Below are 128,340 nucleotides of genomic sequence, written 5' to 3' on the forward strand. Positions count from 1 at the left end.
CTGCCCTCTATACCTGGCCTACGGCTCAAGTTCTAAGTGGACATAGTTTGAGGAGCAAACAACCTGTTTGGCGTTGTAAACCACAAAATCTAGCTGCTCTGGGGAGAAACCTAAAAGAAAGCACAGAGGTGAGGCTCGCACGTACCCCTTCACCTGCCGGGACACCCACTTCACTTGTGCAAAGGACATCAGCTCAGCATGAAGGGGCCTGCCAGCACCCCCCCACCCCCGCCACCACGTGAGACCCATGAAATCCCCTGTGCGTCTTGCCAGCTGTGCTCAAACTCACTCCCACCTGAGGCCACTCATTCGACTTTGAAGCAACAGTAACAACCCCTCATTGAGCTGTTTCTACACATACTGAGTCCCTGCGTGTAGCAGACCACACATCGGGCTGTGATATCTCAGTTAATCCTCATGAAAATAAGAGTCAAACAAATGTGCCCAAAGGCACTGTTAATCAGTGGCATGTTTCTGACCCAAACGAAGGCTTAACCCCTAAGCTTCTGGCCTCACCACTAGGCACCCCTGCTTCCTTGCTTGTTGGAAACTGTCCCTAAGTTTTATCATTATGGTGGAAGCTGCCGCATCCACCCAGTTGTGAGTTTGACCCTGAGACCACCAGGACATACCTAACTCACCTTTCACTTTGCAGCCCACAGACATTCAGAGCAGGTGGCCTGACTCCAAGCCCTCCTGACACCCTTCAGCTGTTGTCTCTTCTACAAAGTGGCTTCAGACCCGCACCTCTGCGCGTGTCGCACTTTGTCCCCGCTGCTCTTCAAGGCAACACCCCGAAGCAGCCACGCTCTCCAGGTGTGGCCTGAGCAGCGGCGAGCCAGGCAGAGTTCTTGCGCCCTCGGTCACATCGTGCCCCCGCTCCAGGGTAGTTCTCCCTCAGCTGTGCTAAGTCACCGCCAGCCTCTCCGCGTTCAGCTGGCGTCTCAGGACTAAGTGTGAGCCTTTCCACTCACCCCTATTAAACCCCGTCCCCTCATGTCTGGGCTGTCCTTCAGGTGGCTGAGCGCTTTCTAGATCCTGAGCTGATCGTCCAGCATGGGGGCTAGCCCTCTCAGCAAATTTGATCAGTATGTTCTGCGAACCCACCCAAATCCTTAATAAAAATGTTGACTGAGACCCTGCAGCAAACGACTGGAGACCCCCCTTAAAGCTGACCCAGATTCATTAATCATTAGTCTTTGTGTGTGATTGTTCAGCCAGTTACAAATCCACTTAACTGTACCGGCCTCACAGGTCTGCATCCTGCTGACACCCAGCAGCCTGGAAGCCCCATCGACAAAGGAAATGAGCTCAGTCTGGCAGAACTGGCCCTGCGTGAGCTCCTGTTGTTTTACAGAGATTAGTCTGGTGGGGTGGATCCTGAACCCACACGGCTTCTCCGGACGGTGCCTGTACACAAGCTGGGACTCGCGATAACGTGATAAATCACCTGTAATCGCTCCCAGAGCTCTTTAACAGGCCGGACCTCCCAATTACGTATCCTAACACAAAACGAAAAACACTTCAATGCAGAAGACCAGCCTGAAGTTAAGTTGCAAAATCTATCTTTGGTTCTCCGACACATTGCCCTGAGCCCTTTCCTGCTTCACAGCACCCTCTTTTCCTCACCCCGTATGAATCCTCTGACCTCATGAGACCCTCTGAGCTCCCCAGGCCCCCACCTTGATATCTCACTCCCGCCCTCTCTGAAATGCCCCACGTTCCAAAATGAACTTGTCCTGAACCCCCCCCTCCACCCCATTTTCTTTCTTTCTTTTCTTTTTCTTAAATTGAAGTATAGTCGATTTACAATGTTGGGTTAAGTTCTGGTGTATAGCATAGTGATTCAGTTATATATAGATATACCTTTTCATATTTTTTTCATTAGAGGCCATTACAAGGTATTAAATACAGTCCTGTGTACACAGTCGGACTTTGTTGCTTATTTTATCCTGTCTTCTTAACATTTTCCTCTTAGATGTAAGGGATAAAGCAGCTAGATTTGAAACAAAGTATGAATGATTAATTGCCCTGCAAGAATGTTGGTATTTTTGAAATAGGAACAGAGTTAACTCCAAATAATCTCTAGTAAGTGAATGAGAAGCCATGTGATAAAACTGGGGTAAAGGATTGCAAGCAGAACTGAAAATCTCTTTTGCTAGGGGAGCTTTTGTACTGGTCGAGGTTCTTGAATGCAAATAACAGAAACATACTCTGGTTCCCTTAATCAGAAAAGGTACTTAGAAAAGGTATCGGGTGTTATCCTCAAATGATGAGTAGGCTTGAAAGTCAGGCAGAACCCAGGCAAGGCTGGGTACCTGGGAACTCACTTAGATCAAGCAACGAAAACAGGTTACCTAGAAAGCTGTGGCAGCACCACTGCTGATGGACTCTTGCTTTTACTCGACCCTCAACCCCAAATCCCTAGGCATCTGAATCTCTGCCTCTGGTGCCTTAAACATTTTCCACTCCCCTGAAGATTCAAAGGCTTGGCCATACCCCAGCCACATAGCCACACCCCAGTGCCAGGGAGCAGGAAGACTTCCTTCCCCTCTGGCTTTCCTACTGGGAGAACTGGCCTTCTTAGCCTCCCCCTTATTTAGGATTCAGAGGTAGACTATCCAAGAGCATGAGGAATGCCCAGTATAGTTCCTAGAACTCCTTAGGTTTTACTATACACTTTAAAAATTGTATTTCTTTTGTTTTTTTTTTGGGGGGGGTGGCAGAGGTAATTAGGTTTGTTTGTTTGTTTGTTTAAATGGAGGTACTGGGGATTGAACCCGGGACCTCACGCACTCTACCACTGAGCTATACCCTCCCTACAAGTTTCACCATATAGCTTTACTGGGCATCTTGCCCTGTGATGGCCGTGTGTGAGGGTAGCAAGGGACTTGCCACCTTCAAGAGCCATTGAAGTAGATAATTTAATACACAGGAACATAATGTTCTCATTTCACATTGCTCCCAAGCACAGGAGCCAGAACCTTGCCAAACCACTTTTTAAAAAAACTTTTTTATTGGACTATACCACACATACAGAAAAGTGCACAAATCACAAATGTACAGCACTATGAAACTTCACAAAGTGAATATTCCTGTTCAGGAAATATTAGCAGCACCCACGACACCCCCATATCTTGTGTCAGTCACTGTCTCCCCAGGGTAACCACTAGCCTGACACCTAGCATCATCTTCCTGCTTTTGAATGTTAAAACATGGGATCGTATGGCATTTTATCTCTTTCTCTCAATATTTTGTCTGGTTTGCTGGGCCCATATTGTTGGATATGGTTGCAGCTGACCAGCCACTTTGGAAAAATGACTATTGCACCAGCTGGATGTCCCCAGGGCCCTGGGAGCTGCTGACAGCATACACTGAGGTCAGCTCAGAAAGCAAAATCTCTAGACATTTGTTCCATTCTCAAGAAATGTGGATCCAACCACGGCTCGTCCGGGTGCACTTGAGGAAGACTGCCTTTGCTGCTCCAATGAACTAAAGCCAGGCTGAGCTGAGGGGTACTAGGAGGGGTAAGGATATAAGGAAACCTGAGATTTACAAACACTTCACATGAGCATAAAATATTCTAAAAAAGTGTCCTCTCAGCTCCTGAAGGTGCTTGCACCAGAACCAGAGTTCAACTTCACAAGCAGTTAGAGGACTTGGCTTATCTGGGAGTATTTGCAGTGCACAGCGTGTTGGGATAGTTTCCATGACAGACCAGGGATGGCTGTGCACCTGGACACGCCCAAGCGAGCCATCCTCATGCCCAGCGCAGTGGTCTCTCACTCATGGGTGATCTGGGGGTAAAGTAGGCTTAAGGAAACATGATAGCAAGGGAAGGGTTACTGGTGTGGCTAGAGATAACTGCTGATGGAAAAGAGACGGCTGATGGAAAACAAGGGGACACATTAATAGAGTGTCAGGATAAGGAGTGCTGGACGATCAGACCTAAAACATTTATGGTCTCCCAAAAATGTGCTCCAGAAAAGCAATCTCCTTGGAGAAACAGGTTGAAGATTAAATTGCACCTCCCTGGGGTGCCCACAGTCATATGATAGTGCACTTGTGGGGCAGAGGGACCTGGAGGTGAGGAGCAGGGGGAGGAAGGGCATGGCCAGCAGGGCTTTGTGGGGAGCAGAATGCCTGATGCTCAGCTGTTTGTTCTGAAAATGGAAGAAGACAGTACTTTGCATTCCACGGGTGTCTGTGAACAAAGCCGTTGCTTTGAAATCCTCTCCATTCTTGGTTAATTCAGGCCAGCAGGACAGAGAGAGGTTGCTGCAGGTCTGAGGCGTCTGAGTTAGTGAGAAGGGCAGCGAGGTGACAAGGGGGAAGCCTGGCGCCACTGGAATGGATGCAAGGATGAGGCCCAGTGGGACAGCCTTTTGAGTCTGATTCTCTATGTTCTCACCCCCAGCCCAGCCCCAGACTCATTTACAACACTGGACAGTGATGGGGAGGGTGAAGCAAAGAGGGAAAGAAGAGGGAAAGAAAAAGAGAGAGGAAAGAACCTGAGTAGAAAGGAAAAGTTGAAAGACTGCCAGGATCAGGAAGAGAAAGGAGTGGGGTGGGCGAAGAGGTATGTCTCAGGGTCTCGGGTTCACAGTTTCCCCCCAGACAGTGAGCTCCCCCCAGGGTGGAAGGCAGGCCAGGGGAAGCTGTGAGAAGACATTGACAGGTGCAGGTGGGGTTGGGGGAGGCAGAGGGGGGCCCCAGCAGGCTGGGGACAAGGCTCTGACAGGACACCTCACTGCAGGATTCATTCACCTTTTGCCCTGGGACTCCACCCATTGAAGTCCTTTTGAAAATGCAACTTGATGTGGAAAGCTGAGTCCTCTTCAAGTCAGGTCAAGAGTCCTAACAATTATGTGTCTTTATGTGTATGAAGCACTGTTTTTGAAGTTGCAGGATGTGTGAAAATGAGACAGAAGATTGTTTCTGCCCTCTCGCCTACTAGGGAATACAGGACTGGCTGTGTTAAGGCCCACGGGAGGGGCAGATGTGAAATAAGATATTGAGGGCCAGTAGAGGGAGAAAAGTCATTGTTCAGGTGGATCAGAGAAGCCTCCCAAAAGTAAAGTAGATTTAAGAAGAGCATTGAAAGATAGGAGGTGGAATAAAGCATTCCAGTTAGAAGGAAATATCTTAAACTAAGACCCACAAGTGGAAAATCCCTGGGCACATTTGAAACAATTAGAATTGGTTCTGTGTAGTCAGATTCTAGGGGGCTGCAAGGAGATGAGGCTAGAAGGAAGAAATGCCATTTTACAAAGGCATTTGCACGCGCGAGTTTGGGTTTTATTTGGTAAACAACAGGGAGCCATTGAATATTGTGCTGCAGGAGAGTTCCATGATCAAGTTGCATTTTAACCTGGCTAGCTGGGCCTCTGGGGCTCCGCCCACCCATCCAGCAGCAGTTAAGCATCTATCTGCCGGTGGGTGGGGAACGCTTCTGCGAAGACTAGCATGCATGGCGTGAGACTATGCCAGGGAACCCTGCTCCCAAATTTCTGGCCCCCACAGCCATCCCAACGTGTTACTTCTTTCTTTGAGGCCCCAGACAGCTTCTGTCTCTCTTCAAAAGGCCCCTATGAAAATGTAAATATTTCTGGGCTGTTAAGCCTATCAGCTAACACTTTCCTTATCAGCCACAGCACCTTTGTTATCAGCAAACACCTTGGCTTAAATTATTTGACAACTTTCCAAGTGTGTGTGTGGGAAAGAGACCCTGCTTTGCCCCTGGTAGGGAAAGGTGAAGAGTGGAGATAGGTTTAGGGAATGCAAGTGGGAGGAGAGAATTGTCAGAGGAGACCCAAGATAAGCCTGCACAACTTGACCGCGCGCTCTACCTGCCGTATACTGTGGGAGAGGGGACGGGGGTGGGGGTGTGTGTGATGTAATCTGTGTAAGGACGCCTGGGAAGCGGACTGCAGGGAAGTTTGTGAGGCCTGAGTGGACCGTATAGGCTCTCAAGGGATGGTTGATCTGTTGTTTGATGGACTTACATTAAAAAAAAATTTAACAGCCAGCTGGTCTCCTAATACCCAGCTTGTACTTGCTTCCCTCCTGAAAGGCCATTTGAGAATTTACCCTTAGCCACTCCGGATCATGCTAAGTGCCCAGCGAATAGTTATAACACGACAAGCTTGTTGACCTGTATGAGATGCTGCAGGTTCCAACCGGCGCCTGGTAGTCGGGGACAGTGAGCTAGGATGGATGCGGGAGGATGGGGTGTGCTGTTGTCAGGGGCTGACCGCTGAACCAGGCCCTGCTCCCCAGACCACGCTCCCAGCTCCCAGGTCGGCACGGATGGCATGCCCTCTCACCCTCTCCCCCAGCGAGACAGTCAGTGGTACCTGCAGGTGTACACTCCCCTACCTCTCAGCATCACTCATTCTGTTTTTTTCTCCTGATTTCTGCTAGGTTAATATGTTTTAGTGTGGCTCCAGGGACCATGAAAAAGGCAATCACTTATTAAATGTCATGTCTTAAAATAATATTTAATACTTCAGATAGTTGATCATAACAAGATAAGGGTAATTGTCAATATACAAAATTATAAACACAGTGTCATCCCTTCACTGTAAAAATAGAGTATTACAGATATGTGGGTTTAGAAAAGGAAGACGGAAAGAAAACACACCGAAACAGTCACATGGCTAATAATACTAACAGTGGCTGGTTGTCTCTGGGCCCTGAAGTTGAGCATGACTTCGATTGCCTTTCCTCAAATCCAGCCCATTCCCCGATTCCTTGCCATCTCTAGTCACGTCATTGCTATCCCTTTCTGGGACTTCTACAGCAGCCTCCTAACCGGACCCCCTGCAGCTGGCCTTGCCAACTCACTCACCACATAGAATGAAGGGCAAGCTTCATGTGCGAATCTGGGGACCATGGAGACAGGGTAACAAACTGGTGCCAGCTGCTGGCTCCTTCCGTGAAGCCCAACCCTGGAGGTTCCCAAGAAGCAAAAGCGAGCTTGGTGACCCCAACACTCACTGCGAAAGCTGCTGGTTCGTTTCCACGCTTGTCAGTTGGGAGGAAGTCCGAAGCGCAGCAAGCGCAGAGGGTGGCAGCCAGTAGCAGACGAGGGCGACACACTTCCGGTGGGATTAGTCTTCTATTGCTGTGTAACAAATTACCACAAACTTAGCTTAGAACAACACACGGTATCGCTCGGTTCCTGTGGGCCAGGAGTGCAGGCGTGGCTCAGCGGGGCCCTCTGCGCAGGGTCTCACAAGGCTGCAATCAAAGCGTCGGCTGGGCCGCACTGTGTCACGCGGCACTGGGTTTCCTTCCAAGCGCGTGTGGCGGTTCACGGAGTTCAGTTCCTTGCGGCTGTAGGACCGAGGTCCCTGCTTTCTTGCCCGTGGGTCTGTGGTGGCTACTCTCAGCTCCTAGAGGCCGTCCCAGGTCCCTGCCATGCGGCTCTCTCGCGGCCCAGCCGCTTACTTCTTCAAGGACAGCAGAAGCTTATTCTCGCCAGTCTGCTAAGATGGAGTCTTGTAAAACACAAGGTAACCGCCACAGTGACTATCTCATCATATTCATCGGTCCCACTCAAATTCAGGGGGAAAGGATTATACAGGGTATATACCCCAAGGGGCAGGAATCTCGGGACCCACCCTGGAATTCTGGCTACCACAGTCGACCCCACAGTCCCCAGTGATTGACGTCCCTCCCACATACAAAATAGCCCGTTTATTATGGGCCGAGTTGTGTGCCTCCAAAATTCTTATGTTGAAGTCCTAACCCCCACCCCGTACCTCAGAATATGACTGTATTTGGAGACTGGGTCTTTAAAGAGGTAACTGAGTTAAAATGAGGTCACTAGGGTGGCCCTAACGCAATAGGATTGGTGCCCCTATTAGAAGAGGAAATCTGGGCACAGGCATGTATGCGGGAGACTGTGTAAAGACACAGAGAAAACAGCCTTCCACAAGCTAAGAGGAGAGGCCCTCAGGAGAAGCTGACCCTGCTGAGCCATGGCCTTGGACTTCCAGCCCCCAGAATCACGAGAAAATTCATTTCTGGTGTGAAGCCACCCAGCCTGCGGTGCCTGCGGGCCCCAGCTGACTGGTACCCCACCCCATGATCTCCATCCCACTGCATCATGAACAAGTCTCTTCATCTAAACTTTAATCTCATCATCTCAAAGTCCAAAATCTCATCCTTTAAACCAGGCGTCAACAAGGATCCTGGGTGTAACCTGCTAAGAACCTCTTCTGGGGCACAATTCCTCTCTATCTGGGGACATGTGGAACGCAAGAGACAAGTTACCCGCCCCCAACACACAATGGTGGGACAGTCGTAGGATGATAGCACAGAAATTTTGGTTCAAAAATGGGGAAAACAGAAGGTGAAAAAGAGTCCCCGGCCAATCACAATTCTGACACAACGAAGAGGCCCCCTTGATTAGGTTTCAAGGCACAGGAATAAGTCCTTCACAGCCCTTCACCCTCTGGACTCTGTGTTCTGCCCTCCGAGTCATCCTTCCTTTTTCGTGAAAGGTAGCACACGTTTGCAGCTGAGTAGCTTTATCAGTCTCCTTCCTGCCTCAGGACTCTCTCCAAGCCTGGTGTGAAAAGCTGGGGTAGAGTGAGGGCAGCATCTTTGCAGGGGAGGGGAGGGCCCTGGAGATGGGAGACTGGTTTCACACAGAGGTATTGATCAAGTAATGAAATATGTTACAGACTGTGGAAGGCAGGTTCCCCATCGTCAGAAAACAGAGTTCTAAGTAAAGAAAAGAAGAAAATTAGAGCAAACTCTGTGATGTTGGATTGGAATTGGAGGTATAATTTGCAACATGTATAGCTATATATAGAAATAAATATAGAGTTGTGTGTGTGTGTGTTTGTGTGTGTGTGTAAAACCATGTCCATTGAGAGGTCTTGGGAGCAGCAACACCCCGACAGCAATAAGCACACCTGTTGCCCGGATCCTGGCTTCTAAATGTCATTCTCCACTTAAAAGCACCAAAGCTCCTTAGAGAAATGTCTGTGCTCAAGGCTGAGGCAGGGAAAGTATAAGTTGTGCCTGTAACATCTTTTTTTTGAAGAAAGTACTCAAAGAATGACAGGGAGCACACAAATGACAGCATGAAGAGCCTTCCAGTGGCCAAATTAGGGACAATTTGAATATCAAAATAAATAATGACAGTAAGAAATTATAATTCATTTAATAAAATAAGAAACAATGAACCCTTACAGATATAAGATAATAAACAAATTGGAAGTCTGTTAAGGAATAGGATAGTTACATAGTTTCATTTTTCACACAAAATATTTCTTAGTTACAAAGAGGAATTAAGTACCTTGAGCCTGGAGAGCCTGGGAGACATCATCGAGACATCATCGTAAGTAACCGAAGTTCACATCATCAGTAACTGGAAAAAATGAAACTTTGTACCACCTGGTATGATGCACTAAGAAGAACACAGCATCACTTCTGCGTTATTCCTTCCGAAGATAAGTGACCCGAATCTAATCTGAAGAAACAGCAGACTAACCTAAATGAAGAGACATTCTACAAAGTAACCAGCCTGTAATCTTCAAAAGTGTCAAGGATGTGACAGTCAAACAAAGATTAAGGAAACTTTCCAAATGGAAGTTAACCAAAGAGAGCTGACACTTGCAACATGTGATTTTGAGCTGGATCCTTTTGCTATAAAGAAAATTACGCAACACTTGACAAACTTTGAGGTGGGTCTGATGGCAGTAACGTACTGAGGTTAATTTTCTAAAGGTTTTATGGATTGTATTGCTGGTATATAGAAGGTTGTCTTTATTTGTAGGAAATACATACCAAAGTTTTCAGGGTAATATGGAATCAGAGAATTATCAAAACTATTCCCAAGTGGTGAAGGAAAAATGGTTACTTCTACTATACTTGTAGCTTTTCTGGAACTTCATAATTCTTTCAAAAAATGTTTAATAAAAAAGTATGCCATTGAGGCAGGGAGTGGGTCTAGCTCAGAGGTAGAGTGCAAGCTTAGCCTGCATTCAATCCCCAGTACCTCCACTTAAAAAAAAAAAAAAAAGTACATTATTGACAACGAGGCCGTGGTTCGCCTGCCCCCGGCAGGCTTGCGTCTGCCTTGCTAGTGTCTCCAACCTGAGGGGATGGGGAGACAGTTTGCTGCATCTCAGGCTGGGGAGGCGGGCTGCTCTGAGCGGGGCTCCGGGTTTTCCATCTGTCTGTATTTCTGCTTTAACTGCACTGAGAAGTCATTCTCACCATTCTCAAAATATTTGCCCTGTCTAGAATAGAGTCACCAAATCGAAGACCCAGGTCTGGCTCTCAAATCTCTCACATTCTTTTGACTACAGAACTCTGTCTGCCTCTGAGTCTTCCAAAACCAGCCAGGCACCTGGGGCTCCTCAGAACCAGATTTACTTGCTATTATATTCTGGGGAATGTTGCTGACTTTTGCATGAGATTTCCTGCTTTCTCTCAGCAAGTGATGAAACCAGTTGTAGCTAATTTTGCTGGGAGGTGACCAGCTGTTTTTGCACCATCCTGCAGCCATTTCCATGAATTTACTGGGGAGCACTGTAGACCCTGGGAAGTCCGCAGAAGGCTCTGGTACCTGACAGCTTTAGTAGGATTTAGCAGCCTCGGCAATGGACTGAATGTAAAGACACATCAAGTCCATTAACAGCTGCTCCTGAAAACGTCTATGCAGCCACGGGTGAGATAAAGAATCTCTCTATTCTTGTGGCTGGTACGATGATAGCACCTCTATTGTCAACCCACACCTATTGTCAAGCTGTATGTGGGGATAAACAGAGCGTGCTTGGAGGGTGTCTTGAGTTCTTTATTAAGAGAACGGAGTGTAGCCATATTGCTGTATTTACTCAGTGCTTAGTGGAAGGGAGCAATTTTAAACCCTAGCCCTGCAAGATTGTTATTTTTTTTTTAACTTTTTCTTTTTATTTATTTATTTTTAATGGAGGGACTGGGGATTGAACCCAGGACCTCTTGCATGCTAAGCAAACGCTCTACCACTGAGCTATAACCTACCCGCCCCCCAAATTGTTATTATTAACAATCACATTATAGATAATAGTTTTGTGTTTAGTCATTTGGTTATTTGTTAGACAAATACTCATTAAGCACATACACTGTACCAACCACCATCCTGGCAAAGGATACGGATGTGAACAGGACGGCATGGTCCCCGCCCTCATGCAGCATCGAGTCTAGTGGGGAAATACAGCTAGCCAGTCCTTGCATGTGTGATGACTAACAATAAGAAAAAAAAAGTTCTAACTTTCAATGAAAATGGCTATTATTATTAGGTAAGTAAAAAAAAAAAATCAAAAATCACAGGTCTGGGAGTCAGAAGAGGTTTCTAAGAGTTTCTAAGAAACTTTCCCCAGTCTTCCCAGTTGTAATTAATCATTTTAAAATCCATTTTCCCATCGACAGACAAATGTATGTGAGTATGTGTGTGTGATGTGTGTTTGCACCTGTCTCTGTCTGGATGGGACTGTTCACTGTCTTGAATTAAATTCAGTTACCCTGCACCAACCAACCCTCTCGCCCCAAACTCAACTCTAGATCATAGCCTTTTGAAAGGCTATATGATCCAGGCCTTATACCTTGTGAAATCTTCAATTCTCTACCACAGAGATTTGCACATACTAGTTACTCGCAGATATTGGCAGAACTGAGTGGCTATAATGGAGCAAATGCTTTGCAGTCACACTGGAATTTGAGTCACTGTCTAGCTATTTACTAAGCTCCACCTAGTTACTATTCCTCTCTGAATTTTGTTTTTTTAATCTTTAAAATGGGTGTATAGTAACCACTATATAAGGGATTTTCTGACTACTAAATTCTAGCAAAATTCATAGGTTAAATAAATTTCAATTCCTGTCCCGTGTGACTTCTAGCTCATTGGCATTACTGAGGTCAGGAGGAGAGTTTCTTTAAGTGGAATAATAAGACAGCCTGGCTCTACTCTTCCCAAGTTCCTGTGCAGAGGTCAGATGTCGGTGGCCTCTAGTCCCCAGCAGCCCATGGTCCCTGATGATGCTCCCAGTCCCTGACTAATCCCTGAGGATTACCTATGGTTCGTAGGAACTACGCTATGGAACAGCCCAGTTAATAAAGAACTGAGGGCAGCTTCTGACCCACAGCCAGTGAGGAACTGAGGCCCTCAGGTCAACAGCCCACAAGGACCTTAGTCCTGCCAACAACCACCAGGTGAGCTTGGAAGCTGACCCTCCTCTAGCCAAACCATGAGATGACTGCAGCCTACGAGACGCCCTGAGCTGGGGGACCCCTTTAAGCCACACCAAGATTCCAGACCCCCAGAAACTGTTAGATAATAAATGTGCACTGTTTTAAGCCATTAAATTTGGGGACATTTTGTTATGCAGCAACAGATAATTAATATATGTAAAAAGCATTAGACACAAATTTTGGAGGACATTCAGCAACAGACTGTTATCAATCTGACCGACGCCTGAGATATCTTGCCTACATCTTATAGCAACTGTGAAACATCAGAGGTTGTGAGTAATGATGCAACCAGAGGCAGGTTCTTCAAACACTGATCTGGCAGTGGTGCACAGAGGAGCTGGCAAATGAAGAGGGACTCCCAGGCTAAGAAACTCTACAAAACTCTTAAACAGCACGTGAGTCCCTGCTGAGGAGCAATGATGACCTGCGACAATGGAGTGAGAGGAGAGGGAAGACAGGGAAATATGAATTCAGCTTACCCGGTCCTGGCTGTGGGTAGAAGGTGAGGGTGAAGGAGAGGGGGGAAACTAAAAGAAAATTCCAAAGAATAAGGAATAGGAAGCTGGAAATATGGAAACATCATTTACAGAGATGAGGAGCAGAGAAAGAAAGGCACCAAAAATGTGAGGGAAAGATAATGGGTTCAGCTTGGGACCAGCGAAACATCCAGAAGAGTCTGATGCTCCAGGTGTGGAGGTGTGGGAGTCGCCCGCGTGGAGATCAGACTCTGCTTCTAATGAGGACCAGGGTGACAGGTCGGAGCTCAGGTGATCTATCAGCGACCTTAACACCCTGAGAAGGCCAGCTGCGGCTCAGAGATCACAACCCTTTTCATCTAAAATCATGGAGATCACAACCTGCGGGGATCACTGGCTTGTTGCTGGAGGTACCAGGGAGCCTGGCATCTTGCTGGGAGAACACAGGGCTCCCTCAGCCCCGATTCAGCTGGGCCCTGACAAAGGTGTGTAGTTTTCTTGCATGAATGTCCCAAAAAGCAGCTCAGGGAGTGCCGTAAAGTCTTCAGGTCTCATTCCAGAGACCATTTAAGATGAATACTCATATTCATGTTATTTTTTTTTTAAAGGGGCTATCTCATAGCTTCAGAAAGTAGAATGGGAGTCTCAGGGGCTGGGAGGAGGGGGAAATGAGGAATTGTTCAATGGCCATAGCGCTTCAGTTTTGCAAGATGAAAAAGCTGTGAAGACTGGGTGCGCCACAATGCTAATATACTTAGCAATACTGAACGATACACTTAAAAATTGTTAAGATGGTGAATTTTATGTTAGGTGTATTTTATGTGATAGTTTTCTGATACCATCAGAGAATAGAATTAAAAAGCTACCATTTACTAACTACCTCCTACAGGCCATGTGGTTGTAAAGTAATTCTTACGAAAATTCATTGAGATGGTCTGTTATCCTGAGAGAGGCCAAGAAACGCGCCCGAGACATGCGGCTGATGAGTCTCGCAGAACCAGCATGTGGGCTGAGAGCTCTGATTCCAGTGACGTGCTAGTTCCCACGCTACGCTGGCTGAAATGGAGGGAAGAACACGCTTCAGATATGGAAGACAGCTTTTGGTGGGGAGAACGAAGCTGGGAGGCTATCCTGCAGTTTGAGACCAGGAACCCCGTCTTACTGTTGTTCTAACTCCCGGAAAGCCCAGCACAACGCGGTGCCCTTTGATGCCTTCAGGATATGCTTCTGAATAAATGAGTGAATGATGAATAATCACTCCTTTAAAACACTAAGCAAAACAACCCTCCCCTTTACCTCTAAAAACTGAGGTAACTGCTTTCCTCTGGTTTTCAGACCAGCCAATCAAAAGTAAGTTCATTTCAAACAGGAAAGACCCCGGGACTTCCAGTTTCTGGTCCAACGTGTAGAGTTTAGAAGTCATCACATGCCTCCTCGTATCACGAAAAAAAAGGCGAACAAAGTGAAAAATCAGTCCTTCTCCTTAGACCCATGACGGAATGAAGTGACAGAGCAAAGTGCTGCCCTGAAAACTGGAGAGGCCACCGGGCGGGCACAGACTCACCGCCTCCCGGGAGCAGAAGCCCCCGGCTGCAGCCAACGCTGAAATTACAACGGCTGAACTGCTGGGGGGTTAGCGAGGAACGGTGGGGAGTTAAAAACTGAAGGGATGTCAGTCTTACGGGGTCCCCCACACTTCCCTGAGTTTCACTTTCAGGAGCCCCACCAGGTTCTCACTGGGAACACTAGAGAAGACTCTCACGCTCCCAGCAAAGGGGCGGAGGGTGGCGAAAGCAGCCATTTCCACACGTGCCCAGGGCCCTCTGTTCTCCTTCCCTCAGGGAAGCTGTTTCACCAGAGCCTAACTGACCCGGGGAAGGAGAATGCCCCACTCTTGCCCCTTCAAACCTGCTATGACCTTATTTAAGAAAGAGTCTCCAAGGAAACCCAAAGACCATGGGAGACACAAAAATAAGGACATTAGAGAACGTTTTATCCTCTGACACCAAAGCTCCAGCAAACAGTAAACATGGCCTAACTCCTGGCCAGATAAACATAAGGCCTCACACTGAAGACCCAGATGCCTTGTTTCTTTTTCCCCATATTTATCACGTCCGACTTTCAAAAACAAATATTACAAGACATACTTAAAGGTAAAAAAAATCTTCTGTGGGGGGAGGGTGTGGCTCAGTGGTAGAGCACATGCTTAGCATGCCTGGGGTCCCTGGGTTCAATCCCCAGTGCCTCCATTAAAAAATAATAATAATGAATAAACCTAATTACCTCCCCTCCCCACCCCCAGAAAAAGAATTGGGTGACCACTTAAGTGATAGACCAGTTTGATAAAACAAACAACAACAAAAACGTTATCTGAAGAGACAAACTTTTAAGAAGTGTCAGAAACAGACTCAACACAGCAGAGATTCTGGAAAAGGCCTCTGAAGGGCCTGGTGGGCTCGGTTTCTTTGAGAGGAGAGTCTTCCTTCCCTCCTTGCCCCGGGGTCCCAGACAAGCTCCTCTAGAGCTGGTCCTGCTGATCGTTCCACCACAAGGGCTGTCACATCCACCCTTTCCTTTTTGCTCTGTTGTGCCCTGAATCGAGGCCCCCATGCCACTCGGGTTATTGTGTCAGCTGCTAACTGTTCCCCCCGCCTCCCCTTTCTGGGCACCCTACATGCTGCTCCAGGCTGGTTATTCCCAACACCGCTTAGCACATCCCAGCTCCAACTTTAAGCCTCCACTGGTCCAGAGCCAAGTCCTGGAGGAGCCTCCATGCTGGTCCACCGCCTCCTCTGCCGCGTCCCAGAGGCGCTCATGATGTGTCCAGCACCTCACCGCTGCTTCTGCCCTCGTGCTGCCTTGTCCCCATTTACCCAGGTGCGGGGGACCTTCCAGGCACGGCTCAGTGCCTCCCCATCCCTACGCGAGCCTCAGTGCTCTATAACCACACCTTTCGCCATATTTCCATAACTTTTTCCTCTTCTGCTCATTTAACCTTTATGATTCCTTATTAATGATACCAAAGATCTATGTAGGCTGTTTACTGACCACCACGTGCCAGGTACTTCACACATATGTATACGCTTCACATACTCATTAATCCTTACCGAATTCCCACAGTGATGCTATTATTACCATACAGTAGTGTATTGTATCAGCAATGGTATCGTGATCCTCGTTTTTGAGGAAATTGCGACCCAGAGAGTTTACGCCCCTTACCCGAGGTCGCAGCAGTGGCAGAGCTGAACGTCAGACTCAGGTCTGTGGCACCCCAGGGCCTGTGTTTTCTTCATACCGTGTGACTTCTCGTTCACTTGGTCATTACTAACTCTGCAAACCATCATAGTGCACCTGCCATGCGCCTTGTGTGTATGTACTGCAAGATGGTTGAAGTTCAATTAGACAAAAACCCAGCCTTCAGAAAGCTTTGCGATCTACTCCTTTTTGTTGTCACTTCTCTTTTTCTGTGTTTGCTGTCTTTCCACGCCTGGTATAACTACGCCTTCACACAGTGGAGGATCTTTTCTAATGGGCTACAATTGCACAAGGTCAAGGATGGGGGTCTCTTAAGCAATGCTGTATTTTTAATATTTAGCACAGTATCTCACACATAATAGATACTCAAGAAATATTTGTTGAACAAGTGAATAAAGGAGTGGATGAAAGAAAGAATATTTAAAGGGGATGAGGATGTGGAGAGAGGGGAGGGAGAGGAGGAGGCGGAGGATAAAGTCCTCCATTTCCATGTCCCAACGTTCCCAAGGGGAAAAGCATAAATATAGCCGTTTGAGAGCAAGAAGGAATTCAGTGCTATTGTCACTGCCGAGCTGATGGATGGGAGTCAAACTGTTCCCATGTTGGATATCTGGCCCACAGGGCTGACTGATAGACTGTACAATGTCCCTGCTCCCACACCAGGAAGAGAGGACTCCAGGTCCAGGGTTCCCAAGTTCAATAGCCTTTTCTTTTTTGCCTTAAAAAAAAAATTGCTGAGGCATGAGATACTTCCGTTCTCCACTGGCATCTTTTCACTGTGCCCAGAGAAACAATCATATCACATTCAGGAAGGCAAGGGCCTGCAAAGGCAGGGAAACAGGAACTGTCCCCACGGATGTCCTCCCTCGGGGAGGGCAGCCAGGGGCTGGGAGCAAATGCTGTGTGAAAAGGAAAGCTGGACTCCACACCAGAGGCTCCAGGTTGAGGGGCTGGCCCTTCCCAGCATCCAGCAGGACCCTTGGCCACAAAGTCCAGGAACAGCATATTATTCTTAAAAACACACACTTTCCTTCCCTACCCCTAGTTTCACGCATTAAGTCCCGTGTGAAATCTGAACAGGGAGCTCTGTACTGGGAACTCCATCCTGACTCCTCAGCCCCATGCCAGGCCCTCACCAGAAAAGAATCCATCTCCCTCTCAAATACATCTCCGTAAGCCCTGCTCCAGCCTGGTGGCTCGGCTCACTGTCCCCAGACTTATGTGCTCCAAGCTGGTGGCTCAGCTCACTGTCCTCAAACATGTGTCAAGTCCAGTCTTGCTCCAATCCAACCTTCTCTTCCCCTTCCACCTACTCCCTTCCCTTCTTCTCTGATTAGCAAGTTCTTCCCCATGGGTCCTTGACCCAGAGCGTCTCAGCCGGAGTCCTCCACCTGCTCTCACCTTTAAATTCCAGCAGCACTCCCTGTCTCCGTCAGTGCTTCTGAATCTTTTTCATGGGACAGAAGAAAATATTTGTATAGGATTAAACACGTGGAGCCGATCTCAGCCAGGGCAGCTAGCCCAGGGACTCCAGATGCCGGTGGGACAAGGGGCTCAAAACCGTGGACACACCAGTAGTCCATTCAAAGTCACTGCACACAGGAGTGTGGGCCAGCCCAGGTCTGCACACGTCTGACTCTGTGACAGAGCATTCTGCAAGCTCGACCCAGAAAGTAGGAATATAGGAAAGCCCCTACCTTTGAAGAGCTTCCAAGTTGAAGAAACAGAACATGCCTGCATGTATAAATAATAAACACACATACACACACAATCATTTTAAAGTTCTTTACATAACAGAAAGATCTTGGCCTTTGGCATAAAAGACATATCGAAGTTTAAACGCTGGCTTTGCCACTTGCTGCATGAACTTAAGGAAGTTAATATCACCTTTCTGATCTCACTTTTCCCATCTGTAAAACAGGGATAATAATGCCAATCCTCATAAGATTGTGTTTTTAAATCATCTTTAGTGACGTATAATTTGCACACACAGTGAATTTCACCCACTGAAGCATACAACGGGCTAAGTTTCTGCAAGGGTGCAGTGTCATATAATCAGCACCACAATGAAGACACAGAGCATTTCTATCACCCCCGGAAGTTCCTCCAGTCCCTTTACAGTCAGTCCCCTCACCTGCCCCACCCTGTGGCAATCATGGACCCGATGTCCATCACTATCATTTTGCCTATTCCAGTTTTTTATATAAATGGACTCATGCAATCATAGTCCTTTGTGTCTGGCTTCTTTAACTTAGCATAATGCTTGTGAAACCCATTCAGGTTGTGCATATCTGTAGTTTGTTCCTTTTTATTGCTGAGTAGAATTCCATCGTATGGATGGACCACCATTCGTTTCGTCATTCTCCTGTTCGTGGACACTTGGCTGTTTGTGGGTTTTGGCTTTTATGAATAAAGCTGCTATGAACATTCTTGCACAAGTCTTTTTGCCGACATGATTTTATTTCTCTTGGGTTAATACCTAAGAGTTAAACTGCTGGCTTATAGAGTAGGTGTATGTTTAACTTCTTAAAAAGCTTACGCTGCTGCAAAGTGGTTGTACCATCTGACACTCCCACCACCACCAACGTACGTGAGTTCCAGTTGCCCCACCGTCTTGCCAATATTTGGTGTTGCCAGTCGTTATAGTTTTAGTCATTCTGGTGGGTATGTGGTAATATTTCACTGCAGCTTTAGCTTGCATTTTCCTAATGACTAATGGTGTTGAGCACATTTTCATGTGCATATTAGTCAGTTATACATCTTCTTTTGTGAAGTGTCAAGTATTTTGCCCATTCTATTTGTTAGATTGCCTTTTTATGATTGATTTGCAAGAATTCTTTATATATGTTGGAAAGAAATTCTTTATCAGATACATGTTTTTCAGATGTCAGCTTTTCCTAGATTGTGGCTGGCCTTCTCATCTTCACGGTGCCTTTTGGCAAGTAGAAGTTTTGAATTTTGGTAACCCTAACTTATTAGCTTTTTTTTCTATTTGGCCAGTGCTTTTGGGGACCTCTCTAAGAAATATTTTCCACCCCAAGGTCACAAAAATATTTTCTCATGTTTTCTTCTAGAATTTTTATAGTTTTAACTTTTATGTGTGGGCCTATGATCCACCTTTGCTAATTTTATATGTAATGTGAGGTAAGAGTAACTGTTAATTTTTTCCATACATTTATCCAGTTGTTCTAGCATCATTTGGGAAAAGATTTTCCTTTCCTCTACTGAATTCACTTGATAATTTGTCAAAAATCAATTGACCATATATATATATGGGTTTCTTTCTGGACTCTATATTCTGTTCCATTGATCTATTTTTCTATGCTTACATCAATGGCACACTGTGTTAAATACTATAGTTTTAAAATATTTATTTAATCAGATAATGGGAATTCTCCAAGTTGGTTCTTTTTTTTCATATTATCTTGACTATTCAAGTCTCTCGCATTTCCATGTTTTTTTTTAAGTTTTAGAATCAACATGTCAATTTACACTTTTTTAATCCACTAGAATTTTTATTAAATTGCATTAAATCTATAGATCAATTTGCAGAGAAAGAATGGGCACCTTAACAATACTGATTCTTCCAACCCTTCCAATCCACGAACATGATACATTTCTCTGTTGGTTTGTGTCTGCTTTAATTTCTTTCAATGATGTTTTGTATTTCTCATTGTACACATTTCACACTTTTATCAAATGTGGTCCTAAGCATTTGGTGTTTTTGACACTGTTGTAATAATATTTTAAAATTTTATTGTCCAATATTTTTGCTGCTAGTGGATGCACACATAACTGACCTTTGCATGCTGCCTTTGTATTCTGTGACTTTCTAAGTGCACTTATGAGTTCCAGTAGGGTTTTTTTCCTTTTTTAGATTCCTTAGAATTTTTTTTTTGCATACACGACAATCATGCCATTGGAGAATAAAGATAGTTTTACTTCTTCTTTTTCAAGATTTATGCTGTTTATTTCTTTTGCTTGCCCTATTGCACTGGCGAGGGCCATCGATACAATACTAAGTAGAAGCAGAGGGCGCATTTTTCTAATCTGAGGGGAGAAGCATTCAGTATTTTACTATTAAATACGATGTCAGCTGCAGAATTTTTTATTGTTGCCTATTATCAGATTGAAGACATTCTACCCCTACTGTGGTGAGCATTTTAATCATGAATGAGGGTGGGATTTTTCCGTTCTTTCTGTATTTATTGAATTGATCATATGGCTTTTCTTCTCTCTTCTGTAAATGTGGTAAATTATACTCAATGATTTGCAAATATTAAACTATCCTTGTGTTATTGGGGTAAGCTCCACTTGGTCTTAATAAATAATCCTTAATAAATTTTTTAAGAAATCCCTTTCATACATTGTTGGAATTAGTATGCCAATATTTTGTTGAGGATTTTTTTTTTTAATCTATGTTTTTGAAAGATAACAGTCCTCTATTTTCTTTTCTTGTAAAGTCAGTTTTCTGGTTGGAATCAGTGTAATGCCAACTTCATCACGTAATCTGGGCACGTGTCCTCCCCTCGTCTATTTCCAGGAAGAGTTTACGCAGGAATAGTATTTTTCCTACTCAGATGATTGATAAAATCCACCAGTAAAACCGTATGGATTTGCGGTTTTCCTTGTGAGAAGGTTTGTAATTAGAGGACTTTTTTCTTTTTTTTCCTTTCAGTTTTTGGTTTTAAGTCAATTTTACTAAGTTATTTTTTCAATGAATTTGTCTGTTTTCATCTAAATTGTCATATATATTTATTGGCATAAAATTGCTTATAATTTTCCTTATTGCCCTTTTAATATCTGAAGCATCTATAATTATGTTTTTTCTTTTATTCCTAATTTTAGAGTTTTCTTCTTTGATCAGCCTTACCAGGGATTTACGAATTTCATTAATCTTTCCAAAGAAATTTTAGATTTATTAATTTCTCTATTGTTTATCTTTCTATTTAATTGACTTTAGCTTTGTATTATTTCCGGCCTTCTGTTTCCTTTGTGTTTAATTTGTTCTTCTTTTTGTAGCTTCTTAAGGTAGAAATGTAGATCATTGATTTTAAACATTTCTTCTTTAAAAAAAAAATGCTTTAAATTTCCCTTCAGGCACATCTTTAGGAATACGCCAACATTTTGTTTCATTCAGTGAAAACTTTTTTCTAATAACATCTGTGATGTCTTTTTTGAGACACGAGTTATTTACAAATGTGTTATTTAATTTTCAAATATCTGAGGATTTTTCTTGACATCTTTTTGTTATTGATTTCTAACTTAATTTTATTGTAGTCACAGAGTATATTCTGTGAGATATTAATCTCTTGAAAGTACTGAGAGTTATTTTATGGCCCAGCATATGGTCCAGCTTGGTGATGCTCCCTGAGCTCTTGAAGAGAGTGTTTATTCTGCTGTGGTAAGAGTGGAGTGCTCTATAAATGTCAATTAAGTCAAGCTGTTGGTTGTATTGTTCAAAGCTTTTGATCCTTACTGATTTTCTTATTTCACTCGTTCTATAAATTACTTAGAGAAAGTTATTAAAATCTCCCGCTACAATTGGATATGTGTGCGTTTTTCCTTTCAGTCCTGTCTCATTTTTCTTCTGTTATTAGATGCATTTATATTTAGGACTGTTATGTCTTCCTGATGAATTGACCCTTTCATCATTGTGAAATATCCCTCTTCATCTCTGGAAATACTCCCTGACTTAAAGTCTACTGGTACTAATGTATCCATATCAAATTGCTTATACTATTCTTTAATTGGTTAATCTTTTTTCCATCCTTTGACTGTGGGCCTCCATGTGTATTGTTTGTATTTAAACTGTGTCTCCTGTGGTATATGTAGACATCATACACACTTGAGTCTTGATTTTTTTTCTCATCTAAAAAAAATCTATCTTCTAAATAAAGTATTTAGTCCATATTCATTTAATGTAATTATTGAGAATGTTGATTTAAATCTATCATCTTTATATTTCTTTTCTATTGGTCCCATGTGGATTTTCCCCCCTTTGTTTCTCCATTCTTGCCTTTTAGTTTTTTTCGATTAATTGCATTCTTTCTCATTCCAACTTATTTCTTCTCTTGGCTCTTTGGGGGGCTTTCTTTTCTTAGTAGCTGCTCCAGATATAACCATAAGTATCCTTACTTACCACGGTCTACTTAGAATTACTATTAATCTGCTCTGCATGAAATGCAAGAATCTTACACCATTATACATCTATTTACTACCACATCCTCCGTGTGATTATTGTCATATATTATACTTTCACCTATATTATATACCCCACAATGTATTTTTATAGTTTGATCCTCAGTGGTCACTTACCTTTTAATGAAATTAACAGAAAAAATTAAGATCATATTCTATCTTTACCCACATATTTATATTCTTCATTCATTCCTGTAGATCTGACTTTTCATATGGTATCATTTTCCTTCAGCCTAATAACTATCCTTCAGCATTTCTTATAATATAGATCCGCTGGCAACAAATCCTCTCAGCTTTCATTTAACTAAAAATGCTTTATTCCACCTCAGATTTTTGTATTATCGCAGAACATTGAATTTTGGGTTGAAAGGGTTTGTTTTTCTTTCCACCTATTACCTATGTCATTCCGTTTTCTTCCAGCCTCCATTGTGTCTTATGAGAAGTCAGCTCTGATTTGTCTCTTGGTTCCCCTGTACGTAATGTGCCCTCTCCCCACTTCTGGCTGCTTGAGAATTTTCTATTTATTTTGGATTTTCATCAGTTTCACTGTAATTTCCTGAACAGGAATTGAATTGAGGAACACTGAACTTGGGCCAGTGTGTTCAGATTGCAGATTAAATCTTCTGAAACATTTCTTATTATGCTGTGGACTGCTTCACGGCTTCTCAGCTAACGAAGGCACTGAACACCTTGGCGAGGATTGGGATTCGATATCCAGAATAAGGAGGTAGAGAAATAAAGCCATGAGAAAAGGTTAAAGTATTTTCACACTAGAAGATAAGATGTCTGGAGGGACTCAGGACGAGAAAATATACAAATACGTAACAATAATTAAATAAAAATTTAGCTCCACCTAAGTAAAAGTCATTTAAATAATCAGAGTTGTTTAATAATGAAACAAGCTGAGTTAACTGTCACTGAAGTATTTTAAGTAGGGGCAGCAAAAGTCCCTACCAAGAAGCTGGAGAAGATGGTTCTGTCTTTGGCACAGGGGTGGAGGGTGGGCGATGTTTTCATCAAACTCTGCACTCTAGTATTCTATAATTCAATTTCAGAATTTGGGGTTCTCATTTATTCAACAAATACCAAATGCCTATTATGTGCCAAGTCCTGGAGATATCATAGTGCGCAAAATAGACTTGGTCTCTGTCCTTAAGGAATTTACCCCTCTGGCAAAGTGAAGAGAAGAAATAAATCTGGGCTCCAGCACAAAGGTTGTAGGTTAGCTCTAAAATAGGGTTCGCTCAGTTGTTAAACACAGCAGTTTTGTAATTTGTATCTCTTTCCCGTAAATCTTGTAAAATATAATAGATTCTCATCTATCTGGGACATTTTAAAATGTAATTGGGAAATACTTAGAGGAATATAGTCACTTGAAATCTTTTCTATTCTTGTGAACCAATTATCATCTGAACATTTGGGAATATATTGTGTCAACTTAGAACATTTCATTCAAGATCTTCATGCTACTTCGCAGTCTCGATTAAGCCAAGCTTGGGAGGTGGACCTGTTTCTCCCTCTGTTTAGAAGGGAAACTGAGCAAGATGAAATGATGGCCTGAAACCAAAAGCCAGACTTAGAAAAGCAGACTTTACCTCCACGGGTATTTACTGGGTAGCTGCTGTGTGCCGTGCGTGCTCTGGCCTGGGTACCTCAAGCATATTAGATTACTTATACCTTCCAGCAACCTTAGGGCTGGGTAGTATTATTAACACTTCAAAATGAGAAACTGAAGCCCAGAGAGTAAACATAATTTGCCAGAGAGCAGCGGGGTCCGGACTCAAGCCCAGATCTGTCTGATTCTAAAGCCTCTGCTCTGAACCAGCATACTGTGGGCTGATCACGCACAAAGCACACGGAGTGACTGAGCTGGTCATTCTCCTGGCTCTGCTGGTCAGGAAACATCCATGGCCTGCTCTCTCACTCAGCGAAGGTGCATCTTGCCCCAGAACCTGGGGGATCCTAGCTACACAGTTTGGAAAAGAGAACAGCAGAATCCAGGCCTCTGGGGCCAACAAGCGACATGTCCCCATGTGACTGAGCCGCAGGCCCCGATGAGGGGTGGATGCTACAGCCGTGGAAGTCTTCATTCTGGCTGGGGCCAGCCTCCTCCCACGGCTGCAAGCCAGCACATTAAGCCCCTGACTGGGGTGAAGCCAACTTGCTTTCTGATGCCAGGATTCCCCCAAGATAATTTGCTGGGGAAATTAATTTTTTAATAATTTTCCATTTGCTAACTGGATACTAAAGGGTTATCCTCCTCACCAATTCTATAGGAAACCACTGGCATGATTGCATTTATCAGACTCTTCAAAGTCTCCTGGAAGATACGTTTTACAGGAGAAGGCAGAAGTGGAAATCCCTCAGGAGTCAGATACCAAAGCATGGCTGCGTCCCTCAAGAAGCCTTCCCTAGTCCAGACTGTGCTCCGTTATTACAGTTAATTGTATGCTGGCTTATAATATAGCTAGTAGTATATGTTTCCCACCTACTCTACCAAAGTGCAAGTCCTGGTGAAACAGCCTTTGGAGACAGGGAGATCTGGATTCAAATCCAGACTCCATCACTTACTTATTACTTCTATTTGGAGTTGGGCAAGTTGCTGAATTGCTGAATTTCTCTGAATCTCCATTTCCTTGTGTTAAATTTGAGTTAGTAATATTCCCCATTAGAGAGTAATTCTTAGGACTAAAACAGATGATGTGTATAAAAAAAAATGTGTATATAACTAATAGGCATTTGGCCCAGGTTTCTTTCCACCTGGAGAGCAGGGACCATATCTTTGTCATCTTGACATCCCTCCAAGTACCTAACTTAGCATCTTGAACTTGCAAAATACTCAGCCACTGTTTGCTGAGTGAGGCGAGAGCTCTGGACTTGTAATCGAAAGACGTGCGCTTTAAATCAGATTTACTGGCTGTGCAACCATGAGCCAGACGCTTTCCCTTGATGAAGCTCAGTTTCCTTCCTTATCTCACCTGGCTGTTGTGAGGATGACTGTGCCCAGTACAGTGGGTCTCAGCCCTGAGCATACGTCAATATAGTAACCGTTAATTCTGGCTCGTTATTATATATTATAGTTGTCAGGTTAGTTCATCTTTGGCCAGGATTTGTTGATATGTTGTGATGACTCCGTTCTGATACATCTGAACATGCTTTCTCCAACACACTACATACAAATGTCTGTACAATTTTTGCCAACATAATTGGATGAATTCTGTGGTCCCAGAACCTAATAATATATGTTTAAAAAATAGAGGTCTGCTTTTTCTTTCATCATCATTTATTTTCTGCTCCTACCATCAGCCACGTTGGATGCTTTGGTACACTTTGCCCTGTTTCAGCATCAGTTATCCAATCCTGAGTCGCAAGCACACCCACCTTCAATTTCACCCAAATGCAAGCCTCCCTTTAAGCCAGAATTAGGCACAGTTTTAACTATGAAGTTCAGGCTGATCTGGTATATGTGCAATGCAGTTCTTTCAATTTTTTAAATCTAGGCTTACGAGTGGTCGTGGCACCTTAGTGGCCGGTCTATACTCTAGATACTCAAGATTTAGCGGGACCAAAGGTTGATCTCTTTTATTGGCTGTTTATACCTTTTTTTGTCTAACCTTCAAAGAAGTTCAAATTAGTGCTTGGTGACATTGAGTGAAACAAATTATATTTATTCATTCATTCAGCAAACAGTTTTTGAGCTCCTGGTGCAGTAAAACTCCTGCAATGATGATGAATTAGAATTAAGACAACTGGACACTGGCTCCTGTCCCCCACCCAGCCCCCATTCTCACACGTAGCAGTCCATTTTGATTATTTGGGGTAAAAAGAGGGAATGCGGACGGAAGGTGAAAGCAGGATGGGGGAAATTGGGGAAATTGTGGACAAATTTGGAAGCCTTTGGAAGCAGAGATGTGAAAGGTGTATTCCAGCCTCCCCAGCAGCTTCTGGACCTAATTATTTGAATTGGCCAACAAATGGGTACCACTAACCAAAAGACTTCTAGAATTCTTGCTCTTGCCCTGGAAATTCCAACAGAACCCCAAAGCATCCCCATAAATATTTAAGGTCAAAAAGATAACTGCCACTAGGAGTTGCCAAAACTCAGCCGGGTGGTGATAAATTTGGGTGGGACCTGGCTAGCTATGCCGCCTAGCCACAATTATTTCATTAAACTAATTAACTTGACCCTTCATTTTGTATTAGTGAATTTTTTGACACTATTTAATCAAGGATCAGCAAGCTGTTATTGACATTAATTTTAATTAATATGTCCTCAAGGAACTTAGGTTTTATTGGAGGAGCTAGCCAAGTTAACCAATAATTATAATGCAATTTAATAAATTCCACAGCAGAGGTATAGATAGGATGGATTACTCCAACCAAACAAGTGCATACTTCATTGTTTTTCTTTCTTCAAGTTTTTCAAGCAGCTAAAGTGATCATCTTCATCGTAAACGCTCAGACTTTGAACAGGTTGTCAAGAATGATGGGTTTTAGATCTTTGTTGGACCAACAGATAAGTGTGTTGACATGAATATGACAAATCATCAGTCACCCTCCCTACTGACCTACAGTTTTCTTTCATTGATTATATTCAGTGTTATCATTATTGTGGTGATTGTTTCTCAAGTTACAGTTAGAGCCGCATTAAGGCCACTCTTAAACTAAGCTAATTAATGCCTAAGCAGGTATAAAGACAAACTCAATTTGATGATGCTAGTGGGAAAAAGGCCAGTTAAAGAGGTTATAAAAATGGCTAAACTTAAAACTAACATGAGGGAGAAAAAAAATCCCTTTGAGGCGAAAGCTTTTTTATTTCTAAGAATAAAAGAAATGGCAACAGGCAAAAACTCCTACAATTGGAATTTAACGTCTCATAAGGCAGCTGGAGAGCCTCAGAGGCGGCTGTCCAAGGTGGATTTCTTATGGACAGTACAAAATGCAATAAGATTGAGACCAAAAATCCCCGGGGCACGGGTCTTCTCGAGGCTCCTGCCTCGTTCTCCCTACACAGCGCCTCTGCGGCCTCTCCTCCCAGTCTGCTCCAGCCGTCAGCCCACCAGCAGCCCACTGGTCTGGTGACAAAGGGAGTCCCCGCCCCCAGGGCTGGTTACAATAAGGTTTCAAAAATGCAATTTATAAGCAAAAATTTACAGCAGGAAACATGAAAGGGACTGGGCTATGCATAAACCATGAGACATATCTGCCAGAGCTCTCTTCCTTAAAAGGCTGGATCTAATTATACAGGGAGCCGTAAAGGGGATGGAGTTCGCGTGAATGAGCCCCAGAGCCTCACGTGCCCCAGACTAAGGGACAAGGGCTGGGGGAGGACTTCGGTGTCTAAACAGAAAGAACTCCAGCGTGGCGATGAGCTGTGTGGCCCTTTTGTCTGTGCTCCTCTGGGTCTTGGTCCCCTTTATGCTCTTTTACATTTGCCAGTTACGTGTCTCGGTTTCTTTCATCCAAGGCCCCTCCTGACTGATTATATCTTATCTCCGGCTTTCACGGGCGTGTGAGAGTGCGAGCTCTTCCACCCCCACCTCCGGGCAGACGCCGTGCTTCCGAGCCTTTCACTCCAGGGCCCACCCAGTAAAACATGCTGAACTTCAAACGACGGGGGACCTGCTTCCACGAACCCCCAGCTTAAGGCTCAGTTCTAGACTCTTTCCTCCCCTCCTTGTCTCTTTATCCAGAGAAAGCAAACATTCCCACTAGAGCCTTGAACTCCGGCTGTTACCTGTCTCCACATTCTCCAAAGGAGAGGTACCACGTGATGGAAAAGACGCAGGCTTCAAAGTTCAGGGGAACCTGGGTATAAATGTCGATTCTGCCACTTCTTAGCACTGTGACCTTGGACAAGTCAATCAATACAGTTACCCTCCATTCCCTCATCTGTAAAATGGGAATAAAAGGGCTACGTTACAGGGCTTACATGATTAAATGAAATGATATATGTAAAGGTGCAAAGCATGTCATGTACATTTAGTAAGTGCTAACTGCTAGAAAAAAGATTCTTGAATTTTCGGTGTGTACTGTTTCCATTCTCATAATAACATTGACGTTCGCATCCACCTATGTCTAACTCTTAGGATGTTCTTGGCAGATGAAACTACCTTGTGTCCATTCCTGACTGCATGAGTGATGGACGGTGGCGATCTTCCTGTTTAGAACTTTGATCAACAAGTTGTTGTGCTCTCCTTTTTTGGATCCGATTTCCAACCCAGCTGGATGAAGACTTAATAGAGCTGAACCTGTCTCTCTGCTCCAGTAACTGACAGAACCATTTCTCAGCCTGACCCCGCCCAACCCGGGGACTTCTCCTGTTCACCATGTAGAGTTTGGAGAAGGAAGTTGGCCTCCTTCAGGAGAGAAAGTTCTGGCAGAAACAGCGGGCCAGACTTTAAGCAAGAGCACTCTTCTGTTCATTCAGAGACTAAGCATGAATCCAGACGAAGCAGACAGCAGGGGATTGCTCTGTCTGCCAGCTCCTAGGCCGGTGCCTGGCCCAAATTAGGTACTCAGTAAATATTTTGTAAATGAAAAGAAGTTACAGCACACGTATGCCTATCACTCTAATAAAACATCTTTAATCAAGCTAACATGTTGAGTTGGAAAATTAATTTACTGCCAAAACAAATGTCATGACACTTCCCAAAGTCCAAAGTAAGTAGCTTCTAGGATAATCCAGGCTCCTGCGCCACAGACCACCAACAAAGGACTGCAGACCCCCAGCTCTCTCTGCTACGGAATCATCAGCCCGTTTAAGAAGGCAGCAGAGTCCTTTCTCCCCAGTCCCCTTCTACCAGTTTTACTTAAACAGCTGTCAATTCTAATAGGTTGTTTCTCCAGATTAATTCTGCTCACTTTAGGGGAAAGATTGATGACACATCGCCCCCATTCTGATCTTTCTGTTCTTCAAGATCTTCCTCCTGGAAGACAGCAAGATAATTTAGAGATTACCTTAACAAAGTGGTTCAGAACCTAGAAAGCATCCTAAAAATTATAGTGTATGTTTTGAAAAACTAAAGAAAAATTTAGATTATTCTAGATTGATCTTTCCTGATTCCTACCTATAGCTTTTTCCTTTTTTTTCCCCCCCTTAATATTTTCCTGTTGGAGACTCTCAAAATAAATAATCGGGCAGTGTGACAGAAGCCCTGAGATGTGCTTTGTTCCTGGCGTTACCCCCCGAGGCTGCCAACACAGCTGAATGACATGTCAAACACACTGTCCACGACCTGTCCTGTCAAGCAATGCCAAAAGCTGCTTTGATTAATTTTTATTTTTAAATGCGATTGGTGTGTAGGTGGAGTACAGATCCTGCCTTTGCAAGTCTGGGGCAAGACACATAATCTGACTTTCTCACCTATTTGTCCACTTGCAAAATTGGAATGACACCAAAATCTGCCCCTCCACGTTGATACATAGTAAAACAAACTCCAGGACCACTGGCTGAATGGCGCCCCACAAGCACCTCAGCGTGATCTGCTTTCTGAACCCTCTGCACCACGTCTTGTATCTCCAACCAGCTTCCCTCGTCCACTTTCTGAGTCCCTGGCCCCGGCATTTACCAGTTGGACAAGCAACAAGTACAGATTCATCGCAGTGCAAAGTAAGTCAGACGAGAAAATAGTTCTCCTGAAACACCCACCATAGCATTCCAGAGCCCAAGGCAGATCACTCTGGGATAATCGAAGCCACAGCTCCGCGGGCAGTGGGGGCCAGCCTCCTTTGGGCACTTGCCACGTGCCAGGAGCCATTCTCGGCGTGCTACGTGCATTGGCTATTCAATCCTAACAAGTACCCTATGACGTGGGTGCTATTATCAAACTGCATTCTATACATCAGGAAACTGAGGCACAGAGAGGTGAAATGGCTTGCTTGATATCACACAGCTAGTAAGTGGTAGAGTCCAGGTCTCAGCCAGCTGGCTTAGCCACCACCCTCTACTGCATTTCAAGATAGTGGCAGCAACCGTTTATGGGCCAGTCATTAGGCCAAGCACTTCGCAGACATTATCTCATTAAATCCCCATGACCATCATCCCCATCTACAGATGACAAAACTGAGACTTGAAAGAGTTAATCTGTCAAATATCACATAGCTAGTGAGTGGCTGGCTCAGAGCCAGGCTGTCTGATTGCAGCATCTGAGAGCAAAGAAAATACTAGACCACGCTGAGGAAGTCAGTGATGAACTCTAACTGCAGGGTCTTCTGTGCAAGACCCCCGTATCCTTCAGAAGGTCAGGAAAGCGAGCTTGCTGGGTCTAGTGAGGAGAGAAATTCCTCTGGAGTCTCCCCTCTAGTGGGTTTGCAGACAGGCCGAGGGGAGAATGAACGCCCAAGGAGAAGCCTGGAGACCCTACTGATACAGGCTACCACTTGTGGTCAGCCAGCAGGCGTTCGGAGGGCAAGGCTAAGGGTGAGCAGCTCACGGCAGAGCAAGGCCCCTGCTAACCACTGTCCATGGCCCCAGGGCTCCGCCAGCCCTGCCCCTGGCAACAGAGGCTTCAGGCGGCATTCCCATCGGTGAGTTAAATTCACATTCAGCCATAACTCTTAGAACGGACTCTCAGTTGCTCTAACCAGAGCAGCCCCAGAATGTTTCTGTCTCCTGTGCCTCCAGTCTCCGAGACTGGGTCTGCCGTCTGATGAAGTTTACTCTCTGTTTTGCCATCTCATGAACCAACACTCTATACAATCTACTTTTGCCCTTTTATGCTCAAATATTGCCCCTGGTACAATCAGGGACACAGCAGCCTTGTGCAGGACCAGAGGAAACGGGGACAGGCCTGGGAGAGGGAAGGCAGACGGAGCAGAGAAACTCTCAGGTGTGGCGGTTTGGGGTTTGGGGCACTGCGGGACACGGGGCAAATATTTCAGTGATGAAAAGGGCTAGTGAGTAGGAAAAGGCGGGGAGCAGGGACATCTGGGGCATCCAACTCCACCAGGGAGGGCACAGGAAGACCAGCCCAGGAAATGTGGTCACACAATAAACAATAACGGCCCAGGTCCCCCAAATAATGGCTCAGGTCTTGCCCCTTTGCATTTCCCATCATCTCAGCCCCTCCCACTAGGCTGTGCCCACCTTTTCTGGTGTGATTTAAAAAAAAGCTTTCTCAATTGAGTTGCAGACCTATAATTGGCCTCTTCTTGACCCACTGTTTTGGCTCAATTGTCCTAAAAACCATGCCTGGAGCAAAAGGAAGAAATCATCGCCCCCTAGTGTCGCAAAGCCAATCTCGGCGGTGTTCTGGAAGCTTTCCTGGACTGCCCAGGCAGAGGCACGCCGCTGGAATGGAAGGGACTTCCTTAGACCCTCTGACTGTCAAATGACGTACGTTTTGCCTGAATGGTGAGGTCTCCACATGTCATCACCCTGCTCCCACTACCGTCCCAGCCAGGTTCCCGCACGGACCACCTAGAGTCGTCTGCAGGGTCTATTCTGAAACTAGGTTGCCTCTGAAAGAAAACCCGTGGGTTGGGCTGGGGAGGAAAAGAGCGCTGATGTCTTTGCTTCCATTTCGGTCCCTTCTGCCAGGTTGAAGCTGACGGATTCTCATTCAAGTCCAAAACAAACAAACAAACAAACAAATAAACCTCTCAAATCAGACACCATCTCCTATTACCCCTAAGGAACCATGAATTTACCTTTTTAGGCAGAGGAAAGAAAGGCCCAGAGAATCCTAGCCAAGTCTAGGCTGGATGGAAGGAGGCAGGGAATAATTTTGGTGACTGGGCACATGTCTGGGCCTTGCGCTCAGAAGCCGGGAGAGGGGCACCGAGCCCTGGGCGCCCAGGTCGGCGCCGTCCCCTCTGAGCTGCCCTGCTCGTCTTCCCGGGAGCCCTTGGCAGACAAATACCCCGCCCGCTGCACCGGCTCCCCCGGGACTGTCTGAGGCTTTGCCGCCACCCTGAGGTCCCCTCCTCCCAGCATGTCCGCTGCCTCTGGTAGGAGGAGGGAGGACGAGGCTTGGAGCCTGGAGTCTAGGCCCCTCCTGGCCCACACGGGAGCGGGGAGTGAGAGGGGCAGAAGGCGCCAGTCTGTTTCCATAGATACAGATTTCAGTTGCGTTTTATGACAGCCATGCCAGGCGGCCTGGAGAGGCATTGTTTGGATGCCTGGGGACCCGCTCAGAAGGAAAATGAAGGAACAATTCAACAAAAAATAAATTCCAAGTGGCTCTCCTTGCAGTCTCAGGCCGAGAGCCCCCTGTGCCCTCTAGGGAGGTTCCCATTTGAAATTAAGAGAGGAGGGCATTTGCCTCCCTGGAGCCTTGGCTCAGGCGAGCCAAGCTGGCCATGAGCTGCACTTACCGCCAGCAGGATCCCTCCTTTTGAAGGATTTTGAATCCCATCTCTGCCCTTTCCACATGCTTCTCCATCCTTTGGCAGCTCTCACACCAAGGTAAAGCAGGACTTGTTACCCGGATGTCCCCCCTACACAGTTTGGGGGAGCAACAGACATGCCGCTGTGGGTCCCGGGGGCACACCTGAAGCCCTATGACGTGGTAACGCCGGGAGCCTAGGAGTTGCTCCCATGGGGTCCCCCACCTCCCTGGTACGTGTCCAGAGCCCCTTCCTGCCCGGGGTGTATGATCTGGCTTTGACCAATTTTGGCGGACAGACGACCTGGAGAAAGAGGACCTGTGCCAGCGGACATTGGTCTTGGCAAGTCATGTCAGAGGCACAAAAGTTGAGGGAAGTCTCGGCTTCCCCAGAAGCCTCAGTATCTGAGGAAGCACGGAGCCCTGAGGTAGCAAGCTTTCAGAAACAGGTCAGCCTCTTTCCCGGTGTCACCTTGGAGGGTGGGGCAGGGTACAAACTGGCCATGGACCCTCAAACTGGCTTTTTTCAGTTCTTCGGAACCTCACAAGTGTGAGCACGTGGAGACTCCAGCTTCAGGGGACAGACACTGTGGCACCATTCTCACCGGAGAGGCTCGGGGCCAGGCAATGGGAAGGCCACATGCCACCTCAAAAGTCCCACCTGGAACCACCTGGCAGAGTGAGTCTGCTGCTTAGGGAGCACCATGGTCACGGAGCATCACGGTCACGGAACATCACGGCCAGGGAGCATCTCGGTCACGGAGCATCACGGTCACGGAGCATCACGGCCAGGGAGCATCTCGGTCACAGAGCATCACGGTCACGGAGCATCACGGCCACGGAGCATCACGGCCAGGGAGCATCTCGGTCACGGAGCACCATGGTCAGGGAGCATCAAGGTTAGGGAGCACCACAGTCAGGGAGTACAGCGATTCCATTGCTGTTTTTAGGGGGAAAGCTCTCTGGGTGTTTTGAAGGCTTCGTGCTTTACAGGTCCAGGGGCCAAAGGGTGACAGCTTGTGCTCAGCTCTCTTGCTCCCCTCCCACCATTGGCTCAGCACTGATTCCCAGATCTAAAATCACCAGGAACCAGAACCTCCTACTGCCTCTCTGTCACTCCTTCCTTGCAGGTTTTTCCTCCTGGAACCATACTGGCTGCTCCCCCTATATCAGCTCAGCACAGAAAGGTCACCTTCCTAACCCCAAGGGCCCCTTCCTACCCTTCTCGGGTGCCCTCAGTGGACATTGTCAGGTGTCTTCCTATCTCAGACGAAGAGGGAAAAGAGATTGTGGCAGGGGTCATCCCTGGCAGCGTCCTTGCCTTTCAGTGCTGCCTGTCCAGCCCTAGACCCTCAATCCCGGGTCCCTGAAGACCAGAGTCCAACGACTCTTAGAAGCAGGCCACTGCTGGGGCTCCCTCACAGCTGCCGCGCGGCTGAAGGAGGTGCAGTCCCCCAGCCCCTGGTGGCCCCTCCTGGGGCTACCGCTGGGGCTTTGAGAGGAAAGGGCTCACCCCGGTCTCCTGTGGGAGGCACAGCCTGGAGCCCGAAAAGGACTCCCCTTCCTCCCAGAGTCAGACCATCCATCCCTGAAATCATTTCCCTTTTCCACATCTACATCTTCATCTCTCCCATCTCATCTACCCGGCCTGTTCTCTCTCTCTGCTTAACACTCACTCACTTATTCATTTACCAAAAACCCACTGAGTTCTTTTATTTGCTCAGCCTTCCTAAAATACACATGAGTAAGACACATTTCCCGCACTCAGAAATCTCGTAGACTAGTGGGGGAGATATATACATAAGTGAACTATTAAAAAACAACCTAGATCGGGTCAGAGAAGAAGTCCTGGGGAAGGTAAAGCCCAAGCTGAGTCCTAGCAGATGAGTCAGAGTTAGGGAAGGGAGGTTAAGTTAGAGGGAACAGCATGGACAAAGGCATGGAGGCAAGAACCAGGGTGACATGCACAGGGAACTCAGGAGATCGCGGAGGCTGAGGGACAGGTGCAAAGCTATGATGGCAAGGGATGGGCTGGAGTGAAAGGCGGGCTTCAGAGGGCAGAGGGCCCTACAGGCCTTGTTTAAGGCTGCAAGCGGCACCCTGAGCCTGGTTTCCTGGAGCTCCTGAGAGCTCGGGCTGACTGACTTGTTTTATATACTCAAGTCCAGAGCAAGGCTTAATAAACAGAAACGTTGAACAACAGCCCGAGAGTAACAGCAAGCCGCGGAGGGTTTTAAGTGCTGGAAGGACAGGGTCCGGTCTGTGTTTCAGAAAGAACTCTCTGACGTCTGGGTCCCACTCCCAGCCATTCCTCAGGGCAAGTCTACCGCCTAAGAAAAGCTCTGACAGTAATAGATGACTTACAGCAAAAATGAAAAGTAAACTATGAGAAATGTTGCTAAACTTACTATATTCAGAGGGAAGGAAAGGAAGTGAGGCTCCCCTTTCTCCACTTTGATTTCAGACAGAACCATCTCGGCCGCTCGCTGTGTTGATGGCGCCATCTCGTGGTCTGAGCGCAGCATGACCCCAGAAGGAACCAAGCTTGCTTGCGAAGCATGACCTTTGTGTCACATTTATTTATAAAATTCTCTATTCTCTTACTTAACCCTCAGAACAAGTCAGCAAGGTGTGTCTCAGTGTTCATCCATGTTACAGGTCAGGAAACTGAGGGCTGGATGGGAAACCATACTTGTTTGGAGTCTCCTTTGGACTAGGAACCGTGTTAGATGATCTACATGGTGTTGGCATTATCCCACTTCAAAGCTGGAGAAACTGAAGTCCTTAGTGATTGAGAGACCAGCTAGACTAAGGCATAGACAATGAGGTTTTCCTGCCGCCAGAACCACGTTCTTCCTGATGAATCTGGTCAGATTCAAACCCCTTGCTTAAGTCAAACATAAATCAAGTGGTCAAGGAATACGTAAGAGGCAGGCTCTTTTGGAATTCAGGATGACCAGCTGAGATGATACCTTTCTCTGCCACACAAAAAAGGCAAAGTAAAAAGAAAAAGAGAAATCTCCTCCCCATAAAAGATTAGAAAATATGCCTGTAAAACAGAAGATAATAATATTGTTGCTCTCTCTTTCTCCACCCACACGTGATATCTGAATATAAGCACAACTCTGGCATCTAGAACGAGAAGGAGGCAAAAACAAAAACACCCACAGGAAGCAAAGGGCACAGATGATTCCCACGTTTCATTTTCCGATTTGCACATCAGAACAGGCCCTTGAAATGGTGATGGTGATGAAATCCGTTGCCAATTACAGCAAGCTGATGAAAAAAAAATTTGTATAATTCCCTTATTATTCAAATTAAAAGGCCAGCAGTGGGGAAAAAAGAGGCTAAAAACTAGGAGGAGAATCAGCAATAATCATAATGCTCTGATGATTCAGTTTTTCAAGGATCCAGGTTTAAATGCTGAGCTGCAACAGAATCTACTTCTTCTAATCGTTTCCTGAATTTTAATGAACTGAAGAGGCCTTTCTAAGCCAGGCATAAAATTAAGAAACCATAATTTTTTTAATGACAGATTTGATTAGATAAAAATATAAATCCTCTGTATAGCAAAACATACTAAAAGCAAAGTTACAAGTGGTAGTTTGAAAAAATGTTACAACATACGGTGACAGAGAAATAATAACCGTAGTCTATAAAAAGAGTTTATAAATCAACAAGGAATAAGTCCACCAAGAAATGGACAAAGGATATGAGTAGGTAATTCAGAGAAAAAGAAATGCAAACGACTAGTAAACATGTAATGAGTCACTCCATCTGCCTAGTAATCAGAAAAAACGCAAATTAAAGTAAAAAAATATTTTCTGCCCAGCCTATTGTCAAAAACTGTGAAGACAGACAATAGCGAGTGATCGTAAGAACCTATCATGAAGGGCTCACTCACAAGCCGTACTGAGAGGACAGTCTGGTGCAGTCACTGGTAATCCCCACCTACTCAAATTTTACTCATATTTTGAAAAATCAGTTCTACTTCTAGGAATACATTCTACAAAAACATTCCTACATGGGCTCAAAAATATATACATAAGGACGTTTATCATTTTAAAATCTTGTCATAGCAAAAAAAAAAAAAAGAAGAAGAAGAAAAAGAAGCAACCTAAACGCCCTTCAACAGAGAAGAGACTGAGCAAATGCACAGGACGTCCTTACGTCCTTATTACGGGGTACTACCGCAGACATTGAAAGGGTGCCACTGATCTGTGTGCAGACCACAAAGGTAACACGATACATTAAGTGAAAAAGAGCTGAAGGGGTCTGGAAAAACACACAGCAAACCGTTCAGCGCGGTCACAGTGGAGACGGCACAGGAAGAAGGGGATGGGTAGTGAGAGAGCTTCACTCCCTGCTGCTGGATCGTTTGATCTTTTTTCCCTGCGCAGGTATTTGTGCCACACATTTGTAATTTTTTTAAAACGTGGATATGTGACAAGTGAATTCATCTATTCAGAAGGTATTTGCAGCTATGTTGGTTTGTCAGAACAAACAAACAAACAAATTTTAAACACCCAAATGTTAACTGGTTAGCACAAAGACCGGAGTCCCCACCTGTTCTAAAAGGTCGGGGCTGCAGAACTGAGTCCCCTGATTAAAGGAGACAACATGGGCTGCCAGAGCAAACCCTTTGCAGTCCAGCAGCTCTGGCTCCAGTCCTGGCCCTGCCCCCTTTCCTTCTGTGACTGCAAGCAAATTATTTAGCCTCACTGGGGCTTGAAAAAATGGAGAGAAAAGTATAGATTTTTTTCTCCCCTTCTGATTTATGATATGACAAATGTAGGATGGGCTGATATGGCAGCTGAGAGGCAGCCGGGAACTTACAAGGGTTGTTTGTTCTCTGGAGGGACCAGGGACATGTTTCTGGGGCCCTGTCTTGGCAGCAGAGTGTCGGGAATTGTGGGAGAGGGATGTGCTAGGAAAGTTCTGGACACCAGAGCCAGGGTGACCCATGCCAGTGGCTGGGGCTACCTCGAGGGGGGTCAGAATCACCTGGAGGGCTCGTTAAAACAGTATGTTGGTCTCCAAGCCCAACATACTGATTCCTGATTCAGTAGGTCTAGGGCAGGGCTTGGGCGTCTGCATTCCTAACAAATTCCCAGGCAATGCTGACGCTGCTGGTTTTGAGAACTGCAGTTTAAGACCCACTGACCCAGAGCATCAGTAACTGCTCCCACGCCAGTGCATTTTAGGCTGCAGCGGGCTCTTTCCCTACCCCTCTTCTGGGATGCTGTCGCTGCCCCTCCCCAGGCACCTGGAACGCCAGGGCGCTCCCCCCACCCCCTGGCCAGCCAGTGGCCACCTCCTGCATCTGTGCTCCTCTAGCCAAGGTGACAGGGCCGCTGAGGAGAGCCCAGGACTTTTAGCAGGGAGAGGGGAAGAGCGGGGTGGGGGCAGGCTGACAGCCTGCACTAGCCCTGGCCTGGGTCCTGCCTGCTCTGTGTGCTCAGCACAGGGACGGGAAGTGTGTCCCCCTCCTGCCTAAGCAGATCGGGAAAGATAACTTTGTTAGCCGGAGAAGCCTGGGCCGAGGGGTCGCGCTCCACAGAGCTGGCATGGTCTGCTCTCACGCATGAGCTGCTCCAGTCAATAGAGAGCCCGGCCTCGTCCTGACAACTCGTCTGTGCGGGAAATCCTCGCCCCAGTCAAAGTGCCCCCCGATCCGCCCTCCACCCCACCCTGTGCCCCTGAGGGCACGGGAGCCCCTGAACCTCAGCCAAATGGCTGTGATGAAGAAGAACCAAGCTGGCCAGGGCGCGGGTGCAGAGGGCCAGGGCTCACCTCCTGGCCATCTCCATCTCCGGGCAACGCAAGCAAGAAGCGGCAAGGACTGAGCCCTGTGCTGCTGAGGCAGGGAACCCTTGGTCTCGTTCCAGTAGTCTCCAAACCTTCTTCCTAACAGCGGCGATAGCGGTCGCTGCATGTCAAGTGCTCCCTGAACGCCAAGCACGGCGCCCAGCTGTGCCCACGTTGCTCTATTTAATCAGGACAGCTCCTTGCCACAGATGCCGGTTCCCATTTTGCACAAGAAGAAAACTGAGGCAGAGACAAGGAAAGTCACTTCTGCAGGGACAGCCGAGACCATCCGTTCCAAAGCCTGGCATCGCCGCATGGCTGTTCAGTTTCCTGCAAGATGGAGGTCCCAGCCCCGAGGCCAGATTCAGGGGTGAGGGGGCCGTTTGGGGCTGGAAGACCAGGACCCCCACCCCCACCCCGTCCCCCCTCTCCTTGAGCAGATGTAGCTATGTTGGCATCACACCGGGGCCTGGGCCTTGCCCCACTGTCGTGTTCCCAGCACAGTGCCAGGCACGGAGTGACGGCTGAGCAGAAGTGCGTGGTGGGGAGAAAGGGCCAAGTTGCATGTCGGCTGCGGGGTGGGGCCTCGTTCTTCGTGGTATTGGAGTTTGAAAGACGGGAAATGAACAAGCCTTACGTAGATAAACAATCAAGAGACAAAAGTTACATTTCCCAGCAGCCCCGGCCCTCGCCCTGTGTCGCGCCCCCGGCTGGCCCGTCGGCGGCTGAGAGCCTCCCCGGACACCCTCCCGCCTCACGTCCCTGAAAGTCGCTCGAACCTCACCTTCTCAGCGACGTCCCGTCGGCACCACCTCCCTCCACGGCTCTCCCACCCCCTCACCCTGTCGTGTCGTGCTATTCTGAGTGGCACTTGTCACGTCTGGCGGATGACTTGCGTTCGGTCAGCCTTGCCTGCCCCCCGCTCTGCTGTGGCGGGGGTCTCTCTTGCACTTACTCACGTGTCCCAGGGGCCTCAGAGGGCGGGCGCCTGACAGACCCTGCTGCGTGAACCTCCAGACACGGCCCACTACGTCAGAGCCAGGCCCTAGGCACGCGGGGAGGGGACCCGGCTCACCCACAGCCCCTGGTCCTGGGTTTCTCGAAGGCCTGTTCCCCTCACAGCTCAGCAGCGAAGAGGGAGACTCTGAGTCTCCCGAGTCCCGTCACTGGGACTGACTGAGGACGGTCCCCTCAGGCGCCATAGATCTGCCCGCCCTTCTCCTCCTGCCGGGGCTCACCTGCTCCCCCCTAAAGAACCTGCTGCTTAGTGAGTCCCTGCCCCTCCCGCCGCAGTGCCGTTCCACCCCGGGGCTGCGTTCCCCGCCTGTAAGATGGGGGGAGTGGAACCAGTGGTCCCTTCTGGTCTTTCCTGGCTCTGACACTCCCTATGGGAAGAGGGGAGTGTACGACCTCGGTCAAGGCATGCTTAGGAGCAAACCCAGACTCACAGACATAGAAAACAAACTTATGGTTACCAGGGTGGGGAAGTGGGAAGGGATAAACTGGCAGCTCGAGACTTGCAGACACTAACTACAATATAGAAAATAGATAAACAACAGGTTTCTTCTGTCCAGTACAGGGAACTATATTCAATATCTTGTAGTGATCTATAATGGAAAAGTATATGAAAACAAAAATATGTCTGTATATGTATGTCTGAGCCATTATGCTGTACACCAGAAATTGACACAACATTGAAAACTGACTATGCTTCAACTTAAAAAAGAAAAGAAAAGGAAAGGAAAGGAAAGGAAAGGAAAGGAAAGGAAAGAAAAGGAAAGGAAAGGAAAGAAAAGAAAAGAAAAGAACCTAACTAAGCTGTGACCCTGGTGTGCAGGACACTGCACCCATATTGCAGCCATACTGAATGTTGTCAAAAGAAAGAATGATGGGGTCTCTTTTCCTCTCTCCTCTGACTTCTGGCCTTATTGATACTGGGAACAAACTTGACCAGCTGTTTTTAACTGAGGGATTCCCTAGAGGGCATTGTCTCAGTCAGTGTGAGCCCTCAAAATCAGAAGTTCAGAAGAAATCAGAATTAAAAGTAAATAAGGCTGTTGGCTAGTGAACATTCTAATAAAAATGGAATTTGAGACCCCCACACATTAGTACCATCCTCCTTCTAACTGCCACCACTGAATGGGCAAAAAAGGCCAGGAAATAAGGGGTGTGGCTGAGGCACGTGCCTTTTTTTCTGGCTCACTGTCAAAGTTGCCTTCGATTTAGTAATATGTTGCAGATTTCCTAAAACAATCCCAGTTTCAGTTATTTTGGCTCCATTGTTTCCACAAGCAAGCTTGTAGAATAAAATACCTCGATTTTTTGTTTGGAAAATGTGGTCAAAACAACCATTTTTTTTATACCAGTGCAGTAGACAATCCTAGCCAGTGGGGAGGGAGCAGATTCAGAGAGGCAGAGAACATGCATCTGTGCCCTCCACGCTAGCTTCCCAAGATCACCCCTCATTAAGCCATCCTGCTGTTTCATCCAAGAGCCTCTTGGTGACCAAACACATCCTACCCCCACTCCAGAGAGGGAGGCACTGACGTCTGTTACTGACATCTCATGATCCCCCCTGATTTTGTGTCTCTTCGAGAGTATTTGGAATTACGAGTGAAACAAAGTGGGGAATGTCATTACCTTGACAAATGGTGCCAGAATTCTTTGGAGTCTTAAGACTGCTTTTCAAGAGGGAGACTGCCCTGACGGAAGCTACGAGACGCAAGAACAAAGCACCCATGGAAGATGAAATACCATCCTCTGGCAGGGACCAGCCTTTCCGGGGTGACTTTGAGCCAGCTTGACTTGGGGCCGAGGGATGCACACAGGTGGCCTCTGACTGCCCTTTCATCCCTGAGACTCTCTAAGCTGATAACAAGGCACCGGGAAACCCCCCCGGGCTCGTGCCCTCCGGAGGGAAGCCGAAGACCTGTTGTAGAGGCCGGACTGCGGCTAAAAGAAACTTTGGGAGGCTGCACGGGCCAGCTGAGCTTTCCCACATCACCTTTTCCCCTCTCCCCTCCCGTCAGCGCCCAGCACAGCTCTCCCATTCTCTCCCTCCTATTGTTTTCCAAACATCCCTCCCTTCATAAAAGCTGTCTGGCTGGGAGCTTAAAATATTGCTGGACAGTAAAACCTACCCATCAGGGCCAATCCAGTCATATCTGCTCAGCCGTGCAGCACAGGAGGGGCGGGGTAGAGAAGTGGGAGGTGGGCTTTTAGGTGCCAAAGGAAAGAGGCCGAAGTTGCCATTTTGCTGCTGAGCGCCAAGAGAGGACGAGAGCCCGTATTTCTCCGGGGGACCCTGCTCTTACTGGCAAGTTCCTCCTGGGTGATATTAGTGTGTGGTCTGCCCCACCCTCCCACCCCCCACTTCCTTCCCAGCCTAATCTCAGGGCATATCTTGGCTCCTCCAAAAAGAAAAAGGTTGCCACTAAGGTTCGGTCCTCAGTGGGGGTGGCTGGACTTAGAGTCCAGTACTGAAAATCTCCTTTGAATTGGCCTAAGTTGACAGAGGTTTGGAAGGAAAAGACATGTAGGAATTAGCCGGGGGTGGGGGGTAGAGATGTCCAAATTCTAACTACAACTTGATTTTTTTAAGGCCTTTCATTTTCCCGAATGAATTAACATGCCCACAGGAATTCTGAGCGACCTCAACCATGTAAACTTGAGGTTTATGAAAGAGTTTTGCACTTTTTCACTCAAACTCTGCAGTAGGAGTAATGGTGGTGGTTGTCGGGCTGTGGTGGGGGAGGGGCTTCACATGCAGCATTTCGGTGTTGGGGCATCTAGTGCTGCCCAGGAAGGGCTCTGGCTGACGACCATTAAACTCTCCCTGGGAGCAGGCTCCGTGGTCCCTACCAGAGCCGGTGGTTGGAGGGGCTGCTCTAACACGAATGGAGGCACATTTCTACCCCTTGACCAACCAGAATGGGAAGCGGTCTAGTCCTCTTGGTGGAACTTGCTAACACGGCTGTGTATGTGCTGTTCTGCATCTTCAAAGGCGGGAGAAGGCTATACTCTACTGGAAATCTCCCTGGACTTGAAACTGAAGACCAGGGCTCCCACGGCTCTGTCCTCACTGGCCGGGCCCCCGTGGGAGGCTTACTTAACTCCCCAGTCTGCCTCCCATCCTGGTAATGGGGGCTGGTAATGCCTAGTTCACTGGTTCGCAAACAGCCATCTCTGGACCTGTCAGTTCTGGTCAAGATGAATTTTTCAGCAGCCTGCGACAAAAATGTGACAATAATGTAAACAATGCAGTGACTTTTTCACCAAGTTAAACATGTTTGCTCTAAAGGCCTGTCTTTTATTCTGAAGTTATGTCTTATCTATGTTTGTGGTATTAAAATTCCCCTTTTATGAAATGATGATGAAAACAGACTGCAGTCATAGCTAGTTTAATGGTTTGATAAGTTTCTTATTTTTGTGTCCTTGCTTGGCAAACGAAGGAGCTGGTAGCCCTATGAGGGTTACCCTGTTTTGTTGTTGTTACTGTACTGGGCCCTGAACTCTAAGTTGGAGAACCACTGGCCTACTTTGCAGGTTGTTATGAGGACTGAAATAAGATGTGCTACAATGTATCATTTATAAATAGATAAGAGTTACCCAAACACAGGTGTTATTCTAATCATTACCTAAGACCACAGTCCTCGGGGGAGGTGCACTGGTGGATGCCCTGGGGGTGGAGGCTTGAACTCCAGGGGTTTATTTTCCACCCGTAATAGATTTTCACAAGCAAAATAAAACAGGGAATTGCCTCTTTGAAGAAGAGATGAGAAATCCTTTGGTTTAGATGTCTCCCTGCTCCAGGGGAACAGCTGGCTCAGATATACTCTAATCTGACTTCCTTTAAATATAATTTTCAGTTTTAGAAGTCAGAAACCCAGGGCATCTTTCCTTAGCACCTCTAAAGTTTTTCTCAACAGTATAGTTGGCCTGTTTTGATAGCATGGAATTGGAAAGATTTTGTCCTAAGTTAGTTTCCCTTCTTCCATGATTACAAGAAACTTTGTAAGTAGACATAAAAAAAGAGCAAACCACTCCAACAGTCCTAGCACAGCAGGATGAGGTGTGGATGGACACAGCCCTGTCTGGCTTTAGTTTGGAAACTACTAATTGGGTGGTTAGGAGGGTCTTCACGTGATATGAATGTGTGTCATGACTCTCATGTGTCAAGAATCATTGGCCTCCCAGTTTATGTCTTTAATTTTACACAAAACAACGCCTCAAAACACCTAATTTTAGATCAATTTACTGTCCTTTTTTGGAATTTACCATTTCTTTGCAAGTTCTCAATCTCCCTCCTGCCAGCTGAAGCAAAGAAGACTAGAGTTCCCTAGCCTGTATGTAATACTGGTATTACATGCACTCAGGGATCAAGAATTTCAGATTTCAAATGACGACCACTGGTCCCATCCACTGTTGTCTTGGAGCTTCTACTCTGTGAAGGTCTTTGTTTAGTGTCATGATAGTTCACAGAGGATGGAAACAAAATGGCCCCTGTCCTCCAAGAGCTTTGGATCCTAAAAGGGGGAAACAAGACTGGTAGATGTCCAGTCCTGAGAGCTTGTGCTCGCCACACACATTCACGTGGGTCCATGAGTGAAATACACCTGAAATTCCAAAGGGATTAATATGGTACAGTACAAGTAACATAGTAAACTGAGCTGATGTATCAATGGGGGTAAGACATTAGCAACACTACGTTTAGAGTGCATTAGAGCCAGACTTGATCTCATAGGAGTAAATTACACAAATTGTTGTTTTGACATGAATTTTAAATTGAACTATTTGATTAAAGAGAAAAACAAAACAAAACAAACAAAAAAAAAACCCTTGGGTTTACCTGGCTCTGCCACCAATCAGATTTATGCTTGGGCTGCTTACCTGATGGTGTTTCCCACCTTTTTCCAGAAGCTGATGGGAATGGTCACCACTCTTAATAGGGAAAATATTAGATTTAACTGTAGTTTGAGGTCTGTTAAAGGTGGAAGTATAACTAGATACATGTGACTGGGCTTCTGAACTGCTGGGTTTGAGCAGAGGGCCCTCCCCAACTCTCAATTCCCCATTCCTAAAAGGAACCCTTCCTAATGGCGGAGGCACGGCTGGGGCTGCCACAGCTGCTCTCACCTTCCCGGGGCAGAGAAGCTGCTGTCAGAAGCCTGACATCATTGGGAGTTTCTGGGGCTGCTCTTCAACAACAAGAAGCAGAACTGAGAGCACAGGCTGGGCATCGTTCGAGCCTGCCTTCAGTATCTGCCACCAAATACTCTGGCCGGGCTCCAAACTGCAGGCTGGGAAGAAGCTTTCCGTTTCATTTTGCTTATCCTTTCCTAAAGATGAAAACCCCACCTAACTGAAGATTCCACTTCTCACCGCTCATTCGGGTGTTTAGCAAATACCACCCTCATTAAATGTGGTGAGCAGAGTCCTCTGGCCCCACGGACTTCTGACCCTGTAGGGTGCGGCATGGCTGAAAGAAGCCCAGCCCAGCGCCCGCAGCACGCGCTCTCACCCTGGCCTGAGTGCAGGGACGAGTACACGCCACAGCACTGCAGTTGCCCAAGCTCGGGGAACATCTGTTGAGGTGGAGGCTTCGATCATGGTCTTTCAGAGATCACCAGCTTGCACTACAGGTTTGCCCTGGACAAATGACCCAGTTTGCACACATCGCCCCTGTCAGTTCAATCCCACATCCATTAGTCATTGCTGTTGCTAGGGGCGTTATATACTATCATGTTTAATGGTATTTTTTTCCTACAGACCAAAATTTAGCTCTATTAAAATAGCCACATGTTACAGACCCTAAAACCTTTCCATTCTGTGGGACACTAAAACTGACTTAGTAGACTCTCCTCACCCTGTAACATGATTTCTTCCCAAAGCACTCTCCCCATTCTTTGAGCTTAAAAGAGTAAATATATACATCTCTCAATTTTTAAAGCTATTGAGAAAGGTTTCCAGATTTCACCCTAGAAGAGAGGAAACATAAATTAAGTACAGGAGTCCCAGAGCTGGATAGCTCCAGTCACGGGCAATATATCCCCATGGTGAAGTGGAAGGAACCCAGCCTTCGGGGTCAGGCAGACAGCACTGCTGCTCTCTGGCCGTCCTATCGCAGACAGCGCACTTCACCTTTCTGTGCCTCAGTCTTCTCATATGAGGGAATCAGACTAGTTAAACACTTAACAAGCTCTCATTATGTGCTGGGCTCTGTGACAGGGGCATTAAGTATATAGCTTTATAAAACAGGTGTGGTCCATATCCTCATGGAGAGTGTAGTCTAGCAGAATCAAAAATTTTTTTAGCAGAATCAAATTTAATGAAAAAATGTAATGTGAAAGGTCTCGCAAAATAGATATCCCCAAAATGCAAATTTCCTTCCACTTCCCTTCCAACATATAATCATTATACATCTCAACACAGTCAAAAGTAAGGTTGCTACAGACCATTTCATACATACAAAAATTTTGCTGGGGGCCCAGACACCCACGGTTTAGAGTATTTCTTCAGTGTTATGTCACCTGACCCTTAGTTCAGGCTGTGGTCTTGATCCAATTATCCACATAAACATGGGTTTCTCTTTGTGATCAACAATGAATCCTTATTTAGGGTGGAGTGCAAGGCTTGTATAGACACTGCCTCGTTTATTCTTGCAGATGGCTTGTGAAGTGAATGAGAACCCATTTCACAGAAGAGGAAGCTAGTGGAAGCAGGTTCTTTAATGCCTCTTCATCCCCTAGTACTGGTCTGCACGGAGGAGGCACCCCAGAGAGGCTGTTTACATGTTGGCTGTTCCAGCAACTCAGAAAGGAGAGGTACCCCAAGAGTTAGCACAGACAGACTCAGGATTGTACTGTGGCCGCTCAGTCTTGCCTTCTCCCTCCTCCAGGTGGGTAAGAAATGGGTGACTGGAGTTTCCTGGGGAACATCCTGGAGGAGGTGAATGAGCACTCCACGGTCATCGGCCGAGTGTGGCTCACGGTGCTCTTCATCTTCCGCATCCTCATCCTCGGCACGGCCGCCGAGTTCGTGTGGGGGGATGAGCAGTCCGACTTCGTGTGCAACACCCAGCAGCCAGGTTGCGAGAACGTCTGCTACGACGAGGCCTTCCCCATCTCGCACATCCGCCTCTGGGTGCTGCAGATCATCTTCGTGTCCACGCCGTCGCTGGTGTACGTGGGGCACGCGGTGCACCACGTGCGCATGGAGGAGAAGCGCAAGGAGCGCGAGGCGGAGGAGCCGAGCCCGCAGCCCCCGGGCGACGGCGGCGACAGCGCGCCCCTGGCGGCCGACCAGGGCAGCGCCAAGAAGAGCAGCAGCAACCCCAAAGGCACCAAGAAGTTCCGGCTGGAGGGGACCCTGCTGAGGACCTACATCTGCCACATCGTCTTCAAGACCCTCTTCGAGGTGGGCTTCGTCGTGGGCCACTACTTCCTGTACGGCTTCCGGATCCTGCCTCTCTACCGCTGCAGCCGCTGGCCCTGCCCCAACGTGGTGGACTGCTTCGTGTCCCGGCCCACGGAGAAGACCATCTTCATCCTGTTCATGCTGTCTGTGGCCTCTGTGTCCCTGTTCCTCAACATTGTGGAGATAAGTCACCTGGGCCTGAAGAGAATCCGCTCTGCCCTCAAGAAGCCCACGGAGCAGCCGCTGGGGGAGGTCCCTGAGAAGTCCCTCCACTCCATTGCTGTCTCCTCCATCCAGAAGGCCAAGGGCTACCAGCTCCTCGAGGAAGAGAAAATCGTGTCCCACTATTTCCCTTTGACTGAGGTCGGGATGGTGGAGACGAGCCCATTGTCTGCCAAGCCTTTCAGTCAGTTCGAGGAGAAGATGGGTGCCGGGCCCCTGGGGGACCTGTCCAGGGCCTACCAAGAGACACTGCCTTCCTACGCTCAGGTGGGAGCCCGGGAAGGCGAGGGGGAGGAGCCGCCAGCGGAGGAGGGGGCAGAAGCAGAGGTGGGCAAGAAGAGGCAGGAGGCAGAGAGAGTGAGCACAGATGGGCAGGAGCTGGTGGCCGGGCAGGAGCTGGTGGCCGTGCTGGAGGGGGAGAAAGTGGTCGAGACCCCCGAAGTGGGGAAAGAGGCTGAGAAGGAAGAGCTGCAGCCCGAGAAGGTACCCAAGCAAGAGCTGCCGACCGAGAAGGCGCCTTCGGTGTGTCCGGAGCTGCCCGGGGATGACACCAGGCCCCTGAGCAGGCTGAGCAAGGCCAGCAGCCGGGCCAGGTCGGACGATCTAACCGTCTGAAGTGATACCAAAGAAAGAAAGAAAAGAAAACACCCGAGCTAACACAGGGCAAGGTGAAACCTAAAGATGCCAACATGATTTGACTCCTCTGTGCTTCCCCTGGCTCCCTCCCCTGGCTCCCACCCCTGGTTAGACAGGCACTGCACTAGAACGCGCATGGAAGGAAGCTAGGAAGCTAGGAAGCTGCCTGTCCCCTTTATAAAGGCCTCCCAGATAAACCCATTGTCCCTTTTGAGTTCCCAGTCTCATGACTGCCCTGCCCCCTACACCAACAGCCACGGCGAATTCTGCTTTCATCCCCATTTCCCCATAGGAATCCTTCCAATCAGAATTGGGGTTGCCTCATAGCTTTTTCCCTGTTTATCTCAAGCTCACAAACTCAGACAAACGTTATCAGCGTAGCACTGCCATAGCAGACATCATGTGACCACATATCTGGGGTCTCAAACTTGAATGCCTGCAGGATCAGGCCTGTGGCTTACGTGGGTGAAGCGGGCCTGTTCTGGTCTCATGGCAGACTCAGCTGTGAGAACTGGACAGCACACGACAGCTGCTCCTCAGTTCCGGGCAGTGAGTACCAGGCAGCATTACCTGGCCATCTGATTTTTCAAGAGGAGCCAGAAATCCAGTCTTTTAAGTTAAACTTCCCCAATTTTGAATGTTGCCAACTAAATTTTAAACATGCCATGTAGGCCAGAGAAAACGTGTGCAAGCCAAGTTTAATGTGTGGGGCACCCATCTGCAAGGTCAACTTACCCCCGGGAGCCCAGCCTTCCTATGGAATCGGTCATATTATTTCTTGTCTCAACTCGTTTCTGTGGCTTCCAAACCTCGTTTCACCATTTTGGAGTGTTTGGGTTAAATCATCAGTCCAGGAGACGTCCGGAGTCCTCACTGGTCTCTCTTTGGGGTCACTGTGGCCCCTGGGTTCTGATGTAATTACATCCCTTGTATGGGTGGGAATTCTGCTCTGGGCAGCATCAAAAAAAGAGAACAAGACCCCAACCTTCCACTTACGCCACCCCCGACACCTGGGTCACTGAACGAAAAGGCTTCGAGGCCAGGTCTCAGTTTGCTTCCTGAAGCAAAGAAGGTCCTTTCCTTTCCTGTCCTCTTCCGACATCAGGTCTTAGCCTGATGTCTACACACCGTTCACCAGGGGCCGGGGCAAGCCCAGTTCTGAGCTGGAGGATGCCCGCCTGCTGGCCGGTCTTGAGGAGACTCGGCCCCCAGGCCTTGCTCAGGTGCAAGACAGGTACCCGAAGGGCCACCAGAGAGGCATGAGGGAGAGACTCTTACAGTTGGGGAACTCAAACAGCCAGAGTCCCAAAATCTAGCCCGAGGCCAGGCTTCATCCCTGGAAGGGACGCAGAGGCTAAAGGGAACAAGAGGGATCTGGAAGTTCTCCTGCCCTTTGTCTCCCCAGTCAACACTCCTCAAACACAGAGTCCAGGCTGGAGGAGACCGCAAGTGTAAGTACACATTTCACACCGGGAGCAGTTTTACCTAGAGGTAAATCAATTCCCAGAGCAGAGGGAGAAATTACTAACCAAAATGCTTCAGCTAGACCAAAGCTGTGCTTCCTGCGCTGCAGTGCCAAGGCTAAGGTAGGAGGGAAAGAAACCAAGTTGACAAGGCAGGGCTCTGGACGGGAGACCACCAGGGTACCCAGAAAAACTGCCTTCATGCTATTGTCCCCCCAACCAGCACTGTCCCAGAGAACACAGATGCCTTGTGCTGCCCTCTGGTTACCACCTTTCTTTTAAGAGTCATTCTAGATATGTTTTTCCAGAGCAAAGCCTACTCTGAAACGATCCCTCCCCCGTGACAGTATTCCCATTCCTTGGTGCTCCATTCTAAAGCAAAATGGTCTAAAAATTAAATTCTTTCTAAGGTATGATTTTTTTTGATAATCACTCCAGGGAAAAGTTATATTTGAAAAGAGAAAGCCTCTAGTGTATTTTACCTAGATTAATCCAAAGTGACAAACTCTCAATGAAGGAATGTGTCAGGTGATGGACAACTGAATGGAAGAGGAGGTATATTTGCCTTGTAGACACGTGACTTGCTGGCTACTGCTTGAATCTTCCTTCTCCTTGCAGTCAACACTATTCCAGACAGACCTTCTTCTGTGCGGTGAGGGAAGTAACAAAACCCCAGGGCCTGAGAACCAGGCACCATCGCACTCACCCCAACGGCTGCACCACTGCTTCTACAGCTTTGCTCCTGAAGACACATTTTAAGAAGATGTAGACTCAGAGCCTGAGAGTAGCTTCATCATTACCAGAATAACATGTCTATCCCAACTAGGACCTCCTCTGAAAGAGGAAAGGAAAACCTGCACCCTGTCCTGAGTGGAAACCGCTGGTGCTCTTTGGGACCAGAGCAGAGGTGTAGGTGAAGTCCCCTGGTCTCCTTGTCTCGGCCAGGGCACAAGTGTGTGAGTGTATTTCCCTGAAGGAAGCAGCATCCTGCTTCAGTGTCTGTACCTCCCCCTGCCGCTGCCACCTCCCACCGCTGTGGAAGTTGCCACTTTGCCTCTCAGTCTTCCCAACAAACAAGGAAGCCTGTTTTGGAAAAAACAGACACAGGCCATCAAGGGACCAGGATTTTTTTTTTTTCTATTTCAGCCATTTAGTAGCTGTGTTATTGTCATCTCTTAACCTCTCTGTACCTGTTTTCTGTCTACAAACTGGAGATGGCATTTGCCACCAACCTACCTCCAGGGGTACCATGAGGACTAATGAGTTGGCTGCCATGTCTGGGGTCTGCTGAGCGGTGCCTGAGAGTGGTGCGGCCCCGGGGAGACCAGGAAGAAGAGCAGGTGGGTAGCTTCTATCTGACCCTCCCATCCCGCCCTGCAGTTACCTGGTGAGAATTTTTCAGTGTGGAATAGACACTCTGGAGATTAGTTTTCTCAGAGAAGACTCCAAACAGACTCTTGACCTCATATGTTTAATAGGAACCTATTTGACCTTGAGAGATGGCTGGGGACAGATTGGCAATTGCTGTCATCCCGTGGAAAACGTCCCTTCATGCCCCATCTTAAGTTGCCACACAGCTGCCAGGCTCCATTCACAGGCAGCTGTGTGTCTGTGGAGGACCTTACTCTGGACAGCTGGGTCCCTCAGTATCTGAGGCAAATCATTACAACTGACTCAAGATGATAACTGCCCCTGGGCTCCGTTAAAGCCCAGCTTTAAATCCTAATCCTGGTCGTCCCCTTGTTAGAATAAACCTTTCTGGTATGTGGAACTACCAGTACTAAGAAGCCCCGGACAGCAGGCTACCACAAGTGCAGCTCTCTCCCGAAGGAAAGGGCCGCTTGTCCAACAGCAGCCATGACACCTCCGTCGAGGGAGATCTGTGACCAGGAGGGGCAGAGTTACTCAAAGTTCAGCTAGAAAATTTCAAACCTGGCTCCATAATCCGTAGGCGTCGCATTTGGGGTATCAGAAAAAGGCCTATCTGCTTTTCATCGCGACTTTGTTAGTTGGCACCCAGGTGAAGCTGGCAACACAGAATTGGACAAATATGCCTGAAGCTCAGTGAGACCTAGGGATCAGATTTTCCCACGAAGAACACTGAGGTTCAAAATCAGAAGTGCTGACTGCAGCTCTCTGGTGCTGGGAACCCCGAGATGTCATTTACCTGCTCCAGACAACAATTCTCCGTAGGTTAATTGTGAATGATAAGTTCTGCCCCTCCTTCACAAGGTGGATCAAATGACTCAATATGCAAGAAACACTAGGAGCATACTAGAAGAAATAAGTGGGCCTTTTTAAAAATTCGCTAATTTGGAAATTGAAAGGGAAGAAGGTCTTATCCAAATTTGTCCCAAGTCCTTATTGTAAAATGTATACTGAAGCAGTAACAGTCACCACTCTCAAATATGGCACAGATGGTTTCTGAGATGCTGATTAAAAGTAAGCCAGTGAGTAAAGTGAAGGAAGTAAGGGTGGGGCGGGAGAAAGGTCAATTTTTCTGTAGCCTTGAAGTCCTTAGAATTTTACTACAAAAAAAAAAAAGAATATATTTCATCATGCAAGAATTTATTGCTGAGAGTGGTGCTGCAGGTACTCGGCTTACTAGGGCTCGTGTGGAGAGAGGCTCCAGCCCCTGAGATGGTCTCTGACTCGTGGCAGAAGGGAGTTCATGGATCCTCCAAGAGCTGCATGGAGGAACGCTTCAGCCCAAGTCATGCAGAAGGTCTGAGGCAAGACTGGTGCAGACAGCTGCTCTTCCTGAGTTCCTGAGGAGGGTCCCTGGGGCTGGCGGGGTCAGGATGAGCATGCCACTCACACGGCAGCCCCCATCCCACTCCCCCTCATCCTCCTCTCCCCTGCTCCTCACCCTGAGTTATCCCTCTCTGCACATCATGTGCAAATGATCACACAACGCAGGTTAGCAAAGTTTAGATGAAAATGTTTCCCTAGTTGGCTGGAAACTCCTCTAAGCATAAATACAAACTGTAAAAGGAAATAAGCGTGTGCCTAGAAGTGATAGTGAGATAGGCAGGGAGACTCTCCCTTCTTGTAATTATAGTATCATAACTAAATATGTAATTGAGGGAGGAAGGGAAAAAAGGAAATAAAATTCTAGGTTCAGTAGTTAAATAAAAAGAAAGAAAGGTTTTTACGGAAGACACATCACTCCCACTGCCCTAGGCATTGCAGCTCCCAAAGCCAGGAGAGTGGAATTCCACTGCACGGTGACCGATGAGGTAGTGGGGTATACTGGAGGCTCCAGCCCCATGCATTCTGGAAGTTCTCCAGGGCAGACAGAGTCTTCTGGAAGAACTGATCAAGTCTCCTGGAGGGAAGAGTAGATGGCTTCATTGCCTTTTTCTGCAAATTTTCCATCTATGAAGCAGGATTAGTAAAGACTCAGCTAAGAGATATATTCATAACAAACTTCCTGGGGAGATCTCCGGCCGAGGGGAGCGGCGGTATTGGGACTGAGCCCTGAATTTCTCCAGCCTTCCCCATCTTTATGTCGGAGCTAATAGTCATGTGTTAGACTGTTACCAAACAATAAAACTAACTTGACTTTTCACCATCATTTTTTTTTTTTCCTTTTGATCTGTCGGCCATGCTACCCCTTAAAAGACTCCCCCAGTTTCTGGTGTTCTTCATTTGAAATTAAGGGGTTGTGGAACAAGGGGGTTGGGGTCTGGGGAGGGGGGCAGTGGTACGCTGGTAAATGTGTAACAACCAGTTCTTTCTGGGGTAAAGAAGCCCTGGTTTGTCCCGTTAGCCAATTTCCTTGGCGTAAATTCTGCCACCATCACCAATTTCAACCCACCAATATAATGTCCCTGGACAGTGAGCCGAGAAGAGATATGCAACAGCACAACATTATAAAATATTTCCACTGTACGATAAATAACCTCAAGGGCATAGATAATAGTAAAATAATTAAGAAGTGATGAGCTTTGAGTGTTACCTTTGTGTTTCATTTTTGTTTAAGTTTATGTAATTTAATTGTTTATAATGACTATACCTAACGACTGGGTCACAAAATTCCAGGAAATTTAGCAAATGACTCTTACAAGCCAGTACAAGCCACCCCCAGCACACCTTTGGGTGAAATGGTGGAGAATCTGATTCAGGAAGAACCTGAAAACTCTCCTCATCAATTGAGGTTTGGTCAGTTTGTCCTCTCCCTTTCTCTGCACAAGTCTCTGGAAAAATCAAAGTACACTTGTTTGGCCTTTTGGGAAGAGACAATAAGAATAGGATTTGTTCTCTTCCATGTCATTGAAAACTGTGGAATGAGTTAAAGTTATTCATTACAGAGAAACATAGATAAAATTAGCCAAAAGATTCTGTCTGAGATTTTTCGTGTCACTTCTCTGCTTAAAATTCTTCAATGACCCAGTTGCTTACCCAATAAATTCTAAGTTCCTTACCATGACTTATAAAGCCTTTTTAACCTGCTTCAACCCACCTAGAGAGGATGTCTGTTTTTACCTGCCTTGAATCTATTCTCCTTTCTTCCATATTAATATCTCAGTTTTACTTTTTGGAAAATACTCTTCCTCAATTGGATATTGTCTTGGTAGGACTCTTAGTAATGTTTACCTGACTTCCCCTGGTCAAGAGTCATGGGTTTTTTTAAACTCATATGGGCCAACCATATACTCTCTTCCTGAAATGTGAATCTTGAGTGAAGTAATCAAGAGATTAAAACTTGGTTGGAATTTATTTATCTTGACAGAAGCCCTCAAAGAGACTCACAATTAGTTTCTGCTTACCTAGATTTCTGGAAGATGCTTAGTTCTTCTTTTTTCAGATCCTGGTTCATCAGCCTTCCTTTAAGTCACTAAACTACCCCCAAAGTTCCTTTTTTAAAAAATTTAACATAGCCAAAATTTTCTCTATTGCATACAAGCCCCTGACTGGTAGGTACAACACCTTTCTAGCCTCACCTCCCACATCTGTCCCTACACGCACGTGGCCCAGGCTTACTGAAACATTGGCTGGTCCCCAACATGGGCAGGCCTGGCACTGAGTGATGAATGAATTCCATGTTATTTCAGGACTCTGCCCTTCCTGCCTTTTTTCCTACAGTCAGCTCCTTCTCGTTCTCCAAGATTCAGCTCAGTTGCCTCCTTCTTTATAAAATTTCACAAATTCCCCGAGACAAAGGCAGTTGCTCCCTCCTTTGTGATCCCTCAGTATTTGTGAGCACTACTATTATAGCACTTATCAAGAGTGATTTCAAGAAGAGAATTCATACTATATACCTCCGAATATTCACTACTTCGTCACACAGTGCCTGGAACAGAGTAATGTCTGATGAATGAATGAATCAATGAATGAATGAATATTACTGAGACATCTCCCAGGGCAGGAGGGAGATAACTGGCTCAGCATTCCCCAGCACTGGAGCAGCCAACACTACATGGGAATATATCTGAGGAAGAGATTCCCTGAAGGTCCCAGGAATTCCGGGCTGAAGGCAGGCAGCTTGCTTTATCAGAAATAAAGGAAGGAGGAGGAATTTTTGTATGAATTGCTGGATGTCATTTCCCAGAGCAACTCTGGAAACCATATATTGAAGATGGTGATCAGAGTCTTTGAATGATTGTGGACTAGAGGACCACCCACACTAGAGGTGCGCCTGTAACAATATCCTAAAGTACGTGGCTTTAGCTTAACAACTGAACAGTGAGTAGTGAAGAATGAAAATCAAAGGTTACAAGGATAGAGCCTTAGGCTCTGCCACGCAAATATTTAGTAAAAATGTTACCTGTGATGATTTGTGTATTAGTTACCTATTGCTCTGTAACAGAGCACACCAAACCTTAGTGACCTAAAACAACAATAAGCATGTATTATCTCTCATAGTTTCTGTGGGTCAGGAGTTCTGGAGCAGCTTGGGGTCTCTCATGAGGTTGCAGTCAGATATTGGCAGGGCCTGCAGTTCTCTGAGGCTTGGCTGGGGCGTTAGGATCCAGTTAGCTGAGACTCTAACTCAGTGTGTATAGGTCAATGCCTACATGGGAGCATCTGCATGGCCATCCACCTGTTTTCCTGATAGGTGTAGCCAGGGATGCAAAGGTCTCTGGTCTAAGACTCTCCCTTAGTAGGGCTGCCTCCACTGCTCCCTGGCGTTCTGGATCGGGGATTGGACATCTGACAGGTAGTTTTGGCTGCTTAATGTGGGCAGAGTTCAAGTCTAAGAAAGAGAGACATCTTCCCTCGTGTATACTAAGTCTATGAGTCTCAGTTACTCAGATTGCAGTCGTCTAAGCACCAGGTCCTAGACGCAGGTCCATTCAACGTTGTGCTTCCAGGTTTTTAATGCAGACTTGAATGCAGACAACACTGGGTGATTGCCCTCAGCTGGAGTCAGCTTCAGGCCGGTGAGACTGCAGGAGGTACAAGGACGAGCTAGAGCCCTGGTAGGAGAGGATGAGCCCCACAACGGTGCATTAAACCTCCAGGAAATGAGTATTGAATGGATGAAGTAGTGATTTAGTCTACATTGGAGCCACTGCAACATGGGTGGGGGGCAGGGGTGACATTTTCCTAAAATAACTCATTTTCAGACTCTTAAAGAATTGTTCCTTGTTTTGAATTAAATTTACTTTCATGTAACTTCCAGTCCTTTGTCCTACTGTTACTGAACAAAACTTGAGTCTGCTTTCCCACGCGCAGCAAAGCCAATCAACTGACACCAGGTTGATTGGAGACAGGAGTCTAGGCAGTTGGTCCTTAAAAGGCCTAAACTCCCCAAAGGCTTTCAGGGAAAGGTTGTAAAAGATGGGGGGAGTGGGTTGTGGGGTGTGTGATCAGCTTGTGGATATTCTTCTGATTGGTTGGTGGTGAGGTAAGGGGTGTGATCAGCTTGTGGATATTCTTCTGATTGGTTGGTGGTGAGGTAATCAGGAGTCAACATCATCAACCTTCTCATCCGGGGTCTACCTGCTTGTGGGCAGCATACAGTTAACTTCTTCCACTTAGTGGGGGTTTCAGTATCTGCAAAACAGCTTAAAGGATATGGATCTGAATATTATATATAGCCCTTAAGGAGGAACTAAAGGTCCTTGACTTTGTTTAATGGCTAAACCATTATTATTTTGTCCTGCTTGATTGTTTTCTCTCTGCATTTTCTCACTTCTCTGATTAAATTTATTCTTTGGAACGCAGGGAAGGCCTAGGAGGCTAAAGTTCTCTACAGACAAGAGGCAGACAGAGGACAGGGGTAGGGGGCGGGGGGCGGGGCAGGAAATCTGTCCAGGGAAGGCCCCATCTATTGGGGCCATATCAGTTTTATCCATTCTTTTACATGAAGACAGCTGTCAATGTTCCTGAGTCTTCTTCAGTTCTTCTGTGCTCATCTGGTGACTCACTTCTGACCGTGCACAATACAACTATTGGCTTCTTAAAAGTGAGGTACCGAGAGTGCAGCACTCTAGGTATGAGCTGATGGGCACCAAGCACAATGAGGTTGTCACTCTCTTGTTACAGGTAGTGTGCGCTTTTTGCTGTTGTTATCACATCACTAATTTATTTGGTTAGCTGTATTTGCTAAAATCTCACCTGCCTTTCCAATCTTCCCTCACCCATAATTATGTAGTTGTTTGTGGAGCCAGGTATACGTTGTAACATTTAGAATACAATGCCTGATTTATGGTCTAACTCATTATAATGATCATTATTATTAACTTCATCTTATTAGCTATGGCCATTGTGAAATAGAATTACCATTTAAAATACGGTGTGAGTTCAGGCCCCACCTCCTTCATCCTTAGAAATGGAAATACTAGCTTACATGACATTGGCTTTTGAATTTTCAAACATGAGCGTACCCCGCCCCTTTCAGCCAGGCCACCTCTAGTTGGGCCCCGCCTCCGGAACGCCCTCTCCCTGGCCCCACCCCCGGCCTTCTGCTCTCAGGCGCCCCGCCCACTCCTAGCCCGAGGCGGGAAGCGGGGGATGTAGCTGCTGATTGGCTGGCCGGCGCGCAGCTTGATGGCGTCGGGCTGCGAAGCCGCGGTGCCGGCGGCGGCCCCCGGGCGAAGGCGGCCTGTGTGAAGGGCCCGGCGGCCCGAGCGCGCTGTGGCCTCGGGGAGTGGCAAGTGGAGGCACGGGGCCTCCCTACGCTTCGCCATGAGTTTCCTGATCGACTCCAGCATCATGATTACCTCCCAGGTGAGCCACCGCGTCCCACCCCGGGACTCCTCAGCCTCCCGTTCCCGAGCCGTCTTCTCCGGGCCTCAGCGATGCGGGCTGGCCCGGGGCCTCGCTTTGCTCGCCCGCGGCCTGTGCCCGCCTCACCGGGCCTAGACCTCGGCGAGGGTGTGGGGTTCGCTGCGTCCGGTCCCCTCCGCCCTCGCTGTCAGGAGGCGTCCTGCGGCCGTCGGCGCCCCCGCGCCCTAGCTCTCCCGGCCGCGTCTGGCAGCCGAGGTCAGGTGGCCTCCGCGCTCCGAGTGCGCGGCGAGGAGGGAGCGGTCCCCAGAGCGCCCTGGGGCGCTGCTCTGGCCCCTGTCCCGCGGACTAAGGAACAGTGGTTCCGGGCGCCGAGGGCGCGACTCGCCAATCCGGGCTGGCCCCTGGGGACACGTGAGGGCTTTGCCGGGTAGTTGTCAAATCCTGAATCCGGGTGCGGAGGAATTTGGCGTCGTCACTTCAGAGATCCTCAAACTCTCAGGTTTCGTTTGTACAGTCACACCTCCATCCTTTATCCTCTGTTTGCTGCCCAGGCCCTTCGTATCTTTTTCTGACCCTCTTACCTTCCAGATTGACCAACTTCATTCATTGGTACAGTCAACAAACTTATATCGAACATTCATATAAAGTTCTGAGGATAAAAACATAAGTAAGACACTGACTGTCCCTGCTGTATAGAAGCTTCCTCTAGTGAAGCTCTTGCTTTTACCATGTCATTCGTCGAGTTACTCTATTTTCTTCACAGCATTCTTCATAGCACTGATATCATTTGTGTATTTATTTATGAATTTATTTTTTGAGATAATGGCTTGTTCATAGCTCTGTCGCCCCTTCACGTGCAAGCACTCAGATATTTGTTGGCCAACTGTTAAAATTTGTAGAAGCTCAAACTACCTAAGTACTTATCTTCCCACCCTCCATTTTTCCAGTAATTTATAGAATTTTTTTTAATTGGTCTTTTTTTTTCAAGTGGCACATGACAGAAACAGTTCCTTTGGGGGCTTAAAGTAAACTAAGTCTTTGGGGTTTTTTTATTGTTTTTGTATTGCTTTAACCTAATGCTTCTGTCTTTGGAGTAGAGCATTATCCTTGTTTCTTGAAAAACTTTTATTAAAACATTTTTAGAGTATGAAACAAAGAACATCCAGATACAATAATTTTTTTAAAATTTACCATTCTTTATAAGTTTTCATAATTACTATGTATATTGCCTTCATAGTATTCAAATGTATCGATCTACAAAATGCTGGACATGTAATTCTCTTGCTTTTCTAACTTAGGTCTAAGGCTTCCTGTTGCCCTTTATGACAGTTCGGAGTTATTTTTAATCCTAGTACCAACTCAAGAAAAATGACAATATTCAAGTAGCATTTTTTCACTCAGAATAAAAATAAGAAAATCAGTGAGGAAAATGGATTGCATTGTAACCGCTAAGATTTTTAACATGAATATTATTGATAAGTTGAACGAAGAAAGTGGTTTCTGATTGTGTATGCTATATAGTACTTTAACTTTCACAGATCCATTCACATGCAATATTAAATTTAATTCTTAAACCTGCTCTTTACAAATGAGGAAGACCTAAAGGATCCTTTGGGTGGAATATTCTTGGTTCAGATATGTATGTGGCTACTTCATTATCATTTAGGCATCAGTAAAAATGTCACTTTGGGGAGGCTTTACCTGACTCCCTACCCCCATAGTAGCCCCCATTTCAGCCCCGTCTATCTCATTTCCCTGTTTCAATTTCTTCTTTATATCTATCCTATTGTTTGTGTGTTTATCCCTAAGGTCCAGGTTACTCTCTTTCTTGTTCTCTGCTGTATTCCCCAGCATCTAGATCAGTTTCTGGCACATAGTGGAGGCCCAGTAAATATTTACTTAATAAAAAAACACCTTTCTGGAGAGAAGTGATTACCTTAGAAACACCTCCCTCTCATTTTCCTTTTTTCATACGCACTGAAAGATTTATTTGAAATGAAATCTGAAATCAGAGGTCACATATTGAAGCTGGTCCTCCTCAGGCAACATCTTGGTGTAGAGATCGTTCACCATGCCACAGGATAAAGTTCACACCCTTAATACGGTTTTAGGGGTCTCAAGAGACACCAGCTCTTAACCTCTTCAGCCCTGGCTCTCACCATTTCTCACTTCACTTTATACACTAGCCTTACAATACTTCTTTCAGTTCCTTAACCTAGCGATGCTATCATGCTTCCGGATTCCCGCCAGTCTGTTCTCTTTCTGGACCTTTTCCCCTTACCTCTTCAATTCTGTCTCCAGTCTGAACTAGATGTCTCCGTACATGCTCTTCTAATACCCTTGCCCACTTCCCTTATAACAGCACCATCACAGTGTTTCGTAGTTACTTGTCTAGCTCCTCCATAGATTATAGACTCCTTGAGAGCAGTATCTGTGCTCCCTTGTTCACCGTTCTACCCCTAGGACCTGGCACATATTAGATACTAATAAATATTTGTTAAATGAATAAAAGGGCAAATAAATGATCCAAGAAAGGGATCTTTTCCAGTCATTTCTTTAATAACTATCCTGCCAATGGCCATCTTTTTTTTTTTAATCTGTAGCTAATTTTCAATGTAGGAATCTTTTGTGTGTGTGTGTGTTTGTGTGTAAAAGCAACTGTTATCTAACCCCTGTGTTGAGCCTTCTCTACAGTCAAGACTTATCAGCTCCAAAGTACACTCTTAAGTCCCAAGGTCAAGACTCTGCACAATTTCAAAAATATTCTCTTTTTTGAATAAGAAGCTGTGCACTTTCTGTTTTATTTGAAAAACTGTTTGGAATTTCCTTTTTCTTCTGTGTGCTTTTTAGATCCTCTATAATCTTGCCAGAATTCATATTTATCTTGGACTTAATGGATTCTCCTGGTACTTTTTTTTTTCGTATTAGTTGTGTGAAAGTCTTCTTAAGCTTTTTTGTCAACGTGAAAGTTGCTCACAATGAAATATGGATTCATGGATCCAAGCTTTCTCATACCCTCTTGTTTCTTTACCTACATACGGAAGTCCACACTTGGGTCCCTACTGTGTTTTGTCTACTACTAACTAACTCAGGGGCCTGAAGGCTGCTAGAGAAAATCACACAACTGTGCAGATTGCTGATGCCATGAGCTCATTGAACCTTTTTTTTTTCCTTGACTTTACCACCTGCTTCTTCCCTTCTCCTCATAATTTCTCTGAGTCTTTATCACTCTTTTCAAAGTTTCCTTTTCCATTTTCACCTCTGCCAGTCTTGGCAGATGACCTTGCCTCCTACTATATCAACAAAAGTGAGGCCGAAAGATGTGAGCTCCTTCTACTTCCTACGTCTTAATGTAAACAGTTATCTCTGCCCACAACCATTCTCAGCTCCTTTCTCCCATGTCAGAAAACAAGGTGCCCCTGCTCCTGTTTGAGGCCATCCTTTCCACTTGTGCCATTGATCATGACACAGCTTATTGTGAAGTGGTTAAAAGCACAAGCTTTTGAGTCAGCCCCCCAGACTTCAGCTTGAATCCTGATTGTGACCCTTACTGTAAATGGATTAACTTCTGTAAGCCTCAGCTGTCTCTGTAATGAGGACCAGCAAACCTGCCTTATCAGGTTTTCATGATTAAATGAGATTACAAGGCTAAGTACCTAGCGTCCCTGGAATATACTAAATGGTCAATAAAATGTAGCTGCTACTAATAATAATAAATTAATAGCATTATTGACTCGCCTTCAGTGTTTCATGAGCTCCTTCTCATGTTTATCTCTTTACTGCTTTCCTCGCCTCAGCCTGTTTCTCTCTTTCCTCCACGTTCTTCTTGGGCTACTATCTGATGTTTTCTCTTTCTCATTCTAGGCTCTCCCTTGGGTGCTTTGTGCTGATTGTCTCTACTGCCTTAGTCCCCACGCATCCCCAACCCACAGAGGTCTGGCTCCTGCCCCCAGCTCACTACTCACACTGTTTTCCTGCAGGTCAGCACTCACCTCCAAGTTACCAAGTCTTTTGAATATTTTTCAGTCCTCATTTTATTGCCAGTCTCTTCTTTATTAACACCCCTTTAAACTCTATTCCTTGGTTTCAGGATACCGCACTCTCCTGATGCCTATTATTTCTCTGATCCTTCCTTCTCTGTCTCCTTTTTGGTCTCTTCTTCCCATTCCCACCCTCTGCTGTTTCCTTCTTGGCGTGGTGCTCTCTCCACCCTACAGGCTACTCCTGCGTGATCTCATGTTCTTTGGTGGTTTCAGCTCTTAGCTGTATCTCAGCCCTGCCTTCATAATCTGTCTTCTTTTTTTTAATTTTTCAATTGTTTTATGAAGTATAGTTGCACATATAATCTGTCTTTTGTATCAACCTGGATGGCCCTCCAGCACTTAGCCTGCAGTGATGGAGTGACGTGAACTCATCGTCTTCCTACCTCCCACCCCCATTCCCAAGCCTTTTTTCCTCTGATATTCTTTATACAAAGTGGGTGGCCTCACTCTACATCCTGTATCCCAAATTAGTCATCTTTGATTCCTCCCTGCTGATTTTCCCTCCTAAGTACCCAACTCTGTTGCCCTCTCTCTAGCCAGTGGTATCTTAATTCAGGCCTTTATCACCTCTCACCTGGACTGCTGCAACAGCCTCCTATGTATGCATCTCTCTCTGCAGTGTTGATTCTTTCAAACACATCTTCCACATAGTGCTCTATAGAGAACAACCCTGGCCATGTCTTTTCCCGATTTAAATGACTCCTCATCACCTACAGACTATGATCCAAGCTCTTTACGGTGGCCTTCAGGGCTTTCAGTGATTGGTCCTCTGCTCCTCCTCTCTAGCCTCATTTTTAACCACTTCTTTGAATTTGACCTTCCAGCAGCACCAAACTGTGTGTAGTTCCCAGTGTATACCATACTATTTCTTACCTCTGTGTCTTTGTTCATGCTCTTTGCTGTCTGGAAAGAAAGTCCTGTCTTTCTACCCTCCTACCTGTCTTTTACCTGCCTAATTCTTTTTCATCCTTTAAGAGAGTGTTTTGTTTTGTTTTTAACATTTTTAAATAGTGGTGGAAACCTTTGAGTGTGCGGTGAATACCTTGGATCCTCTTTCTAGAAAAATGCGTATAATCCCCAAATTTGCACCTGATAATCAGGTTTTAACCCTAAATTAAAACCTCCTTCATGTAAGGTATTATCTTCCCCAGAAAAATCTGTCCTAACTTTCTACCAGATTGGTTTGGTCTCCCTCTTCCGTGTCCTTCTGCAGTATCGTGTGCATGTCTCTGTCACTGCATGTCCCATATTATATTGTGATTATTCAGTGTCTTCACTATACTTTGCATCCTTGAGGGTGATAACTGTCTTACTCATATTTGTTTCCCCAGCACCTAGCACAGCACATAGAAATTATTACCAAAAAATTGAGGTTAAATGTTCCTGAAGAATAAACGATCTTTTATGTGGACCATTCATCCACTCAGCAAATGTTTATGGAGAGCCTGCTATGTACCAGGCATTGTGCTGCGTGCTGAGGATACACAGATTCACAAGACAAACATGATCCTGGATCCTTCAGATCCAGAACAGTCTAATATCTAAAAAAAAAAGTATGTATGTAAATTAGACATTAAAAAACTGTGTGGTAAGTGCTTTGATAAGGGAAATACAGGATAGAATAGGATTATATAAAAAGAACAAGTTACTTGTATTTGGAAGGCCAGAGAAAGCCTTGTAGAGGTAGTAATAAGATCTGTAGAATAAGTAGAGAGGGGACTGGAGAGAAGTTCCTGCCAGAGGACCACACCTGCAGGGGTCTTGGTATGAAAGAATGTTGTATCTAAAGAAGAAAGGCAGTTCCATGTGGCTTAAAGTGAGAGTGCGGTGGCTGGAGGGCCACAGGAGGAGGAGGAGGCTCTGCTTTGCCGTGCTCAGGAGTTCACACTTGCTCCTGCAGTCAGTGGGAAGGCATAAAAGAATTTTTTTCTTTGATAAAGTTCCTAGGCAATGTAAGAAGAAAAGAGGAGATGTGTCAGAGTGTGCATATATAGAGGAGGTTCTGTTTACCAGTGAAAAACAAATGAGCTTTAGAACACCCACCGGACAGAGCTGTCCTGTGGCTACTGTCTATGATGCCAGCTCCAACCAAAACTGACAAAGTGGGATCCTGCCATCTCGGCGTTACACTGGGATGGAAACCACTTTATGTGGATTAGAAAAGATGGTGGAAAGGCTGAGAAAGCTCCATGAAGGAAAGCATTAAAAAATTAGTCTTTCCAGGGCTTTCGTTTTTGTTTTTTTTAAATCTTAACTCCTTTCCCTTGAAGTTGTTTTGTTTCTTAAATACTTGCAAACAGGGATCTTCTATAAGAAGCAAGTTTCACTGACTCCTTTCTTATTTGCTAATTTGTCTGGGTCATAAAATGATTATCATAAGATTACAGGAAAAATACATACTTTAATTTTTGTCTAACTTAAAACATGTTCTAAAACAAGGATAATTTCAAAAATTAAAGAGCAATTCAACAATAATTCTCAGTGTTGAAGACTTTAATAAGTAGATCTTATATGGGTGGCTGTCATCTTTCATCTCTGAAATAAGCTGTTTAGTTAGCCAACTTTTTATCATAAAATAGTCTGTATGAGACATTTCTCAAAAGATTGTGCACATTGACCTTCTATCTTCTTTCTCCTCCAGATACTTTTCTTTGGATTTGGGTGGCTTTTTTTCATGCGACAACTGTTTAAGGACTACGAGGTAAGAAATCATTTTAATTACGCTAATGCTATGTGAATATAGATTGTTTTAAATGGGGCGAGAAAAATACCTCCATTAAAGAAAAATCACGTTCACTTCCAAGATGGTAAGTTTTTTCTACAATATAATTCTTAAATTGGAGAATATAATTAAGCTTACTTGATTTTTTTTTTTTTTTTAAGGAAAGTCATGTATAGCCCAGAAGCCAGGAGCAAGAAATACATGCCTTAGTCATATCAGTATATATACCAACAGCAGACGGTTATTCTTTGGGAGAGAATTTAATAATACTGTCTCATAAATATGTTCATTCATTTGGGTATCTGGCCTTCAGTGTTAATTACCAATCTTACATCCTAAGTTAATACCAAAATCCTAAGGCTGGTCTGACCCTGAAGCCTTGAATTCAGAAAACACCAAACTACACTGGACATTAGGAATTAGGATTAATTCCTAATTAATCCTCCTTATTTAGTAATAAGCTCAGTGGTTGTGGACCACTTTGGGGTCATTTCTAGGATGTTCACCATTAAACTTCCCCAGGGAGTTTGAGTTGTTGTCTGAAAGAGCCCAGAATTCTGGAGATTCTGTTCGGCTCAATACTTTAAGGCCTCCTAGGGGAGGTTCCAAAACTGGCCCAAGGCCTGCAATGTTGAAGAAACCCTTTTAGCCCTAACCCGTGTATATAGATGTGTCATTTTTTGTCAGTGTGCAGCAGGAATTCTGAGTGCTGCTTCTGACTCTGTCGCTTCCTCTTCTTGTGCTTTAAATCCTTCATGCACAAGAGGTTGGCGGTGATAGTGACCCGTGATTCAGGAGCAGCACCTACTTTGACCTATTTCTTTAGCTTCCGGCAAGTTACTGTCATGGCCCTGTTTCTAATAACTTGAGAATTTCTTCAAAATAAGTTTTCTGACTTGTAACCAGAAGATCATCAACTCAGTATTTCACACTGGAAAGGAAATGACTTTGAGTCTCTATTTGGCTTTTAACAGGTGCGTCAGTACGTGGTTCAGGTGATCTTCTCTGTAACTTTTGCATTTTCTTGCACCATGTTTGAGCTCATCATCTTTGAAATCTTAGGAGTATTGAATAGCAGGTGAGTAAGAGTACCAATCAGCTCTCCTCTTAAAGAGACCTATCTTACTTTCTTTATGGTGGAAGGGTTTACCAAGATCCTATAGCTGAAAAAAGCCACCATGTTGTTAGTTTAGTCTCAGTAACTGTAATAATCATAGCAAATATGGGTCCCAACCACCTAGTAACTGGTTTGACAAAGATCGTGAGATAGCAGGCGGACAGGTCTGACCATTCGTTCTGAGGTACTAACTGAGACTGAGGCTGGGAGAGCCCAGGTCCCAGGCTTGACTCCTAGAAGTTCTGTTTTTCTCAGGCTACTCTCTAAATCCCGGTAATGACCCTTCACATTGTTCTGCTGATTGAAAAATCTCTATCTGAAAAGATCAGAATTCCTCAGAGCTAGTTAAGGGCTTCTGTGAAAACTGAACTCCAGTCCTAACTAATCTAGTTACTTCTGTTGATTTCACAGGCATGATCCAATCTGATTGAACTTAGAGTGTTCTTTAAAGCAATTTTCAAAGGCAACTCGTGTCCTCCTCCAAATAACAGACCTGCTAGTTTATTGAACAGTCTATCCAAAATATTCCTTGCTTGTTAAACTGCAAACTTGAGTTTTGGGGGCCCAGGGTTTGTGTGTGGAGTACATTAGCTGTTCTACAGACTTTTGCACTTCTTAATCAGTGCGTGAAAAAGTCTTTTAAGAATAAAGTGGCATGTGCTCTGTAGTCCGGACTCAGTGCTGAACTAAGCTGTGTAACTCACGGTAGACGCCTGGCACTTGAGGCTTAGAGAGAGACTATATTCTCAAATTCCTTTTTTGAAAATCAGAGTTGATAATTATGGTCTCTTGAGAGATAAATAAAGAACTTATATGGTAAAACAGGAGTATGTTCTGACTCCTACTTTTAAACGTTCTTTAACAATCCAAACCTTTCTTGGACGAGCTAGATGCAGATCTGTGACTGTTGAGACGGGGCGAGTGTTATTTTACACGCTAGTTATTGGATTTTATTCAAGAGCCCAGAGTAAACCAAAGCATATATTGTCAACTCATGTTTGACAAGGGAGCCAAGAATACTCGATCAAGAAAAGACAGTGTCTTCAATAAACGGTGATGGGGAAATTGGATATTCAAACGGAAAAGAATGAAACTTGACCCCTGTTTTACATTACTCACAAAAAATAACTTGAAATGGATTAAAGACTTAAATGTAAGAACTGGAACCTTGAAACTCCTACAAGAAAACAGCAAAAAACTCCTTGACATGGGTCTTCGTAATGATTTTTTGGAAACCACAGCAAAAGCGCAAACAACAACATTAAAAATAAACAGATGGGACTATGACAAACTAAAAAGCTTCTGCACAGCAAAAAAAAAAAAAAAAAACCCATCAAAAAAAGAGAAAAACAACCTATGTATGGAATGGGAAAAAAATATTTGCAAACCATGTATCTGATACGGGTTAATATTCAAAGCATATAAAGAACTCATACAAACTTAATAGCAAAAAAAACCAAATAATCCAATTTGAAAATGGGCAAAGGACCTGAATAGACACCTCTCCAAAGAAGATTTACAGGTGGCCAACAGGTTCATGAAAAAATGCTCGACATTACTAGTCACTAGGGAAATGCAAGTTAAAACCACAGTGAGATATCACCTCATACCTGTTAGAGTGGCCAACATCAAAAAGACAAGAGAGAACAAATCATGTTGTGGATGTGGAGAAAAGGGAGCCCTTGTGCACTGTTGGTGGGATTGTAAATTGGTACAGTCACTATGGAAAACAGTGTGGAGGCACCTCAGAAATTAAAAATAGAACTACCATGTGATCCAGCAATTCCATTTTAGGGAATATATCCAAAGGAAATGAAACAAGACCTAAGTAAGTTTAAAATCAATAAATACAAAGGAAATCACCAAGAAAGTGAACAGATACCCCACAAATGGGAGAAAATTTTTGTAAATCACCTACCTGATAAGGGACTTCTGTCCAGAATATATAAAGAATTCTTACAACTCAATAATAAAAAGACAACACAAGTTAAAAATGGACAAAGGATCTGACTAGACATTTTTCCAGATAAGATATACGAATGGGCAATAAGCACGTGAAAAGATCTCAGCATCATTAGCTGTTAGGGAAATGCAAATCAAAACCACAGTGTGATACGGCTTGCCACCCACTAGGATGACTGTAATCAAGAAGACAGTGACAAGTGTTGGCGAGGCTCTGGAGAAACTGGAACACTCATGTGCTTTGGTGGAAAAGATAAAATGATGCAGCCACTTTGGAAAACAGTGACAGTTCTCAAAAAAATTAAATATAGAGTTATCATATGACCTAACAATTCCATTCCTAGGAGAAATGAAGGCCTATGTCCACACAAAAACTTGTACACAAATGTTTATAGCATTGCTATTTATAATAGCTAAAAAGTGGAAGAACCCAAATGTCCATCAACTAGTGAATGGGTAAACAAAATGTGGTATATCCATACAATGATATGAATATTAGTCAGCCATAAAAAGGGATGAAGTATTGATAGATGCCATACGGGGATGAACCTTGGAAACATAATGCTAACTGAAAGAAGCCAGTCACAAAAGATCAAAATTACATGGTTCCATGAATATGAAATGAACAGAGTATTCAAGACCATAGAGACAAGTCTATTGTGGTTTCCTAGGGCTGGGGAGGTTGAAAGGAAAGGGAGTAGCTACTGATGGGTACTAGTTTCATTATGGAGTGATGAAAATGTCCTAGAATAGATTGTGATGACTGCATAACTCTGTGAATATACTAAAAACCATTAAATTGCACACTTTAAATGGATGAATTATATCTCAATAAATTGTTATAAAAAGAAAAAGTCCTAAAACTATTTTCATCAATAAATGAAATATATTTTATAAGCAGTAGTAAAATAGTCATGCAAATCTGATGTTTATATTGAGGATGCAGACATATTGGTGAGTCTTTATAACACATGTTGTTATTAACATTTATTTTCTTATAACTCTTATATTGAAATAAGACTCCCCCCCCAAAAAAAAAGACTCCCAGTGGTAAGTGAATTCTACTAGTAATAGTATATATTGAAATATATTATTATACTCTGCCTATGAATATAATTAGAGTATTGACATTCTCCATTTAATAGGTGAAATTCTTAGAAGGTTAAGATGGCCATACATACCTTTCAGAACTCTATAAATATAAGCTCTATAAATGAGCAGATAGTAACAGCCTAGTTGAATGATTAGCGGGGATATACTCAGCATTGAGTTTGAAGAGCAAGAGATCCTTTGAAAGACTAAAGAGTGTGGGAGTCACTGCCCTCTCCCCTCCTAGTGATGTTCTTCGACGTTTATTTCAGCTCCCGTTACTTTCACTGGAAAATGAACCTGTGTGTAATTCTGTTGATCCTGGTTTTCATGGTGCCTTTTTACATTGGCTATTTTATTGTGAGCAACATCCGACTATGTGAGTATCTTGCCCTCTGGTGTCGGCACATGGATTAAGATGAGTATTCTTGGGGGTTGAGGCTGTGGAGAGCTTCATTTCTGCATTACTTTCAGTAACTACCTTTGGGGGCACCTCACACACAGTATCTTTAAAAGGTTGGCACAAAATAAATGTGTGAATGATTAGGTCATTTATCCTCCTGCCACAGCTTTAGTTCTGTCTCTGCTATAATGTCTCTTCTTTCATTTTTCCAACCCAGGGTACTGTTTGTACTTTTTGATTTGTACTGAGGATTGTTATTGATACCTTATCAGAAAGTGACCTTTTTTTTTAACCCCATTAACTGTCATTTTAAAAGACTTCTTGCATTCTTTAAAAAAAAAAAGCCTCCCCTAACTCGCAACCCACATCTTAAATTTCAGCCAGATTTCTCTTATGATGGTAAGAGGTTAAGAAAGCAATTTCTAAATATTATATTGTTCCATCACTCACTCACCAAGTGAGTAGGCCAGCCAGGTACTAATTAGCATGGTCCCCTATGTTTAAGTAGAGAAAGCTTTTTAGCATAAATCTGTTTCATCTTGTCTCCTCTTTCTTAGTGCATAAACAGCGACTGCTTTTTTCCTGTCTCTTATGGTTGACCTTCATGTATTTCTTCTGGAAGCTAGGAGATCCATTTCCCATTCTCAGCCCAAAACATGGTGAGTGTATATGTGGTGGGGAAGGGGAAAGGGTTATTTATAGTTTTCTGATTTTGAAAAAAATCAATTTTTTCAACTACTGATTGTGGGAAATATAGCAAGTTATTTCTCTAAAAAAATGTCTGTTTTTGAACTGAATTTTTGTTTCATACTAGGAGGTATCAAATGCTGGTTTTCGAACAGATTTCCATCATTTTAGAGCAGAAGTTTTGACTTTAGTGAATAAACTTTAAGGGGAGGTGGGGTAGAGAAAGATATCCTTAACTTCAACCTCCTGATATATGCAGAATTATGGGAATATATTTGTATGTGTTTTTGTGTGTGTTTTTTTAAGTTGAAGTATAGTTGATTTACAATGTTGTGTTGGTCTCCGGTGTACAGCAGAGTGATTCAGTTCTACGTGTGTATGTGTGTGTATATTCTTTTTCAGATTATTTTCTATTATAGGTTATTACAAGATACTGAATATAGTTCCCTGTGCTGTACAGTAGGTCCTTGTTGTTTATCTGTTTTTTAATATAGTTGTGTGTGTATGTTAATTCCAAACTCCTAATTTGTTTGTGTATTCGGAGGTGAGGTATCCATAAGCTTTTATTCCCAAAGAGGTACGTGACCCAGAAGGTAAATGGCCACTGTTCAAGTGACAGTAAAGATCGTCTTTAGGGAGTGTATACATTTGACAAAGAGCAATGACATAAAACACTCATAATTAGTAGATGAAAAGCTTTTTAGGAGTCAGTGCCTTTCTCCTCACACAAAAAATTTCGTTTTAAATACAAGAACAGGTCATGGACAGAGCCCGAATTTCTGCGCTTAAAACAATGAACAAAAATCTCTCAGCTAGCAGGTTCTTCTAGAACTATTCCAGAAATAGGTAGGTGGGTGGGTGGGTAGGTAGGTAGATAGATAGATAGATAGATAGATAGATAGATTGATTGATTGATTAGAGAGCCCACCTGTAATAAATATACTGGAACTTTCATACTGGAGCTTTTAAAAAAAATATATACACGTCTTTTCATTTCACTATCCTGCTGTGTCTATCAAGATTCTTATAGCGGAAAACAGAATCTAACTAGTTTAAAGCAGAAAGTGATTTATTATAGTGTATCAGGGAGTTTTTTGAATTTCTAGGCGAGCAGGACATCCAACGTAAATGCTGCATAGGAAAGAGAAACACCCAACCACACCACAATACTAAATTAGGGGAAAAATCCATGAAAGTTGTCACCTGCCACTCAGGGCCTGTGATCGGGGACCTGACATCAGACCCTCTGCCCCATCTGCTCCAGCTCCCAAGTGCTGTCAACACTTCCACATTATTCACTTATGTACTTGAGGTCTGACATAGGCATGTGAATTTTGATGCAACCTAGGTAACATTCAAACCTTAGTTTCAAGGAAATCTGGGAAAGAGCTCTGGCTTTCCAGGTTCTGTAGTGAAAGGGCATTGGAATAAACGTTGAATGAACCAGTGTCATGAATCTGCCATACCTCCCGTGCGTCCTTCTGAGTCTGCCCACTGCCTGGAGCGGGGATTTGGGGAGAGAGGTTATGAGAGCCTCCTGCAGGAGGATCAGAGGAAGTGTGCAGTTTTTAACAGCGTATGCAACATCCTAAATAGCTGTGTATTTAAAAAACAAAAATAGCTATTTTGAAATTTCAAATAACATTAAAGAAGTTCCCAAAAGTTAAGAAACACGAGCCTACCAAAAACATTCAAACTCTTAACGTGGCATATAAAACCTTCCAAGGCCTGACGGCTGCTCTCTCTGTCAGTCCTCCAGCCCTACCAAATTACTTACAGTGTCTAGAACTGTTCCGTTAGTCTGGACAATCCTTCACCTCTTGTCTGCCTGGAAAATGCCTGTTTAGTTTCCCAATAGTCAGCTCTTGTCAGTTCCTGGAAGAAGACTTCCCTGGCCATCGTTAGGAGATGTTAATTGCTCCAACCTCAGTGCCCTTATATCACCTTTAAAACTTAACGATTACTTGTTTCCTTTTCTGACTTTCTCGTTAACCTGTGAGCTCCCTAAGGTCAGAAATTACATCTTATTTATCTTTGTTTCCCCAGTGCCTAGTGTGGAACCCAGCACATAGTAAGTGTTTAAAACATGCTTATTGAATTAGTGAATGAAAAAATTTTTTGAGTCTCTCCAAGGTGGTAGTTGAGCTCAAGAACATAATACTCTAGATGGGAATTTAGGATCTGCTGATATGGTCGGCATTCCCATGCCAGTGTGTGGAAGGATTTGGAGCAGAGAGGCCCTGATAATGTAACTCTTACATACACCACTTCAAGTAGACCCCCAGACAGATTTGTTTGTGATATTAGAAACGAGGGACGACCGTTACGAAAGGACCTCAGGGCTGCTTGCGGTGACGATACAGCTCACAGGCGGCCCAGCAGTGTGACGCTGGTGCCTTTCTCTTTTTGTGAGCAGTCAGCTCACATGACCAGTGCAGCCAGACCATGCCCCAGGGGAGATGAGAATCATCACATTATTGTCCCTCCATTCATCCCTTTTAAAAATCCTATGGAAATATCCTGAAGAATACACTGAGTGGAAGAGCTAGGGAGATAGTTTCAGATTTAGTCCTTCCTTTGTGCTCCAGTAAATAAGCATTTTGGTTTTGTTTCTGAATGTTCAAGTATCTAATTAATTTGATCCTCTAGGGAAGTAAGTGGGAGGGCAAGGTTAGGCCCTGCCTGAGCAGTAGCCGGGCTTATGCTGCCTTTTCAGAGCTTTTCCAGGACAGTTCCAACAACCAGTACAACTTCTGCCAGAAACCTCTAAGCCCTAATCCCTACCTGCAATGGGGAAAAAAATGTCTGTAAAAGTACCCTTTGTGCAGTGCTTGAACCTAGGATGGGCAGAAGGCATTCCGTGGTGGGAAAGAGTGAGAGAGGCTGGGAAAGCGTATGAAGCTGCAGGGAGTCTGTGTGAGCCAGTGGCAACGGTGAGATGTCTTCTGCAAGCCGCCTCGTCCACCTGACTTTCCATTTATGAGCTGGAAAACAGGAATTCTAACGATTGACCTTTCTTCACAAAAATGCTGACATTAAGCAGATAGTGTCTACAGAATACTTTAAACCAAAAAAAGATATTTAATAAAGGGACACCACCTTAAAGAGAATAAAAGTAGAGGGGACATTTTTCCAGTTTTTTATTTTTGACAACCTGTATTAATCCCTTGGATTTTTTTTTTTTTTTTTTAGTATTATTGGGTGATAATTATATAGCCACAGTCAACAAACATTTGTTGAATACCTTCCATGTGCCAGGCAGTAAGGAAAGCAAAGATCAATAAGACATGATTTTTTCATATAAAGGATGCAAATTCAAGGGGTATGTGGAAAGTAGCATCAGCAGAATTTGGATAAGGACTTACTCATTCATTGAACATGCCACAAATATTTACTGAGCACCTAGATCAATATGAAGTACTAGAGATATAGCCATGAACAGAATAAACTTGGTTTCTGCCCTCCTGAAACTTAAAATCTAGAAGAGGGACTGAACAGTAAAGAGGTAAATAGATAAACAAATAATTGCCAACTGTGGTCATTGTCATTAAGGAGCAAACAGGTTGCCGTGATAGAGAATAATGCGGATAAGGGTATCACGTTAAATGCAAGCGATTAGAGTCATCCTTTCTGAGGAAGTGGTATTTCAAGCTGAGATTTAAAGGGCAAGACCAAAGGCAGACCCAGTAAGAAGGCACAAGAGACATAAACTCATGAGGTTTAAAAAAAAAAAAAAAAGACTGATATATTCAAGGGGAAATAAGAGACAGAATAGAGGCTAATAGTATAGATTTTTTAATTTGGCTAAATATTTGATGGTGTCATTTTCTAAGGTAATACAGAAGAAGGACCGTAATTTGAGCTAGGATTATGTTGAACTTGAGTTGCATATGCACATCCAAGTGATACTCAGTAGGCAATTGGATACACAAATCAGGAACTTAGGCAAAAGGTATGGATTTATCTGTCTTCTTGGAGATAAGTCCAGGAATCTAAAAAATTGGACATCATCAGCTAAATGCCATTGGATGAAACTGGGGAAATAGGCAAAAATCACCCAAGGAAAATGTATAGACTGAAGTGAAAGAGGGAATCCTGGCCCATGCAAAGCAAAAAAAGACCAAGAAAAAGCAAGTAGAGAAGGAAAAGGGAAAACTGAAGGAAATGGTGGTATAAAAGGCCAAAAAGGAAAATAATTTTAAATAGGAATGATTCAGTGTCATTAAAGATTGACTAAAACCAGAATTGGAAAATGTTGCTGACTTTTGCAACAAGAAGAAAATTCATGACCATATTATCATAATGCCTAACAGCCCAGGCTCTGGAGCTAGACTGTTTGGGTTTGAATCTTGACTCTGCCGCTCATTAGCTGTGTGGCCTTAACTAAGATACTTAACCTCTCTGTGCCTCCATTTCCTCATCTGTAGAACGAAATATTCAGTAATATCTACTTCATAGGGTTATTATGAGGATTAAATGAATTAATACGAGTAGAATATTTAAAACATTATCTGGTACATAACAGGTGCTTGGTAAATGTTACCTATTGCACTGCCATTATGATTATTAGTGAAAGCACTGCCTTTCAGCGTAGAGGAATGGGAATGAATGAAATAAAGATGAATTGCAGCCAGTTGAGGAATAAATGGAGGTGAAAGAAGCTTGACTTTTAAGGGGTAAATATAGAGGATTGGTAACTAGAGATGAACTCAAGATGAAGGACAGACTTTTTATCTCAGGAATGAGACTTGAAACGGAAAGGAAAGAACCAGCAAAGAAGGAAAGATTGACGATATGAGAGAGAGAGGACAGGCAGCGGAACAAGATTTTGGAGCGAGTGGAAGGGGAATTAGATCAAAAGTCTTCAGCTCTGGGTGCTGTCTTGTTCTGAGGGAGGCAAGTTGGGAGGATGGCTGCGGACATAAATATTTTCAGTAGAGTGAAGGTAGTTTATGTCTAGTAACTTCTTTCTTATGTAATAGGGGCATTAGCTAAAAAAAAAAAAAAGATTGGAAAAATGGATTAAAGAGTATCTGCTGAGGGGAAGAGGGAGAGATGACTGACCACGAGCAAAGACAGGATTCCTTAGCAGTGCTGTGAGCTCTGTGAAGTCTGGAGGCCGTAAGCCTGTAATGGCGCCAATGTCAGTGTGCTTCTAGCAGTGGAGGCAGCTCAGACACAGGCACAGGGAAGGCGGAGTGTTAGACTGACCCCGGGTTGGGAGTCTGCAGGGTCTCGGTGCTGCAGGAGGAGAGTAGGGGACTGAGAGTCCCGGCGAGAGAAGTTAAAGCGAAAAAGCTTTGAGTCCAAGCTCTGTGAAGAAGGAAATGGAAGGTGGGGAGGGGCCAGGAAGCGAAAGACCAGAGACCAGAGGCCGCAGTGAGCTCGCAAGTGGTGGAGTGGAAATAAAGAAGCAAGAGGACTTGAATATTGGAAGTTCAGATTCAAAGCTAACCGAAGTCCTGCATGGCAGCTCTGGTATTAGGCCATGGGAGTGAATGGCTGAGGTGGGTTCTAACCCAGAGCTAAGAATTGAAAACAGAGTTAAACTGGGTTTTCCTGTGCTACCAAACCTCCTGCATTATCCTTAGCATTGCTTTCTCTCACTTACCCCAAATACATGAACAACAGCATTCATTTTAACTACTGAGTTGATTTTTAGCATTCTCAAATATAGGAAACAGTTGATAACTGGAATACATCTGAGTATTTACCTTTGAGTTGCTCATTCATCTATAAATTCAGCTCATTTATTAGATGCATTATGTGGTTATTGGTGGAAAAAATGAATAAGACATAGCTAAAGAGTTTATGACCTGAGGGGAAAGTGTGTAGATTGAAGGTAACTACAGTGAAAAGTGTTACTTGCTATTGATACTTTTCAAGAAGATTTACTTTCTTAATTTTTTTTGCAAAGCTTTTTGCTGAAAGTACTATGCTTTGTTAGCTTTCACACTACCCTGAGTGAACAGTCAATAAGTTTATTTAGCAGGGGAGGGTATAGCTCAGTGGTAGAGCGCGTGCCTAGCATGCACAAGTTCCTGGGTTCAATTCCCAGTACTTCCATTAAAGATAAATAAATAAATAAAAACCTAATTACCTCTTTCCCCACCCAAAATTTTTTTTAATTTTTAAAAAGTTTATTTATAAGTGTTGTTGCTATTTTAATATTACTATCACCAAATAATAGAGATGATTCTGGAAGCATATGGAATAAGAAGAAAATCAACAGACTTTTATGTATTTTTATATAAAATCTACATATTAATAATTAAAACTTAGCTTATGTAAGTTATTAAATGTAATGGTTGCCATTTGCAGTGACAAGTCCTTTTGCAGTGCAAATGAAAGCCGTTTTATCTATATCTCCTGGCCTTAATGTGTTTTGATATTTTTAGGGATCTTGTCCATAGAACAGCTCATCAGCCGGGTAGGTGTGATTGGGGTGACTCTCATGGCTCTTCTTTCTGGATTTGGTGCTGTGAACTGCCCATACACTTACATGTCCTACTTCCTCAGGTAATGAGAACTTTGTCTCTTTTCTTTTTTTCCCATTACTTCTTGAAAACATATGTCACATCTTGCCACCGTCATTAATGTTTAAGTGTTAGATCTATGACACTGCCTTTTTATTCTCTGTCCTTATGGGCATTGACCTAGGAGTCTTTCTAAATAAGTTTTATCACTTACATCGCTTGCACTTATTATTTGTCTATCTGTTTTTTAAATGACCATTTCAGTCTGACCTTCTCCACTCGCTCCTTACCCCTATTTTTTTAAGGCACGTTTCTAGTGGACAGCAATGTCAACTAATCCCAACTTCAGCCAATCAGTCCTCCCAAAAGGAGAACAGTAGATGACCATGTGAAGTTAAACGTGTGTGTGTGCATGTATCCTAAATGTCGCTGGATCAAAGCTAAGAAAGTCTATGAGAGAGCTAGTTACCTTCCACTTCCCTGAGGCCCCAGAAGTATTCGCTATAAAAAATGACAACAAAAGCATTTTTGCTTATTATAGTCATTTTAATATTCTCCAGAAAGATACAGACCCTTGAACTACCAGGTAGCGGTTGAGATTTATGTGTTTCTCCAGCTGCCTTGTGTTATGCCCAAGATAGAACCCCAAACGTTGCTAACAGTTTGTGCTTATTATAGGAATGTGACTGACACAGATATCTTAGCCCTGGAACGGCGACTGCTCCAGACCATGGACATGATCATAAGCAAAAAGAAAAGGTAAGATATCAACACATTAAAAAACTTGTGATGTTAGAAGTTCTCAGCAAGGTGATTTGACTATGAATTGGTGCTAACGGGGAATTTCAGCTCATGCATTTTAAAGTTAGGGTACCATCAAAGACTTGGTGTCTAATCTTGTGTGAAAGAAAATTTTCAAATTTAGCCTTACTTCCTGACTTTGGATAAGTTTTCTTGAGATAAATTATTAGAATAACTTTCATATTTGAAGGTATTCTGCATTGGATGTTTTAAAAGTCTATTGTCCTGCATTTTTACAAACTTATTTATGCCTGGTTTTAATCTTTTCAACTTCCTTTTCTCCAACTACTTTAAAAAATCCTTTAAGTCTTCCAGCTGTTGTTGTTGCTTTTATTATTTAGTAAATACTTTTAAAGTGTATGTCTTCAAAGTGACATTTCTAGAAATCTGTTACCACAGTGGGTAAAAGCATAGGCTCTGGATTCAGACGGTCTGAGTCTCAATCTTTGACCTACAACTCATGGTGTGACTTTACCGCTTTTTGCCTCAGTTTCCTCATCTGTAAAATGGAAATAACAAAACCCAGCAGTTGCATTCCTGGGCATTTATCCCAGAGAAATGAAGACTTAGGCTTCACACAAAAAAATTGCACATTAATGTTTATAGTAGTTTTATGCATAGTAGCCAAAAGTGGAAATAGTCCAGCTATCCTTTAATGGATGAATGGTTACACGAAGTGTGGTATATCCGTTCCACAGAATACCGCTGAGTAAAAAAAAAGTCACGAGCTACTGCAACAACTTGGACGACTCTCCAGAAAATTATGCTGAGTGAAAAAAGCCAATCTGCAAAGGTTACATACTGTATGATTCTGTTTATGTAACATTTTTGAATTGACAAAATGGAAATGGAAAACAGATTTGCAGTTGCACCAGAAGTTAAAGCAGGGTTGGATGTAAGAGGAGGGAAGTGGGCTGTACACGGGCAACGTGAGGGACCCTCGTGGTGATGGGAACGTTCTGTATCTAGTGTCAGTGTCAGTGCCTCGGGTGTGATACTGTACCATCAGTTCACAAACTGCGTCCCCTGGGGAAAGGTGGGAAATGGTACATGGTATGTCTGTATTTTTTTTTTACAACCACATGTGAATCTACAATTACCTCAAAATGAAACATTTAATTAAAAAAGAAAAGTAATTGCTTACTTCCCACCAGAAGCAATGGGGGCCAGAAAACAACAGAATCGCATATTTAAACCACAGGAGACGTTTTTCAGCTTCTTCACTTGCAAACTACCACCAAACCTCTGCCAAGTACATATGTTTTTCCACAATGTGGATTTTTAAATGGCATGCAGCTAATAATGAGTAGATGATTCCTTGTCCTGGACTACGCTTATCATAAAGAGGCAATAGTGATGATTAATGACCATGAAGGCGGTGGTGACGACAGTGAAGAAAAGTTCAAGATAAAAGTCATCTACTTCTGTAGTACCTCACATTGTTTTTTATTCCTTTTCACCATGTCTCAGGAAGTTTGCTATTATTACCTTTTTTAATATGGGAATATTTATTTTTCATCTGCAACTTATTTGGTAAGAGCAAAATTGGTTTAGAGTTAAGTGGTAAAGTTTGAAAGTGAAGGTGAGTTGTTTATAACAAGGCCATGCTTGTCCGTGTGCAGCCAACCTTCACTTCTTCTAGTGATTCCCTCTCTGCCTGTTGTGAGTCCACAATACAGTGTCCCCTACCTTTACATACTCAGCCAGTTCCCCTGCACTGTCATTGTGTTTGCTGTATTATAGACGTTGAAACAAAGGACGCCTGGGGTGGGCGTCTGTGCTTCCGCTCCCTCTGCCTCCCTTAAGTCCAGCAGAGTGGGCTGCTGTGCACTTCCAGATGAGTGGGACACAGCCTCTTCCTTCTCGTTCCAGCTTTCCCAACTGTGAGAGTAGGAAAGCTAAGACTTACGAGTCTTGCCAAGTCAAAATCTCCCTGGGTCTGAGTCTCTTCTTGGTTTTTAACGACATCTTCCAACAATGCTGAGTTACATTGAACACATGTGATTAAAGGAAAAGGCAGAGAGAGCTACAACTTGGAGCTGTATTTCATTCACTAAGTATCCGGGTGAATGTCATTTTAAGGAGGAGACAGTCAAGTCAATATGACCAATACACAATATTCTTTGTTCTTAATATCATTTTAGCCGATGGCTTAAATAATTTTGCCCACAGAAATATCATTCAGTATTTGGTACCATTGGTACCATCTGCATTGGTCCTAACAGTAAATACCAACGCTGCTTCTTCATCCTTACCGCTTCTGTCTCTTGTCACCCAAAAATAATCCACCTTGAGTTAAATTTTTCTTTAGTTCTACAGCTATTTTTGTTAGACTCATCCTGGTTTAAGCCCATAGGCCTTGGCCCATGATACCCTTCAGGTAACCGTGTATACACAAATGATCTTATTTTTCCTCACAAGGACCCTGTTCTTAATACCTACATGGTGGGCTGGACATGCCAGCCACTCCCACTGAGGCGGTGGATCCTGCGTAGACTGACAGGGCAAGAGGAAGGACAAGTTTTTGTTGGTTTACTCAGTCATGGGGGGAGATTGGCATTAGAGGGAGAATGATGTTTTAGAAGAGGCCAGGTTTATGTGATTTTCCTGTTTTTTTTTTCTTTTGTCTACTTTTATAAAGGAGGAAGAGAAACATTTATTGAGTTCCTACCTTGTACCTTATCCTTTAGCTAGACATGTGAGCTATTATTGTATTTCGTCCTTAAATTATAACAGTAATAATTATTAATATGTGTACAGCACTTTGTAGTTGACCACATGGGTTCTTATATATTATTTCATTGATCTTCACAATCATCCAGAGATGAGGAAATGAAAACTCTAAGGTCTCACAACTTCCAGGCAGCAGAGCCAGTCCTCAGATTTTTGCCCACTCCAACTCTATGCTCCTTCACTTCGGCCGCCTTGCTTCTAGGAGTGGCTAGTCTGCCCTCAGTTGTCAATAGTGGAAAAGTGTGACTCCAGAATTTGATTCCTTCCCTGAACAGCTCAGCAGATGAAAGGGGCAGTTATGAGACTGGAAGGTGAATGAGAATGAACTATGAGGGTCCGTGCTTCCCTTGCTGAGGTTTTATTTTCTTTCATTTCAGGATGGCAATGACACGGAGAACTATGTTCCAGAAGGGGGAGGAGCATAACAAACCATCAGGATTCTGGGGAATGATAAAGAGTGTTACCACTTCAGCACCAGGGAGTGAAAGTATCCTTTATCTCTGCTTGATTCTTTTTCTCAGCTCTGGACCAAAAGCAGAAGAAAGTTGTACTGGGCTAGTCTCTTCTGAGAGCCCTGGCAGCATCAGAGCTCAGCTGGCCAGGGCTAGGCTTAGGCAATACAGCGTGCACAGAATCATCTTCCAACAGCCACTGAAAATCACTGGAGCATAAAACCATTGTCTTTGAGCCGAAGGGGTCCTAACAACTCAGTCGTCCCATTTTACAGACGAGAAAATAGACCCATACGTCACACAGTGGTTTGTGGCAAAGACAAGACCAGAACTGTGGTCTCTTCTTAGTTCTTTCCACTACACTATTATATTTCCCACTGCAAAACGATGGCTCCCCAGAATGGATGGTTTGTATATGGGACTGTAAGGGCCCATTTCTAAAGCAGTCAGTTTTCCTGAACAAATTTTAAGCAATTCTGTATCTCCACTGACTTTAAAGAAGCAAGGAGATTGGGTTCTTGGTCCAGCTGGTTGCGGTGTTATGCTAATTCCCAAATTAAGTAACCAAATCTCTTTGCAGCTACCAGGCTACTAAGCCCAAGTTTGGGGGGACTTGGAGTGAGATAGCATATTCCTGCTTCCTTCTCTAGCCTAAGGAAGTACAGTTTCCATTTTGCCTCATTTGGAGTGAAAGAATGTAACATATTTATGCTATAAATAATGACATATCTTTCTAGTGTCAAATGCAGATGAGAATTAGACCAAAAAAAGGAGGGGGGAAAAAAGGGGTAGGATGACCACTGGAGAGGAGAGGGAAAGGATACTTTTGAATTAATTTAATCAGGAAACAGTTATTTCACATCTCCTATTTCCAGGCAGAGTGCTGAGGGGTAAAGTGGTGAGCAGAGGACAGCCTCTCTCCTCAGGGAGCGCACTGCCTACTCATGAGGGAGGCAGACATGTAACTAGTTAAACCCTTTTTTTGGTTCAGTGGCCTGGACCCTGCCAAACAGCAGCCACTCACCACTGAGGAAGGACCTGAAGGGCATTTGCTGATTTGGGAAATAGTGGGAAAAATCACAGAGAGGCAGGAGGATTTGGATGAAAGTCCATGCTTTTTTTTAGAAGGAGCTATCTTTACTATTTTTATTACTTAAAAATTCATAAAAACCAATGCTTAGGTTTCAGCTATCTTAGGGACCCTAAGTCAAGTCAGCCAAAGTGTCAGGATTATTTAACTCCTCTGAGCCCTTTCCTACACGGAGAGAATAATCACACAAATGACCTCACTGGGTTCTCGGCAAGCGGCGCAGCGTAATGGAAAGAGCAGGCCTTGGAGTCGGGCACGTCTGACTTTGCTTCCGCACCTACTAGCTGTGTGACTTGAAGCAAGTTACTTGACTCTCTGAGCTTTACTTTCCTTATCTGCAAAATGGATAATAATACCTATCTCATGGGAGTGTTGTGGGAATAATAGGAGGCAATGTCTGTAAAGAACCAAGGAGGTAGTGTCTGTAAACCCCAGCCTGTGTTAGAGCTCAGCAAATGTTAGTTCCCGTTCCTAACATTGTTTCATTCAGCTAATTCAGGAGAAACCTTTGCTTTATTGTAGGTGTTTTTCTTACTGTGTAGCCATTCGAGATGTCAAATGTTACATTTGCCTTACTGTAAGTGGGTAAAGCAAAAAATGAACAGAGCCATCCACCTGAGCCACTTGAGCTAGTGAGAAACTGAGTGGTGGGTGTTTGGTGGTGATGCTCTTGGTGGCGAATCTTTTACACACCTGTGTCTGAGGTTGGGCAATCTGTTCAGTAGTGCTGCTGGCTGTGAAATGGGAAATTGAAACTAGGAGCAATTCCTAAGATCCACTATAGAAGAGACCAAAAAGCATATGTTTTCATCTTTGCTATTCCTTGAAACTTCTATGTGAGTTAAACCTTAATGCCCATTTCGTGCCAGATCTTACTGTTATTCAACAGGAAGTGGATGCTTTGGAAGAACTAAGCAGGCAGCTTTTTCTGGAAACAGCTGATCTGTATGCTACCAAGGTACAGAGCAAGGAAACCGAAGTGTGATTTTTACCAGTATGATCGGAGAGAGAGAGCAAGACTAAATAGCTTTTCAGTGTCCTCTGTGGCCAAGCAGGACGAGAGACGCCTCATGGCTTCAGTGTTAGCCGTGAAGCGCTAGGTGTCTTCACTCTTCATGACATTGCCCCTCCCAGTAGCAAAATCCTTAATGGAAGACTCTCAAAAATAGAAATTAGTGGGATCGTCAGAAGAAGCTTTTCAGCATCCAGGAAGGTGGCCCACACCGCTCCCCACTGAGCCGAGACCAGGATGGTGGCTCTGACGGCAGCTCCTCTGATTGCTTCTTATTCCCGTATAAGTTAGTAATATTGTAAGAGCAATAAGACACCTACTGCTATGGTCTAGCCTTATTTTAAAGGATCCAGATCAAGAAGTGACCTAATGCAAGAAGTAACTTTCCTGTTTACGTCTAAAATGCAATATAATTTAAATATGCAAAATCTCTTAAGTTAAGATTGTCCAGACTATTTAGATCCTTTTTGAGAGTCACTTCACAGGGATATCCATATAGTACAGAGGTTCACATAGGCTTCGGAAGCAGACAGACCTGAGTGAGACCCAGCTCACTAGCTATGTGACCTTGGGCAATTTATGTAACCTCACTAAGCCTCAGATTTCTCACCTGTAAGATAAAGAAAACAGGACACATCTCACAGAAGTTGTTATGAAGGTTAAAGTAGATAATGCATATACGGTGTTTATCCTAATTTCTGGCTTAAAGTAATCAGTAAACGTTGCCCACTACTCCTGCTGTTATTTTAATATTATCATGTGTGGTTTCAATTGTTGGCTCAGCCTGAACGGTGATTCATAGAGGCAGGAATATTATTGTGGGGTATAAATTTACGTTTTGCTGAGACTAACCAGGTTTTGTGTTTGTTTTCCCTCAGGAGAGAATAGAATACTCCAAAACTTTCAAGGGGAAATATTTTAATTTTCTGGGTTACTTCTTCTCTATTTACTGTGTTTGGAAAATTTTCATGGTATGTATATTATTAGTTGTCAGGGTTTAGGTGATTTTCCCTGATAATGGCAGAAAAAGAAAAGTGGGTTTGGTTGAGGCATTGAACTAAATTCCAGATCCAATTGAGTCAACAGAGAACGTGATCTTTCACATCTCTGAGCCTCGTTCTTTCCCCCCCCTTCTTTTCAGGTCACCTAGAAAAGGGAGGTTGCATTTTCCTTCTGTCAGAGATCATTAGTAAAGTCTTAGATTATGGAATATGTGAAGTGGACATAAAAGTTTCTTATTTTAACCCTGCGTTCCATTTTACCCATGAGTGTATGACTGTATGTAACACAACTCCTCCCTTCAGCTTAGAACAGAAACTACCTGTCCTTTTTAATAATTTGTGTATACCTAAAAAAATAAATTCTGAAACATGTTTGATAAATCCATCTTCTGTGCTCATAGCTCGGAGTCTTTTGTAGCTCCCCCTTAACGCTCTATTCTTTATGTGCATTTTGTGCACCACATTATTTGTCTTTACTTGTGACTCATCTGTAGGTATTAATGGATTTCAGTGTGATTATAGAAAAGGCTGATTTGACTTTCTGGTTTGGTGACTTTCCTACTGGGGCTGTGTTTGCACAAAGAGGAGCTTTGTCAGCTTTTTGGTTAATTTTGATCAATGTAGATAGATGGAGGTTTCTGGATTCAACAGATCTAATGCTCGAATAAAGTGATCTTAATATCCTTTCAGAAGATATTTTAAAATCTTGACTCCTTCAGTGGGAGAGCATGGATGAAGACAGTATATTCAGTTAGCTAAGCTACTAAAAGGTTTTTCCTGAGATGCAGCCTTTAGGAGAGCGTATCGTTTTTAAACAGCTTTATTGAAGTATAATTGACATTCAGTAAACTGTACATAGTTAAAGTGTACAGTTTGGTAAGTTGACACAATCAAGATAAAGAACATATCCATTCATCACTTCCAGAAGCCTCCTCAAGGCCCTTTGTAACACCTCTCTCCCACAGCCCTAGTCCCCAGGCAGCCACTAATCTGCAGTCATTGTACACTCTTATATTTTCTAGGATTTTCTGTAAATGGAATGTTATCGTACGTACCCTTTTTCTGTCTGGCCTCTTTTACTCAGAACTTTTCCACATGTAGATGTCCTTTTGATGTGTTCTTGGGAGAGAGTAAGCTCCCTGTCCTCCCTTGCCACCATCTTGAAGCCCCTCCCGACTTCTTTTACTCAGCATAACTATTTTAAGTTTCATTCATGTCACTGATTGTACCGATAGTTAATTCCTTTTTATTGCTGAACAGTATTCCATTGTATGGATATGCCACAATCTGTTTACCTGTTTCCCTGCTGATAGATACTTGTTTTCAGTCTGGGGATATTACAAACAAAGGTGCTATGAACATTTGTGTGCAAATCTGTATATGGACATATGCTCTCTTTTCTCTTGGGGGAAAACACGGAGGTGTAGGATGGCTGGGCCATGTGGCAGATGTAGGTTTAATTTCTGAAGAAACGGCCAAACTTTTCCAAAGAAGTTGTACCATTTTTCGTTCCTGCCTGCAGCGTTTGAGAGTTTCAGTTGTTCCACATCCTCGCCAACACTTTGTGGTCAGTCTTTTCAATTTTAGGTGTTTTGATAGGTGTTGGGCAGCACCAAATCATTTTAATTTGCATGCTCCTGATCTCTAATGATGTTGAACAACTTTTCATGTGCTTATTCACCACCTGTATATCCTCTTTGGTGATGTGTCTGTTCAACTTTTTTGCCAGTTTTTAATTAGGTGTATTTTCCTTTCTGTTGGGTTTGAGAGTGTGTCAGAATGTTTTTCTCCCAGTCAGTAGGTTGACTTTTCATTCTCTTAGCAGTGTCTTTCAAAAAACAGAAATTCTTAATTTTGATGAAGGCCAACTTGTCTTTTTTTTTTTTTTTTTTTTCTATTATGGGTTATTTTGGTGTTGTATCTAAGAAATCTTTGCCTAACCCAAGGTCACAAAGATTTTTTTTCATATGTTTTTTTCTAGAAATTTTATAGTTTTAGGTTTTACATTTACATCTATGATCTATCTTGAGTTAATTTTCTAATATGAGATTGGAGTATGAATCTAAGTTCACTTTTTTTTCACATAGATATCCAATTGTTCTATGACCGTTTGTTGAAGAGTGTTCTCTCTTTATTGAGGTGACTTTGCAATTTTGTCAGAAACTAATTGACCAAATATATGTGAGGCTGGCTCTGTACTCTGTTCTTTTCTGTTGATAGATATTTTTTGCCTTTATTTTTCAAACTTGTTTTAGCTATTCTATGACCTTTGCATTTCCATATGAATTTTAGAATCAGCTTATTAATGCCTACAAAAACACCTGATGGAATTTGCGTTAGAATGTCACTGAACCTCAGATCAATTTGAAGTGACATCTTAACAAAATTAGTCTTTGAATCTATGAACATGATACAACTCTCCATTTATTTAGATCTTCTTTAGTTTCTCTCAGCAATGTTTTATAGTTTCTAGTGTATGGATCTTTCACATCTTTTGTCAGATTTATCTCCTAAGTATTTAGTTTTTTCATTGTATTATAAATAAGAATGTTTTATAATTTCAGTTTCTGAGTGTTGCTAGTATATAAATTTACAACTGATTTTTATATATTGATCTCTTATTCTGCAACCTTGCTAAACTCCCTTATTAGTTCTAGAAGCTTTTTATAGATTTCATAGGATTTTCTACATAGATAATCAGGTCTCTAACCTTTTAATAAACTCTATACTGCCAAGCTGTTTTCCAAAGCAGCTGCACCAGTTTCCATTCCTGTCAGCATGTGCGATGGTTGTAGTTTCTCCGTATTCTTGCCAACACTTACTATCTTTTTGATTATAGTCATTTTAGTGGATGTGAAGTGATCTCTCTCATCGTTAATATTGACAATTTTCTTTCCTCTTTGAAATTAGCAATTTTGTCTTTTCTCTTTCCTCCTCATCAGTCTAGATAAAAGTTTATCAATTTTATTGAACTTTTCAAAGAACCAGCTTCTGGGTTAGTTGATTCTCTCCTTTTTTGCTTTCTATTTCATTGATTTCTGCTCTGATCTTTTTTATTTCTCTTTTTCTGCTTTTTGGGGGTCTTCTTAAAGTGGAAGTTAAGATCGTTTATTTGAAACCTTTTTTGATATAAGTGTTACAGTGCTATAAATTTCTTGCTAAGCACTATTTTAGTTGCATCTCACAAATGCAACTTTTTTGATATATTGTATTTTTATTTTCATTCAGTTCAAGATACTTTCTAATTTCCCTTTTGATTTCTTCTTTGACTTGTGGGTTATTTACAAGAACGTTATAAAACACTTGAGGATCTTCTGAGTATCACTCTGTGATTGCTTTCTAATTTAATTCCATCTGATCTGAGAACATACTTTGTATGATTTGAATCTTTTTAAATGTATTGAGATTTGTTTTCTGGCCTGGAATATGGTCAGCCGTGACGGATGTTCCATGTGCACTTGAGTGGACATGTATTCTGCTCTTGTTGGGTGGAACGGCCTATAATTTCAGCTAGTTCAGGGTGGTTGATCGTACTGTGAAAGTGTCTGTACTCTCACTGGTTTTCTGACTACTTATCAATTATAGAGGGGGAGGTTGAAATTTCCACCTATTGTTGTAGATTTGTCTATTTCTATTTTTAATTCTACCAGTTTTTCTTCATGTACTTTAAGGCTCTGTTATTAGGTATATACACATTTAGGGTCATTATGTACCCCATGTTGAAGGGATTATTTTATTATTATGAAATTAGCTTTTTAATCCTTGGCAGTATTTTTTGTTATGAAATCTGCTTTGATAGTAATATAGTCATTCCAGCTTTCTGTTGATTAGCATTAGCATAATACATCTTTTTCCATCTTTTTACTTTTAACCTATTTGTATCTTTGTATTTAAAATGGGTTTCTTTAAGCAATATAATAGTTGGGTCTTGCTTTTTTATCTAATCTGCCAGTCTCTGCCATTTGATTGGCATATTTGGACCAGGAGTCAGCTATCTGCAGCCCACAGGGCAAATCCAGCAACCACATGCTTTTATTGAAAAAGTTTTATTGGAGCACGGCTGAGCCCATTTATCTACACATTGCTTGTGGCTGCTGTCATGTGACAGTGGCAGAGCTTGCTAACCGCTGGTTTGGACCATTTACATTTCAAGTGACCATTGATACCTTGAGTTTAAAACAGTCATGTCACTATATGTTGTTATTTGTCCCATGTGTTCTTTTTTCTGCATTCTTTTGTGTTATATGAGGTATTTTTCATAATTCCATTTGATCTCCGGCTGTAACTATCTTCTTGTTTGAGTGGTTGCTCCTGGAGCTTTCAGAGAATAACCACGGGGAATGACCCTGCAAATTCCTTGATTCTCTTACCCTGACTCTATCTACCAGAGTGCTACCTTTCTGGCTCCTGATAAATTAAGTTTTCATGTTGTAGCCTTATTTCCCTTTACTCTGTATGGAAAAGAAGTATAGGATAGTTATATCTTATATATGATTTAAATTGAGAGTAGAATTGCACTTTTAGGAATATCCACTTGCAAGATACATTTGGTGATTAATTCATTATTTTGAATCATTTTTTGAAATAGTGATTACTGAGACCCGCTAATGTAAAAGGGTATGTCTCTGCAGGCAACCATTAATATCGTTTTTGATCGAGTTGGGAAAACTGATCCTGTCACAAGAGGCATTGAAATCACTGTGAATTATCTGGGAATCCAATTTGACGTAAGAATTGTATCAAAATCCTAGTTTGTTATTTCTTTCTATTTTACCTGCTATAAATTACAATACTTTAGATTCTAACTCCTTACTATAAGTCCTTGTTTGTGCTTCTGTTCTTCTCACTCACCTCTGTGTATTTTGTCATATTTATATGGCAGATTTGTAAAGGGCATAAAACCATAGGTAATGCCTGGGGCTTATTGTCTTGGATGCTGGACATCTCTGCAGTTCCTCCTCTGCTCTGTAGCCAGCTACCCTCACCAGCTACCCCTCACCAGCTACCCCTCACCAGCTACCCCCCACCAGCTACCCCTCACCAGCTACCCCTCACCAGCTACCCCCCACCAGCTACCCCCCACCAGCTACCCCTCACCAGCTACCCCCACCAGCTACCCCTCACCAGCTACCCCTCACCAGCTACCCCCCACCAGCTATCCCCCACCAGCTACCCCCCACCAGCTACCCCTCACCAGCTACCCCTCACCAGCTACCCCTCACCAGCTACCCCCCACCAGCTATCCCTCACCAGCTACCCCTCACCAGCTACCCCTCACCAGCTACCCCTCACCAGCTACCCCCCACCAGCTATCCCTCACCAGCTACCCCTCACCAGCTACCCCCCACCAGCTATCCCTCACCAGCTACCCCTCACCAGCTACCCCTCACCAGCTACCCCCCACCAGCTATCCCTCACCAGCTACCCCCCACCAGCTACCCCCCACCAGCTACCCCCCACCAGCTACCCCGCACCAGCTACCCCTCACCAAATATTCACATACTTCTCTCTGTGACGCTTAAGGTCTTCAAACACACAGCTCACCTTTGATTCCTCTGGTAAAAAATTAACTACTAATTAGTGTTTTGTGTTAGAACTGAAATGATTTGTGCTGTAAAAATTATGTTTATCAATGGGACTTTGAGCTAAAAATGGTAACTATAACCTGTGTACAAAGTTTCTTTTTAATCATCTTTCTACCTGTCTTATAATACCACTGTCATTAAACACACTCTTTGTCCCGATTTAAGTTTAATGTCTTATTTATAGACTAGTATATATAAGGGCAGTGATCCTAGCTGATTAGCAGTTTGATAACAAGACCAATGTCATGTCCTTCGTCCCTGCGAGGGCCATTTAGCTGTGCTAGGATCCTGGCCACAGACTGCATGCTCCCCCAGCCATCCGTCTCAGCTCGACATGCCCCTGGTAGCTGGACAAAATGAAAATATACCAGAGCAAATTGACCTCCATTCCTCGAGAAACAGTTGAAAGTGTACGTTTTGATGATGAATCGATAGTGTACCCTCTCCATGTGAAGAAGCATGGTGTCTTTCCTTCAAGTGGTGTATAAAGTATACAGTGAAGTATGTTTTACTGCTGTTGCATATGTGTTTTCCTCTTTTAAATTTTTTGCTGGGGCGAGTTTTTAGAAACGCTCTTCCTCATCAGCACGGAGGCTAGTTGCTGTGCATGTGTTTGCTTCCATCTGCACCTCAGTACATGCTCCACATTTCATCATCCTGAATGAACGTCTCCTAGATGTTAGCAGTGCAGCTCCCCTTCCCATGCTTTTCAGCCCTCAATCAGGCACAGGGTACCGAAGCTCCCTCTCACTCTGAAGCAGTCCAAGAGGAGAAACAATTATCATGTGATTCAAATGGACGTCAGCTAATTCCTAGACTGTAGCTAAGACTGTCTGTATATTCTTTTATTATAAAAAGAAAAATTCTTTATAAAGTTTTGGGTGAGCCGAGGACTGTCGTTCACATATATTAAAAATTACCACACTGCTATTCGGTTTCCTTTTAATTCGTGCCTTTCACTTACTGTATTGAAACGGCGTCCTTAGCTCTGTTTCTTCTGGTTTATTACTGTTATTTTCTTCCCTTCGTCTGCTTTCTTCCCCCCTTGAGTCTTAAGTCTGCTAATTTTAAGTCTGCAGTCTTCCTACAGGTGTTGCAGCTGCCACTTACTCATTTTCCTCCCTCCCTAAGAATTATTTTAAGATCAGGTAGGGGCTAGTGAAGTTTCCTCTTGTAGCCACATAAGCAGTCAGAATGCATCTGCTTAGTCTTTTCATCTCTCTGGACAGAGATTTAACAAGTATTTTTTCTTCCTGTGATGGTGGCAGGTGAAGTTCTGGTCCCAACACATTTCCTTCATCCTGGTTGGAATAATCATCGTCACATCCATCAGAGGATTGCTGATCACTCTCACCAAGGTATGTTGTATCACAGAGTTAAAAAGTACTTTATTTAAGTACATGGGGCACCGTGAGATGATTTTACCTGATTAAGATATCTGCCTTCTGAGATCTTGAAGAGCAGTCATAAATATTTAAAAGACATACAGCGGAAGAAAAGAAAAAGTTAAACTAATACAAAATAGGCGATGATGCATTTACGTCATGCACCAGTCAGGTCAGTACGTTTACCGAAGGTGACAGAGTGAGTCACCGGCAGTTTTGTTAGCCGATGTGTCACCAGCATCTAGAACAGACCCTGGCACTTGGTAGGGACTTGGCAGGCACTGGAGTGAATGAGCGAGAGCGTGGGAATCCCTTGTCAGGAGGATATGGAAGTAAGAGGAGCAGAGTGTTCAGCTGTTTTCTGATCAGCACAGGAAGGCTTCATGGAGCTGGAAGGTAACTCCTCTCTGGTAGAAGAGGTAGGGACTTCAAGTTCCAAGAGTTGCTTAAATGAAAGGAGAGCAGAGGTTGGGAGGGCAGAAGGGATCTCCAGGCACCTAGCAGTTGTAGAAAAAGCTCAGGAGCCTAGTAACAGTTACCAGGGCTTGGAGTGGCCTGGAGTAATTTGTTTTAATGTTTTATCATGATGTTAAAGTCACATGTATCACATAGCTTCTGAAACGTTTGATGGCAATTGGAATCCTTTCATGTTATGATTCTTAAAACAACCAGCTGTCCGTCTGGGAAAACTATGACTGGACCCTTTTGGGGCAGTCAATTTAAACCTCTGATTTATAGCCTTAATCACAGGAATCGTCCTATACAGAACTGTGGCATGGAAGAGACACTTTTAATTAAACGTTAGCCATACTACATAGTAAAATGTTTTTGACACAAGACTCTAGTAGTTCTGTATAAATTCATCTCTCCTCCCTTTCTTGACAGTTCTTTTATGCCATCTCCAGCAGTAAGTCTTCCAATGTCATTGTCCTGCTATTAGCACAGATAATGGTGAGTTTAATGAACTAGCTTCATGTTTACAGCCGTAAGATACCAGAAATGTGTTTCACACATTTCAATATTTCAAGTTCCCTTGGCTTGTCCCTCACTACACTCACAGTGACTTCTGGGTTAATCCGTGTCACTTCAGGGCATGTACTTCGTCTCCTCCGTGCTGCTGATCCGAATGAGCATGCCCCTGGAGTACCGCACCATTGTCACTGAGGTCCTTGGGGAGCTGCAGTTCAACTTTTACCACCGCTGGTTTGACGTGATCTTCCTGGTCAGTGCTCTCTCCAGCATTCTCTTCCTCTACTTGGCTCATAAACAGGCACCGGAGAAGCATATGGCGCCTTGAACTCATGCCTATTACAGACTGCTACCAGCCAGTGGAGTCTGAACTTGGATATAAGAGGGAAAAGATGGAGGGGACCAGGGCCCAATATCTTTAAAACAAACAACATGCTGTGGCAGCACGTTCTACCTCCAGCTGACATCTTCCTTCGCAGATGATACTGTGATCGGCAGTAGCATCAGCTGGAACACGAGCGAGAGAAGGAACTCAGGTAGTGCCTGGCCCGGAGCGCCCGGCGGGGCTTTGAGGATGGTGCACACAGGAGGTCGTGGGGGTAGGAAAGAGCCAAGAAACCAGGGGGGGAGCACCCTGGAATTCTGGATAGGAGAAATCTAAGGCAGCTGGTCAGGCACACAGGGTTTCTGTTTAAGTTGAGGATCACATAGAGAAAGTTACAGCTTTCCCTTGAGATTGACTATCATTAAAATCAGAGGTGGTAAAACTTTGGCCTTAGTTTCATTTTATCAAGGATAGCTTGGAATTATGCTTGTGTAATCTCGCGTGAGCTGACATCCCACCCCTCCTCTCCCAACCACTGCCCCATTAAAGTAAGCAAGGGGTTATCTGTTCTGGGGAAGGAATGATGGCGACGGAAATAGGGTCCACGGAGAGAGACTTCGAAGTACATCATTTTTCTTGATTTCCTTTCAACTTAGTATTATTTAAGAGTGAACTACCCTGCGTTCAATTCAATGATGACGTCTCTTTCTTTCCATCTGCTCCTCGTGTGGGGTGAAACGAGGAGTAGCTGTTAACTGGAGCACGTCGCTTCCCCAGCCTCGGACTCAGCTTCTCCATCTGTAAAATGAAGCTGTTGGAGATTCTGTAGGACACTCAGAACTGCAATTTTAAAAAATCTTGAATTTTATTACCAGAGAGTCTCTTTATTGCTAGGATATAATTCTGAGTTTTATTTTGTTTGAGGTTTCTAGAGGCAAAATTAAGGTTAAAGCATAGGAAGTTTATCAAAAACAAAAGCTCTATTAAGGTTATATCAGGGAAAATTGAAGCATATTTAAAAAGCATTTTTAATGGCATTGACATTAGCAATGACAGCAGTCTTAGAAAAGCATGATTTTAATAAGCTGGTCTACTGGGACACTTTAACAGCACCTCTCACATACATAGATTTATGATTTATGAATCGTCGTCAGTGCTCTAGGGGCCTGTAGAAGGGATAACACCACACAGAGAAATGCAGGTAACCTGAAGCTTGGAAGAGATCACATGAAAAGCACCTGGCTCCTGCCTTCGCTTTTCCCAAGGTGACCATAAATAAGCCGTCTGCAGTAGCCGCCCTAGGACAGGCGGCAGCAGGAGACAGTCCGACGTGATGAACTGCTTTCCAGTGGAGCTCTTCCCTGACAGACAGTAAACGGGTGGCAGCTCGTTCCCTGGGAAAGGACTCCTATCAAATACCCAGAAACAGCCATCAGCCAGAACCGCTGCTTGTGCTCATCACATCTCCGTATCTTCAGAACTGGAAGAAGAGTGAGAGGCTGTACTGTGGGCCTGTGCGAAAGGAAACACAGGGTCTGTGAGTGGTAAGAGTGCACATCAGGAGCTGGCGGTCTGTTCTCCTGGAGCTGCCTGGCTTAAGTCGGGGGTAGAGTCGCTCAGAAGCCCGGTGCCTGAATTCTACACTTGGCTTTGTTTCCTGCTTACTATTTAGCACTAACAAAATTTTTTTTTAATTTTTTTTTGGGGGGGTGGTAATTAGGTTTACATACTTTATTTTTTAGAGGAGTTACCAGGGATTGAACCCAGGACCTCGTGCATGCTAAGCATGCGCTCTACCACTTGAGCTATGCCCTACCCCCTCATTTCTTCATGTCTCTCTGTCTCTCTCTCTCTCTCTTTGTCTCTCTGTCTCTCTCTGTATATATACACACACACATACACACGCACGCACACACACACGCGCACACATTTCTTTCCTATAAAGCTAGCTCAGTACTGTAATCGACCTCCTATAGAGAGATAATAGAATTGTAGCAGACAACCAGAATTCTCTCTCTGTGAAACAGTCCAGACTACAAGGCCAGTGACTGTCATGTGTGCTGTGGTCTGCATGTTTGTGTCTCCCGAAAATTCGTATGTTGAAATCCAGTTCCTCGAGGCGATATCACTAGGAGGTAGGGCCTTTGGGAGTTGACTGGGTCATGAGGGCAGTGCCTCCCCGCAGCCATCAGCCCGTCCCCCCGCATGGAGGCACAGCAACAGCCAGCGGTCCGCGTCCCGGAAGAGGCCCCCCCCCCCCAGGCGCGGGTCTGTCGGGGGCGCAGCCGTGGCCCTCCCAGCCTCGGGGCGGGAGCAGTGAGTGCTTGTTGTCTGCGAGCCGCCCAGCCTGTGGCGTTTTGCTCAGCGGTCCAAGTGGACGGAACTAGCATGTATTCACTAAGAGTGAGTGTTTGTGTTTTACATTACCAATCAGGATTAATGTAACGGAAGTAAGAATAGAAAACTTAGTGTCTTGGCTTTGCCAGACATTTGCTCTTTGAACTTGGATGGCCAGTTTACTTTTGGACCTCAAGTTCATCTATGGAAAGAAATTGAGACGTACCAAGGAATTTATCTAATCCAAATACATGCAGAACAATGTTTACTTTTACCCGGTAAAACTTGAATGCCTGCCAGTTATTTAAAAAAACAATACTTTCTCTAACCACCGTCATTCATTTTCATGCTTACCATGAACCAAGCACTGTTCAAAACACTTTAACAGCCTTAGTTAATATAATCCTGAAAACAATCCTACAAATTATCCTTGTTTGATATGTGGGGAAACTGAGGCATAGAGAATAAATCCATTTGCCCAAGGCTGATAAATGGCAGATCCCGAATTTATACGTAAATAGTTTGGTTCAGTTTCTCTGGGTGGTTCCCATTATAATTTTGATAAGCTGCCTTTATTTCTTGCTTTATCAATTCTAGATAATAGTTACTGTCAGCTCCATGCTCTGAGAAAGAAGCCTGTTGTCCTCAGGCTGCTTCCTCTCCCTCGTGGTAGCTGGATTTGCTAGTTGTCTACACTGTCATTTCCTAGCATTTCAGGAACTCTGTGGCAAACGTAGACACGTGCTGCGCTTGCTAAGGGCTTGCCACGCTCTGATTAGTTACACCGCTAAGAGTAGCACATCCGCACTCACGCGCTCCCTTGCCAGGTGGGAGTCGTGCTCGGGTTCCGCCGGGGCTCCTCCTTCGGAGTCGGGGATGTCGTCCAGGGGATCAGCCATGGAGGAAACAATAGGGATTTTCTTAGCCTGGAAGTAATCATAGGCCTTTTTCCCACAGACTAAGAGCGTGACACTCTTGCCGCTGCTCTGGATTCTGTCCACCACCTCCTCGTAGGGTTCCTCCAGCACATTCACTCCATCCACTTCAATGATGGTGTCCTCGTCCTCCAGCCCCGCCAGGTCAGCAGGGCCGCCCTTCTGCACCTGTGAATAGAGCTTCTGAGTTAGGACTTTCAAACATGGTAAAAGAATGTTAGCCTAGCTTTTCTTCAGAGGCAAGATGGGGAGTTGGAGAACTTACTCTTAATTATGTTATTGCTCCTTGAGGTGCGGAAGTTGGGGGTGGTGCTGCCGTGCTTTTTTGCTTATGAAAGCTACAACTTCCGTGCTCAAACGAGCAGTGTCACAGCGGCTGACTTCCACTGTCTGTCTTATGGGTTGAAGACATGGGATTTTATAGGTCCCCCTCCTTCATTCCCAACTTGAGAGCTATGGAGAGAGTCTTCTGTCGACCCCTGCAGGGCAGGGGCATTATGCTCAATGCACGGAAGCAAACAAGAGTCACTCCCTGTCAGAGCTGATGGTGACTGTCAACTACAGTCATGCCACTCATTCTGTTTATCTGATTTCAAAGTAAAGAGACAATTAGGTGGAGCAGATGTTTAAGAAACAAAAGGTGTGAGCTTAGGATGTACCAGTAGCTATCTTAAAGGGTGCGGGACCATAACAGCATTTATGTGAGCCCGAGTGAGACCCTCTTGATCGTGGCTGTGTTCGTGGGCTGCTGGAACCACATCAGCATACCTCTTTGACGAATGAGCCTGGCCGACCCTGAATCGCATTTAAGTGAAAGCCATAACCATCTTCACCTTTCACCAGCCTGCAAAGTTTGGGCTTATGGTCGCCTGCTTCCTCTGCAGTGTCTGGGCTTGAGGCCTCCAGAGGGGCAGCTGGAGGAGCGGGAGCAGGAGCCTCCGTGACAGAACCGTTAGGCAGTTCTGGACTTTGATAGTAGAGAAATGGAGAAAAGCGAGCCTTTTGAAAATAAAGGGAAAAACATTAATTGTAAGTATGAGTAGTCACACTTAATTAAATGAGCTGTTGTAGTTTACAAAGTACTGCATGTTCCACTTCTCCTTCAGATACATGTGATTATGGGCTGTCAAATTCTCTACTACCCAAAACAGAACAGGTCTAAAGGAAGACTGAGCTTGGTTATGGAGTAATGAGTATAAACATGTAACCACGTCTAAGTGTGTCCTGGGTTCAATCCCTAGTGCCTCCTCTAAAAACAGATAAACCTAATTACCTCCCCCACCAAAACAAATTTTTTTTAATTCATACATATGCCAGTTTTTTCATCCATTCATCTGTCAGTGGACACCCGGGTGGTTTCCGTCTTTTGCCTACTGTGACTTAATTTGCAGCCTAACGTACGGTCTTTCCTAGAGACTATCCCATGTGCCCTTGAAAAGAATGTGTATTTTGTTGTTGGCTAGAGTGCTCTGTGTCTGCGTCTGTCTGTCGGGGCTAGCGGGCCTGTGCTGTTCAAGTTCTCTGGCTCCTCCCCTGTCTTCTGTCTGGTTTTCTACCCATTATTGAGAATGGGATATTGAAGTCTTCAACTATTGTATAACTGTATCTCTGTTTTCAGTTTTGTCAATTTTTGCTTCATATTTTTTCTCAGCTTTAATGAAGAATAACTGACAAAATTGTATATATTCAGAGTGTACAACATAATGATTTGATATACATATACATTGTGAAATGATTACCACAATCAAGTTAACACATCCATCACCTCACATAGTTACCATTTAGCCTTTCAAAGTCTTGAAAATATTCTCTCTTCCCCGAAGTCTATGCTTATTCAAGCTAAGTATTCCCACAGTGTCTTTTTTTAATTGAAGTATAGTTGATTTACGACGTGGCGTTAGTTTCAGGTGTACCCCAAAGTGATTCAGTTTTGTAGCTAGCTAGCTAGCTAGATAGATAGGTAAAGTAGATAAACAACAGGGACCTACTGTATAGCACAAGGAAGTATATTCAATATGTTGTAATCACCTATAATGGAAAAGGATCTGAAATACATATATGTATGTACAACTAAATCATTTTGTTATATTCCTGAAACTGACACAACATTGTAAATCAACTATACTTCAATATAAAAAATAAAATTATATTTAAACAATACCATTTCTATGTGCCAGGGATTTATTCTAAGTGCTCTAAATATTACCTCATTTAACACTCATGGCCACCCTTCACAGTAGCTACCCCCATCTTACAGCAAAGGAAACAGGGTCAGGGAGGGTGACTGACCCAAGATTACATTACCAGCAATTTCAAGTATAGTCTGACCAACTCAGTACAGTAATACTATTATCTCCAAAAGCCAAGTGCCAACTAATGTAACCTTAAGTTGCCTTTCTTGGGTGCGGGCAGCTATTTAGAGTATCATCAAGTTTCTGCTCTTTTTCTAAAGTCATCAAATCAGGTCTCACCATTTGATATTCATAAAATTTACTTTTAAGCTAATATAGTACTTGAAATTTATTCCTGTTTAAACTTAAGCTTAGTTTTTATTCTCCTTTCTATCCTGACTGGATATTTTGAATATAAATTATAGTGTCTAGTAAATTATCCATCAGCACATTGTTAAGTACATCCTCCATATCTCTGTCCACATCTAATGATAAAGTAGCTCAGGAACAGGCAGCCCGCCATGGGAAACGTCTGTTCAGGCTGACATTGTTCCAGTATCAAGGATGCTTTAGACACGGTTGTTCAACCAGCTAAAAACCCGTTCTTTTTTCCATCATCCAGTTCATTCTTTAATCTACTTTACACAAATGTCTTAAAATATTTAATTGAAATGCAGTGCTGAGAGGGATGCATTAAAACGTGGATTCAAATAGTGGCTTCAGTCTTTCTGAAACTGGGCGACGAAGCTCAAGTCACATCTACAAAAGGGGTCACCACCACCACCACCACCCGTAACATTCCTCCCTCTGTATCATTTCTATACCTTTGGATGCTTCTTTTATAGTGTATCACATAGAACAAGTTCATATTTGTTCATTTTTGTGACCAACACCTGGCAAGGCAAAGGGTACTTTAGAAGGTCCCCAAATGTCTGCTAAGTTAGCATGAACCTCAGTTCTTGTGATAAAAGTGTTATAAAAACTGTAAAATATGCAGACAATAGCTGTTTTTAAGAGTTAAGAGGCAGTAAGGTATTTTGACACAGCTTGGTCTCGGTGAGTCTGTTTACTCCCTTGCTAAGGGCTTGTAAGCCGTTTCATAGCCCTTCCTAGGCTGTGACTTGGGATTAATAGGACTTACTGGTCTAGACTTTAAAATCCAGTCATTCCCTGTGTGGGAAAAAGTCACGGCTACACCTTATTTCCAGGCTACTGTTCATAGATTTTCCTTAGATCACCAAGAGAAATTCTGCAATTATGTTGGCAAATTCTTTCAAAGTCTTGAATCTAAAGACTTAAAACTCATGTACTAATCACTTGGCATTCTCCTGTGTCTACCAGTTTGAGCTTCAGTGCACCCTTAGTGATGATCGTTATGCCCTTTCCAGTTTGAAAATCGAAGTGGTAACTTAGCCAGTGTTTGAGGGCCTGAGTGAATGAATCCAACCTTAATTCATGAATATATGGCCTTGTATTACTTACCAGTTTATACATGTTGTCCGTCTCTTTGTCTACCACCAACAGTGAAGTCTGGTCTCCACCCTTTCTAATCATTTCCACCACACTGTCATGATCAAGGGACTCCACAGACTCGCCATTGACAGCAACTACCAGGTCATTGTTCTTCAAGCCAGCCTCTTCCGCCGGGCTTCCGGAGTCTATGTCCTTGACGATTTGACCTACCCCCAAATAAATAAATAATCAGACCGCTAAAAAACAAGCTGTGAGACTTCTGCTGGAGCCTAAGACCCCTGTAAAATATATATAAAAGGCATGCTGAGTACAACTACTGCCCTTCCCACTGGCACCCCAGGGCGTCCATTCTATTCCCATTACAAAGCCTGCGCTCAGGTGCTAGCTTCACTATGAGGCCTTCCAGGACCTTTTTAGTGTGAAAAACTTGCTCCAACCTTGAACTTCCCCAGTATTTTGTTTGCTTCTGTGTTAAGGTGCTTCTGACCGTCTAGCTTCGGTCATAGGCACACATGTCCTGTCTTCTCTACTAAACTGGAAGCTCCTTGACTAGAGAATTTTTGTCTGATTCATTTGATATTCTCAAAGGCCTCAAGGATGTTTCTACATATTATGAACCAAATTAATAGTTCATAAATTAATAGAAATATATATATAGTTAAAAGAAAACAGCAACTTCTGGGTGGGTAACAGTTTGCATGGCCTGAACCTACGTTGTTTTCTGTATTCTGCTTCCATGGAAGGACCTGAGTTCTTTCCTTGTTGAATTACAAGGTCTCAGGAAGACTCCTGGTTCTATTCAAGTCCCAGACCCCAGTCCACACCTCTGCCTCAGACCTAGTGGGGTGTTGGAGCTGGTTCCTACGAGCTCATGAGAACCAGGCCTACACAGTATTTCTCATCTTTGCATCCTGTGACAGCATGTGGGTAACTTGAAATCAGAGATGGGGGGGTATTTATACCACACACACACACACACACACACACACAAATGCTACAAATCAGGGCTTCCCCTCCCCCAGAGAGCCAATTTACCAGCATACCACTGCCCAGATCCCAAATTCTGCCACCTTATGCTTCTGGAAACCTAGGAACGCCCAAAATCAGGCTGCCATATGACACGGAAACTGGCCCAGCTCTGCCTTTTAGTTTCTCACTATCTCCATCATGGATCTGATGGGGAGCTGGGGGCCTGCTGGGACTCTGGAGTCAGACTGGGACGAAGAATTGTATGGTTGCCTCGCCAACCTTACCCTTCTCTTCTGGGCCTGCCCTCAGATAGAAACCATAGCCATTGCGTCCCCTCTTCATGTCCACAACCCGGGGCTGGTGGGGCAGCAGTTTCAAACTGGCTGTTTCTCTCTTGAATTTTATCTTCTGCTCACTGTGGTGCTTGTCAGTTTCCTTGTCCACCAGCAGGAACATGACGCGGCTTCCGGACTTCTTCACCTGCAACAGCACGCACAGGTGAGGACCAACATCAGCCTCCAAGAAGGACGCTGGGAAACGGGAAAGTTTCCACACAGAGGCACAGTCTCTGGACTCAACAGGATGTTCGGGCTGTAGGCCTGAGTGTAAGCCTTCTACAGTTGCCGTTTCCCTTTGTTAAGTATGATGTCACACAGATGCTAACTGAGCCCAAGATGAGAGCTGGAACTCAGGAAACCCAGAAGGGTGGGGGGAGGGAAGAGCTCAAGTGGTAGAGCACATGCTTAGCACACACAAGGTCCTGGGTTCAATCCCCAGGACCTCCTCTAAAAGTAAGTAAGTAAGTAAACCTAACTACCCCTGCCCCAAAATTAAAAAAAAAAAACCCAGAAAGATACTTGGGTGAAAACTGGAAAAGAAACGAAAGTAAAGATCTACCTGAAAGATCCTTCTACCAGGAGAAGGTAAAGCTGGTCAATTTTCAAGGTTCCACATGACCTCAAAGGGAAACCTCAGAGTGCCTTCTGTGTCTCATAGAACCACTCTGAGACATAAGATTTGGGGTCTAAAAGGTCTTCCATCGCTCCCCATGTGTAGCTGGACATTCATCACCACATTGGTTATCTACCAGCTTGTATTAGAACAGCTTAGTAGCACTGGCACAACAATCAATTTATTATAAATTCAGAGGGGGAGTCCAATCAGTTACAAATAAGACCCAAAAGATAATGGTTTTTTAAAACACTTTCTTCATGACAACATAGAACTAGCAAAGACTATTCCAAAACCTATATTAACACTGCTTATTTCACACAGCACTATTTACACTAGCCAAGACATGGAAGCAACCTAAATGTCCATCGACAAATGAATAAATATGTGTGGTGTGTGTATGTGTATATATATATATATATATATATATATACACACACACACATATATAGTTCATACATACATATACACACACACACACACACACATATACCCCCAATGGAATATTACTCAGCTATACAAATGAAATAATTTGCAGCAACATGGATGAACCTAAAAATTATCATATTAAGTGAAGTCAGAGAAAGACAAATACCATATAATATCACTTATATGTGGAATCTGAAAAAAAGATGATACAAATAACTTATTTACAAACCATAAATAGACACAGACATAGAAAACAAACTATGGTTACCAAAGGGAAAAGGGGTGAGGGGAAGGATAAATTAGGAGTTTGGGATTAACATATACATACTACTGCATATAAACAGGTAAACAAGGAGGGGTTATAGCTCAAGCGGTGGAGCGCATGCTTAGCACACACAAGGTCCTGGGTTCAATCCCCAGGACCTCCTCTAAAATAAACCTAATTACCTGCCCCCCGCCGCCACCAAAAAATAGATAAACAACAAGGACCTACCTTATAGCCCAGGAAACTATATTCAATCTTATAATAACCTATAATGGAAAAGAATCTGAAAAAGAATATATTTATATATGTATGTATATGTATAATTGAATCACTTTGCTGTACACCTGGAACTCATAACATTGTAAATCAACTAAACTTCAGTTAAAAAAAACACTGCTTACACCGCTGGTGAGTCTGTTCACTCTTAATACAAAGGGTTAACTCCTCACTACTGTGCTCCTCCCATCATAAACCACCACTCCGGGCTTCCTGTCACTCCCAGTAAGTGGACTGAAAGACAAGTAAGAAGGGCCCTCCTTTGGGACGTACCTTTTCAACCACCTCCTCGTGGCTGGCGTCTTCTACATTCTCGCCATTCACTTCCATCACGTGGTCATCAGCCAGGACTCCAGCTCTCATAGCCACGCTCTGAGGTGTTATATCAGTCAGGTACACTCCCTTTTTACCTGAGAGGGAGAAGGGGGTGGACAGGTGTCACCACTCCCTCACACACAGTCCAGCAATAAAGGGTTTTCTCCCAATAATATAAAAGTAGAACTTTCTGTTTTAGGGCTAACTCAAATAGACTTTGGCTTCTGACCTAGAGTTACAGTGACAGCTCCTAGCACACAGCTTAACACAGCCATTACTCGTTGGTTTTTGTCAATGTGAATAGGATTTCTGACCCCAACTAAATGCAAAGGAGGACCTCAGGAGGCACTAGCCTCTGGAACAAGGAGGCACCAGGTCACGCCCATGCTACGTCATGGGGTCTCACTCCCTCTCTTCACGTTTGTAGAATCAGAGGCATCTGCTCCATTCTGTCCTCTTTAATTAATACCATCTCCAACCATCACATCCCAGTGGAGTCAGCAAATCTCACTGACACCAGCTAACGAGGACAGAGGCACAGGACGGGGAGGAAGGCACACACACACACACACAGGCCGTTTGGATCAGTGGGTGGTATGATCTAGGTGCTTCTTAAAAATACCACCAACTCTTTCAAGATACTCATATCTCAGCCTGGACAAAGGGTAGCTTCATGATGACCAGATAAATCATTTGTAAAAAGTACCAGTAATTTAAACTCTGCTTCCTTAAACACATAACATTTCTCCTGTTATCTTGTTACATATTTGTCATGAAGAAAACATTTTCTTCATAGAGCTAATCTCCACCATTCCCCATGTACATTACACCAGGGCCAAATGAATAGAATCTGAATTATAATTTCTTTTTTTTTTTTTATCATTTTACAGATAATGAGCCTCTAAGAAATGCTAAGCTTCCCTTGGCCACCTACGTCACTGTTTTAATAGCTGACAAACTTGAGAAACACCTCTTATAGCCAGTTTATTTCTCTTGCTACACGTTAAATAAGCCTTGGAGACTATTTTGTGTTTGCTATTGGTCTGCTGTTTATCACTGATCAAATTATGACCCAGCACCGTGCCTCTCCAGTACCAGACAGGACAGGGAAGGCACAACGTTAGAGGTGGGTCTGAAGGAGAATTAATAAAATGGCCGCACTTGGGCTAACAGATGGCTTACTTTTATGCTTGCCCTTAAAACGGTCAACTAACCTGACTGACTGGTTGCTACTCACAGCTCCAGGCTAGAACTAAAGCTATTAATTTTACTGTTTCTACTTTATTCTGGTAATTGAAAGTAATAATCATGCTTGGTTTTTGAGTCGTTCTCCTGGGAGAAGGTCGTGGAACTGTAACCTTACAAAGTAAAGCTAAATTACCAGAAAGACCGCGCTGTGGGTGCTTACGAGATAAAGAGATCGAAAACGTGACAACCAACTCTCTAGCCTCTATAGAACTGGTCGCCTGGAGACATCATGACGCCGCTCTCAGTCTTATGACAAGAAAATGATTCTTGACTGTTAACAATGTTTTATTGTTTGAGCCATGGCTGTATAACCACCCACCCCATCCCCAAAGGGGGCTCACAGTGTTGAAGGCACCAGCCTGCTGTGAGCCCCCTTTGCTCGGCAAAGTCATAAAGCTGCCTCTTTTCTCCTATGCACTAAGAGCTTCTCTGAGTTTCACTTCGGCTCATCAGGGACGGGGGCCTATATTTCAGCAACAGAACCAAAAGTCTAACACAGCTATGGCTCCAACCTAAATCCCAGGGAAACCATTAGAAAACCCTGGTCAGCTGAGGGCAGGTCAGCCTGACGCTCTGAAATTCCAGAAGCAGAGCTTCCACTGCTTCCTGATGGTTGGGGTTTCTCAAATCACGATGGAACCCTCAGCTCCAGCTCAGGGAGGCACCTCAGAGCGTGGCCACAGCTGAGGGTGAGACAGGAGGAACGGGGCCAGGGCACGGCCGCTGAAGGAATGACGCAGCAGTTGAGGACAGGACCAACGGGTTAGAGCCAAGATGGCGGAAGACGCGACTTCCAGGAGACCTGGAGCCTCGTGGCGCTCCCACAGGTGCCACGACCGGTCCCACGCTGACCTTAAAACGTCAAAAAGTGGGCAGGGGCCTGATTCCTGGAATCCCTGCCCCTTCCCCAGAGCGGTTGGAATAATCGTCCTACTCATCAGCATGTGAAATTACAGAGCCCACAGAGCCTAACAGCCGTTCACCATGCAGGCGCTCGCTCTCGCCTCCAAGACGGCCCGCGCTCTGTCCGTGGAGCATGTATCTACTTTTACTTTAAACTAAACCCCCCACACCTCTCAGGCTCTCCCTCTCACCTTTCTGAGATGGCCCACGTTCTGCCTATGGAGTATGTTTCTCCTCAGCTGTTTCCCCTTCTGAGTGAGACAGGCTGCACTCTGTCTATGGAGTGTGTGTATCTCTCTAAACAAACTTGCTTTCACTTTGCCTTGTTCTTGAATTCTTTCCTGCACGAGGAAAGAACTATTCTCTGACAACAAGGGTACTATTTAAATGCCACAGGAGAGTGGGGACTTTTGCTGTGTCCTCAGCAAGTGTAACAGTGTCTGATACTTAAATAGGGGCTCAAGAATTTTTTGAATAAATGACCACCTGGGCACTCTGAAAGATGAAAAGAGATATCATTCTTATTAAAAGTAGCCATTATGAGGAACCTCCTTTTTCTTGCCTCTGATTCTCCAGTCTCCCCTCCACCTTCACCCTAAGGAAGCTAGAAAAGAGTAACAAAGAAGCATCAACCCTCCAACCCTCTGGCCTCAAAGCTGCAGCGTAACAAACCCCGGAGGACAGGAGTGCCCAGTGTCCCCCACGGTGCTGCTGTCCAATGTCCTGACCCCTCTTTGCACAGCTGTGCAAAGCAAAGGAAGGGCCCGGGCGGAAGGGAGAGAGAGAAGCTGCTGTTGGATACCCACAGCAACTGAAAGTGAGTTACAGGAGCCACCAGCAGTGTCGTAGCAGTATCTTTCTTCTGGAAAGCTGTTTGTCCATGCCCCGCCCTCAAGCTCACCTTGGACGGTTTTCAGGGAGAAGCCATAGCTAGTCCCCTCCTTCACCAGGTAGCAGAGCCGTGGCTCGGCCCAAGTCGGTGCTCCTCCGTTCATCACGGACAGTGGCTTCTTATCACTCAAACTCGACTCCTGACTTTGACTCAACTCTTTCAAGTCCACTTGTTGTTTCACGGCTTTTTCATAGGAATCTCCATCCAGAACTAGTAAAGTCACTGAATTTCCACTCTTTCTGACCAGATCCACAACCTAGGAGGAAGAAAGGAAAAGATAACTTTAACCAATAACCCTCTACCAACTGCCGGGGTGGGGGTGGGAGGGGGTGCAGGGCTCACCATCCGGCTCATTATCTGGCTCTGGAGGTCCCACTGGCGGATCCCTGACATCCAGTGAGCAGACAGTGCGCAGCCATCTCCAGCCGGCCCCTCCCGAGACCCAGGCACAGCTCAGGCTGGGCCTCCGTTGGAATCTAGACTGCAGCCCAGCCCCACCCAGGGGACTCTTACTAGGACTGCTCCTTTCTAGGGAAGCACGCTGCCCCTGAACACAGCGGATCCTCCTGGGTCTGTGTGGAGACAACACACCACGGTGAAAAGAGCGCCTCCGTGGAGGCAGGCAGAACTGCGGCCAGGTCAGACCCTCCGTATGTTCGCTGCATGAACACCTTAGCTAAGTTACCTGAGCCTGCACCCCCTCATCTGTGTGATAGGAATACGTACCTCATAGGTTATGATGAGGATTTCACAAAACAGTGAATGTGAAATTGCCTAGCATAGTTCATGTAGCAAACATGCACCGCATATTAGACCTGACACTGTTCAAATCCAGGGATAATTTTTACAGTTCTTGGTTAATTGTAGGAGACTTGATTAGCCAGCAGAGAGTATAGCCATAAAGGTGTCCTGTCTTGCCAGTGGCAGCCAGGAAAGCTCCACTGACCCCAAAAACTATTATCAGCAGAGATACGGGGACTGAAGAGACCCTAGAAGCAGCCCAGATGCCCCGTTTACCTGCATGTGCTCTTCCTTGTCCACAAACACACCATTGATCCTGAGAACCCTGTCTCCGTCCTGGAGGCCCGCCTTCTCTGCTGGGCTGCCTTTCTCAATCACCCGGACCAGGTGGCCATCGGTGTCCTTCTCAATTCGCAGGAAGAAGCCATAGGTTTGCCCTTCCTGTTTAGACAGTTTACATTCTCGGGGGTTGAAGGTGGAGGCCATTTCTGTGATGAAAAACAGATGCGTCAATGCATGGGAAAGAAAATCTAATTGAGGTGAGAAATCTGTCCTCATCTCCTACAACTCTGTTCTTCTAATCGCACCAAATCTAGACTGTTTGGGTAGCAACAGTGAGGGTACAGGAGGCCACCTTCTAGGACTTGCTAACAATTTCCAAATTTAGTTCCCCCAAAGATGACCTTGCACTTGAGTTTCAGACCCATGTGTTTGGCTGGGTACTGAACATAGTTGCTTCAATTTCAGTAGCTCCAAAACCAAATTCCTCTCTGTCCTCTGACCAAAAGAAATTGGTTCCAAATACATTACCTCGAAATTTTAAGAAAATCCAAGTCCACTTTCATTTAAATATTTGAAGAGCTTGCCAAGTTCTCGGTACTGAAGGTAAATCTGTGGACAAGAGAGACCTATACTTTGCCTCTCATATGAGGGAAACATACGTTCACAGTAACATGTGGTGGATGACCTGCTAGGGGAGACCCGAGTGACAAAGGAGAACACAGCAAAGGGTCTAAGGAGTGGGGACGGGGCTGGGAAGAATTAAGAACGGCTTCCTGGAGAAATGACTTTTCTAAGACCTGAACAATTAGCAGGAGTGGTCAGGTAGGACAAGATAAGGAAGACATCAAAGAATTAAAAATCAGAGGAGCCAGGCCTCAGAGCTGACCTGATGCACTAGAAGTGAGACAGAGAAGTCAGAGCCGAGCAGAGATGCCCCGTAGAGAGAGAGTTCCCACAGCCAGGTCAGGTCTCTCCCTCCTGAAGCCCCTTCCATTTCCAAACGTGCTGCCCCTCCTTTGCCCCATCGCAGGAGCCGGGTCCTGGGCCATGGAGGAGGAAAGGAAAAGTCTGAAAACCAACAGCTTGGGGCCCTGGCACCCAAGTTATTAAGGCCAAGATTCCTGCCAGGGGTCCCCAGCCCTTCCTGGCTTAAGCTATTTTTTTCATAGGGGATTGAGAATGGAGGCCAGGACGGCTGACGTAAGGGGAGGCCTGAGAGCAGAAGGCTAGACTCTGCTGGTTCAGCTGCCTGCAGGGCAAATCCTTGTCTTCAACCTCCAGTACCTCCTCTGTCTCTCCTGGAGGGACAGGAGTAGACGACCATACAGGGTCCAGGGTAGAGGGTGGAGGGGAGACGACAAAGTGCTCCGGGCTCCCTCAAAGCCACGCCATGGTGACTGGAGAGAGCCATCTCTGACCTCCGCGCCCACAGAGACGGACAGTACAAACCGGGCAGACAGCCTCCCACGCCCCACTCGCTTGCCTGTTTCACAAGTCTCAGCCAAGTCTGGCAGCCAGGCCACCAGGGACACGAATGACTAAGCAGCCAAGGAAAGAAGAAACAAAGAGACAATGTTTCAAGTGATCTCTCACCAGGGCCCGAGGCCTGCGCCCACACTCCTGAGGATCCAGGGAAGAGAAAAGTGAAGCCACGATCCCGTGGTCAGTGCCCACACCTGGGAGACCGTAGCAGCTCCGCCACATCATGACCTAACGCCAGGAAGACGCTGCTTTGGGAGGAGAGGGGGCGAGTCAGGGGAGAAGAGGGCAAGACCAGAGTGGGGCTTCCCCACGGGCAGGCGCCGCGGCGCAGCCCCTCGGACTCTGATATTTTCCTTCTCTTTCTGCTGATTCCCTAGGCTGTAAGCGTCAATTCCACCCCCAGCTTGAATCCTCATCTATGTCCACACTTACTCCTAGATCCCTAACAGCTCTCAATTTCATGGGCCTGCAAAGCCTTGAAGGGGGGAAAAAAAGCCCTCTGACCTTATCCAAATCCTACAGAATTCAAAACATGTCCTTATAATCAAAATAAAGGCCCTTAGACGCTATGTTTTCATCAAGAGGTGAGGCTGTTTGTGATCAGCGTATGAATGCTCTTTTCTAAGGTACCCCCCCCCCAACAGTCAGCAATCTCACGCTCTCTGGTGTCAGCCACGGGGATCTTCTTTTTCTCAAGGGTGGAACGTGAAACCTCCCTGCTAGTAAGACGGTCCAGTGTCTGGGGAGAGAAGAGGCGAAGATGCCCCCTGTCTCAATAGAGACGTGAATACCTGATATAAAGAAAACACAAGTCACCATTTCTGGGCAAAACCTCAAGCTGTCTTTTTACTTCTTTAAGAATCCCAGCGGCCAGACAGCGATCACTCTGGTCTACACTTACGGCTTTGAAGCCTCAGGTGTTTAAAGTCAGGGTTTATTTTCACATCTATGGCTGAAGCCCAGAGAGTTAGACAGAGCCCATTCACACTGACAAACATGCTGACAGAAATGCTCCCAGGCTGCCTGGGAACCAGTCACTGCTCCCAGCCCTAGATTAGCTCCTTCCACCGTCTGCACCCACCACAGTTCAGCCACTGAAGGATCAGTGCTGGTGCCCACACCAGACTGATGAAATATTTAATACCTTCAACTATACCAATGGAGAAAGCTGATCAAAACCTCAAAGCCTGGCCTTACATGGGACCCTGGGGGCCCTAAAACTATGTGTTTCCTGTGCCATCTTGTAGAGAGATGGTCTGACCAGGGGGCAGCAGGGCTGGCTCTGGGCCAGCTCCAGCCCTGGGTCTGTCTAGGCCACGTCCTGGGGTTACGCTGGTCCTGGAATCAGAGCTGGGATCAGTCACTGTAGCAAGGCTGTGTCATTGCTCCGTGATAAGGATGCCTGGGACTATGGACCTAAGTAGGAAGGGACTTTGTATTTAAGGATAGTGTTTCCGATTTCTTCCTCTTCTTTCATATCAAAACCACAAGGAGATATCACCTCACAGCTGTCAGAATGGCTATTATCGAAAAGACCACAAATAACAAATGTTGGTGAGGATGCAGAGAAAAGGGAACCCTAGTACACTGTTGGTGGGAATGTAAATTGGTGCAGCCACTGTGGGAAACAGTATGGAGATTCCTCAAAAAATTAAAAATAGAACTGCCACATGATCTGGCAGTCCCTCTCCTGGGTATATATCTGAAGAAAACAAAACACTAATTCAAAAAGATACATGCATTCCAATGTTCATAGCAGCACTATTTACAATAGCCAAGATATGGAAGCAAACTAAGTGTCCATCAACAGATGAATGGATAAAGAAGATGATGTGTGTACACACACACACACACACACACAATGGAATGCTACTCAGCCATAAAAAAAGAATGAAATTTAGCCATTTGCAACAACATGGGTGGACCCAAAGAGTATTATGCTTAGTGAAACAAGTCAGACAGAGAAAGACAAATACTGTATGGTGTCACTTATATGTGGAATCTAAAAAATAAAACAAACAAATGTGTAAAACAGAAGCAGACTCACAGATACAGAGAACAAACTAGTGATTACCAGTGGGGAGAGAGAAGGAGGGGCAAGATAGGGGTCTGGGATAAGAGGCCCAAACTACTACGTGTAAAATAAGTAAGAAGCTACAGGATATTTTATCCAGCACAGGGAATACAGCCAATGTTTTATAACAACTTTAAATGCAGTACAGTCAACCAAAATGTTGAATCACTACATTGTACACCTGTATAAAGTAATATAAATCAACTATACCTCAATTTTTAAAAATTAAAAGTAAATAAAGTAACAATTAAAAAAAAAAAAGGATCTTGTTTTCTGTTTCTTCAGCCCCCGGCCCCATCTTCAGCTTCCTGAGAAAATCCAGAGACCAGAGCCCTGCGGTGGACAGACACAGAGCCAGTGAAGGCCTGTGGGTGTATACAACACAGCAGCGGTCATCTGAGCTGGAGTCCTTCAGATCTTCTGTAGGCTTTGTTCCCCAGGTCAAACAGCCAAAATAAAATACTGAGAATGAAAGAAAGCCATAACCATTTCTGAGCTCTGAGGAAAAAAAGTCAATTCTTGGCAACAAAGTCGCTTGTCTGTGGGAAAGAGAACAAAGTGCTGGCCGTGGGCGGGAAAAAATCTGGGGTCAGAGCCAAGGAGGTTTTTTTAATCAACCTTAATCTTTACCTTTTTTTTTTTTCTTTTTTTCTGGCGGGAGATAATTAGGTTTTTACTTATTTATTTGTTTTAATGGAGGTACTGGCGATTGAACCCAGGACCTCGTGCATGCTAAGCACGCGCTCTACCACTGAGCTCTACCTTCTCCCTAATCAACCTTAATTATTAATCGCAGCTTTGGACCCCTACCTTCTTCCAAAAGGATTAGATTATTGCTACCAAGAAAGAGAATAGTACATCCATGGTCAAGAGGGAAAAGCAGGTACAGTTTAGAAATCAGGAAGGCTAGATAATGACAAAGGAGGGCAGGCCTGGACCTCTGAATGTGGCCGGAGAAGAAAGAACTGAAGCCACTGGGCTATTTTCCACAGGAAAGAAAAAGCTGGGGGGACCCAGGGGACTCTCCAAGTCCAAGGTAGCCCAAGGTTCCCCAGCTCCCAGGCCGCCACCAACATGGGCCCGGATTCGGTCCCCAGTCAACACCCACCGTCCCCAGCAGCTCCATTCGGAGCAGGAGCTGTCCCTGAGGCATCCGGGCTACACCAGTGAGACTCAGAAGGCCAGGAGGGTCCAGCTTCGTTGGCCAAGGCTGAGAAGAAGCCTCATTTTCCCTCAGTCTGAGTGTGTGGGGCTGGAGCCTGCAGGACTTGTCTGAGCAGGGCTAACTGGGGAAAGAGACTCCGTTTCAGCTGATCCTCGTCAGCGGGACTTGTTGAGAAGCGTGTCTGCCTTGTTACCCAGCACGTCCAAAAGTCCCCTGTCCCACAGTAATTGCTACATGTGGAAATGTCCAATTAAAAATTGCCGTGGGCTCGGATGCTCATAAGCCTACCCCACGCAGGGGACAGGGCTGGGAGGGAAGGCATCCTGAAGCCACTGAATTCATCAAAAACCCATCATCTCCCGAGGAACACTGGGACCTGACAAGCGCACAGAGCACTTCCCAGTACAGAAGGGAACACCGTGTGCTCCAAATTATTTTCTTCTCTAAAACAGAGTTATTTGCCTAACTCCTATAAGCTTCCAGGTATTTTGTAAAAGAACCCTGAAATTGCTACCCATCAGATAAAGCACAAGCCAGGGGAAGAGCAAGCTCTTCTCAGGAAGGAAAAGAAACGACGACTCCTCGAAGAGCGAAGCCAGCAAGAACCGGAGGCCCTCCGTTCAGCCCCTCGGTCCTGGGAGCTGTCGGGCCTGGCCCCAAGGCACCAGCTGCTTTCACCTGAGAGAACAGGTCTACTTAGCTGACAGTGTAAATCTGACCATCAGGTGCTGCCAGCAATAATGAATCATGTTACCACTTAAAAATTCACCATGTCAGGCATGCTACATTATCTCATTTAATTCACAATCACCTCACAATTTTAATTCTCAATCCTAGCTGGCCCTCAGAATCACCTGCAGAGACTTACAAAAAATAAAAATTAAAAAAAAAGACACTTAGGCCCCACCTCAGATCTACTGACTTAGTTTCCAGGCTTGAAACCTGATCATAAGCATTTTTAGATTCCCCACTAGTTTGAGAAACTAGTGCTTAAAACCACCCTTGGCTGCTCGAGGGCCCCACCTCTCCCCTCAGTCTTGGGATGACGCCCTCACAGGTCAGAGAAGAATGTCAAGGTTGGGTGAACTATTAACAGCTACCCTGAGCTCACCTTTACTCAACCTGAGAACCAAGGTGACAGCCTGGTTAGGAGAGGCTAATGGTCACCCCACGCAGTCCTCAGGATCCAGCTCTGCCCGCAGGCCTGCCTGGCCAACAGCACGGGAGTGGGCGGCAACCTGCAGTCTGAGCCTCAGCCTCCCTCCCCACGCTCTAGTTCTGAACCAGGCGAACAGGATCAAGCAGATGCAGACAACCTTTAACAGGCGCCGTGGGTGTTAGGATTTGCAGGCACACACTACTGTATACAAAACAGATAAACAACAAGGTGCTACTGTACAGCACAGGGAACTGTATGCAATACCTTGTAGTGGCCTAGAATGAAAAAGAATATGAAAAGGAATATATACACGTATAACTGAATCACTACGCTGTTCACCAGAAATTAACACATTATAAACCGACTATAATTCAATAAAAATTTAAAAGATGAAAAATAAATTTTAGAAAACAGTTCCCTTGGGCTCTTTATCTTATGAATTAAGTCTGAGGGGCCCTCCCCACCCCCCAAACCTAACCACGTTAAGAATTGAGGCCTTTTCTCCTCCTCCATCACCCTATGAGTGGAAACCCAAGTTCCATTCATGTCTGGGGCCAAACAATGAGATTCCTCAGTTAGCACCCTGGAGTGGGTGAAGCTGGTTTAGGATCACAGACATAGGCCCCTCAACTTTCTACTGAACATCAAGAAGACATATTACCCCAAACCCAATTCCACTTGTCCACACCACAAATACTTGCCTCACACTTACATGCAAAACACTGTTAAATGATTGATGGAATAAAGTAAAACAACACGTCTATTCTCAAGGACTTCACAGCTAAATAGGGGTGCAGGGAAAGTTGTAATACAAAAATAGCTACCACCATGAGCAGAGTATAAATACCATAAGACCTACAACATGAGGCAAATTAAGGCAAGTTTCACATATTAGGGAAGATTTGATTTGGACATTGACAGCAGATGGATAAGATTTCACCAGGCACAGAGGTAGGAAGAGGACACTGTAGACACAGAGAGCAGTGGGGACGTCGGGCACAGACGTGGGGACTTCTTGGGTTTGGTCAAAGAATAGCTGGCAACCCAGTGAGACTGAAGAACAGCCAAGGAAGGAGGGCCAACATGTCACTGGGAATGGGTGACAAGTTAGACCACAAAGGCCTTGAACACCAGCCCAAGGGATCCGACCTTAGTTCGGTGTCAGCAGGCACCGCTTGAGGCTGAGAATCAGAGGAACGACAGGATCAGAGCTGGGCTCCAGAAATGGCAGGAGGGATGGACTGGAGCGAAGACACACTGGAGGTAAGCCAGGTCAGAGGCTCCTCACAGGCAGTGAAGAACCTGTCCCAGCATGGCAGCCATGAGGGCAGAGGTGGAGGAACTACGTGACATACTGTGTTAACTCTTCGATCCTGCTCTCAGATTTCTCCACGCAGAGATGGCCTCAGACAGGACAGGTGCCCAAAATACTTTCTTACACTGCCCGTGACTAGTGTCCGGGAGGTACAGCAGGTCCTATTACTCTCCCTAGTTACAGCTCCCCTCACTCCCACGCAGCTTCCTTGTGGGTTCACGATCATGAGCAAGAGGCCTCTGTTGCACAGAGCAGGACACGCGCGACTCAGCCTTCTGAGGTCGCAGCTCAGTCAGAACACAGCTGTGCTTCCAGCTCCTCTCAGTTCTGAGTTGCAGGGATGCCCTAATTCCGTGGGCCTAGAGCTCAGGAGAGGGTGGACTAGAAGCTGCGTGGCTGTGCAAGGTGACGCCCAGGAGTGAGAATATGAGAAGAAGAGGGCCAAGGATAAAGCCCCGGGTGGTGAGGCCTGTATCTAGGCAACAAGACGACAAAGCAGAGAAGGAACAGTCAGAAGGCCAAGACTTTTGAGTGTGGTCCAAACCAAAAGAAGAGTTTCAAGGTAGGCTAGTTAACGCGAAATGATGCTGAGAGGTAAAGAGAATGAAAACAGAAAATGCCACTAAGTTTAGAAAACGGAAGTTCGAGACAGATAAAAGACTAAGGAGCAAGTGATACTAGTAAGTAACAGAGGCAGTGAATACAGACACATCCGAAACACAGCAGTGAGGGAGCCGGGGCAGCCACTCGACGGGGAAGCAGGGCAGGTGCATGGCTTTATTTTTAATGTTGGCACAGCAAGGGATGACGGAGAACACGGGAGAGGGGCGTGGCCTTGGCGAGTCGGAACACTTCTCCTGAGGCAGGAGAGAGAAGTGGGAAAAATGAGATGAATAGGACGATGAGGTCAACTCACCTCATTCCAATCACTCCTGCAAAGGAACTGAGACAAATCGGGAACTTTGAGAATATGAACCAAAATATCCACTGGGCTCAGACTGATAAGCCTGTGAAGCTGGCGAGGAGAGGCCTGTGGGTCCGCTGCTCCCTCCCTCCCTCGCAGACAGCGGCTGGGAGGAAGTGAGACCCAGCGTGCAGGGTCTTCCGACTCCTCAAGAGAACCAAGAAATCTAGATTTATGTGAAATGTCCCCATTTTTTTAAAGCTGGCAGCTATTTCAAAGTTTTAAGAAACTTCAGGTAAACTAAACAGGACTGGACCCTGGGGCTGGCAGGTGGCAGGGCCGTCCAAAGCCACAGCATTGCTTCCCTACGATGAGTCAACAGGTCGAGTCAAAATTTCACAGAAACTAACACGACGTTGTAAATCGACTAGACTGCAGCTAAAAAAAAGAAGAAAAATTCTAAGAAACAACTTAGGTTAAATACAACTTTTTTCATTAGACAGAGAACTAGACCTCATGAGTTTACAACAGACCAACCAGCATGGGCTCCCGTGGCTTTTTCTCACCCTGACGCACATCAGGAGTAGAAGGAGGAAGTGGTGACCTTCACCCCAGGCTGGAGCACGACGCGCGTAAAACCAGAAGGCTGGGAGGCGAGAGTCCCTCTGGGTACACCTGCTGCCGGGGGATAGGTTCTTGCCTCCCGCGGGAGAGAATTCAAGAGCCAGGCGTAGCAAGGTGAGAGCAAGTCTACTTAGAGAGACGCCCCCACAGGCAGAGCGCGCGCCCGCGCTGCGCGGCTGTTAGGCTCTGTGGGCTCCGTAATTCCACACGCTCATGAGTAGGAGGGTTATTCCAAATACTTCGGGGAATGGGCAGGGATTTCCAGGAATCAGGCCCCTGCCCACTTTTTGACCTTTTAAGGTCAGCCTAGAACCGGTCGTGGCACCTGTGGGAGCGCCACGAGGCTCCAGGTCTCCTGGAAGTCGCGTCTTCCGCCATCTTGGCTCTAACCCGTTGGTCCTGTCCTCAACTGCTGCGTCATTCCTTCAGCGGCCGTGCCCTGGCCCCGTTCCTCCTGTCTCACAATGAGCACAGAGCTCATTAGAATGTTAGACTGTGGGGCCAGTGTGACTTGCGGGGAAGAGAAGCCAGAAGGCTAAGGTTGGAAAGATGGAGTGTTTCAGGGCCTGGCTTAGCAGGGTGAACGGTGAAGGGAGAAGGGACTGATGGAGCAGTTTCAAAAATAGAGGGGCTGGGGGGAGGGAAATAACTCAGTGGTAGAGCGCATGCTTAGTATGCCCGAGGTCCTGGGTTCAATCCCCAGTGCCTCCATTAAAAAAAAAAAAATCAGTGGGTTGACACAGGAAAAGTCATCTTAAATGATGTTCAGAACAGAGTAGTTTCCTGTAACGAAAAGTCTAAAGCAGCCATACAGGTATGTGGCTGATGTGAAGGGAATATGGACTTTTAGTTCCGTCTTCCCTCAGCTTTCTAGTCTGGGTAAAGCACATTAGAAAGAACAGAGTTTTAAAGCCAAACCCAGTTTTTGATTCTGGTGTCACCACCTGGTAGCTGTGAGAACATGAGTGACTTCCTTAATTTCAAGCTGGAGATAAAAGTACACCGAAAATAGGAAACGCATGTGGACAAGGCACAGACTACCAGAGATGAAACATGTAAAATTTCTCAGCATAGTATCTGGAGCAGAAGAGCCCGCTCCGCACACACCGGAAGGCCTGCTGCAATGAGAAGCCGTGTCCTGTGAGACCATTTGAGCCGGGCTCCTGGTTTCCCTTGTGAAGCAGCCAGGAGACTGACTGACGGACGAGGGACAGGCAGGCGTCTTGATCATCAGTTCAGGGATTCTCCACCTCCTCACTCTGGACCACCTCTGCAAAGTTTGTTTCAGTTGCTGAAAAGTCAGGACTGAAGATTCTGTTCCCCATGAAATCAAGCTCGAATAATGAACTCAGATTTCCCTGAATCCAGAAGTATCACGTAGTCTGAAAGCTAGGGAATTACAAAAGTAGAATCCAATGCCACATATCCAGGAGGTAGAGGATTCCCGGGAGCTTCTATAGAACTAAGCTGGCCAGAGAGTCCCAACACATGGAGAGACCAGCTCTGACAGACGTGAGTACAAGGTACACCAGTCAAGAGACCCGAGGGACAGACGAGGGTGGAGAAGACGGAGTGAGGGAAGCACCACCTGAGACACATGTCTGTATGCATAGATCCCGGTCACCAGGGAGGAACCAGTGAACAGGTTCTCTCACCAGGGAAGACAACGTCACTGGATTTCCAAAAGATCAGAGGAAGGATGTGGGATACAAAACATTCTGCTTGGTGGGGAAAATCAGAAGGGGTTGGTCACCAGTGACAGCCAGCTGCAGTGACTACCGTAAGGGAAGAAAGAACCCCAGCACTGTCTTCTTTGCCTATCTCCTCAAATCTAGGATGCCGTAGGATCACGGTATAAATCCAGTAACCCACAACCGTTAGTCACGAGTACTCTGGACCCACCACCATCTTACCTAATAGTGAGGAATCAATGATGCAGTGAGCATCGGACTACAAAGAAAACATAGCCTCTCCTCACAAGGCACTTATGCAACCAACACCCGAGCCATGAAAAACTAAAAGCAAAAACTTAGCAAGACAATGTTTAACAATATTTAACCCTAGGGACTGCCACAGGAGAAGGATATTTGATTGTACAACCTGGGATGTAACCACAGGGTAAATTGTTTCTGTTTCATCCAGGCACGAGGGGAAGAGCACGCAGGAGCTGTCGGGTAACGTTCAACCTGAATGTTACTCGCTTTGCACTGAACTCCATGCTGGTCTAGAAAACACCTTGAACTTCAGCGAGGAGAAAGCAACACTCCCCAGAAGCCCGGCCAGGCGCCTCGGCACATCAAGCCCCGCAAGGAACACAGCTTCTCCAGCAGACACACACCTGCTCACTGAGTAACACAAAGACATCACTAGGCTTTTGTTGGAAAAATACAGTTGCTAGAGGCGGGATGTTGCTGGGCCAGCGGATGCCCTTCAAAGTCCGACAACCCCCACTGGGCTCTCAGATGTCTGACATTCTTTGCTGGGCGTGTTTCCCCTAACAAACTAATAGCCCCGGGGAATGCTCACCTTATCAGAGCCATAAACCCCACCGCACCTCACCCTAAACCTTTCACCTCACCCACAACCAATCAGACTTGCCCACAAGCCGATCAGGCACCCTGCGACCCGACCTTATAAAACCCCCAGTGACAGGCCCTCAGGGCTCACGCAGGCCCCTCTCGTCTGTGTGGCCCACTGTGGGCTATGGCAGTGTTCCCTAATAAACTCCTTTCTACTCCCATACTTCATCTCTGGTAAATTCCTTTAGCAACCCACATGTCACTGGCTCACGGACCGGCCGCCCCCTCGTGGCCCACAACAGATGTTAAGTCGGCAGCTATAGGCGGAGTTCCCCGCAGCCGTCAGCCCCGACCGTGGGCTTCCTGCCTGCGCCTCAGAGCCTGGGCACGCGCTGTTTCTTCCAACATCATAAAAGAAACCCTCCTGTATCTCAGCTGCTATGGGCAGGTGTCTTGAACAAGGAGGAGATAAACGCAATTCACTTTCATTCTTCTTCAAAAATACACTACCTTCAAAAATGTAGAGCAGATCCTGTATTTTTGCTGCAGATAATATTTAAGCCACGTGGATTTCTCCTTCGAAAAGCAAGAGGTTTGGAAATTCAAACGCTCAAGTATATTTGTTTTAAATTAGTATCAAAAATAGAAAAAGTAAATAGGGCCCAAAAATATGTTTTTACTAACTGTATTTCCCCCTGTGACGGTTACTGTTTGGCCTTAGCCAGCAGCCGATGTCAGGTGTGGGAAATTAATGACATGTGTTCCAATGGAATAGAGAGATCACAGGCCCAGTGGGTAGTTCTTATTTCTCATTTATGATAGAGTGGCATCTGCTTACCTCGCAGTTCGTGTGGACTGCTGGTACTAAATGCCGCTCCCCCTGACCACCCATCATGATGACACTTTGTCCCCTGTGGCAGGACTCCTGGTTGGAGCTCAAGGCCTTCCCCACTTTCCTTGCTTACCTAAGGGTTCTGCAGGCTGGGAGAGAGACGGAGTCGACATTGCGTGGAATCAGACATGCCCTCCGAGGAAGGTCACCCTTGTGCTGCTGACAGAGCCAAACCATCCCGCGAGGGATTGGGGGGGGGGGGGGCGGGCGAAGCAAGAGTGTCTCCTGAAACTGACGCCTCATTTTACAAGACCCTGTGAACCTGCATTTCTACTCCCTCACTTTTTCCCATGTCCCAGAGTCCTCCAGCCCCCAGTCTTCCGCAGTCACTGCCTCAAGACAAACTTCCTCATCTTGCTCTCACCATGTGAGTCTCTAAAAATAACTTCAAGAAGTCATTCAAGAAACTGAAGTCCAGACTCCTTGCTCAGTCTTTGCGGCTCAACACAATCCCCTCATTCCCCTCTGGCTCCCAGCAGGCATGAAACCAGCCTATGTGTGGTCACCCCCACCCAGCCTGCCCTTCGCTCACGCCACATGCTCGGCCGGAAACACCCTCCTTTGGTAACTAATTCATAGAAGGGCCTAAGCAAACACTTTTTCCAAGTGAATAAATCCAAGACCTACCCATGTTCAAGGCTCAGCTCAGATGTTAGGTTACACACCAACCCTTTCCAAGTCAGCGCTGTCTGAAGGAATCACTCCATCCTCTAAATGTCAAGGATCATTTATATAATCAATAACTCATGTCCAGTCCCTCCTGTGAGGCAGATACCGAGGCTCAACCCAGATTAGACATTGTTCTGCCCTCATAGAGCCCAGGGCACAGTGAAGAATGTTCCAGACACAACTACCCAATACAGGAGCTGGAATCTTGAAAAGAAAATCTTTGCTACTGTTATCATAGGTATTGAGCCTAGGCACCCTTTATGAGTTCTCATGGAATCCCAACGGCCCATCTTCAAAGGAAGAAAAAGGCTCTAAAAATTTAAGGGGATGCTGAAAGTTTCTGAAAGCCCAGAAGCAGGCATATGTTGACAGTAAGAAGCAGGTCTGGTTAGACCGAAGCACCTTGGACTCCATTCTGCAGAGGAGCTGCAGGGTTTACAGAGCCTCAGGAGCTGGTAGCCCTCTCAGACCAGGGTGAACCTCCCAGAGACGCCATTGAGTAGACTAGGGGCTGTCTTTTTTGTTTTTAATCTTTTTCGGGGGCAGGGGAGGTAATTAGGTTTACTTATTTATTTATTTTTAGAGGAGGGACTGGGGATTGAACCCAGGACCTCGTGCATGCTAAGCACCCGCTCTACCACTTGAGCTATACCCTCCCCCATAGGGGCTATCCTTTGTGTTTATCACGACCCCTTGCCACTGCCTGGGCGCCTTCCCTCCCTTGGCTCATGCCCATCAGCAAGCTGCCTGAAGATCATCAGAACAGGAGCGCTGAGCGTGCACTAGGCTCTCTGGGCATCGTCCCATGGACTCCTCGTAACATCGGGAATCAGGTTCCACGATGCCCATTCGACTGATGAGGAAATCGAGATTTAGTGAGTTAGTGCTCTGGGTTTCAGGCTTTTCATTCTCAATCATTTAGCCGTGATACCCACCAGGCAGAGAGATGAAAGAGATCTGGGGAGACCCTCATGAAGGGCCGAGAAAGAGAGCTGCTGAGATCTTCAGGAAAATACTCAAGCTCTAACTTGCTACTCTCATCAAATTCCCATGCAACAAATGAGAAAATCATTTAATCAAGGTGTGACCATAGATGCCCACTCCCCCTCCATCAGACTCAGGACCTCAGGGGCCTGAGAGAGTATCAGAGTCCTTCAGCCTTCTCTCTGGCAAGAGCAGCTTATCCAAACATCCTGGTTCTATTCTTGTAGCCCCTTCCCTGCGACAGCAGCTTCCACTCATCAGAATATCTAAGCAACCCCTCTATGCCAGGGGCCCTTCTAAGAGCCGGGATCACAGGAGGTAACACAAAGGACAAGACCCCTGCTCTCTTGGAGCCTGTAACACCTGGCAAAGATGACAAAAAGTAAACAAGATGATTGCTGATGACAAAGGCTACAAACGATGCGATATGGTGTTGAGGAGGGAGGAGGAGGCTGAGTTTCAAAGCCATTCCTGGGGAGCTCATTTCTGAATTCAGACCCAGATGAGAAGAAGGGTCCAGACTTCAAAGCTCCAGGATCTATAATACCTGGTGGGCTGAAAAGGACCTTAGCGATCATCTCATCCCAACTCTTTATTTATATGTGACTAAACAGAGGCTCAATGAGATTAAAAGACAAGACAAGATCTCCCCGCTGACCAAAGGCTGTTCCTTCCCACTGTTCCCCAAAGTCTTTGGATCCACACATTTGCAATGTAAGCACATTTGTGTTTATGCTCAAACACATTTATAATTTCATTTTCAATTCAGCCTTGGGGAAAAGACGAGAGGCTTGATAGACAATGGAATTGAAGCTGCATGTGATGAAGTGACTTGTCTAATGGTCCGTCACTAACAACTCAGTCAAAACCCAGGTTGTTGTAATCCGCTGCATGGTCTTTCCCCGGGAGGGGAAGAGCAGTCGCGCCAGGGGCCTATGAACATAGGGCATCATTACCAGCAACTTCATGGTTTATGGTGCAAAGAATAAATAAGAGTCAAAGATAAGAACAATTTACTCTGTCATAACACACAAACTCAAAGTCCCTGAGTTATTTGCTGCAGGAAAGAACATGTGACTCCAGATGACTAGACAACCGTGTCCTGAGACAAAGAGCCCCTATGACTTTTGGATATGGGACTGAGAGCTCGTGGGTGCAACGCTGCAGGGACTGTAGCAGGAATGTATGCTTACAAAGCCAGCCCAGACCGGGAGTCTCCTTAAGCTGGGAAGCTGACCTCAGATGACAGTCACATTTAAGTCCCTTGACCCCCCCCCTCTGTGTAGGAAATAAGCTACTAGTGGCTCCCAAAACTACCTGCACCCAAGAATCACCTGGGCGGGGGAGGGGGGAAGATGTCAAAAGAAAAAAAAAAAAGAAAGGATTTTTCAGGACCTCACAAGAGCCAAAGAACCTGACACTCCAAAGGGTAGAAACTGGGGATCTGGGTTTTAAAATTCAGCCAGCCTAAAAATCCACTGTTTTTCCTCAATTCTTAGTGCTACAACGTGATGAAAAGAGGAGAGACCCCTGTCTTTTATTATCCAGTGAGACAGTATCTCCTTTAAGGGCTGTTTCCATAAGAAAATCCCTAATTCCAAAGCCTGTGTATAGTGGGAAGTCCCTGCAAGTAGCCCCCCAGTGACCCGGGAGGTCTGTTGTCACACTCCCTGTGACTGCACATCAACACCCCCCCCCCCCATGCAATCCTGGGAAAGCTTTTTCTGAGAATCAGTTTATCAATTCCTTCCTGAAGCAGACCCTAACCCGCAAGGGTCGGGGCATCTCAAGCAGAGGGAAACTCTGAGGGCAGCAATCCCTCAGGCCTCGACCCCACCACCACCAAAGGGGCCTGGCTCCCTACCCACGAGCCTCTCTTCTGACCTGGACAGTCACTACTGCTTAGAAAAGGAAAAAGAAAAACGAAGGTGGTTCGGGCCCAGGTGGCCAGTGCCCTCAGTTAGGGGGACACAGTCAGTTCCTACCTGGATCCCGGAGGAAGACGAGCTGCGGGGTTCACTGGGGAATTCGCTCTGCTGTTGAGTCTAGTCTTGGAACTCACTGGACTTTGAACAAAGGTTGATTTAAAAGCTGATGTATTTAACAGGGACTGTGGTCTGAGTTCAAGTGACCTCTGTCCTGCTTCCTGCTAGCTGAGCGGACCTGAAAAACCCTCAGTGAACCCGACACTCTGGCCCACCTGCCTAACGATGCAGGGGGCCGCCCATGGCCGGCCCCTCCCGGAGAAGAGGAGGGGAGAGAAGCAGGGAGGACAGGCGCCTTCCTCCGCAGATGCATGGGTCACACCCAGCCAACGCCCACTGCCTGAGGGTCCTCCCGGGCCCCCAGGCCAAGGGCCTGGCGGAGGACCATCACCTGAGCATCTTCCCGCCCTGAGGTCTTCCTGCGGAGCGGTAACCGGTGCTGTCCAGCCAGGAAGCCCCATGCAATGGAGCGAAGTCCCCCAAGGCCCACCCTTCCCCTCCCGCTGTGAGCTCGAGCTCTTACCTGCGGGCTCCCCAGACGCTGAGCCGCTGACGCCCCAGCCCTTCCTCTTGTCTTACACCCTCTGCCCCTCCTCCTCTCCCACCCGAGGGGGCTCTGTGTCTGTCCTCCCACCTCTGGACAGTTGCCTTCCCTCCCCAAGCTCACAGCCTCTCGGGCCAGCCCAGCCGCGTGGGTGGCAGGCGCGTCCCCCCGCTGCCGGGCCCCCAGCCCCGGGGCAGGAGCAGCGCCCACGCAGGCGGAGAGCGCTGGGCTCCCCGCTGGCCTGGCTGCTGGGCCCACACGGCGAATCGGGGCACGAGGCTGCTCCGGCAGGGAGGACGCAGCCGCCCCGCCCTCCTCCACCCACGCTCGGAGGGCTTCCTGTCTTCCCCGGGAAGGCTCTGCCCAAGTCCGAGGGTAGACGGTGGAAAATGACAAACATCTGAGCCGCTGACCCCAATCCGGGCGTCTCCGCCTCGAGCCCAGGCCCCCGGGCCTCCGGCGGAGCTTCCGCAGGGGAAGGGTGGGTGGGAGGATCTGGAATGAAGATCAGAACGCTGCGGTTCACATTCTGACTTCGCCACGTCCCAAGTGCTGGGTCTAGAGTAATTGATTTTTAACTCTGCTTCTCACTCACCTTCACATCTGTAAATAGTTGTTATGTTGTTTTTCGAAAGCGTTTTATGTTGAAATAAAACATCTCTCGCTTCTGCCCCTAAGCAGAAGCCCCCTATGAGCTACGCTGTCTCCCGTTTCTTCTGCACAGCAGCTCCTCAAATGTCTGAGCGCCGTGTCCCCTGCAGACCTTCCTTCCTCGGCGAGTCAGTGGAGGCCCCTCATTCCTTGAGGTGACCGGCCTATGCCAGGACTTCAAGACTTCTCACCCTGGGTCCCAGCCAATTTGCCAATGTCCCTCTTAAAATCAGAGGCCTAAAAGGGAAACTTTTAAGGTGAAGGATTTGTTCTGTATCTTGAGTTTGGAGTGGCTGTGCAGTTGTCTGTGACTACCAGATTTCATCAAACCCTACACTTAAAACACGTGAGTTATATTGCACTTAAGTAATTCCTTCAGTTTTTAATTAAGGAGCCTAAGTCAGTAAAATTTATTCTTGAATCTGTAAAATAAAAAAGTTGGATGACCAAAAAAGAAGTCAGACAGACTTCGCAGTGAAGCTTACACTTAGTCCCCAGTTAAGGCTCTCAGACTCGCCCTGCATCCCATCCCAGATGGAATAAATAGCCACAAGCTTTCAAACCCGCCACAGAAGAGGCCTCAAAATGCAGAGATGGTGTGGGTTGAAAATTAAATAGAAATGAGCAATTGTTTGTTTGTTTGTTTTAATGCAAAACTCTTTCCCACTGTCATGTTGAACTGAATGAGAATTGCCCTCCCTAAAATTTGAATTTTAAAAAACCTCATGCCTGTAAGTGGATCTGATCTGGCTCGTGCAAAGCAGAGTGAGTCTTTTCACTGATCACTTACAGACATTAAAGAGAGGGGGGAATAACATTATCTGTCGTGTATCTACTGCTCTGTTAAGCCTCAGCACGATCTTCTGAGACAGTACCCCCATTTTACAGATAAGAAGGCTTAAGTTCAGCTGGTTAATTATCCTGCCCGAGATCTCCTGGCCCAGAAGGACTAAGGAGCCTTAGGTAGAATTGTTTGGCCTCTGCAGTGAGACCTCCCACTCTCCGGGGAAGGAATGTACGCTCCTTCCCTGCAGGTGCTCAGCAGAGGCTGATGGTGATCTGTGTCATGTTACAGAAAGATGTCCTGCATTGTCAGGAGATTGGAGTAGGCGATTTCTTGGGTCACTTCCAACCCTAAGGCTCTGTGAGCCTACATGCTGTGGGTCTGGCCCACAGGATGTGTGGTAGAAGTCCGGGTGCCTCTGCAGAGGGCATGGAGATAAGGTATGAGCATGGGATTTGGGATCAAACAGACACTGAATTGAATCCTGAATCTGCTATGAAGAGTTTTTTATATTTTTCATCGTGAGCTCAATTTGGGCTTTGTCTGGAGAACCCTTGGCAGCCTGGGTGGAGGGGTTCCTTTTGTGTTCATCAGGCAGTGCCTCTCCATACCCCTAGAATAATGTGGAAAGGCACCAAAAACCTAGGGCCAATTTATGTTCCTTACTTGCCTTAGTGTTTTGAGGTTCTGCAAGTACTTAATGTCAGTTAGCACAAAAGTGCCTCCTAAAGGCCGATCTGTGGCTGAGAATTCGCAGGAGAGGGTTCTTTCTCCCCGGAGTCCAGGCCAAGGTAAGTGATTCCCTTGTTATTCCTGATCCATTTTTCCCCGCTTTGTTTTTTTCAATAAACGCATCTCCTTTTATCATGCTTACCTATTCTGTTTATTAATTATTTTGTCCCTTCCCCACCAGAATACAAATTCCCCAGAGGCAGGGATCTATATTTGTGTTGTCGCTGTACCCCAAGTGCCTGGAACACAAGCCCAGCATTTATAGCAGCAGGCTTTCCAAAATGTCATTGAATGTGTGAGCGAATAAATGACTCTCCTTTTGCCAACAAGACTGGATCTGACCCCAAACCTTTCCCTGAGAGTGTAGCCTCCTGAGGGTCGGGCTCTAAGCCCTGTCTCAGTTCCTGGGCCTTCTCTCCTGTCCCAAAGTGACCCTGGGAAAACAAACTGCTTGATAACTGGTTTTCAGCTTTCTCTTCACTTAGAGAAGATCTTTCTCTGGACCTTAGTGATTTCTTTCCTTTCTTCCAAGTTCAACTACCTATTTCAAAAAAAAAGTTTGCTCTAGTTTCCCCAGTGTTTCTGTGAGCTTTGAAGAGAGTGTTTTCAGATGATCTAGTTGCCATGTTTCCAGAAATGTTTCTACTACTTAGCAGTTCCTCTGCTTCTCAAAACTCCAGCTTTTTCTTCTGTGAAACAGAATACTAACAACCTCAGAGGATTTCTTGGAGACTTCAGAAGACATTTGTAGATCACCCAGAACCTGGTAAATGCTCAGTACATAATAACATTATTGTTTTTGCAAGACTATACCCTCTTAACTTATGGGCACACATTGTACAAACCAGCTCATGGAAACAAACGGGCTGGGGCAAATGGTGGGCAGCTCAGGGACTCAGGGGGTTGGTGGGTGTTATGGATGGCATTCTTTCCCGCACACGACACAGCGATTTATTGTAAGTGGTCAGGAACAGAAAACTAGAAAGACGTCCCAGTGCTTCCCAGTATTTCCCCACCTGTCATACAGAGAAACTGACAATGGTTGTCTAGTTCACTGGGGTAAACAGACGAGGCTTTTCACAGCTGGAGTGACCTGCCTAGGGCCAGCTGCCCCAAGCTCAGCCCAGACTCCCCCCAAACTGAGGGGACCAGTATTTTGCATACCGGTAGAAAACCATAAAACATCCTTGAGAGCAACTAAAGAAAACATAAGTAGATGAAGATTTTACCATATCCATGGATTGAAACTTCAGAACTGTTAAGACGTCAATACTCTCCAAGTTGATCTACAGATTAATGTATTTCCAATCAAACTTCCCATGGGGATTGTTTGGTTATATGTTTGTTTGGGGGTGAAACTTGACGAGCTAGCAATATTTATACAATGGAATACTACTCAGCCATAAAAAAGAATTAAACAATGCCATTTGCAGCAACATGGATGGACCTGGAGATTGTTATTCTTTTTTTTTTAAATTGAGTTATAGTCAGTTTACAATGTTGTGTCAGTTTCCAGAGTAGAGCACAATTTTCCAGTTATACATGAACATATATATATTCATTGCCACATTCTTTTTCACTGTGAGCTACCACAAGATCTTACACATATTTCCCTGTGCTATACAGTATAATTTTGTTTATCTATTCTACATATGCCTGTCAGTATCTACAAATTTTGAACTCCCAGTCTGTCCCTTACCACTCCCCTCCCCTGGAGATTGTTATTCTAAGTGAAGTAAGCCAGAAAGAGAAAGAAAAATACCATATGATATCACTTATATGTGGAATCTAAAAAAAAAGACAAATGAACTTATTTACAAAACAGAAACAGACTCACAGACATAGAAAACAAACTTATGGTTACCAGAGGGGGGAGGGGGTGGGAAGGGATAAATTGGATGTTTGAGATTTGCAGATACTAACTAATATATATAAAATAGATAAGCAACAAGTTTATACTGTATAGCACAGGGAACTATGTTCAACATCTTTTAGTAACTTACAGTGAAAAAGAATATGAAAATGAATATATGTATGTTCATGTATGACTGAAGCCTTATACTGTACACCAGAAATTGACACAACATTGTAAATTGACTATACTTCAATTTAAAAAAAACTTATCATCAAAGTTGGTATAGAGGGAACATATCTTAACATAATAATTCTTTTGCTTTGGAAGACAGATAGCTATATGTAAGAGAATGATACTAGAACAGTCTCTAACACCATATAAAAAAATAAACTCAAAATGGATTAAAGACCTAAATGAAAGACCTGAAACCATAAAAATCCTAGAAGATAACACAGGTAGAACACTATCTGACATAAATTATAGCAATATTTTTTTTTTTGGATCTGTCTCCTAAAGCAAAAGAAACAAAAGCAAAAATAAACAAATGGGACCTAATTAAACTTAAAAGTTTTGCACAGTAAAGGAAAATGAAATGAAAAGACAAACTACTGAATGGGAGAAAATATTTGGAAATGATGACTGATCAATGTCCACAATAAATAAATAGCTTATACAATTCAATATCAAAATCAGCAACCTGATTAAAAAATGAGCAGAAGACCTGAACAGACATTTTTCCGAAGAAGATATATAGATGGCCAACAGGCACGTGAAAGAATGCTCCACATCACTAATCATCAGAGAATTGCAAGTCAAAACCACAATGAGATCTCACATCACATCTGTCAAAACGACCAACAACAAAAAGTCTACAAATAATGAATATCGATGAGCATGTGGAGAAAAGAGGCCCCTAGTGCACTGTTGGTGGGAACGTAAATTGGTGCAGCCACTACGAAAAACAGTACAGAGTTTCCTCCAAAAAACTAGAAATAGAACTGCCATACGATACAGCAATTCCACTACTAGGCATACATCTGAAGAATGTAAAAACATTAATTTGAAAAGATACGTGCATCCCAATGTTCATAGCAGCCTTACCTGCAATAGACAAGATATGGAAGCAACCTAAGGGTCCATCCACAGATGAATGGAAAAAGACATAGTATATACAATGGAAAATTACTCAGCCATGGAAAGGAGTGAAATACACCCATTTGCAACGATATGGATGACCTAGAGAGTATTACGCTTAGTGAAATAAGTCACACAGAGAAAGACAAATTCTGTGTAGTATCACTTATATGTAGAATCTAAGAATTAAAACAAATGAATGTATAAAACAGAAACAGATTCACAGATACAGAGAACAAACTAGTGGTTACCAGTGGGGAGAGGGGAGGGCGAGGGGCAACATAGGGGTCTGGGGTTAAGAGGTACAAACCACTATGTAGAAAATAAGTAAGCAACAAAGATACATTTTACAGCACAGGGAAATATGGCCATTATTTTATAATAATTTTAAATGGAGTATAATCTATAAAAATATTGAATCACTGTTATACACCTAAAACTAATACAATATTATAAATCAATAAAAGAAATTCAAAGTCTAATGTCCTTCCGACTACACCAGTCTGCCTGGCTTAGTACAAAATTCCAGCCTCCCCCCTTCACATTTGAGGCCTATTCTTATATGCCTAAATTTTTACTCCAGCTTCAGATCTGATAATGGTAGCATTGCCTTGTCTTTTTAGTAGCTCATTAACTTACTCAGAGCCTTGCATTTTAAGCTCCAGTGGTTTTCTGTCCCTGACCTGAGTCAATGTTTATGACAATCTCCTCTTTTATTCCCTATGTTACCCTGGCCTCATCCAACACCTGAAGAAGCAGTCTGTGTAGTCTGCATACCTTTGGAGGAATTTATTAGGCCAGGGTCCAGGTGCAGCCCTGAGATAAACGTGCCACAGCAGTACGAGGCAACGGGCAGGAGGAAGAGCAGAGCCAAGCTCCTTGGCTGCTTCCCACATTGTGGCCCCACACGACTGCTGATCTAAACTTTCTGGTTTTTTCAGGAGGCAGGTAGCAGGTCAGGGCAGGCCTGAGCACTCCTGGAGAGCTGTGACTTACTAACACTTGCAAGCTGGCTGCAAGGATGCTTTAGTAGTCATTCGCTCCCTCTTCCTTTTCCCCACCGAGGGGTCAGAACACACAGTATTTTTCCATTGAAAGAAAAGCTGAGGTGCAGAGCAAAAACAGGCCATGTCAAGGGTTCCTGAATGTACCGAAGTCTGGGCACTCTTGGAGCAGGGATTAGGGTCTCTACTTGCCTCTTCTGAAAGACACAGAAATGGAGGATTGATGGTCCTTCAGAAATGTGGACCTTGTCTTAAAGAGTCAACTTCTCAGGGGCCCCAAAGGGACAAGCTTGGAGACAGGAGAACAGCAAGGGAAGTGCCAGGATCTCAAGGCCGCAGACTCAACCTGACTCCAGCCTCCCACAGAGGCTGGGGACCATCTCATCCAGGGGTGAAGGGTCACTGAGAGGGAATCAAGAGTGGGAACGGCCTAGGGAGCCCGGGTCTGTGGCAGGACACAAACGGCACCCCCACCTCAGAGTGTCGCCTCCCTCGGGGCAGACTGATCCGCCCGGACGCTCTAGTTCACAGAAGAACCGAGTCCACATGCACCCTGATTTTCCCCATTGCTTAGATTCCAACATGCCAGGAAAA

General features: G+C 45.0%; 3 protein-coding genes across 9 annotated transcripts; 2 read left to right on the forward strand and 1 right to left on the reverse strand.

Annotated features, from left to right (window-relative positions):
- The first annotated feature begins 46,225 nt into the window (after positions 1-46,225).
- Positions 46,226-47,569, forward strand: GJA8 (gap junction protein alpha 8). The gene has a single exon (XM_031436779.2). It carries the CDS (start codon positions 46,226-46,228, stop codon positions 47,567-47,569), a length of 1,344 nt encoding a protein of 447 aa, XP_031292639.1.
- Positions 47,570-57,026: 9,457 nt separating this feature from the next.
- On the forward strand, positions 57,027-91,525 carry GPR89A (G protein-coupled receptor 89A). 2 transcript variants are annotated; one of them, XM_031436560.2, is made up of 14 exons: positions 57,027-57,231; positions 63,916-63,975; positions 64,971-65,074; positions 68,437-68,543; positions 69,125-69,226; positions 75,653-75,773; positions 76,409-76,489; positions 79,642-79,751; positions 81,676-81,764; positions 82,697-82,789; positions 87,451-87,546; positions 89,673-89,762; positions 90,675-90,740; positions 90,880-91,525. In XM_031436560.2, exons 1-14 carry the CDS (start codon positions 57,190-57,192, stop codon positions 91,084-91,086), a joined length of 1,368 nt encoding a protein of 455 aa, XP_031292420.1. In that variant the 5' UTR covers positions 57,027-57,189; the 3' UTR covers positions 91,087-91,525. The 2 variants fall into 2 exon arrangements, with proteins under 2 accessions (XP_031292420.1, XP_031292419.1); XM_031436559.2 differs by having other exon boundaries at positions 57,052-57,231; positions 81,670-81,764.
- Positions 91,526-92,093: 568 nt separating this feature from the next.
- On the reverse strand, positions 92,094-121,634 carry PDZK1 (PDZ domain containing 1). 6 transcript variants are annotated; one of them, XM_031436552.2, is made up of 10 exons: positions 121,043-121,132; positions 105,799-105,879; positions 105,265-105,476; positions 104,257-104,503; positions 101,163-101,299; positions 99,253-99,448; positions 98,009-98,205; positions 95,124-95,354; positions 94,233-94,523; positions 92,094-92,595 (listed from the first exon to the last, which is right to left on the reverse strand). In XM_031436552.2, the coding sequence occupies exons 3-10, from the start codon at positions 105,472-105,474 to the stop codon at positions 92,542-92,544; spliced, it is 1,563 nt and encodes a 520-aa protein (XP_031292412.1). In that variant the 5' UTR covers positions 105,475-105,476; positions 105,799-105,879; positions 121,043-121,132; the 3' UTR covers positions 92,094-92,541. The 6 variants fall into 6 exon arrangements, with proteins under 6 accessions (XP_031292412.1, XP_010984617.1, XP_010984616.1 ...); XM_010986315.3 differs by lacking the exons at positions 105,799-105,879; positions 121,043-121,132 and adding an exon at positions 121,566-121,634; XM_010986314.3 differs by lacking the exon at positions 105,799-105,879.
- Positions 121,635-128,340: the final 6,706 nt, after the last annotated feature.

Source organism: Camelus dromedarius, chromosome 23 (genome assembly GCF_036321535.1).
Source record: "Camelus dromedarius isolate mCamDro1 chromosome 23, mCamDro1.pat, whole genome shotgun sequence".
Lineage (NCBI taxonomy): Eukaryota > Metazoa > Chordata > Mammalia > Artiodactyla > Camelidae > Camelus > Camelus dromedarius.

Excerpts from the sequence above, each read along its gene's own strand:
- GPR89A (XM_031436559.2), top strand. The coding sequence starts at position 57,190 with ATGAGTTTCCTGATCGACTCCAGCATCATGATTACCTCCCAG. Across the intron at positions 68,544-69,124 it reads TGTGAGCAACATCCGACTAT|TGCATAAACAGCGACTGCTT; the intron begins GTGAGTATCTTG and ends CCTCTTTCTTAG. Across the intron at positions 90,741-90,879 it reads TGCTATTAGCACAGATAATG|GGCATGTACTTCGTCTCCTC; the intron begins GTGAGTTTAATG and ends GTGTCACTTCAG.
- GJA8 (XM_031436779.2), top strand. The coding sequence starts at position 46,226 with ATGGGTGACTGGAGTTTCCTGGGGAACATCCTGGAGGAGGTGAATGAG.
- PDZK1 (XM_064477678.1), bottom strand. Across the intron at positions 104,504-105,264 it reads ACAAGGAAGAGCACATGCAG|GTTGTGGATCTGGTCAGAAA; the intron begins GTAAACGGGGCA and ends TCTTCCTCCTAG. Across the intron at positions 99,449-101,162 it reads ACGAGGAGGTGGTTGAAAAG|GTGAAGAAGTCCGGAAGCCG; the intron begins GTACGTCCCAAA and ends GTGCTGTTGCAG.